Source organism: Aquila chrysaetos, chromosome 1 (genome assembly GCF_900496995.4).
Source record: "Aquila chrysaetos chrysaetos chromosome 1, bAquChr1.4, whole genome shotgun sequence".
Lineage (NCBI taxonomy): Eukaryota > Metazoa > Chordata > Aves > Accipitriformes > Accipitridae > Aquila > Aquila chrysaetos.
Window position 1 is genome coordinate 58,420,244 of NC_044004.1, and position 143,774 is coordinate 58,564,017.

The 143,774-nt window shown below is 45.2% G+C and overlaps 2 protein-coding genes and 1 long non-coding RNA gene across 9 annotated transcripts; 2 read left to right on the forward strand and 1 right to left on the reverse strand.

Annotated features, from left to right (window-relative positions):
- Nucleotides 1-264: 264 nt before the first annotated feature.
- On the forward strand, nt 265-8,353 carry LOC115343277. Its single transcript, XR_003924063.2, has 2 exons — nt 265-1,614; nt 5,669-8,353. It is a non-coding gene; the product is annotated as an uncharacterized LOC115343277 (long non-coding RNA).
- Nucleotides 8,354-10,392: 2,039 nt separating this feature from the next.
- On the reverse strand, nt 10,393-81,745 carry LEF1 (lymphoid enhancer binding factor 1). 7 transcript variants are annotated; one of them, XM_030019000.1, is made up of 12 exons: nt 81,624-81,745; nt 80,813-81,041; nt 79,846-79,909; nt 78,200-78,333; nt 39,852-39,984; nt 35,736-35,826; nt 33,393-33,476; nt 31,391-31,513; nt 30,494-30,656; nt 27,738-27,845; nt 23,854-23,902; nt 10,393-11,510 (listed from the first exon to the last, which is right to left on the reverse strand). In XM_030019000.1, the coding sequence occupies exons 2-12, from the start codon at nt 81,020-81,022 to the stop codon at nt 11,431-11,433; spliced, it is 1,239 nt and encodes a 412-aa protein (XP_029874860.1). In that variant the 5' UTR covers nt 81,023-81,041; nt 81,624-81,745; the 3' UTR covers nt 10,393-11,430. The 7 variants fall into 7 exon arrangements, with proteins under 7 accessions (XP_029874860.1, XP_029874868.1, XP_029874877.1 ...); XM_030019008.1 differs by having other exon boundaries at nt 80,813-81,044; nt 81,624-81,735; XM_030019017.2 differs by lacking the exon at nt 81,624-81,745 and adding an exon at nt 81,446-81,531.
- Nucleotides 81,746-84,787: 3,042 nt separating this feature from the next.
- On the forward strand, nt 84,788-94,837 carry LOC115343956. The gene is made up of 4 exons (XM_030020566.1): nt 84,788-84,856; nt 86,394-86,551; nt 88,550-88,693; nt 92,187-94,837. Exons 1-4 carry the CDS (start codon nt 84,788-84,790, stop codon nt 92,605-92,607), a joined length of 792 nt encoding a protein of 263 aa, XP_029876426.1. The 3' UTR covers nt 92,608-94,837.
- Nucleotides 94,838-143,774: the final 48,937 nt, after the last annotated feature.

Consider the following 143,774-nt stretch of genomic DNA (forward strand, 5'->3'; position numbering starts at 1 on the left):
TCTGTTAGAGAAGGGTTAAGTAGAGCCACAATCTGGTAACTGTAAAGATGATTTGTAGAATGGTTGGTCTTGAATTTTATGATCTTCTCAAAAGTTCATGTTAAAACCGAAATCCCTTTTTAGGTACCATTACTATCCAGTATACTTTTCCATTTATAAATGCAGCGCTATGCAGAGTCTTAAATTAAATGTATATAATCACAGAAAAGTATGTAATGAGATCTGGGGTTGTTACTGATATATTCTTAATCAGATTTAGGTTTGTATGCCCATAGAATAGCTTTGCACTTGTTCAATTCACTCTTCTCTTTTATTCCCTTAGAGGTTTTCTCTTTGGTTTTCTATAAATTGCAAATAACTTGCAGCAATGCATTCTTTGCAGAGAAACCAGCACCATAAAGCTCTAATGCTGGCTGGGTGTTTTGGATGCTTCTGGGGTAAGAATAATACGAAACACCAAACCTAGTTATTAAAGGAGCCATTTCTTTTGTCATGGGGTGGCATGAGGCATCACAGTGAGGCATAAGGCCAAGTTTTGTTTCCAGCCTTTGGTCAGATGCTGTAAGTTGGCCAGGGCACAGGAGGATATTTTAGCACAAGGCTTTTGCTTGGCGGGCACTAAGGAACTTGTCGCTTACTTTGGCTGTTTCATGCTGCCAGATAACAAGATTTTTTCCTAGTCTGTTGTTCACTGCTGCTTTGCTTGGTGCATCTCTCTCCTGCCTGGTAACAACTTCTTCTATTCTGGTCCTGTTTTTTCTGCCAGCAACCACTAGGGTGGTTTTCTGTAAATGGGCAAACCCTTACAGTATTCGCTAGTTAAAGAATGCAAAATTTTTGTCATTAGTAACGTAAACCCCCCATTTGGAGTCTTGGCTTCAGCAACAAAAATCTTGTGGATTAACCACTTTCACCAGCGAGAGGCTTTCTGATGAGCTGTGGGAAGAAGTGTATGCTTGGCGGTAGGTCTACAGTAAACAGCTGGAATTTGCATGTGGTGAATTAGCACCAAATAAAATCCCCCTTTTTTTGCTTAATTATCCTTGCATACTCAAGTGGATCTATTAAACGTTTGTGCAATAGAAATTGGTAAACCCACACACTTACAATAAGTGGGTTTTGATTGTCCACAGACCGAGATTTGTCTGCTCTGCTGGTGGCAGGGCCTGTGTAGGTAATGTAATGGTCTATGATCTGATGAAGGGACCACTCTCTTCCCAGACTCGTCCTTGGCAGGCAGTGATGCCCTGAGCCGGACTGAAGCACTGCAGTCATTGAAAGCCCTTGCTTCAACTCTGAATCTTTAACTACTTTACATTAACTTTGAGACCTACTGTTTTGAATCCTATGAAGCTGCAAGCATAAGCAGGTTGAAGATACGCTGCATTTATATTTCACAGGCTTCTTAGTTGTTGGTTTTCTCTAAAGAGGTAGTAAAAGGTAAAATGTTTCTGACAAGTGCTTGAAGTCCTTATTTCTCTGAAGACGACAAGAGGGCTAATGGGTTCCTTACAGCTGATGTTGCATTTCTTTCTTCTTTGCAATTTAGGGTGAGATTTCTAAAAGCCTTTTTCAGTTGGAAGCCTAGTGATGTTTTCCAGAGTGTTGAAACAGGTGAGACATCTAGCTTCCAATGATTTCTTTTCAGCACTGAAATGCCTCTCAGAACTTAAAGAGGATGTATTTATGGAAGAGCCTGTTTTGGGGGGTCCTAATTTTATTTAAATCTTGAACTTAATTTTCAAAAGAATGGGGAATATTAGAAGAGAACTGGTGTGGATTTTAATGACAAGTTCTCCCACCTGCCTTCAGTTCTTGAGAGAATGTGAAAGAAAACAGCAATTTTCAGCTTTTTCCTCCTCTGTTTGCTGTTTATCTACTTGAACAGAATCAGTTGCAGGAACAAAAATCTCTTCTTGCTAATTAGTAATTTCAGATAGTAGCAATCTAACAGTCAGAAAAAATACTGCCTCCGGATTTCTTTACCCTCCCGCTTCACTTTCTTTTGAGCCAAAGGGTTATCACAACTGCTTACAGATTGATTTCTGGATACTATCATGACATTAGTGTCAGAGAGCGAGCAGTGAAAGTTAGGCACCCAAATAACGTTTTAAGTGCTTAAAAAAACTTGCGTGAGTCCTTTGAGGAAGGAGCGTGGGTAAAATAGGCTACAGGGAAATACTTAATTGAGAGAGAGCTGATTTGAACAAGGCTGTGGATTCTAAAACCCTGTCAGGGTGCTTTTAGGAAAATGGCAGTGTCTGTGAAGAGTGAGATCTATGATAAGCATTTAAATAGTTTACTTTAGAGTAGGAGACCGAAGATACTTGGAGAATTTAATTTATTCAGTACTAGAGAGATGAGGTTTTTAAAGTGGTGAATTTTTCTTTCAAAAAGGGGAGAGAATATCAGAGGAGGGGGAGAAGATGCTGTTAATTTCATGAGTGGTTTTCCTGATACCATCTTTTTTATTTCTTTAAACAAAAGCATTAATTTGAACTGAGGAAGAAGTCTTTCTCTTTCTTAGAGACTTGGCATTTTATTTTTGGCTAAGACTGAAAGCTATTGTTGCCTAAGTTGACGTTAAACTGGCAAATCTATGAACTGAAGCCAGTATTGTTACTTGGATCTAAATTTGTAAGGACATTTGGTTGTCTTAGAATAAAAGTTGAGCATATAGTTTACCTCAAGGGCAGAGTTATACTCTAAAGATTATTTGCACAGGCTTACAGCTGAAAACATCGCTTAGCTTATTGACATGTGACATTTAAAGTGGCATGCTGATTGAAGGGAAGAATAATGGCAAATGATGATGAATATGTCAAATGATCATACAATAGGCACGATCTTCACTTGCAGGCTTGCTGCTTTTTGGCAGAGAGCAGAGCTTTTCTGCAGTGGCAGCTAACATCACAAGGAGGAAAGTTTCCAGTGAAGACTATGATTTTGAAAAATTGCTTTTATTGTGTTTTTAGGGAATCAACTGTTTCAGTGACAGATAAGACTGGGCTTAGCTATGGCTGGTATCAGTTTGCCTTAGAATTCATTTTAATTCACGTTATGAGAGTAGTGCAAACCCACAGGCACCTAGCTCAACTTACAACTAATTTATATTGAAATTGGGAATTACAATCTAAAAATCAATCTAAATAATGAAATTAAATCAGTCTAAACAAAAGCAGTGCCTGTACAGTAGGTTATCCTGATTTAAGTATAGCGGTTTGTGAAGGCTTGCTTGCCCACAAAGCTTGCTTTCTTTTAACTAATATTCCATGTGAATTTTTGGCCACTGGCAGGGAAGGAGAGCCACTTTCTCTGCCTTCTCTGTGGAAGGAAGTTCTTTTGGAGAACTTGCTGGATCTGCTGAGGAATAGAGAGAGAAGTAAGGAAATTTGATATTTGACATGGCAGCTGGAAATCCAGCGTGTGTTAAAGGATTTTAGATACCTTTGAATAGAACTGATTTCAAGATGTGAATTAGCAAGGACCCCCTTCAACCCCAACTAGTGTATGCTCCAAAGAACTTTGCAGGCTTTCCTGTCCTCTTTAGGAGTTGTCATGTCTATAAATTACCTAATTTAACTAAGTATTGGCCATAATGTCTGAAAAAAATTGGATGAAATCTGGTAAAGGGACAGGTGAGAAAGTGCTGCCTAGTCTTCAGTGTTCAGCAATCATAGTAGCAGTGTGTAGTTGGGACTGGTGTTAATGCTTTTCCATTTCATCTTTTCTGTGAGCTGTTACTTCTGCTTAGTTACAACCCTCAGCCTAAGCACAAGTCTCTCCATGCTTCCCTGGGATCACGGAAAGGTAATGCTACAATAGTGCACAATAGAAAATAGTTCAGGTGAAACACTTAAATCCACGCCCATCAACTTTGTTCTCTTACTATTCCCTGCATTGTTACCATTGCCTCTGGAAGTGAGGTAAGTCCCAAACAAAAATCACAAGGCGTTAAGCTAGTGAGACAGCTGTTAGAGTAAGGTGATCTGAAGAATTCTTCAAATGTTGGTTGATAAATACAGTATATTCCATGTTTATATAATTGTGTGGTAGCGGTTACAATAACTATACCCGTAGTGTAGTTGTATGCATCTCATTTAAGATATCCCTTAATTCTTCTGTCAGTGGTTTATACTAGTTACATGTAATTGTATCTGATCCTCACAACATATCTGTGAACTAAGGAAGTACCATCCTTGGAATGTGTTTCGGGAACAGATATAAGGGGAAATTCTTCCTTAAATTGACTTGAAATTAGTCTTTTCCTTCATTCTTTCTTCAAATGGTTTTTATTGCCAAACTGGACTGACTGAAGATACAGTATAAGTGTTAGACTTGTGCCAGATTTAAGTCCATTTTTATGTTCATAGAAAATCCAGCGTTAGGTCATTGGAAAGGGGACCCTCCTTCCTAGTGGGCAAGAGCACTTAGCAGTGCTGTTCCATCAGCAGGGAAGCCCCAGTTGCCCATGAGGACAGGGCAAGAGCAGAGGAGTCGGTCAAACACAAGAGAGAAGTGGAAGGACGGAGAAACCATGGAGCAGGGGTGAAATCAAATGGACCAGAGGAAGGAGGGAATAAACTGCTTGGATATTGAGAAATTGCTTGCTATTCTGTTTCATAAGTAATTTCAGTAAATTCACACATTAAAAAAAAAAAAAAAAAAAGAAAAAAAATCGTGGGGAGTAACTCCTTTAGAATACCAGTATAGGCAGAACTAGACTGCTCAGTGCTAACTGAGTGCTGTGAGTGGTTTTATTTCTGAGCCATGCAGTTATACCAGCCCCACATAAAGTGAAACTTTTAGACCATATGTCAAAATCTTCCTTATAAAATCTGAATTTTCAGTGATTAAAACAACTCATTGTTAAATTTGTTGAGGGACCTTAGATTATGGTGTTTTGATTGTGAATTCTTTCAGGACATTGTACTAAAAAGTTGAGTAGGGTTTGAGTTGGCAGGTTTTACAGGAAGCAAGCAGTGGCCATTCTGCCACATGGTTTGTTTGCAAACATGATTACTGCCTATCTGATTTAGGATTGGGTGGTCTCGGGCTTTGAAACTTCATCTCAGTCAAGGAGTGGGGCCACGGCCATGTTCTGGTGTCTACTGTCTCTTCCTCTATTACCCAGTACTTCACTTTCACAGGCAGGTGCTGAGAAAAACTAACCCTTATATAGCATTTTGCTTTGTCAAGATCTGAGTCCTTGTTTCTCTGGCTTGTTCTCTCTGTCTTAAAAGAAGACACAGAGATGGTCCCACTTCAGCCTAATCAATACCCTGCAGTATTTTCAGCCAGTTTTCTTAGCTGTAGGAAATTAATCCAAATTCAAAGAGTTGCCTCTCCAAGTAAGTATCTTGACCACCATTAAGTTGTGGAGTATGTTATTTTTCTTATTCTGCTGAAGATTTTATTTTGTTGTAGTTACCTTTTCTCAGCACAGTGAACAGGACAGACCAGTTCTTGGGTGAGTTGCTCTTCTGGTATGAGGCAGATGGAAATTTTTCTCCTAGCTCTGCTGGTTCGTGTTGGTTTTCCTTAGCTGAGAGGGGTGAACAAACCTGTCACTTATTTGTATGTGTTGGGTTTCTGGGAGGTGGGATGGGTGAGTTGTGTTTTGTGGTTTTTGATGGGTGAAGTGTGTTTTGCTGAACATCATTCACAGGAAGAAAACCTTAGCATCCCAGACCAGGCAAGCAGTGATTATTATCTCAGCCAAGCAGACGCTACTTCTGTGGCTCAGTGAAGTTACGGTTGTTGCAGGAGGAGTGTGCCAGCCAGAGAGACAACATTTAAAGCCCATGGCCTGAAGGTATGAGTATTTACCCGGGAGGATGGGGAGCAGAATTTTAGTCCTTGCTTTGACCTGGCTGAAAGCTGGTGGTTAAGAGGTTCATTTCCCATATTTCTGGCAGATATGTCCCTTTTCCTGGGGCTGCAGATGCTTGCTTGCTTGCTTGCTTTCTAAAGCAGATCTTTGTATCCATGAGGAGACTCACAGAGTAAATTCATACATTAATCCAGAAGTTCTTGTCCTGGTCTGTCATGTGGAAAAATGAATGTGTTTGGGCACACTTTCTAGGTTTTTGGCTTCATCTCAGAATGTCTGTGTTTACAGCAGGCCATTTTCCTGTTACAGCTGGTCTCCTTTTGGCTAACTTCCTTCTTAGCCCAGTAGTTTTGTCAGTGACCCGACTTAGGAGAAATGTGTCCATAGCTGACAGGCTTCTGGCTATTTGTGGAGTCGCTTTTTTCCCCCATCATGTTCTACTTTGTATTAGGTCCTTATGCTGGAGAAGAGGCTTTCTGGCACGTTAGCCCCCTTGCGAATGCAAGGGAACAAACTGCAGTTGTGTTACTGGAGAGGTTAGTGGGCATTTCTTAGTCTCTGCAGTGTCCTTCATTTTCTGCTTGTCTTGTTTTAGCCTAATTAGCTGCCATGTAGATCAGAGCAGGAGGCCATCAGGAAATGGAATGGTTGCTTCAAAGCCTTGTGCACTTTAGTGGTTTCAAAGGAGTGCAGATGACTGATGCTCTGGATTCTGCTGTCCTACAGCCTGGAGCGAAGATTGGGTCTTTAAGGTCCCACATGTGCTGCAAATTGACCTAACCATCAAGCTATCACTTGTACAACTAACTTACTGCCTTTTGTTAGCTAATCCAAAGGGGAAACTACAACAGAAGATAATTCTCTAGAGCTGGTGAGTCCCTAAAAGCCCAACTAGTGAATCTGTCATCACTTTCTGTGTAAGAAGCCAAAGTTAGCCTGCAGCATTGTTCTTTTATGTAACAGAGGGGAAATGGCTCTGTTCCAGGTGATCCAGAAGCCTGAGGAGCCAGACCATCCTGTGATGTTGGCCTGATTAGCTGTAAATAATCCTGGCTCAACTGCCCTGTTCTGTGTCTTTGCCCTTCGGTGGTTTTTTGGTGAGGGGAGGGAGAAGGATGTGTATTTCCTAGCTACTAGGATATCTCCTGTGTTTATGAATGGGACTACCTGTACTGTGGTCTGTGCAGAAGTGGTTTTGGTGCATGCGTGGAATGAAGTATGGAGGGAGAGAGTGGGTTTATGAATGCTTGTGCAGAAGCATCTGGGTAATTAACTCAGCCATTAGGTAGGAGCATTTAAATCCTTTTAGACATTTTCTGTGGGAAATACAGGGTAATCATCTCCTCGGGCACGCAAGAGAGGCATAGTTAGATGCTGACTTCTGCCTAAATTTCACATCGGGAATTTAGGAGTCGTTTTTGAGTCTCACCTGGAATACTTTATTTGGTATCACAAGGATTTAAACCTGGTCTTACTGCCAGGGTAACACCACCATCACCAGGCCTTTTTTACTAGCTCATCCGTCTCCACTGACAAGCTGGCACGGTACAGCGAGGGCCCAGGCCAGTTTGCTCTTTCAGTCTTGCAGGAACAAATGCTGATTAGCAGTGGGGAGCAGGAGCGGACACTGACCCAAGTCGCAGAGGGTATTCCAGGGTAGCGCTGATACTCTGTTTCAGGTACTCCCATGGGAGCATCCTAAGCCTTGCATATTAGTTAACCTTTCCCATAGTTGCTACATGTGAAAGGGCTTTGATCTATGAATGAACCCAACACATGGTGCTTGCTCACTGTATGTTAACAGCAGAGATGTTATTTTTAGCTCCTGAATTCTTTTTCTCCTTCACTGTTAGAGCTGAAAGACCTTTCGTCCTTAAGACAGGCAACTGTTCACTACATAAAGTGTATGTGGGACAACGTGCTATATAAGGCTAACATCTCTATTGGGAACAATTTTTTTTTCAAAATGGGTAAGTGGCTTTTTAAATAGCCATTAAAAAACCTAAATAAAGTAGTCATGTTTTAAAAAGTTTTAAAAAGAACTGTTATCTTTGGAACATGTAATTTACAGAACTCACTACAGTAATCCTTGATTTAGAAGATTACTGCACTAAAGTACTTGCTTTTTTCCCTTTAAAAACAAAACCAAACCCCAGACCGAAAACCAGACAGGTTTCCAGCAAAGGCTGGGATAATTGACTGGAATGGAAACGTAGCTAAGTCTTGCAAAACTCCAGTATACAGTTGCTGTCCTCTCAGAGGTCTTTTCTGCTGCCATCTGAAAACATTCCCTTGCCTTGTCACTTCTTTTGCTTTTTTTTAAACTGTATTGGGTTTGCGTGGCAAGGTTTTGGTAGCAGGGAGGCTACAGGGGCAGCTTCTGTGAGAAGCTGCTAGAAGCTTCCCCCATGTCCCATAGGGCCAATGCCAGCCAGTTCCAAGATGGACCCACCTCTGGCCGAGGCTGAGCCCATCAAGCGATGGTGGTAGCGCCTCAGGGATGACATATTTAAGAAGAGGGGGGGAAACTGTGCAAGGGCAACTGCAGCCAAAGAGAGGAGGAGGAGGTGCTCCAGGCACTGGAGCAGAGATTCTCCTGCAGCCTGTGGTGAAGACCATGGTGAGGCACGCTGTCCCCCTGCAGCCCATGGAGGTCCATGGTGGAGCAGATATCCACCTGCAGCCTGTGGAGGACCCCACGCCGGAGCAGGTGGACGCCTGGAGGCTGTGACCCTGTGGGAAGCCTGTGCTGGAGCAGGCTCCTGGCAGGACCTGTGGCCCCATGGAGAGAGGAGCTCATGCTGGAGCAGGTTTTCTGGCAGGACTTGTGACCCTGTGGGGGACCCACGCTGGAGCAGTGTGCTCCTGAAGGACTGCACCCTGTGGAAGGGGCCCATGCTGGAGCAGTTCGTGAAGAACTGCAGCCCGTGGCAAGGACTCACATCAGAGAAGTTCGTGGAAGACTGTCTCCCGTGGGTGGGACCCCACGCTGTAGCAGGGGAGGAGTGATGAGTCCTCCCCCTGAGGAGGAAGGAGCGGCAGAGACAATGTGTGATGAACTGACCCCAACCCCCATTCCTCGTCCCCCTGTGCCGCCAGGGGGAAGAGGTAGAGAAAATTGGGAGTGGAGTTGAGCTCAGGAAGAAGGGAGTGGTGGTGGGGAAGATTTGGTTTTATTTCTCATCATCCTACTCTGATTTGATTTGTAATAAATTAAACTAATTTCCCCAAGTCGAGTCCATTTTGCCCGTGATGGTAATTGGTGAGTGATCTCTCCCTGTCCTTATCTTGACCCACGAGCCTTTTGTTATATTTTCTCTCCTCTGTCCAGCTGAGGAGGGGGAGTGATAGAGTGGCTTTGGTGGGCACCTGGTGTCCAGCCAGGGTCAACCCACCACATTAACGTAATCAGTAGTTGCTAGAAATAAATATTGCAAGAACTAATATGCTGGTTACATTGTTAAAATTGGGTTTGTGTGCAGTGCATGCTGGTTTAAGAGGAAGCTGTTTTATAACATCTTTAATTATGAAATTTCTTATGCAACAGAGTTTAAGGGTCAGTTACAAACAATCTAATGGCAAAGCTTCCTTAGGCAGTAACTCACCTATGTCATTTCTTGTAGCTCAGGCTTGACTCAGCCCAGTCTTGCACCAAACAAGATTCAGGAGCTAGAATACAAGGTATGCTGATTCAATGTACAGTTCATAATAATTCTTCTGCAGTGGTGCTCACAAACCATTGGAATAGTTTATCTATGGCTACGGTGTTTTTTTCCTTTTGAAGTCCTTCAGTAGAAGTCAGGCAGCTGTGTCTGTTTTTCATAGCTGTTGGAATTCCAGTCCCTGAACAAAAGGGGAAAGGTGTCAGAGACGTTGCTGGTAGTGTTTGGGGCTTGAAAGACTCAAACTCCTGTGTTTCCAGTTTTGAAGTGTGCAGAGGAGCTGCTTGCTATTGCAGGAATGTCTCACGGGCACCATTGGCTGTAGGCAGGGCATGCTGACTCTCTGGATCTGACACTGTGAAACTCGGCCCTCCACAGCTGATTCTGCAGCCAGCTCCAGTCCCTGACTGTAGGATAATTTATACAGCTATAAGAAATTTAACTGTAGGCTCCCACCTCTTGTGTGGGCATGGACTGCATCCAGAAAGAGGGGAATCTATATTCCTAATCATAAGCTTAAAACCGCTGCTGCATTCACTTAAGATTTTAGTAGGAAACTGAAGATGGAAGGATCGCAGACCCTGGTACTTCCATGTGGGCCAAATCTAACTGAGAAGCATAAGGGAGCACTGAGCTGGCCCCTTCCTTACTCCTAGTATGAAAAGAAGAGACTTCTGCTCTCTTTAGGAAGAAAGAGACAGTCATCTTCCAAAATGACTACTTCAAGTGAGCAAACAGCTGTACAGACACATTGCATTTCCTATGAGGGAAGACTCACTCAAAAGTCTTCAGCCTTAGAAGTGACTGTGCCTTCCTGGGCTTGCTTCTACCTTCGAGGGATTCTAGCACAAGCCATTCTCATTTTTTTTTTTTTTTAAGCCAGACAATTGACTTTAGTTTTATTACAAAGCTTTTATTAAAAAACAAATGCTCAGCACATTAACTCAAACTGGAATGACAAAAAAAAAAAAAAAATCGGTTGACAGTATTTTTGGCAAAGGCTGTGCCTTACTATTTTAAAAAATGGGTACATCAATGCTCATTTCAACAACTGGCATAAAATCCCACTAACAGGCTAACAAAAACAGATACAAATACAGAACAATTGAAGTAATAATTCAAGTGCTGGGCTTTTTACAAGGAGAAGGGGAATGGGTGAGAAGGAGAACTCACTGCAGTCAGATTTGCTGGATGTATTGCTTATGTTTACAGAGTAGATGATGCAAGACTGATGTGTCTACTGACCAGCTGACTGTTGTTACATTTATTTAGTTCTACAGGACACTGTATTATATAGACTGAGAGGCCACTATTTGTTACAAATAGTTTAACAAAAAAGCCACCTTTTTTCCATACAGGTTTTTCCTCTGGCAGAAAAAAAAAAAAAAAGAAAAACCCCTTTTATTTAAAAAGTATTTCAGATTTCTGACACTTGTTTAAAAGCTCATACCTAGTAAAATATACACCAAAGAAATTACAAACTAAAAGTTAAAATATAAAAGCATTCAAGTTTCTTAAAAAAGCTAAAACCAAAATTGATCCTGTCGCACCATTAAATAAAAAGAAGGTTGAGTGTGTCATCCTGGTCCAGGCAAATTCCATTCCTCGATGTGCTGTATGGGGCAGCTGTGGTCTACGTAATTCTGTTGGCTGAAGCAGGCAGAGACAGCCACGCTACTTTGCTGACTCGGTATGGACACAGATGAGACGGGGGCTTAAGAGTGCAAGGCAGAGGTGGAGTGAAGACAAAAGCTGCTCTGCTGACCCAGGAGCTCATTTGCTCTATTTATATCGGGGCTGGACCTCGTGATAGTGAAGGATTTTGGCAGTGATTGTCTTTATGATTCAGTGTCTCTAGCAGTGACATCAGGGTGAATGACATCCTAGACAGACTCCTTGGGGGTGGTCTGCGTGGATGAAGGACACACCTAGGGTTTAACAAGCTTCCATCTCCAGAAGGGGTCCTGGTGTCGCCGCCTTTGCTTTGCAAGTTGAGAAAGCATTTCTTTTCCCACCTACAGGGAGGGGAAAGAGAAAGAGAGTGATAAAGACTATAAGGAACCTTTTTTTTATTTTTATTCCTTCAGAGAAGCTGGTGATGGGTCACTGTAACTCTATGACAACTGTATTAGTGGAACGTGCGTTTGCAATGTCAAAGTTAAGTGCAGAGTATTGCTATTTGCTCTTGCTTGAAGTTTGCAAGAATATTTATGGAGAGTACTTTGGATTGTAAATAGATGTCCACACCAACTAGAAAGCTATTTAGACATTCAACATATTACAGAAGTAATTCCCTTTTGTAGTGGATTTCATTTATCTACAACATTTGACCTAGATATCTGTTACAAAACTAGACATCCTCAGGCTTTGGTACTACAGTTGTTGAAGTCAATTAAACCTCTACTTCAGAGCCTCAAGCTCTACTCCCTGCAGAAATGAAGAAATGCTGTCTTCTGTAAGCAGCTGGGTAGAGGAATGTGGTGGGTGAGGCTTGTGTGAACACTGACCCTACCATGCATCCACACAACTGGGGACGATTCATTCTGCTCTTCAGCGGGGTGGGGAACATCCTCCAGTTGCGATTACCGGCTGCCAGTTACCTAGCAGTAAAATTCACTAGGATCTTGGAAGGATTTATGTTCTTAGAGCATGTGAAAAGGCCAACAGTGCAAGCCTCATAGATACTGCTCATCCAGAGAGGAACCGTTCTTCATCATTAGGTCTCTGGGTTACGTCAGCTGACTTAGGGAATTGCTAACTCAACCATCACCCCTGCCCTTCTGACCCAGACAACTGGGTTATAACAGGGACTCCACCCAAAGACTGTCTAACGAGTCAGGCGTTTTTCCACAGACGGACACATGCTCTCCAGTAATGGTCTCAGGATTAGTGGTATCTCAAAAAATCTATGTTAACCTCTAGGCCTCCAGGAACTACTCAGCTGCCAAACAAGTAGAGGGTTCAATGAGCAGAGCTTTTGAGAATGACCAAAATTGGCACAGGAATGCAGTTTGTTGGAGAAGGTGAGTGAATTTTCACCAGAAGAAACACAAAATGCTTAGTCACACAAAGAAGATACACTGCCAGCACTTTGAATCACACAAGGCAAGACAGAACAAGTTTATGAAGACATGGTTTAAACCACGAGTCAAACTTCTGTTAGACTAATCATAATAGACTGTTTGAGCCTGTAAAAGCCACAAGCAGAAATTAATCAGCAAATATTACAGCAGCAGTATTTAAACCAGGGCCATTTGTAACTGGGCACCCACCTCCCATCTGCTGCAGCTTCCGTGTAAACCACCACGACGCAAAGCATTTTGCCCGTACTGGTTGAGTACAGCTCCTGAATAAGGAGTTACGCAGGCTAACGTACTCCAGGGTAGAAAGCCTCCGAAACTGATTGTGGACCCTTTGATTTTAGTGAGTGCAAGCTGAGGGCCCAAAATCTTACTAAACAAGTTGACTCCTCATCAGAGGCCACCCACACAAGCATTGTTTTAGTGGAAAGGAAAGCTGAGGACACTGAAGTTTAGCTGCAGACTAAGTAAGGTAGAAAGAACAAGCACAAATTTATATCAAACTGTCCTGTATAGCTTTAACTTGAAGGACGCTCTCCCCACCCCCAAATACCACCATCCCTGATACATAATGAATAACTTTCACCTGCTGCTGGTAGCCATAAAAGGATATTTAAAGCCACTGTGGCCTCTTAAACAGTACAGCTGAAAGTCCACTGGCAAACCAGTGGTTTCAACAGAGGTGGTCTGTATTGACTAATTCAGTTCCTATTTCCTCACAAAACCAGCCCAAGTCCCAACTAAAAAAAGCCTTCTGAGCTTCCTGCCTTTTCTTTTTTTTTTTTTTTATAAGTAGCACAGTGCTCCGTAACACATGCGGATCAAAGAGCTGCGAAGGGCTCTACCTTTCCAAGGAGCACGAAAGAGGGGCCAAGCAAACAGCAGAGGAACACTGGGGAGAGCACCCTGCAGCTTTATATTTATTTTGTGCCTTTTCATCCCAGATTTTCAAAGGTTTGGTCCAGGTTGCTCTTCCTGGGAAGGTTTTCCTCTCAGTCTTACATGAAAACATTCAGCTTCCTGTTGAGGAATGGCCTTGAGGCGCCAGGCCAGTAGTTCACAGCAGTCTGATACAAGTGCTGTGATTCAGAGCTACTCCCCATTAGCAGCCAGGAATGTCTACTTCACTGAAGGAAATGAAATGCTCTTCTGTTGAGATGGTTCCGTGCCTCCTCCCCCCTTCCCTTACCAGCAAGCTGTCTTTGAAGTCAGGAGGTTAAAATAACGACCGCGGCCTTGCTCTGGCCCTCAGCTTTCCCAAACAGCGGCCATTGCTTCTTTCTCAATCCAAACGCAGCTTTCGCAGCGCCCGCCTCCTTTCCATAGCCCCTCTCGGCACCTAATTATCCCCCGCTCCAATAGAGAGGCTGCAGATACTACTGTAATTCTGCAAGGGGGTCAGGCACAGCGAAGCCCCAAATATTTTTATTTTTTATGCGAATACTGCAGTACAGAAAATTACACAGTAGCTATTCTGAAAACAGCATCTAGAACCCAGCCTTTCCCCAGCTGCACATTAAGGCTACATGCTGGAAATTGCTTCTACTGCTGATAAACCAAATAATACCTAAAACATATGAATGACGATGGTGTTGCCTTACAGATATAAAACAGGTCAAATCAGGATTCTTTTCAAGAAACCACAGGCATGTGCTAAGGAGACTGAAGACTTCCCACATCTAAGGCTTCACTGGGGGGCTGTAGCTGAAGTCTCGCCAAGCGAGGCATGCCCTAGCAAAGCCCAATCCACAAGTGAAGTCGGCGCAATCAAAGACTGCAATTACAGCTCCCTGGCTGTGGTTAGGCTTCAAAGAAAGTGCTGCAAGTCACATTTTACATATGTGAAGTCTTGAGCCCGAGCCACAATAGGAGGTACTGTCTGTGCCATTTGCAGTGTACATCTGACTGCAGGAGGAAAGGGAAAAAAAAACCCACCTCGAGTAAGAAACAAATAAAATTCAAAAGTAATTCAGTGTAAAAAGAAAAGCCTTACTACTGAAGTCATAAAACTGTATTTCAGGAATCACTACAGTGAAACTAAAGCCTCCTAACAAGCCTGGGCTCAATGGCTGAGGGCAAGAGCATCAGAGGGGGATCAGAAGTCCTCCCCACGCTTGGGAATGAGATGGATTGAAGGGTGGGTCTGCAAGGGCCTTGTCCTCCTCCTCTAGTCTTTAACTGATCTCCATTTTGCTAGAACAAGGGAGAGGATTATGCAGCTTCATCCAGGTCATGCTAATCGGCAGAGGTTATGGAAGAAAGTCAAGAGCGTCTGGGTCGGTGCAGGAGTAAGTACAGAGTAAAAGAGATAGCCAATCCTTCACAGAAAGCAAGAAAAAGTAAAAATTTTAAACCAGGTACTTTTTTTCTACACCTTTCCCCACCATAGGTTGTTTTCATACAGTTGTAAGAAGAGACAAGACAACATATAACTGCAGTTATATGTATTTAAAAAAAAAAAAAGTCAGTCTCCAAACCTGGCTTTTAATCCAGTACTTCAAACAACATGGCAAACTCAGGGACCCCGCAGCTGAAACTGTCATTTTCTTTTGAAGTCCAAAATGAACATGTTCGACTTACTGCCAGGGTTTATCCAATACTCCAGAAACTTGGGTATGCAAAACCAGGTCATTATTTATTGGAAAGGTTCACGCTGTTTGTGAAGCCCCTTTGTATTTTCTTTAGCAGCAGAGCTGGAGAGAGTTTCAGGCGCAAGCAGATAGATGCCGGCATTGCAGTCTGCTCCTCTTCCTGCCCAGCTGTGCCATGGTTTGTGGGGTTAGCCTAAACCAGATCCTTGAAATGTTCTGGGCAAACAAAAACAAACACTCCACAACCTTTGTTGTTTCTAAACAAAAAAAAACACCTCCCAGCAAAACCCCAGTCATTTTAGTAGCCCAATTTGCTGCAGGGTCCTACAAGCTGTTACAGCACATGGATGGAGGGACCTACGGGACACAGGAAAAAGCCCCCTCTGCAAGAGCTGGATACCAGCAGGCAGCAGAGGAAACCTTTTAAGCTGCCTTTGTTGCCAAAGAAATTACATCAAAATTGTACCCTAAAACTGTAACAGATACTGCCATGTTGAAGCGATGTCAGTGGTAATTTTGTCTTGGTTTTTTTTCCCCCTTGCTACTGTTAGCATCAGCCCGTTGCTGGTAACTGTGAACCAAGTCTCCAGTAACAAATTATCTACTGGTGTTTTAGATGCCCTCAAGCAGCTACCCCTGAAAATACTTCTCCATTGACTACAGGTGGAGCCTGGTGTCCTAACTTCTGTCCTCTGAGTTTGGCCTAAGCTAGATGCGTTAGGTGAACAGCAGGAATGCCTTCCCCACCTCCGTGAGGCAGAGACCTCCTCCAGAGCAGGTCAGTGTCAGCATGGGGAACGCCCGGGTATTTTAGGGCTCCTGCTTTGTGCAGCTGAAGTCAGTGATGCCAAAGCAGGTGTGGCTCTTATCAAAGGCCCCCAGTGTAGGCAGCATGAAACTAGAAGCTCTATCCCTGCACTACAATCTTTAAAATGATCATACAGGAAGACCCACAACATGTTTTTCCTGTTGGAGGTGGGAAGAGAGAGAGGGTCTATGTTTATAATAAAAAACAGATTACCTCTAGACAGCTGTCTCTAGCGGCTTATTATTCTTCTTAAGAAGAATAATATACTAAAAGTGATCTGCAAGGGAGGAAGAAATAGGCTTGTCCCCTTTTTGCATCTTTATGGCATATAATAAATATTCAGAATACTATTTTTAAAATTATTTCTTTTATAGACTGAGAGCTGTGAAGAAAGATGCATCTGTTCTGAAGTAGCAATTTCAGTGCCCCTAGTTTTCACCTGCTGTAACAGAAAAGACATGACGTACTAGTAAAGTAGTAAGTGAAAATCTTTCAAAAGAAAGAAATAATAGGTAAAGTTTCCTTTGTATATCTTCTTTTCTGCCACAATTAAACATAGGTTAGAATTTACACTGTACTTTGAAAGACAATCTCAACATTTAAATCTTCCAGCACATGGAACAATTTACATAGTTGCTTTCATGCAACCAAAGGTAAGTCAGATGTAACCTGAATATTGAGCTTCATCAAGTCTTCTACACACATGCATCCACAGAGCCATACTACTAGTGTAAGACAGCAGTACACAGAAACCAACAGAAAATTCAAACGCATCAACTTCACTTTGATACCATTAAGTCATCTCAGCAGAAAAATCTCTACTGGTCCGAAATACGCAAGCCTCCTGTCGTGTATCTCAAAAGACACATGTATGGGAAGAAACCCAACTATTCATCAAAACATAGTCTCACCTAGTCTCAAGACAAATAAATGCACACACCATAAAACTAATTTATGTAGTTATTTTGGCAATAACATTTTACCTTGTCCAATTTCAGGTATCCCAGAGATGAAGGATAGAGGGCTCTCAAAACTCCTGAGTTTAATTCTGATGCAACTTAGTATTAGTGAAGAAACATGTATCTTACTTTTGCAAGGAGGAAGCAACTTCAGAAATGGTGTCTCTTTGCCCAGTTAAGTCTCCTTAGTTCTTTTACCCCCTGATTCCACTCTATTGATGCCCATGGCAAGAACATTAATTCAGAGAGATGGTCGCCGGTACCATTTCTCTCATTCCATCTAACCCTGCTTACACACTACACCCCAGTGCCAAAGACACCTTCACTGCACAAATGCTTCCAACATTTGCTTCCACTGCTGGAACCAATGGCAGAACACTGGTGTCCTGCAAGGTCAGACTAAAACACATACTGTCTAACGGGTTGCCAGTCTCATGTTTAACTGGCTAGACAGTGGTGCTTCAGCTGGCCCTGCTGTGAGCTTCCCTCCTTGTACAGCTTTCCAATCTGCACACTTTCAAAATTGTTTATATGGTACAGTCTTAACAAGTGGGTAAAGGATCAGAGATTTAAAAGATGACTTGCATAAAAAGTCTTAAAGTAGAGGATTAAGGAACCAACTGGTATGAGAAGGTTGGCTCTATTAGCAATGACTTTTGCAACATCAAATTTAGGCTTTTTGGTTTCGTTTTGTTGTTTGGGGTTTTTTTGTCTTCAGGATGGCTGGTTTTGCATTCATGTATATCAGAAGACCTCTTCAATCCAGTCATAATCTCTAAAAGTCAGAGGCAGACAGAAACAAAACTCAGTGCTGAAGTTTGCTAAGCTTTGACAGAATTGCATTTGAATACAATTCCATTGAAATTAGAGGATGTATTTCACCCAAGCATAGTCTCCTGAAACAAATGGGAGAGACTTTGACAATGTCATAACAATTTGCTTTCTAGCTGTTGAGGAATATGGTATCAATTTCTCATTTTGAAATTTTTCATGTAAATACACTAAAAAATGAAAATGCAATACAGACCTGAGATGAACACTAAAATGCTGAGGTTTTCTTCCGATTGGGAATGAAACCACATTTCAAAATCTTATGTTTTCTTTATGAAACAGTTTGTTTCTACAGAGTTTTGCTCATGACCTTAGAACTCTCAATCTGGTGGGGAGTTTACTAAATCCACTAAAATATATCGGTTTAGTCCAGAGAAGAATGGTGCACCAGCCATTAACTCCCTGTCCCCACCTTATCCCACAGGAAGAGTTAGAACAATAGTCATCCCACTGTTCCTTCATTCTAGCCCAAGCCTCCTACTGCTAACACCTCAGACGTGAAACGATACAGGTTTGTTTGTTTTTTTTAATCACTTGTAAATGTGGCCGAGTTCAAACTTCATTAGGCATCTCTAACTTCACAGATGCAACTTGAGCATCTCTGACAAAATAAAAACAAGTTCTGGACATTCACCTGCTGAATTATCTACTTTTGCCCTTTGTCAGTGTCAGTTCAAAACATGAAATGCTGAAGGTCAGCTTCAGAGCTGACCGTGCTACACCCTTTGGTTGCAAAAACTAAGGTTTCGTAAATACTTACAGAATTTTCTTGCTTCCCTAATCCTGTATCTATGCTGATTGTCTAGTTCAAAGTGTTCTGCTGTTTTTTTATTTAGAAAACCTATGCTTGGCCCCTACCCTGTCTTACCCTTATCCTTCACAGTGTCTCTGTTTGCACCCAAAATAGCTTTTATACCCTTCCTTCCTTCCCTCCTGCACTTCACAAGGCTCCTCCGCCAGGTTGATAAAGGAAATTGGGGCACTCGGTCTGCTCTGCTGCATCTCTCCCAGCAGGTGTCAGTGCCCTTCTGTACCTGCCACCTAAACAGGAGGCAGCTTTTCTTCAGGTTTGCTCTTTCGATGTTTCTCTTGATGTCAGAGAGCCTGAAAGAGAGGAGGTTTTCTACCTTTCACCCCGGCAAGATCAATGTCAGGTCAGAATTAAGTTGCAGGAGGGAATCTGTCCGAGGGCTATACCCTTTGTCATTGGAAATTTCTATGCCTATCTGAAAAAGGCTGAAGTTAAGCAAAGTATTCAATAATATAAATGTTTCAATCCAGCAAGTTCTCTTCTGTTCATTCTGTCCCTCTTGCCTATGCTGAAGGCCACCGTTCATAGGCAAAACAGGGAACAGGAAACATGGGTCACACAGGAAACATATTTTTAAAGCAAATCAGGACATGTCTCTGCACCACCATCACCACACAAATTCTCACACGCACTAACTTCTGCACAAATCCTCCAGGCTGTTTAAAGCTTCTGAGCAGTCAAGGGGTATGGAAAGGGGTGGAGCGTTTGCTTTGTTTTCAACTACTCCAGCAGCAAGTTCAAGAGCACTGGACAAGCCAGGCTAGAAAACATGTGCCTCAGAAAGCAAAGTACCACATCCTCTTTGCATCTCCCTTCTAGGATGCAGGCCAGAAACCCATGGTCAACCATGACCACAGTCATCAGATGGTTCTTTTCCACAGTATTCTGGCTGTAGATTGGTCCACTTTATAGTCTGCTTTCACAGCCTCACTCCGTTTTATTTCTGAGTAATAAGGAAAAGACAATCCAGTCATAGTTTGTTACAACACTATCCAAAAATCACTTCTACACCAAAATTTGGCTCTAATTTCCATGTAGGAAGTTTGAAAGGTTATAGATAATTCATTGTTTAAAGTTAAACACTCTTATTCTGATCCTTTTAAGTGCTTCTGATTGTAAATCAGTATTAGTCAAGTTTTCTCATTTTTTTAAAGCTTTGCTAATCTAAATGCTAATTGTCATGGAATTTGCAAGCCACAAATACACTTCTCACAGGTTTTCAAATGTCTATTAAGCTTCTCTATCACTCTTTTTAGCCCTTGAAGATATGCCAAAACACAATGTTAAATTACGTAGCTTGTGAGGACTTCCCAATTGCATCCTGCCATATGTCAAATGATGTGCCTTTTACAATTACCGTACATAGCAAGTCATAAGAAGTTAACTATTTCCACATTGCAGAACAATCAGGAGGAATTTTTGCTAGTACCCTTCTATTTCCTTGCTGATTTAAAAATATTCACAAGATGCTAAAAATCAGCTAGTTTTCCTTCCAAAAGTCAAACCAGATAGGAAACCAGGAATCTCCACTTCCGACACAGAATTGCTCCCGTTTACAAGTCTTCTAGAAGGCGGTGCTTAAAGCAACAAGAAAACACCCACCTTTCTGAAAGGTGCTCAACAGACGATCTCTACATTGTCCTTAATCTTAGCTTTCCTCATTTCCCCTTCCCTCCTGGCCTCTTCCAAACTCATTTTTAGTATTATCAGGTCTTATGCCACTCTCGGTTGATTTCAAAAGGAGAGAATAAATACGAGTTATTTCTTCAACAAATAAAAGTTATTTCAAACATTCTGTTGGGCCATGTCAACTGAAAACAAAATCCTGCTTGGGGACAGTTCCACAACTCTTAAAAGAATGGCGACATGCTTCGGAGTACCCCAGGACAATTTAGCAAAGACTGGAGTGCCAGCTCACTGTATTCCTGAAGCACTCTAAGTGTTTTACAAATTGGCCATTCAGCAGGCTGGAGGAGATCGTGGAACTCAGCTAAATCCTAAGCAGTGAAGCCATAAGAAGCCTGCTGCTGCGTACAACCCTGGGAAGAGGAGCAACTTAATGCTACCACCTTGACTTGACTGCTCAAATGATGTCCAAGGCAAAAAAGCAGGTTAGAGGTCTACCTTAAAGATCAGTTACATGCTGAAGTGTTCATGGACAAAAAAAAACACACCCAAAACTTTCACAGTATCTTAAATCATGTCTGTTTGCATGTCTCTTCCGTTACTTTCCTCTGAACATCCCACCACACAACCCTCCCACCATTTCATCCTTCTCACTTACATCACCGTAATTACAGCCCTGGCTGATCTCCTTTGTGCTGATCTCGAGATTCTTTCTTTGGTCTTGCCACCTACTCATTTCTGATTCTTCTCAGATAACAGAACGCTTGTCTCCTTCCCAGACCTCCCACCCTCCTTCCCCCTCTTCGCTGCGCCATCCGTACGAGCAAGAAAGCTAGTGTTTTCCTGTCTTCAAGAGCTCTTTGCGGCACTCACTGAAAGGCATTCCCAAACTTATTATCTCCATCCAGTGAAGACTACAACAGCTCTGCTGTGGGCCTGGTAAGATATTATGCTTGTGGGCAAAACATTCTTTGGATTAGGCTTGCAAAGGGCAAGAGTCTTAACCTTCAGAAGTTTACTTTGAAGTCTGGCTGATTCAGGTTCCCTAAATCATTCTGTGCATTTACTTCCAGCTAGAGCAGATCTGTACGTCTCCAGTGGAGAGCATTCGCTCGGCACGCAACATTTAGTGAGGCTGCCTACATGCGCATATATGGAGTCAACAGCATACTCCCCCTTCAATGGAAGAAGATACCTACTGTTCTCATACTCTGTGTTATAAATTGCATGAGGACAGAGAGACAGGTATTATTACCAACAGTTTCCACACCGGTACAGAGCTTAAGGGGAAGGAAGGAAGGGGTGTAGGGGTAAAAGGGAAAGAGAGAAAACCCACATACTCAGAACATTCACCCTCTTCTATTTCAACTCATCCTCTGCTATGGAAAATGCAAACAGAGAAACTCCAAAAAAGTAGTTCAGTGTAGGCAAGGCAGTCATCCTTAGATTGTAAGGCATCCAAGAAACCAAATATCCCCCGGTTTTTAACTGTCACTTGAACCTTAGTTGTATTCCGATCCCAATCGAGTGCTCCCCGTCAATTCAGATAAAATTATGTGTGGTTTGCTTACTGGTACTGTGTTAACATCAAAGGGAAAAATACAACAGTCATGGACCTGGGCAACTAAGCTGAAATATCAATTATAAAACTCAAGGTTAAAGCACTAGCACTTGCATTTTTTTTTTTTTAAAAGGTATAATACTTACGGCAGTCACTGTAACTAATGATCAGCTACATTTGTTGTGTAGGCTACAGAACCCAAATGCTGCAATCCACGTCTAAAATCAGCATGACTCAGGCATACTGCAAAGGGCAAGACTGTCTGCTTGCCTGAAAAACTTTTGCTTAGCAGGAAGAAAAAAAGAGCACGCGTTTTGCCTTTTCACTTTACTTCAGCTTTAAACCGCCCCCCACAGTCTGAAACCCAACCAAGTTTAGACTAACCAGCATAATGGCATAACTGCAGAAGAGGCTTGAATCATGCTGACTGACTGATGACTGACACTGCACAGAGCAAACTTAACTGGGCTTTCTCTGGCTGAAGGTCCAAGCAGAGCGGAGGGCCCACAGGAGGCCATTTTGCTAACCACTCTGAGTGCTAAGGGGATCGTGCGGCCCAACGAGGCGGAGGGAGAGGGGATAAAGAGCCCACTTCTGTTATGATGCATAGGTAAGTTTAGAAAGTGTTATTTTTTAGACAGTATAGAAGCAACTATTATGTCAAATGAATGCCATTCCTACTAGAAAATGTATCACACTGAGAGGAAGAGAAGGACCAGCCTTCCAACACAAACACTGAGAAATGAGGATCTCACTGTGGTACCATGTGCACTCACAAGCAGGCTAGATGGTGTTATTGGATATGTGTAATCACTAGTCATTCCACCTTCTGTGCAGATGATATGATATGAAGAGAGAAAACACACGCTGGAAATACAACAACAAAAAAATCAACCCGCACCACACACGAAATACCACTGTACAGTCCAGGGAGAAATTCTTGATATAACTGAAATACACTCCCATTTTCCTAGCAGAAGTTTTGTTAGTATACAGGTGAATAAATTTTTAAAAAGTGTACCCAGCCAGCATCTTGTAGATGTCAGCACATAAAATGCACTCCGAAGCCAGCTTCTAACCTGCTCTTATGAATTGTGACAGTCTGCTGGCTGGGAGGGTTTGCACTGCTTAATAAACCCATCCCTGCACTCCACAGGCAGACTTGCAGCGAGTCAGTGAGGTATGGTCAATTTGAAAATATTAAGGTTAAGAAGTGAAATGGTGAACACCTAATAGATAGCCGGTATAAAAACCATCAGTAGTCAAAGTAACATTAGCTTTGGGATATGATACTTCTGCAATTTTTGCTAAATTCATATTATTCCATAAAATTTATCAGAAAGCTTATTTTACAATTCAGTTTTATCATCAGGAAAGCTTTAGAGATGTTCTTACCATGCTTCAGATGTAGGCAGCTGTCATTCTGGGGCCTGTACCTGTAGAAGATTGTTTTCCTTTAACAAATTTCTGTTACAGTGTTTTTGCACATTCCAAATAAGTTTGTTTGCTACAGTATTACATGGATTTTTTTGGTGTGTTTTTGGTTTTGTTGTTTGATTTTTTTATGGTTCTTATACCAGCCATTTTTGTGGGGGAAAACAGGGTGTTTCTTTGAATATATTTTACAGGCAAAGAGGAGACCTCACTGATGCTTTTAGCCAACCTACTAGACAGCTGTTAGTGTACACAGAAATGTAAAATACAGCAATAAAAAATACAGTGGCTACAAAAAGGTCAGTGTGAAGTTTCCAGTGTCCAATAATCCCACACAGTATTTGAGTCATAGTTAAATCTAAGGATGATACAACATTGATTCAGGAGAAAAGCAAAGGTAAAGCAGGACAGTGATTGCAGCAATGCGTAAGTTCAGCCAAAGATGTTGATGCAGTGAGGACTGCTGTACGGAAAGGTGTAAAGGAAAGGAGACATGTATTGTGTGCATTTTCACAAGCTTGCATTCAAAGTGAAGTATCTTAAAACATCTATCAGAAGCAAGTGTTAGAGAAAAGCATGTAAAAATTAAATAGCGCAAGCCCTGGTTTCTAAAATATACCTGAGGTGAATGGTAAGTAAGAGTTGGTCACGGCCTACCTGATGCTGATTCCTGCAACTTTTCTCTCTTCCTCTTCTTTTTCTTCCCCTGAAATATAGGCAATTTTACCAGACCATTACATGCACAGAACTTTTTTTGTCACTCCCCCACCTCACAGCATAGAAACAAAAACCATCTGAACACTGAGAAAGCGGTTAGGAAAAAAAAACAATCGTTTTGGGGGTAGCTAAAACATTTTCTAACCCACTTCCAACTGTTTCAATGGTAACAAGGTTTGCTCTCAGCATCCATGGAGAAATATGCACATGAGCAATACACATTTTTATATCCACATGGAATTACAATTTCTGGCAGTTTTTCAACTAACACTGGCCGCCGCAAGCATCTAAAAGACTTCTCACGCTTAATAATCTGATGACACATATGTTGATATCATAATTTATGGCTCTTACAAGAACTCTTCACACATTCAGATACTTACACTGTCATACATAGCAACAGCAGACAGGGTGTTGAAAGTACCTAGGACGACCATGACTTGTCCCCAGGGTACAAACCAGCCAAGTAAAACTGTTCTGATAACGCTTGTACCTTAATAGAAAGCCAAGTCTCATACGGCTGTGCCCAGAGAACGCGCTGTGCAATAATCAAATAGCAGACTGCTGTACAGCAGAGCACCCTTAACGTGACCGAGGTGCAGGACAGAAATGGACGTCAGGCAGCTGTCTTTCTTGGACACCACACTGGCACCAGCGTGCCGGCGCAGGCTCATCGTGCCAACCCACACACTCGGCCTTCTCCTGCACCCCCATCTATGGAAAAGGCCAGAGCTCCCAGTTCGCACAGTCTTTCAGGAAACAAAAGGTTAGTACAGACCCACAATTTTAAACCTCAATCATCTTGCATCACCCTAATTACCACTTTGATATTCCTCCATATGACTTCTCTTTATTGTCCTGCATTGTCAGTAAGAGCTTTTTTGTTGTTGTTTAAAAAAAAAAGGTCATATCCATTTATATTTTAAAGAAGCCTTCAAGCTGCCAGGACAGGCTCTAACAGATGAGCTCTGGCAAACCTTGGTGCAGTTGCTGTAAGCGGGACTGCAGCCCGCTGTCCATCCTTCTGCCCCCCAGCCAGAGGTGTCCCCACTCAGCACGGCTGGCAGCCGCCGACGCGTGTCCTGGCGCAGACCGTGCCATGCTCAGTGGCCACAAACTGGAAGGGCTGAGGTGGAAGGACACGTCTTTCTGTTAGCTTGCTCTGCAAGGCGACAGGATGGACGGCACGTGATGTAAGAAACCACCTCATACCACTGCCTTGCTCACCGATGGACAGCAAAGCGAGGGCACCAAATACAGGCTACGGTGAAGCTACGGCAGATGAATTTAAGTGGTCTCCAGTCTGCTCTGACAGTGTGGGCTTGCCTGACTCTTAAGCTCCTATCCTTATTTATTCTGAGGCTGGCAACTGGGCCAGGCAATGCCTTGTGAGTGAGCTCTCAAAGATGGGCCCAAGACTAGAAGTTGGAAAGCAGATTTCAAGGGCTCTGGGAAATTCACAGCAATGTGCTTTATCTCTCAAGCACCAAGGCAATGCTTCTGCATTAGTGCAGAGGTTAACATGGAAAAATCATGCGAGGAAAATTATGTTTTATTCTCTATGGCATGCTGACTTCAAGTGCTAAAACATACTGAAAGCTGATCTGAGATCCGTCTATGAGATACCAGAAGCGGGGGAACAGAAGGAAAAGGCTAGGTTGAAAACTAGTTGTCAGCATTCCCAAATGAGGTAGTTTCTGACAACTCCAGCACACACAGACACCATCACATTATGAAAACAGTGTGCTTCTTGTGACTATCACACAACTTTGCAAGACTACTTTGGGTGTCAGTAATAAAAACACAACAAAAAGCACAGAGATATTGCCAACAGTCGAATAGCAATGCTTAACGTTTTCTTGAAATTTCTGAAATCCTGAATAACCATGCAAACCAAAATAGAAGAATTAAAACCAAGTAGTACTTATTTTTTAATTGTACTGTTTTGTGAAATTCAGCCACGTGAAACAGAAGAGTCACCCCTAAGTCACTTCCAACTCTCAAAACACTGCAGTAATACCTGTGCTAAATGAATACAATTTCATTTTTTGACTGCTCAAGTTAGAAAAAATGAAGAGGAAAAAAAGGAAAAAAAAAAAAAAGATGACATATATATGAAAAGGTTTCAGTGATAAACTGTGATCTACTGTGATGTCCTTTCTCACCACCACTGCAACAAACGTGTGCATTCCTGGAGAGGCAGAGAGAAGGACTGCAAGAGGAAGCTAGCAGAGCTCTCCCTTGTAACACATAGGACTGGAGTATGTCAGAGCTATACTTCCACACAGGATGTAGGTTGGAAACACATCAAAGAGAGAATTCATATGTGCCACCTTACACATTCTGAATGTCTATCAAGGCATTTAAGAAACCGCAGGTCCACTGTTTGTGCTGTATGGCAGTAGGCTGTGGCAAAACACATCAGGTTCTCAAAGTCAAAATGACTGAGCATCACAGGACAATCTTGAAGGCTGATGTCCAGTAAGCATGACCTTACAAGGCTCCAAAGTGGTTTGACTTTCCAGCAAGTAAGTTCAAAACAATTGAAATCCCCTTGTTTTCAGGGAGTATATCACTAAGGCCTATTTGTTCCCAGGTATACTCCAAGACAGCTCTGTAGACACGGTCTGGTTACTGGAAATAAACCCTAGCTGCGTAAGGTCATGACAGCTCATCTGCTAGGAAAGATGACTATATAAAACAGGCAGAAACAAGCTGCTAGGGCTTACAGTAGTGTCTGTGCTTACAAAACTGGGCATGGATGTTAGCAAGACCAAGACGTGCTTCAGAGATTATCATGTAGTTTCTGTGTCAATGCCTTCTGGGCCGAAGATCTCCCTAAGAGACTCTAGCTTACAATGAAAATTTTGTTTAAGCTGAACAGTAGCTGTGCTGGATTGCTAATGTCAGGTACTTCTACAGTTTCTGTTAATGCTGTATCTAGGTACCTCATACTCTTTAATGTCCACAAGACGTCACTGAAGTAGAGAAACACTACTGTCCATCTAATACAGATGGAAAACTGAGCCAGATATAGCATGTACACTTCCTATCACAGTAAATAATGTCACAGCTGATGGGGGGACGGAAAGTAGCCCAGATCTCAGGCTAGGATCAGTCGCTCAGGATTGCAGCTTGTGAGTTTTGTAACATAACATATGACTACACTGACAGCTCATTGTAAGCACAATAGTATAATTGTGAAGTGCAAGCTGTGCAACGTGCTATTAACACTTTTTGATATTTAATTATAAAATAAGCATAATTGTAAGAAAACTTCTTAGCTTCACCAAACTGTATAAAAGCAGAATCTACCATGAAGTTTACTTAAACAAATTTTGCAGGCTTTATTTCAGAGATGGACTATTCTGAATTACTTTCAGCTAAAGTTCAGTTTGCATTAAGACCCCTGGGCTTTCAGTTCTCTTGAAAGAGAGACACCCATTTTTTGCTCAGGTCTAAAGAAGATTTATGGATAGCAAGTGATCAGATAGAAATTTATGGAAAATTCACAGCTGTACAGCAGAACATAAGCTTTCAGGCGGTACTGATGATTGTCATAGAAAAAAAAACTTTCCATGCTATTTTTTTTCCCCTCAAATACTGTGACCTTCGTCAGAAGCATCTCAACAACAACAAAATCTCAAGTTTTCTGGATGCCTGAAGTGCAAACAAATATAAGGCTTATGTTATATGTTTGTTCGCCATCCCTCCATCCAGAACTTTCCACAAGTTAAAAAGAAAAAGAAGGAAGGAAAAAAAAAAGTTAGATAAAGGAAGTTAATTTGAAAAGAGCCTTCAAGTGAGGTCAAGTCAAGACTTACATAGTTGTCTCTTGCAGACCAGCCTGGATAAAGCTGCATGTGTAGCTGCCTTTCTTTACGAGCTAGTTCATAATATTTCGCTTGTTCTTCACGGGAGAGAGCGTGCCACTGCAAACAAAATAAACACAGCATTAGACTAAGAAATAACTCATACCTAGGCAACAGATGACATGAGCAAGTGTTTTTGTGACTTTGATTCAGTCCTTCCCCACTGCAAAAATGAAATTCATTAGCAATTACAAACACCCGTGTTTATTAACCAACTTTCAGGCATTTGTCAGCTCTGCAAATGCCAAGTGCCTTGAGAAAGACAAAAATCATTTATGGAAACAGGGCTCACCAAATAATGTGCTCACAGAACCATGCCCTCCCAACACTACTTAAAAAAACACAAAAAAAGCCCCCCCAAAACCAACAACAAACCCCCACCCTTTAGCTCCTGACAAAACAGAAAGGTTTTGTGCTGCTTTTAAAGGGCAGCGAGCTCCCCAGCACAGAAGGGTTTGCTGTCTTGGTTTTAAGCAGCAGCTACACACAGGTTTTCAATGCCAACGCAGAGGGCTTTCTGGGCACCAGCCGGCTCCTGTTCCAAGATCAACCTCTAAGTATTGAGCTTCAAGGTACCTGCTTTCTGATTTCTTCTTGTTGTAATAGAAGAAAATGGCAACTGCAAAAAGTTTCCAAGATACAGAAACCACAGAACTGTAGTCTTCCAAATTACATGAGTTGACCTCTGTAGCCAAGTAAGGATAAACTTCCTGCTTTTATCTTCTTTTAAAAAAAAACAAAAAATCCCTCACAACCTGCACATTTGAAAAGGCACCAGTTACATCGGTACCTAATCATTTTCTTTGTGTTGAAACACCTATCATCGACCTGAACCAAAAAGAGTAAAGGCTTTTTATTTAGAATCAGGTTCCACTGCTGCAGCATTAGACGTGTCTTCTTGTTTGACTTTTGACAACATGCATGGGGGGGGGGGGAAGAAGATATTAAAAAAAAAGACACAAAATCATTAAGACACTCATGCAAGAATAATTTACAGAACTAAGATTTCAGATCAGATCATATTTGTATGATTTCATATGTCGTTTTGTTACACATCAGAAGATGTGAACTAAAGGGCTTGTCTGTCTTGACTTGGCAAGTTCGATGTGTTACTGAGAGCACACCAGTTCAGCCTATTTGCAACTCTCAAACTCCACACGTGCCTTCCAAAACTGGAAGGTAGTGAACATTATGCCGTGGCATCAGAGAGCCCAGCATCACACAAAGCGTCAGCTCTTTAGAACACAGGTGGTTCCTGTTCTGGAGTGGCACAAGATACAGTAAATAGTGACTAGGGTGACTGAATGCAAAACATTTGATGATAATTAATCTCCAAGCAATTATACTGGATAACTCATCCATTGTTTGTACCACAGTGAAAATGGAAGTTGAGGTACTTCCACAAAAACCAGTAACTTGAAAAGAGGAGTCCAAGCTGTGGAAAAAGCAGCCAGTGGAGCACTGAGGCTTGATTCATTACCAAAATGGAGATAAATAAGCCACTGCCCTCATTCAGGCAGAGAAAACAAGGCTGACATACTAAGCAACTACGATCCATTACTGAGGGAGTGAGAATGAAAACATCATCTAGAGACTTGCGTGAAAGAATGGAAAAGGCAAGCACCTAGATGCCCTTTAAGAGGAGGTAACAAGAACATCAGGGTAACAAGAACATCAGAGAAAAGGCAGAAGGCTGCAGGAACTGGGACAAGCACCAATGGATTTCTGCTCAGTTTGAGGCAGAGGTAGGGAGGGGAGGAGAGCAGGGAAGTCTTCAGATTGTAACAGAGAAGTAGCAGTAAGGTCTTGTACTGACTTCCCACTTAAAAACACAGGGTTTTCAGAGAGTTGCAGCGCCTGTCAATACTGACTTAGTCAGTGGTCAAGAAGAGAGGTTCACAGAGCAAGGAGATTTGAATAATGCTTACTCAAACTCAGACTGCTACAAAAGTCGTCCCTTTTCTCATTTCCAGGACAGTCAAGGTCAAAATGGGCATTTACTTCTGCTGCTTTCCCTTGGAAGAATACTGACAGTGAACATGAAGTTTGTAATTGTGGGTTGGCCTGCAAATTTTTTTTTTGGAGCATGGAAAGAACAAAACATGCCTACAATGCCACAGAAGCAAACGGCTCTCAGCAAGGCTCTGGGATGTGTACTGGGATCATCAGTACTCAGCTGGTGAGTTTAGAGACATTCAAAACTTGACTGGACAAGTCCCTGAGCAACCTGATGTAACTGGACCTGCTTTGAGCAGGTGCTGGGCTCAATGACCTCCACAGGTCTCTTCCAACCTATGTGACTTTACAGTTGGACCATGTTATATTCACTTTTGATTTCCATCTTCACTGGCATCCAGTGTTCATCTTTGAATGATCCCCTCCTGCTTCGACGGAGACCAGCCTAAGGGAGGACCCAGAAGGTGATTTGAATGCTCTTTCCATGTGTGAATGAGGGTATTTCATGCCTGAAGTGCTGACACCATGACATGAGTGGAACAGACACCAATTTGATGATGTTGCTAACGCTGAAAAAAGAAAATCAAGATACTGCTTTTATTTTTAGTTTCATGTTTTATCTTCTATAGCTAATTTGATAGTTGCACATTAGTTAGCACCTCAAGCAGAAAGTGAGCCATCACACCCAACTAAAGGGAAACACACACAAATTAGCAGCACACGTGAGTACACACACACTCTCCTATACATACCCTTCTGCCAAGAATCTGGTTGATAGCTGCGCTTTCTTTCAGAGTACACTCTGCTACAACGTTCGCTCTCATTTCTTTCATGTACAACATGAAAGCATTCAGAGGTTTCTTAATATGAGGTCTTTTTGGCTCTTGTTCTTTTCTCTGTTCATGCTGAGGCTTCCTAAAACGTGGTGGGGGAAAGGGAAAGGAGGGGAAAAAGAGCATCCATTTACCTTCAGCCTAAAAAAATCCCAATGGAAAATTACCAACCTGTGGTTACAATAGCATTTAAGTAGTAAGAATGAGAATTTCAGCAGTCATGTCCCATCCACTTTTGTATCTTTTCAGAGAATTGACTTAATTTAATACTCAGGGAGGATGTCAGGTTGACATTCTCTAGCAAATAAAATTTGATCTGTGAATCCGCTCCAAATTCATCACTTGTGTCAATTCTCTTTTTGAAAGGCTATCCATAGTACCCTAGAAGACCACCACTACAGGCAGGAGGATAGCTCCTCATCCACTTCTTTCTTAGGCCTTTTGGCCTTCAAGTACTAAGCAATAAGGATGCTTTTTACTAGTAAATTTTGCAGTTAAGACCTTTTCCAGCAGAAGTTAATGAGTTCACACTCAAGCAACATTCACAAATAGACAGGTCCATGATTATGTCTGAATCAAGATGACTGTTGCCGATAGCTAAAAAGTGCTGGACTGGAATGAAAAATGGCTTCATGTCTCATTACTCTTCCCAAACAGTAGCCCACATGTCCCATTTTAGTTACAGGAGAAGAGTTAAAATTCAAAGAGGTCATGAAAGGCACTTCTTTTTTTTTTTAACCTCCTTGACTCTTCTTCAGACAGAGTTAGTTCTCAAACATTTATAGATTAAGGGCTAGCGCAGAAAGGCAGACTCACACATGCATTAGCTCACTGTCGTTGTGCGGATGTTCTTGTTTTACTTGAGGTGTTACAATAGCTGGGTGAGGGATTCCAGTTGTGTGAGGGCCTGGAGGACCAGGAATCATGTGATGCGAAAACCTAAAAGAGAAAACAAAGGAAAGTCTGTAACACTACTGAAGACAGGCATCAAACATGTATGACAGCAGCAGGATGCCCCAAGAATGCAAACGCTACGAAGCTTGCAATGGAAGACAATTCTTCGAAAGTGCATGAAAAATATTTGGCTAAGATTTGTGCATTGTAGCCCATTTATTCAAGAAAAACAAACAAACAAACAAATCAGTCAACATTTTGGTTGTAAAGAAGTTATTTTATTACCTTTCAGGCAAACAGTTTTAGCAATGCACACAAGAAACATTTAATGGTTGTACTGTTGCACTGACTAGCAATAAAAATACACATTTCTTAACCAAAAACTGTATTTCCACACCAAGATATAAACATTCTTAAAATATCCACCACCAGCCAATGCAAAGGAGGGAACTGCCATGCAGAAACAAAATAAAAGAAGAGTCTTTTCAGGGAGTCCCTGATGGCTCTCTAAGGAATCTCTTACTTTTCAAGGTACTTAAGCTAGAAGATTTTAACATAACTTCACTTTAACTCACTATTCTTCCCTCAAATGCTTAAAATATAAATAAATTTAAAAAAAACCCTAACCTGCATCCTGGAAGAAAGGGGGGAAAAAAAGAGAGAGAGAGAGAAAGACTTTTGTCCTAAATAAACCTTCCTTTCATTTGTACAAGAAGGAAAATGGAAAAGAAAACCAAAGTACCACTAACTCAATCATCCCACCCTACTAACTCAGGTCATCCTCAAGGATCGCTGAGACGGATCTTGAAGGTGCTGAGCATTGCAAGCTCAAGTGCAGCAGAAAACCCTGCACGCTTTATTTTGAACTGGTGGACAGTACCATTAACATAAAAAGCAAGCTCATGCTCCAAAAGTTTGCTAAATGAGGGCTGGTTAAGGAATCACATCCAACCTCTCCTTTCTCCATTCCCTAGTCCCCTTGTCCTTTTCCTTCATGCCATCAAAATAAAGCAAACACAAAGCCCTGTAACCAGATCAGGTCATTTTATTATAGAGGAAGAATGGGTTTTCTTCCCAATCACCCTGACAGGCACATGCTTATCAATCCCCTGTAAAGACGTGAAGGGACAGTGATAATCCAAAGGAGCCCACACAAATAGAGGCAAGAGGACCCACCACTTAACAAGTGACCTGTCTTAAATCCCCATGCAAGAGGATGTGTCTTCTACAGGTCACGCAAAAAATCCCCAGGAATAGTACATTGCAACCTTGTGTACACCAAGCACAGGATGCAGAAGCTGTCTTTAGAGTGCAAAAGCAGAGGAGAGGAGGTCTGGAGTGTGTCATGGCCAAGTCTCAATTAGCATTGCTTGCTAGCACTTAGACATAAAGACACAGTGCCTGATTCACACACCAGTACAAATACACTGTGCTGGCATCCCTTGCCATTAGTGGCTTTGGGCTATGAAATACCTACTTGCGAGCAAGTTTCCACACAGAATGATACCTACATGATTCAAGACTAATTACCAACAACTTTGAAATTAGAACTAGAGAACGCAGACTAGAGTGACAATCCACCTGGTTGCATACTTGCATGAGCAAAACCCAAGGATGCACACTGTATGTTGCATCTAGAAATGAACTAACGACTCATTTCAGATGAAACAGCTCAATTAGTTGTTGACAATTCACTGGTGCTCCTAATTGCAATACTTCAGAGACTGCCAAGAAAATGCTGAATGAGACCAGTGTGGGATCCAGGCAAACTGTACATACACAAATATGTTAAATAAAAATGTACGCATAAAGTTTTAGCTGACTGAAAAGCAAGCAAAGGCAGACCAAGATGCAAGCAGAAGAGCAACTTGCCCTCTAATGCCAGCAGTTACTCCCCAGTCAGTCATTCACCTCCTACACCTACCTGGACATGGAAGGGTCGACTGAGAGTGAGGATGGATAGGGCTGCCTGAATCCACTCGAGATGGGATATACAGGCTGACCTTGCCTGAGGTCACAGAAGAAAGGAACCCATCAATCATACGATATGGTATTCAATAGTTACTCTAGAGTTACAAGCACTTGATGGGAACTCAGTACTAGTCACAAATAAATAGCAATAGGTAAAACTTTCAAGAGTTCTGCTGTATTCAAAGCTAACAAATACTTGAATGCTTTGGACTTTCTCCCTTGCTATTGAAAGATTCCCAATCTAGGTTTCCACTGGGGAGGAATGCAAAACAAATAGCCTTCCTTCCCCAAAGCACACGTGCACGCACACACACACACACACACACACGCATGCATGCACACTCCTCTATCTCTGTCCCTCTCTCACCTAGTTTTAAAAGCACTGGAATCAGATTTGGTTAACTAGCTCCGAGAAAAGAGGCATTTTATTCCAAATAGTTCTACTGTAGGTCAGCACAAGAACACCAGACCGAATTATCAAGCTAGAAAACCTTTTGAACAGTTTTATTAAGTCTTTGAAATCTTAGGAGACTCGCTCCATTTGCATCTTCTATAGTGAGGTACAAGTGGCCAGCTTTTCTAAGAAAGTATAAGTTTATTTGATAAAAAGAAGCCCACAGCAACACAAGTCCATCTTAACTACTTGAAGTTCAAACTTCGCAATCCAGTAAGAGAAGCTTGTGTGAAATTCTTTCCTCCTTTATACTCCCACATATACAGAACATTTTGTCACCAGCCTGTCATTTGGACTCTAGTTTTTATCATCATGACTACATTTTGGTTACTTTCAGTTTTCAACAGTTCAGGTCGCAACTACAATTAACACCCTGAAGTAGCATGCTATCGTATTGCAAACAAATACCAGTTCAGCTCAAATACCTGAACCAGCCCAGAAAGACCACCGCACACATCAATACTACTCAAACAGTTACTTATTGACTGGCAAATCAGCTTTCAGAGGGGAAAAAAAGGGATATTGGTCTTTTAAGGTTCAGGATACAGGTTTCACACTTGGGAGTACGTTACTGGAAATGAACAGTGGTCGAAGGGAAGGGGGGGAAAAAAAAGGTGGAGGAAGTTTCGGCAGCGCTACGGCACGGAAGGCAGCTGGAAGCCATATAGCATAAGGGACAGCTGGGTATGTCCTGCTGTCGGTGAGTGCCACTGAACACATCCCCAAGCCTTACAAGATCGGATCTTGTCTCTCCTCTTCTTTCTCTTTTCCCTCCTCCCTCCCCCCAGCCTCTGAATTGAGAAACCGTTCAGAAGACGTGATTGACCACATCTGCAAAACGCATGCCAGGAACTGCCTGGTGGTGGTGGAGGTAGGGAGTCAGCCGAGCAGCAACGAATTGGGGGGCGGGCGGGAAATAATTAAAAAAATAGAGAGTCAGATACTTCCATATTTTAGTTTGGTATCTGACAACAATTTGTTCCAAAAAGGCATGTGGCACTTCCTCAAAGATTTGCCAGCAATGCAGCATTTTACTGTCTTCTGCTCTCTAATTAATCTGCCTGTTGTAATCTGGATCATGTTCCCTTTTCACAGACACATTAAAAAAAAAAAAAATAAAAAATCTACATCGCTGTTTCCGTGGGCACAGACCAGTCAAGATCCAGATTCCAAAGCACTGAAATTGTTGCTGAGTTTCCTTATTCCCTGCTCTGACAGAACTGAGGGCAAGTACCTATCTACCCCAAGCAGACATGAAGCATCCTGCCAAATCGATTACTCTGAAAATACCACGTGTTTCCTCCAAAAGGAAAATGACACCCTGAGTGGCAGAGAGATATCCTGAGAGTGCTAGTATTAGCAACAGCAGCAAAATCTCCCAGTGACAGAGGCTTCTCTCCATACAGAAACTGTAAAAAGCAGCAGACTACAAAAGTTTGTTCTCCATTTGGGTGCAGTTTCAAGATTTCCCCACACATACACTTCAAAGTTCCTTCTTACCTCCCCTCCCCTCAGTAATTGCAATTCTGTTTATTAAAAATTTACATTTAATTCCTTGAGAACTGTTTTCTGTTATCTTTCCAAATGCCAAGAGCCACAAATCTGAGCCATAAGAAATATATAGGCTTCAAAGTGAAATGTACACACTTCAATTTCTGTACATTTTCAAAAACCAGATTCAGTTCATTTCAAAGATTGACATTTTTTGATCTTTTCAACTAAAATAACGTAGTGATTTCTTACTGCAGTGACATTCTTATTTTGTAAATGCTGTGATTGACTCAACAACAGCAAATGGTATGAACATGCACCTTTGTCTGAAAAGAAGCTAAAAGATCTTACCAGCCAAGAGGTGGTGTTATCTGTCCAACCCCCCCTGGAGACAAGGGATAGAAGGTAGGGAGATCAGGAGCTGGAGGATGCCTGGACATGCCTGTTAAAGAGCACAGAAGAATGAATGACTTTCCCCTCAAAACACTACACGTGAGCTACAGTTCACAGCTAACACGGCCAACGCTATGATGGAATTAGGGCTCTGGATAAGAAACAACCACCTTCTTGGTTAGTGTTAAAAGCAAAAGGCTACCCATGCCACCTTTAAAATAATAAATAACTTGCACAGGATATTGCAATTCAAAGGGAAATACTGGAAAAACCAAAGTGGATGGAGGAAATAAATGTATGGGTAAGGACCTGCACAAATTTAGATCTCCTGTATAGCGCATTAGGCAATACTGTCCTCTCAACGGTTTCACCAAACCCGACTGGATCCTGAGGACCTCTCCTAACAGAGCATGAAACAAGAGGAAAATAAAGCGTTGTCAAAGAGGCAGCACAGCAGAGCTATTAGATTAGGTAAATTGCTACTTGTACATTTTCGCGGGTTCCCTTATGGATTCACAGATTTTGGAAACTTGCTACCACAGAGGATCAGTGGTTAATTAAGAATCATTTTCAGGCCTGTAATGGTCACACTTGATATGATTCATTTGGCTTCCAATTGTCACTCCAGCTCCAACTAAGCTCTTCATCAAGTTGACTCCTGTGGGCTCCAAGGTCAATCTGTTTTGCATTGGTAGTATTTCATGGAAAAATAAGAGTCCCATCAGAAATGATCCATCAGCTCACATTCGCCAGAACACCGAGTCCTACAACTGCAAGAATCACCTCAAGATTAAAGCTAATCCTCGTCCCAAAAGGGTCTGTGGTCTCCATTCTTCACCTAAACCTTGTGCCCCCAGGAGACATGGAATTACGGTTGCAGAGGCCACAAAGACATCGGTTTATTTAAATGTGTTTGGGGAAGAGGGGGCTGAAGCAGAAGGAATTGTTAAGTCTACTTCACATGTTAAATCAGCTGCTTTAAAAGGGTATTAAATATTTATGCGGTGACACTCCAAAGGTCCAAGACTGAGTGTGTGCTACCTTGAGACTTGGTTTATAGATTGATGCTACTGATTTATTCCCCCACACACACTTTGTATTTAAATCTTCTGAATTTAATTACCAGATTTGAAGAATATCTTTCAGGACTGTGTACAGGAAAGGATGGAAAACAATACTGGTGGTGTCACTGTCTCAAAAAAGCTAAATTCTCAGACTTGGGACCACAACCTGAGCGAGGATCAAATTTCTGGACAGTTGTCTTTTCAAAGGTGTAAAACAGCTGGTGGCTGACAGGAAAAGGAACACTTTATATATCCCTGGGTTTTTACGTGAGAGGGAATGCTCCTTCAGAGCAGTTTAAAAAAAAAACAAAGGTGAAAAACAAGCCCAGTGTCTCATCTCTCTCATCTCTGGTGATGGTTGATGCTCCTGGGAGCGACAATATGACCCTGCCCCTGCCAGACTAAGTTCTGGGCAAGGAGCTGGGCCGTTCCTTCCCCAAAATCCGCATTTCTGACCCACAGAGACGACGCTACTCTCTCTGCACTAATGCACCATGGTTATCGCTAGTCCAAAACTTCTGGCCCCTTACAGGGGGCTGCCAGCTACCTGACACCCAGCAGGAACATGTGCAGCTACCATACAGCCAGTGCTCTCCAAAGCAAGTTCTTGCTCATGAGAGGGTTAAGGAAAAAATAATAAAATAAAAAATAAAATAAAATAAAATAAAATAAAAAGGAAGAAAGAAGCGACCACCTTTAGCAAGGCAGTGGCTCTGTGTCCATCCCAAAGTGCCTGGGGTGCAACAGGCAGCGCTGCAGGCAAGCTGCTGTGGACCTCCTCTGTAGGGGATTTTGGTGGGAGGAGGACACCCTTGCATCAGGGCTGGGGCGCCAAGGCAGTGCCTCGTTCCAGACCCACAGTGGGAGGCAAAGACAGAAACAATGGTCGGAAGCGTTTGGCAGAGGACCTGAGGGGAAAAAAAACTTCTCTCTTTGCAGTGACTGCATGGGCCACTTCACTGGGGCTGCTCCCACATGCCCATGGCGCTGAAACGGGGAGTACGGAAAGACCACACACATCAAGGAGAGCGTCACAGCCAAAACCAGAAGTCTCCAGCCTGCGTTATCCATCCCCATCTTCACCAGACTGAGCAAAGGGATCAAGAGCCCGTTCAGGAACACCGGAGGGGCATGAGCTCTGCGCCAGACACCCCTGGCCACCCCCCAGCAGAGCCCCTCACCAGGCTTATGCTTGGGGACGTGAGCGGTGGGATGCACCAGGGCTGGACAGGGTAGAGGGCGAGAACAGGCAGAAGGGAGGATGGGCAGCAGAAACAACAAACCAGAAGTTGTTCAGTTTGGGTCTGCAGGACAGGAGTACAAAAATAAACCAGGGGTAAAGGCAAAGAATTGGGGCGCAGGAGGGCAAACCCATCATGCAGTAAGTGAAAACCTCTTGAGCTCATGAACTGCAGCGGCAAGGTGTGCCTCAGCCACCGCAGCCAGCTTGGCAAGAGGTGGAAATCCTGTTCTCTAATACACGGCACCCCTGGGATTTCAAGGAACAAGTGTGAATAACCTTCTCCTGGGCACTGATGCAAAGGAGGAAGACAAATGAGGACAGAAGGTCTCCATTTGCTTCTTCCAACTCTGAAAAAGATATTATACAAGTATTTACAGGCCAGGCTTTCCAGGCAGAGTGCTTTTTGTATTCCCCCTCCCTAAAAAGAAACCCCAACCAACTAACCAACAAACAGCAAAAAACACACAGAGCCACAAGGCCATGGTATTTTCTGGATGTAGCCCATGTTATTATCTGCATAGCAAGGCCAAAATAAAAACTAGGCATTCAGAGAAAGTCAGAATTAAAAAAAGTCTCTCTCCCTGAACAATGGTGGCTAGACACCTCTCCAAATAAATGGGACAACCGTGCATGTGGATGTGTGCCCAGGTAAAGCAGAGCTTCACAATCTTGTCCACATGGCAGGACACGTGAGTGCAGAAAGAGGCAGGGAGAGGCACCCTCCAGGACCAGTCCTGGCACTGACAGACTTCATGCCCACGCACAGACGTCCCGACTACAGCGAACGCCTTTGTAAACCCCCTGCTCCCTCTCCGTCCCTCCTCACCACCAGCTCTCCCATGCAGGCTTCTCCTCCTCAGGCACTTACCCAAACCCTGGCTCAGACCCGTGCCAGCCAGGGTCAGTCCTGCCCTTGCACCTCCCCAACAACCATCACGTCCCCACCCCAGCTCCTGCATCCCAATGCAAGCAAGCACACCCTCCCCAGGAAACCCCAGGGTTTTCCAGGGCGCTGGGCAGGAGCTCTCGGCAGGCTGGCCCGGCACCTCGGAGGTTGTCAGCACTTCCCCGGGGCCTCACAGACTGACACGGAGCAGGGCTGGTCTGACGCTCCCAGATGAGGACCTGGGGGACTTTTTTTGTTTGTTTTAAGGAGTCCTAGGGGCACAGAGAAAACTGACACCCATGACTCGGGCATCTAAAATGATGCTTTCTGCAGAAGGCAGCAGGCACGAGAAGGTTAAAAAATGTCACGTTTGCAAAGCTTAACTTGTGCAGGCTCAAAACTGTATTTTATGGGCTATGCTTCAGTTATGCCAACTGACGTATAGAAGAATTCGGACAGCCAGAATACAAGGACATAAAATACAATCTTGAGTAAAAGGGAAAAAGAAAAGGTTTCAATAACAGCACTACTGAAGTACTCTTCCCCTGTTTTCGGGAAGGTGAGGGATGATTGCCATTTCCGCATCTGCATGCTGCAAGCCTCGGGCACCACAGGGGATGGTGAGGACTGGCTGCTGCTTATTGAGATTTTAAAAGATTTTTGACGAGTAAAGCAAGCCCAAATTATCATATTAGAAAGAGCATGAAGATTTAAACAGCCAAGTTAAAATATCAGCATCACAGCAGAATTACCATCTCTGAAAGCAGGCACACACTCCTGGAACCCTCCCTCTAAAATATTACAAATAAAGCTCTATCAGCAGCACAGGGGGCACCAGGACCGCTCTGCATCCCCACCTCGCTGGGCTGGGCTGGGCTCACCTTGTTTGGAGCTGACGTCGGAGGGGATGTGAGATGGGTGCGACCCCGGGGAAAAGTGCTCATCGCTGTAGGTGATAAGAGGGGTGAGGGGGTGAACCGCATGAGAAGGCTGTACCACTGGCACCTTGTTCGACTGCAAGAGAAGAAAAAAAATTACATTAAATAGTGTTAGCAAGGTGGGGCTTCTGCATTTAAAAAAAAAAAGATGCTTCCAAAATGCAATTTTCACATATTTGTATTACTGAAGGGGGGAGAACGGATGGACAGACACAACATTGGGGCTGGTGGATGGCAACCAGGTTTGCTGCCAGAATTGGCATCCTTGAACCACTGGCGCCCAAGGACGGATGTGGCCATTGAGGAAATGCAAGGAAATGGGTGGAGGCTGGACGCAGGCGGAAAGGCATTTGGGAGACACGGAGACGGGGCCGGGAGACGGTGGCTGGAGAGCCGCAGGGCAGGAGGAGCACCACGCCAGGCAGGCAGGCATCGTGCACCAAGGGCTGTGATCGAAGGATGGCAGAGCCAGCAGCAGTGCTGAAGAAACCCTTTGGTTACGGGATCAGCATTAAAAAAAAAAAGGTTTAAAGTGCAGGTTTGCCACATCTCCAGCCTTAAAAGCAACACAGGCTTCATCGACTTCACTCCTCATCTCCATTGCTCTCCTGCACAGCCGCGGCATGATGCAGTGGGGACAAGTCCCCGCCATTGCCAGAGAGTACAGTGGGTTTTTTCCCTTGCAGTTTTACAAACTCTGGTTGAAATCTCATCGTCTGTGTAGCAGGTAACTGAAAAATCACCCTTAAAATCCTAATTTCATATATAAGCCATTGGCAGTGGCCTCTCAGAGGGCTCAGTTAGGTAGAAGACCCACTGACCGCCCGGGGACAGCTGGGAGGCCTCTCACCACATCATGCTAAGGAGAAACCAAAGTGCTACAAACACCCAAGAGGGTCCCGAAATGGGTGCCATAAGGCGATGTCCATGCCGGCCAAGACACCAGCTTCCCACCAGCGCTTCCCACAGAGGCGTAGGGGAGGGGGCACTCGGCATGACAGAGGGATGCTGCCCAAAATCACGCTCTTGGATCAAGGCTGCAAGACAACAGGATTCATCCATCCTGACAAAATTAACGTATTACAAAATTGCCGTGTTAACGCTGCTTGAAACACAAGCTGCTCTTCCCATGGTGGGACAAGCCGTAGCGATGATGCCAGCGTGTCACAGGTGCTCCTCATTTGTACCCCACCATTCTACCAAGTCCCTTAGCAAAAATAACTATGGCACAAACAGATTTTTAATAATATAATAATTAAAAAAAAAAAGGAAAAAAAAAGCTGTCCTTCAGACAGGAACGGTGATAAAACTCAGCAACGACAGCTTGTGAAATGTAAGGAATTAAGAAAAAAAAGAAATAATTTAAGAACCCAATGAAATTAATTTTCTTTGAGTTCACTATTGAAATTCCGGCACAAACAGATGTTAGGACAATACTTCAAGTACAAATCCATGATTTCTCTGGACTTCTGGAAGCAGAAGGGTTATTAAATGGACAACTCAATTTATTGTTAAGGCCGGTAGGAGTAGAGGAAAGGGAGCAAATGGGAACCAGTGCAGCAGTTGCTGCTTGCCTTGTTTCCAGAGCACCACCTTAAGGAACTTGCATTAGCAGGCAGTATCTTCTTAATGTCTGACCTATCCCTCCAGTCATATAGCTCAGAATCTGGTGCCATGAATTTTTGCTAAATTATGCTATCCTTGCTCTCCTCTTAATTTTACGGTTTTCAACACAGATTTGCTTTCCTGTGGGAAAGAGATAAGAACCTGAGGATTTTAATTTAAGCTTCGGCCTTGTCTTATATTTTGCAAGATGGAGAGAGAAAGCAGCGCTAGTAGGTGTTTTAAAGCCAACAAGCATTAGGTCCATTTTTGTGACCAAATAATAAAAGCAATATGAATTCTCAATAATATCTATGAGTTGAGTTGTAAAGTGGATAGCTGAGACTGCTATTCATCTTCCCTGTCTGTATAAATTCAATAAAAAACAGATGCCAACAAATTTCAGACAATTTAGAAATCAGGCCTCAGCCTTTAGCTACGAGACTTGCGGGCCAGCCCACCATTCAGCAATTACTTTATCAACAATAAACTGTATATTATGAATAAAGATCAAGCAATAGATGTATTTAGGTCACACGTACGCAGCTGCTAATCAGCCTTAATTTCTCAAAATTTAGTAATTAACATTTTGTATTATACTGGATGTAATTGTCATGCACATCCCTGGTATCAGGGTTACTTGCTTTCAGAAATCACCCGTTTGCACTTTGAACAAGCCAATCCCCGTACCCCCTCGCTCTCTAGCATCCTGCAGATTTTATTTTATTTTCTAATTCTTGGCACCTTATCCCCTAAGCCCACGGCAGCGGCTTTCAATGGGCGAAGGAACCGTGAGAAGTCAGGAGAAAAGCAAACCGCTTGTCAGCGGGCTTAAAATTAACATATAAACAGGCCGTATCTCCATTAAGAGCATTTGGGGGTCTGCAGAGCCAGAAACTGGAAAAAAAAAAATAGTAACAATAAATAATAACAATAATAACAAGCTCTCCAGCCTGCCTGCCCCACACTGCTTTGGGAGGACCTAGGGAGCTCTGGCAGCTAAATCCTGCTGGGCACCCACGCCTGCCACAGGACAGGGCCTCGGTGGGCATGGGCTGAGCCTCCCCGTCCCCCGTGGTCCTACCAAGATGACCACAGTGATTGACACTGTGGGGGGAGAAAACACAGGGCGACACGTGTGAAACGAAACCAGGATGAGAAAGGCCTGACGGCGTATTTTCCGAAAGCCCCATGGACAAAATCGGTTCTGCTGCGGCACCTGCCCTACCAGTCAACCCAGATGGTTTTTCTGGGTCCTCCTCCCAGAGAAGGTTCAGGGCAGGAGGACGAGATCTCGTATGCAGACCTGGATGCCCCTCTCACCACCATCTCAACCCTCCCACCCCCAGGTCAGGGCAAGGGGAGGAGGAGATCGGCCCCATGCGCCCCGGCCGGTCCCCACGGATGCTGACCTGCACCCTTCGCCCTGGAGATATCTGGACTGGGGACGACGCCGAAGCCCCTTCCACCGCCTACTGCTCACAGTGGGCATTACTGCCCCGAAGGGTTTTCAGGGCTGCGCGACACGGCCAAAACCCTACCTCACGCTGAGGTACCAGACAGCGCTGATTACACTCCTCCTACTGCAGCTCAGTGTCTTTGCCCATAGGCTTCCTCCTCCTCCCACAAACATGCCACCGCTACTACATTTGTCTCCCCAAATCCTCTGAAGACGGTGCATACAGCTGCAGAAACGCTTGAGCAACTGACAGAGACCTGAACCCAGGGACTGCAGATCTGGGTCAACGTGATCTCCATGCAAGGGGAACTCAGTCCCCCACGCTCCCCTAACCAAGCCAGCACCTGCCAACAAGCCAGCAACCACCGCGGCTCTCCCCGGCACACTGGTGACGTTTACACCTAATATAGGCACGGTTCGCAGAGCACCTTTTCTCCTCAACTCAACCCTGAAATCTTCTCCTGCAAAACCCGACCAGGCCACACACCTTCAGTGAGACAATTACCTAATGACTCATTGTCCCACATGAGGTTAGAAATTATACTTCATCCACCCACCAAAACGTAGCATTTTGGCGCAAGTTGGTACCTAAGCAGCTTCTAGAAATGCAGTAAAGCAGATGAGGATCCAATTCTCATTTCCAAGACAATCTGAAGACGCTGGACGTTTGTTGAAACAGTTCCTAGCACAGCTCCGACACGGCATATGTGGTCTACTACTACACCACGTCAGTTTAGTCCCCTTCATTAAACTCTGGGCCTAAGCTTCTTCACACGACCTGGAAAGTAAAGGAAATTGAACGTACAGCCTAGCTCAAGATCTGCAATTTGGCAAAAAAAAATAACTAAAAATGAGGACCTGTGGTTTACAAACGTGAAGACCTTCCGTTATGCCTTAGGGCACCTTCTCACATGTGTGCCACAGCCTGTTACAAACATTAAAGGTTAACGGCAAAGGCATCACCCACGCCTGTTGGCCTGGGGACACCCAGCTGTACCCCACGGGACCCAGCTCAAAGGGACACTCTCTCCTGAGTGACTAAACCTTGGTGGCCTCCTTCTCGGAGGCCGCTGGCCCACCAGGGCTCCAGTCCCACTGCACAGTCTTGCAGCACAGCCTACGGCAGCATCCTTTGGGAACTGGCCTTGCACTCAAGGGACCTCTCCCTGGGGAACTTTTGCTGCTTGGACATTTGCTCATCAGCTTGGCCTTCACAGTCGGTATCTCTTATTTCTCTCGAGCACATGCTCAGGCTGAGGTGAGGCAGTGCAGGCGGGGGACAGTCCCCTGAAGGGACACCAACAGGGCAAACAGGCAGGGCTGGGAGAATATATGTGTACTGGAAACAGCAGGAGCTGAATTATTTGGCCAGTTACTGCTAGGATGAAGCTGCTACTCGGTTTTATGACTGACCTGAAAAAAAAACCAAAATCCCTAATAAAGTGTTGGTAGGTAAAGGGTAAGAGCTCGCAGGGAAGAGGACCCTGACCCAGCAGTAGGCATTACGCCAGCAGGAGCTTCGCTGTACACCAGACACCAGTTTAAAACTGTTGCTGTGTTAAAGTAACGCAGGAACAACCACCCAAGACAGTACAGGGGCAAACGTTTCCCTTGCAAACAGCAGTCACGGTCTGCAAGTGGTGAGGCTTGAACCATACTCAGGCATTTTGGGCAGGGCAAGGATGAGGGGAAGAAATCCCCCCGGCATGGCATTGGCACAGCTGCTGCCACACGGCTGGGTAGCCCTTGCAAGTGCTCTGCATTGGCAATGCCGTACCTGGATTCGCAGTTATTCACTACTTTAAGCATGTACCTGTCCTCTCATCCAAGGAGTACACTTTGAGACAGTTTAAATTAATCTCTGGTGAGTTGATGGTGAAATGCTGCATCTTGGATTCAGTCTGAATCCAGGAAGTTTTTCCTCATTTTTTAAATGCTTCTGAAAAAAAGCAAGACTACCAGAAAAAAACAAAACCCAAGCCCTCCCCAAACAGCTAGCTAATGCTTCAGCAAAGGCCTGCACCTGTAAGGTATCCTGTATGCAACAAGTGTGCAAAAACTATAAAAAGCCTGAGACAGCCGCGGCAAAAATGCCTGTAGGTCAGCGTCAGGCGAGGCGGGTGGCTGGGAGCTCCCGCTGGAGCTGGAGGGACCATTTGTTCCAGCTGCTGCACAGAGAAAGATATTAAATTAACAATCCTTCAAAGGACGTGCATCTAGAAAGGAGGTCACAGACGGGCAGGGAGGTTCGCAGAGAACCGCAAGCAAGTGAGCCCATGCACACAAGACCCAAGCGTCCCTGGGTCAACACCCGAGAGGTGCTGGGTTGGTTTTTGTTTTGTTTTTCCTCTTTTCTTTAAACACAAAGATGCTTCTAAAAAGCCAAAAAAGGCCCCAGCCTGTCTACTTTTCCTCTCCTGTCAACAAGTTGTGTGTTGGGTACAGGCACTAGCAGATGGTCTTCTCAATTCAGACTAAAATAAGCTAATTAAAAAACAACCAAAACTTAAGGATGGAAAAATGCATGCATTCCCTTTTGTTCCTGAAAGAGAGGGTCATTTCGAAAAAACATGGCTTCAAGCTTTTGATAGCAAATGTTAAATTCAGGGGGGAAACACAACAACAGATAGCTCCCCCCCCCAAAAAACCCAAAACAACCCCAAACCCTTCCACTCTTGCTATAGCAGTACCTCAAAATAAAAGGACCAATGACTTATTGGAGGATTTGAGGATACCTTGACCTGAAGAGACAAGAAAAATCCATCCCTTTTTTAGCCTATTTAACTTCTAGTTTCTAGAGCCCTGAAATCATCCTTAGGCAGAAGGTTTTAGCAAACCCAGAAGACAGCAGTTTCAGTTGTCCTCTCAAAATAGCAATAGCATTTTAATGACTAAACTAACTCTGCATTTATGCCTTTGCTGACCAGCTGTTGCAATAAAAATGCAAGACCAAGAAGAATGTAGTTTTGGAGCAATGTCAAAACCAGACTCACGTCTGGGTTCATCATGGACAAGCTTTAGCACAAGGGGACCAGAGGTGGAAGAAGAGGAGGTAACAGTAAGGTGTTTTGGCCAGGACTAGTTACCAATAGATGAAACAAGCTCATCAACAGCAGCAATAACTGCAACTACAATTTGCCACCTCCCTGGGAGCTATCGTACAATCCCTTTCCATAGACAACTTTGCAGAGATGTAGCAAGCTCGATATATAGAGAGCTCAAGTTACTCCACCCCCATCCTCAAACCGTTTATTTAGAGCAAATAGTTTTATGTCCAAAGCCAACCTCCTTCTAGGCTTTTGACAGCAGAGATCATTTTAAGCTTAACTTTCAAAACCTTCTCCAATCCTTAGACAGTACAGTTGGGAAAATGACATACCAGGTCGGGGGTGGTGGATTTGTAACCTTACTTTTAGCATCACCTGAAGCTAAAAGGAGCAGGGATGGGAAAGCACGCCCACAGGAACACCCCGCTCACAGGAAACAGCGGCTTAGGAATAATGTGATTTATGAAAGTCAAATAAAAAAGGCACAGTCTTTTTACCCTGCTTTGCAACTCGGAAATGGGAGGCCATTTATCTCACTGACCTTTCATGCTTACAAACAGCAGGGGTGACACCCCAGGGACTGGCCAGGGTAAGGAAGCAAAGCGAAACGCTGTATCCACTCTCATGCAAAGCTTTAGGGCTTTGCAACTGCTAACGCTTATTCAGAACAAAACTAGAATTGAAATGGCACGTTTCAGGGGGTAAACTGATCGCTTGATGACGTCAGAAAAAAGTCCTCCTGGTCCCCCTTTTCCTCACGTACTGTACTTCAGCGCTTCACCATGTAATTAAGTTGTATTTAGTGCTGGGAGCCAGGGAAGGGGAGAATAAAAAAGTTAATTTAAGTCAGTCATTGAAAGCTTCCCCCCCGTCCCCAGGACACGTTGCATCAGGCGACCGCAGAGCCGCAGCATCCCAGGAGACCCCCGGGAGATGCAGAGAAGAAGCTGCCAACGCATCAGCAGGCGAAGGAGGCACCCATGATCCTTGCTAGAGTTTCCCATGCTTATTTGGGAGCAGGAGAAGTTTGTGCCCCTTTTCCAGCTGCCCAGACCACCTTCCTTTTTGGGAAGCCCAGCAGCAAGTGGCTGTGGCTGCAACGCATGGATGGAAGAGGCAGCTTCACGGCTGACATTACTGTGCCATGGTCCGCGGGCACAAAGATCAGCACCCAAAGCAAAGGGGGTGTCATGGCTGGAAATGCAGGCAGCGTATGAGGATAGGCAAGAGGAGTTGGAGCAAACCGCTCTGCCTGAAGCCGGAAGGGTCGGTGCACGATAAAAACTTCAGTACAACAGCCAGGGGACCACTGCAAAGAAAAGAGTAAATGCGATTTGATAAAGCCTGGGATAAGCATCTATCTAGACGGATTACAATCAGTAACCAGATTCAGGTTAATTGCAACGTTAGTGAGAAACCACCGCACTAATGGCTTGTCTACATTCTTGTCTTTTTCCAACTTCCCCCCCCCCCCCCTTCGATCTTGGAAATTAATATAGCACAACTGTGATGGTTTTTTGCTGAAAAGTTGTAATAAACATTTGAGTTCCCTCAAGACAGCTTTAAAAACATGGGTGTTGAATCTCTGACAGAAACATGCTTTATTTCAAGTGTTCATTAAGCACTGCCATTAAGTAAGTGATTAAAGCACACCCAGTATTAAAATAGCTTGATTAGAAATCCCCTGCTATCTCCATTTTCTTCTCTCCCGTGACTTCTTAATTTGTTTGTTCTTGCCTGCTCAGGAAGGCTGTCGGGAGACCTGGAGTGCTGGTGAACCACGCGGGGAGCCAGGCAGGTCTTGCAAGGCTCCGATCGGGGGAGGACAAGCCCATTTCTATTCACGTACTGCAAGTTCACGTATACACAGATAATACTTAAGTTTTGCACATCCCATTAGTTTTAGAAATATGTACTAACAACTGCTACGGCATTAAATAGCCAGCAAAGCCACATGCTCACAGGGAAAGCTTTCCCTGTTAAAATATTTTGCAGTGTTTTATTTAATTCTCCAAACTCAGCAGCGGGTCGTCTCTGACGGCAATTAATTGCTGGTAAGCGCTCTGCAATTTGCCAGCCGATGCTCGTTTTAAGCTCTGGTTCCTGCATGATGATCCTTTTAACTTTGCCCATCCTGAACAGTTCATCTTTTCCCTGACATGCACCAAGAAGCCCGCACCTAACAAGCGGCAACCTGCAGCATCAAATCACACACTTGTCCCCAGGGGTCACTAAGCTCTCCCAAAACTTGGTAAATGGCACGACTGGCACTGGAAATACTCAGGATGGTGACACGCCCCACAGGCCGCAGCTCCCCAGCCTTTACCCTGCACAGCATCCCTGCATCTGCCTAGTGCATCCTTGTCACATACAAGCTGGTCCCGTCAGCTGAAAAGGCGTTTTCCTCCCTCTCATTTCCTGACCTGCCCACAGCCCTTTCTGTTCTTTATTGGCCAAGGGGAACACAGGCACAGTAATGTTTTAACAAGTCCAGGCTTGAGCCTGAGTCGCACAGCTCTGGCTTATTAATTGCTTTGACAATAAGGATCGTTGTCCTAAACCAGCAGAGGAACCGGTGTCCACAGCCCAGCGGCTTGCCAGGGCACGATCAGCAGGGGTGTTATGTGCCATGGAGCCCCATGGGTTTTGGGTGGGGGGAAAGATGCTGGACCCCATCCCGGTGTCACCTCTTGTGCTGTCTTCAGCTTTTCACTGGGGACAAAGCTGCTCTGGTTTCTGTCACCAGAACCGTCTGCTGAGTTAAGACAAAGACACAAGCTTGTTCTACTTGCCTCAAGGTTATCAGGATCCTTGCCCACAACAACTTTGGCATCTTCTCCGGGCTACTCGGACCCGCGAGCTAATATGCCTCTCCTGGGCAAAGAGATGCGCTTCAGTCCAATATTCAAACTGGGGACTCCTCAGCACCCTCGAGCACTCACTTAAATCAAGCATGAAAACCGCTCAGGCAAGTGAAACGTCATCTACTACAGAAGCATACAAGTTTTGTGTGAAAGCAGGCGGTCCGACGGCAGCCTCTGAAGCCCGGCGTTCCTATTCTGGCAGACAACGTGCGTCACAGGATGGGACGACTTTTCCTCATCGGCCTCCTCACGTCCCACAGGATACAGACCCAGGCTCCTGGGGGGGAACCGAGAAAAAAACCCATCCTGCACCCTGGTGACAGGAAGATGCCTTTCTGCATTGCACACAAGTTGGATCAAAAGTGCTTGAAATAGGACCTCTCTTAAATGCATTTACATTAAGTCTATGCTACGGCCTATTCAACACCACATGCCATAACAAAGACCATCAGAGGCCCAGAAGACTGAGAAATGGGTCAACTTCTCTTTGAGCAGCAATTTTTAAGATGCACTGAATAGAAATGTTCTTAAGAAAATGTGAGAGCATGACATGCATCAGGAAGACATCTTAGCTCTGTCTCATAGAAGGTAAGAACAAGGGCTCAGAAGTCTGTGCAAGCACCTGACATACCTTCACGTGTCCAAAAATCTCCGTTCACCATGCCTAAATCTGCAACTTAAAGTTTGACCATGCAGCAACTGCTTACTTCTAGCAAAACGGAGATCAAACCGTGCTGGCCACGCCACCCAATGTGACTAACACTTTTGGAAATGCTCCTGCCTTGTCTGCCTTCTAAAAAATAGGGTGGGGGTGAATAGAAATGGATGTGAAGATGAAGGAGTGATGAATTTGACAACATCGATGACTCCTCTGCTGGCCCTTGCTCCTGGCAAGCCCCATTCCCCACCATCCCATTGCTGCCAAAAGGCTCTCGCAGGGAAACCACCGCCAAGGCCAACCCCTCCCAGCCCCGAAGTGGCAGGAAGGGCTGCCCATGCTTTGCTGGGAGGCAATGAGATGCCACCACTGGGATTTTAACCGCTTCAGGGGGATTTCCCAGCAGAAATGGAGCAGACCCGTGCCCAGCTTGATGCCCAATGCCAACAGCCAGGGCTGCGTGCGCGGCATTAAGGGTGGTGGGGGCAGGCAGGGGCAGGGGGGGATCGATGCAGAGGTGGCTCGGCGCATGACGGGGTATGAAGGAAGTACCAGAGGGGCTACTTTCTCCAAATTCGAGGCTCCCAGGCGCCACTGACCCTGCGTACGCACTGGAAAAAGTTTTCAAGTAACTTCCCTGAGTCCAGCTAAACCGTATTAACAGATTTATCCAATAACATGCAAATTCAGGTTTTAATGAAAAGTCTTAAGTCCCAGCTCTAAGTGATTTGGACTTTTCTGCTAATGGCATCTGCTAATGACCAAAGATTTAATGCATCAAGTCTTAGCATACATCAGTGCAAACAATATAACCATTTAGTGGAGGTAAAAAGTCATCTCATTAGACATCCATCATTGGATGTGGGCAAGATGGTCCAAAGGCTTAAAATAAAATATTCATTTTTAAACTAAAAAAAAACCCAAACCCCTAAAAACGTACAAATTATTAGGCCAAAAGTAGCAGTCTGCTAAAGCTTCACTAGGATTGAAAATGCAAACTGCAACGTTTATCTGGAGGTAAAACGCATTTGCAAGTACTTAATTTCTGCAGCACTGTTCCACAGAAGGCAAAACCAATTTTAACAGGAATTAAAGCAATAGGCCCCTCCAGAAACAGGATGTCTCTTAGACAGGTTATTTGAACCACCAGTAGAAGGTCACAACAGGAATTATTTCTCTACAGCATTGTGCAAGATGATTTCAGTACAAACAAAAGTGTTGAAAAGCTACTAACTTAATTTTATAGATCAGTCCCACGAGGGTTCGTCATGTCAATGAGACACAAAAACATGCCCTAAAATAACATTTACGTGTAGCTAAAAATATAAAAACCACAGCACACAGCTAAGGATGAGCAAAGAATGACTTGAATAAGGTATGGGCTCAATGGAGCTGGGCTACAAACACTTTTTTTGGCCCAAACCATCGATGCCGACTGTTTCATTTGGGCTCTTGGCGTAAACAGGACCAATAAACCTACCACAAAACACTGCTGGATGCTGAGCTACCAACGCATAATCTAAATGCCCAGTATTTTTAGTCCTGTTTGCCAAACGGCATCTCAGAAGATACAAAAAAGGGACCAATGCCTCCCAGCCATGGGCTGCCAGTGGGAAATGACTCAGGTCAGGGGAATACTGTAATTTTAATGGGCCCGTGCAAGCTGCCAGCCTGTTTGCAGGAGAAGCGGAAAAAGGAAGGGAAAAGGGGTACCCAGAAAAGATGGAGCACCCCACCTTCATGCCTGCTGTCTCCCAGGGCAGCTTAGGAAAGATTTTTTTTTCTCCCCTCACCGAAAAGCAGACACAGCAACCTCGTGGCAAGCCTTGCCTCCAGCTGCAGAGAGGAGCCAACAAAAGAGCCCTGGAGTGATGCTCCTATGTCAGCTGTGGGGCTAGATCAGCCTCCCAGAGTTGCCCATCCTTGCCAGAACGCACCCTCATGACCCAGGGAGTCCTCAGGACCCAAAATGCATCTTCCCCATTGTTGCTGGCATTGGCTCTCCTCTGGCTTTGCTCTAGTCCCGTTCACCGCCCATCCTCGCTTCTGTCCCACCACCCTGCGCTCACCCCCAGGAAGCTGCGTGGACCCCCCCTGGCTCTGCTTGGCTCATTTTACTGCACAGCACCCTCAGGCTCCCCCAAAACGGGCATTTCCTTCAGTTTTCAGGCCTTACCCATGCAGGCGCACGGCTGTCCTGAGTACTGACCCAAAGGCTCTCCAGTGGCTGGGGTTGGCCCCAGCTTGGGCAGCCTGTGAGATGGGGGAGACAGGGAGAAACGTGGGCCGTACCTGCTCCCCTTTCCCACCCCACTCTGTATTGGTCTGTTACTACTAAGCTCCTTCCCCCAGTTGGCCACAGGGCTTAAAAAAAGGTTGTTGGTATGCACAACACACGTGATGCCTTTTAAATCCTGCGTAGGAGACTTCTGCCTGCTGCTAGACTTGATTTATTTTTTTTTTTAATTCAAGAGCTGCCCTTTAAAATTTAAAAATCACTCTTAAAACGAAAAAATCACACAGAGCCCACAACCTAAGTTTTGTGCAGCAGGCACCTACATCCTCATAAAAACCCTGGGCTGTGCTTTGTAACATGGGTAGAAGTCTAAACATCGTAAAAAAGAGCCTAAACTGCCAGATTGCCCAAGCCTCCAGTAAATCACCCTTCCAGATGGGCTTACAGCTGCATACAGAGCCCCGCTAGTAGCAACGGGTCACCCCACAATTATATTTCAATCCTACTAAATTCAACAAACATTATATGAGAGTTATGCTCGATTTCATTAAAGAGGCACTTCCGAAGTTTACCATTGCCCCATCATTACCAACAGTTTGATTTTTCATGCAATTAGCGCTCCCCTGTGCAATTAACTCCCCCCCCCCGAAGCGTGGCAGAGGAAGAGGTGGACAATTTCTTATCATAACTGCATCCCTCCTCAGTACTTTTCATTGCAATAAAGGCCACGCTTGGGAGAAATACAGACACATTAGACTCTGCAAAACACTGCTAAACAATTTATCAGGCAAAAAATTAGCTCATGCCAGGAGAGCTTGGGGAAGCATTCAGCCCCTCTCCCCGCTCCACTGCCAACAGGGCGGATGGTCGACAGTGCCAGAGATGCCCAAATGCAATGCTAACCCCCTTCTTTTTTGGGGTGGACACGAGGTGTGTCTACACAAGACCTGCCCACTGCATGCACGCTGCCATGGGGGGGTGGACTCCGAAACCGCTGCAGTGCCCGGTGTGGGCTGGCACTGGGGCTGGGCAAATTCAGGCAGCAATGCTCCCACCCAGCAACCCCTCCAGCTGCCACCACCAGCCAGGAACGTGGTCAAGGTCTGCAACCACATACTGGAGAACATTATTTATTTATTTATTTATTTATTTATTCCCTGCTCCTTCCCACTCTCTCTCTTTCCCCTGCTCCCAGCAGAACCGGCAGACTCCTTCCCCATTCCCAGCGTGGTATTTCAGAGGTCAGGACCAGACCGTCCCCTCTCCCCCACAGAGGGAGCACGCTTTTTAGCTCGATGCTCTGGGATCTGAGGATCATCTGGAGGTTGAGCGGCAGAGATGGGCGCTCCTGGTGCAGGCCCCACGGATGGTACACACAACCATATTTTCAGTTTGCTCAAGAGGCCACACGTCCACAGCCAGTTGCACAGTTTGCCACATTTATTTGCAGATGAGGTGCATTTTTACTGCCCCTTTATTCACAAAACAAGCTGGGAGATAGGTTCAGGGGCATCTATTTCAGACCTTTAAACAAGGAATCAAGTGCTTTGTTCTAAAAAACATAATATTAATTTTCCCCTTTCACGGCAGTAAGTGCCCTTGCTGTGTAATACCGCATGCTGCTGGAGAGAAAGCATGTCTAGGTCTCTCTTACTCCTATCCCATACCTAGGATAAGGATACCTTAACCTCATTTAAAAATAAAAATTACCCCAAATTTCAGGCTGTTAACATGCTTCCACCATCTCACAGGTGCTGGGTCACAGCCAAAACACTATCACACCGTGAAACGCAGGCAGAAGAAGTCCCCCCTGCCTTTCACGTACTTTCAGTGCTTGTGCCTGAAGACAGAGCTGGCAGAAACACCACACCAAGCAACCAGGCTCTGGACAGTCAGCTCCCAGCCACAGCCAGAGATGGGACCGTGAGCCACAGGGTGAACCCCCATCACCCCAACTCAAGGGGCTCAGCCCCTCATGCCACCAAACTCGCAGAGATGCAAAAATACAGCATCTAATGTGCGGAAGCGGAGATGGGATTTGCTCATCTCAAGCATCTCTTCCTTCCGCCGGGCCTCCCCAAACTTCCCTGTCCATGCACAAGCTGCCTATGGGGGATAACCAGCTCAAAATGATTAATTAAATGCAAGTCTATCAAAACAGTGAGAAAACAATACCCTCTCGCTGAAAGATACTGTGGATAATTTCTCATATGCCCATTATTTTGGAACTCACCGTTTGTATCAATTGCACAAATCTAGGAGCTGAGAACATGAGGAAAGCAGCTCCTTCGGTGTAGCACAGAGATGGAGCACAGCTTTTCTCAGCATCGAGCTCTCTCACACTAAGTCAGAGGAAGGAAATGCTGCCTCCCCCACAAATTTTTTTTTTTTTTTTTTAAAAAAAAAACACCTTTCCTCTTCAGAGAACCCAGGCCAGGTGTTACACGCTCTCAACATCAAGCTAAGGCCAGGCTGGCTAATCTGTAGGTTCACTTGTTAGTGAGATAAAGGATTTCAGTGCAGTGCTGCAGCCTGGGCTGTGGGAGCTGTGGGCTGGAGGAGTGCTGCCGGCAGCCGAGTGTCACTCCTGGAGGAATGCCTGACCTTTCCTGGGGCTTTGATCATGCTGGCTCGCAGCGTGAGATAACCAGTCCTTTGCAGAATCCGGAGGTAATAAAAAAAGCAGCTTTGAGGCCTCGTGTTTTTGCAGGGAAATACTTACCTGTGTTCCCAGCACACTGCCCTGTCCCTACCACCAACCTTAGATACCAGCCACTTTAAAGCCAAACCCATCGCTGTCAACTAGGGGAATCACATAAAGCATTCAGGTGAGAGTTTTTAGCTCTTGTTTAATTTCTCTTAATTGAAGAGGGTACTTGTGTACTGCTCTTATGGAAGACGCACGTACAGAGACTCAAAAAAGAGCAGAGCAACAGAAGGTCTCCAATTAGTACATGATTAAGCTCTAAGTAGGATAATAGGAGGAGAAATTTTATATCTTACACAAAAAAGATAGCAAAAGAGATAGATAAAAGCACAGAAGGGGAATAAAGCTTTATCCCCAGTTCCCCTCTGAACACTGAACCTGTACAGAAAGGAGTGAATTTGGTGAGAGTTGTTTGTTTGTTTGTAATTATTTTAAAGGGTGAGTATCTTTCTCAGGACAGTTCATGACGGGCAATTTAAACAAGCCAGCGTAGTACCAGATTAGTAACGCGTGAAACACCTGGAGCCCTGGGTTGAATGTGCTGAATATGTAAGCGATAATTCGATCAGTCTTGAATACTTCCTTTAATGAGTCTACGCAAGTCCCACGTCCACCCAGCCTGCTTTTGGTCACCAACCTAGACAAGTTCGCATGATCTTCTCACACTGGGTTTGGTTTTTGTTTTGTTTTGTTTTGTTCAGGCCACTGCAGTACAGTCTCTAAAGTTAGAGCTACAATTCCTTGGTGCTCTCTCCCGGTTGTACACGAGGCGCGGGGCTCGCTTTGCAGCACTCCTCAGCTGCAAGCACGCTGATGCCAAACCGAGCAGACCTGGATAAGTTACCCCGCTGGGGGGAAAAAAAGTTGTGCTCAGCTATGCTGTCTTCCTCACGGGGTTAACTATGTAGATTTCAGATGCAAATTTTACTTTAGGGCAGGCTTTATGGTATTAAGAGTCTCTTTTTCAGCCTTCTGAAATTTCATATGTATACATGCTAGAGCTCTCTCATCTCTGTTAATTGGGTTTTGTGGAATTTCGAGGCCCGGGGGCCAAGGGGGGAGGGCTGCTGATTAAAGCACGCCGTGCAGAAGTGGATGCAGAAGCGTTGCACAGTAACAGGAGGGAAACTGAATTCCTCCGAGCTACCTGCCTTCACGCGCGCATCCTGCCTGCCACTTTGGAGGAATCCCGTCTTTCGCCCTGGCCTTCCCAAGGGTGTGTGGATGGCTCCTGCCCCCTCTGACAGGCATTGCGGGGAAGATGCTCGCACCCGCTTCTCTGGTTGCGCAAACTGATTTTAGAGATTTTGAGGCTGCTCCGCAGCTACATTTGCTTATTGCACTGTGCCGGTGTCCTCACCGCAGACCCGAACAGGGCCATCTCCCCACAGCCCTAACCCCAAAGTGGTAGCGACAGGAGGCAGGGGAACCCACAATCTGACCTATACACTTCAGGACCATTAAGGAGGAATAAAAGGATGTTTAAGCTCCCTTTATCCCCTTTCATAACCAGCATGCACATGCGTGTCAGAATCTGTTAGGCTGTGGATGCCTGAATTGATAAGATGGGGGGGGGGGGGGGGTGCATCCGTGTGTGTGTGTGTCCCCATCCGTGTGAGTGTGTCCGTCCCCACAACAAGGGCACAGAAAATACCCATTCCTGCATTTGGCCTAACTTTATCTCTCCACATATGAGGATCCAGTCCAGGATCTTGCTCGCTGGAGCTAAATACAGATATTCACACACCCATTATAAATGCAGTCTAGTTTCATTTTTAACCCGCAGGAGGGTGTGGAGGGAGAAGACATCAAAGCATGGACACAGGCTACCCTGGCATTCTGGGCGTGCAATTTTATCTTCCCCTCATTTCCCTCCTCTCCAAACCAGCTGCTACAACTATCATGATGCTTGCCCTCCGGCCAGTATGCTGGAAAACTGGCTTCCAAGGCAGTCATTAATCTCTCCCCATTACCCAGCTGGCACAGGATTTTGCTTAGATCGGAGGAGAGTCAGCTCCGTGCCCTCCAAAACACCAGTGGCAGCTCCCGCAGCCATGCGTGCCAGGCATCCACCGGCCCCGCTGCCTACACCGGGCACAGCCTGGTGCCGCTCACACTGCTGTGGCAGAAGGGCCACCCTGCAAGGGACGAAGAGGGTAAAACTCAAACACAGGCACTGAAGAGCGCCGAAAGAGGATCTTTGATGTGAATTAAATAAAACCCGCCTGTCAGCAATGACGGTGAAAAGAAGTGCTATGCATCTTTGTGGGAAGGGGGCTCGGATCAGAGCTAAGTTTAGAGGCTGACTTCTTGCATAGCAATAGCAGCAGAGAGTAGCCCCTACATATGCAAGTTATGCAAGTGAAATGAAGATGCACGTAAACCTTCAGCAAGAAAACACAGCTCAGCAATGTTACGCTTTTCATTCAGCCATCAGGTTTCAGCCCATCTGAGGTAACAGGGCTGGAAATACACAGATAGGTACGTGGTATGCTGAGCACAAGCAAGGGCTGCTCCAGTAAAGCCGAGCTGAAACGAGAATAAAGTAGGCTTAGAAAGTAATGACGCGTGCCGCTGCAAGTTTGTTAGGAAGACAAATTGACAAGAGATGTGTTTTGTGGGATTACCACCTGAAAAGCAGCCATTTTACTGTCCCCCACATATACTGCACCGTCCCAGCAACACTATGAGGCAATGTTTGACCATCTATGTCGGGACAAAAATAACCTTTTCGGAGAATACTTTGTGTGTTGATGGAGTGATTCATACCAAAGCTGTCATATCCTCTCAGTAATACTGCTCATTTGCTACTTTTAGAGGGCAACAACGGGTCCCGCCAAGAGCCCTGTGTGTACATACATAAACCTGCATTTGATCTGTCAGTAGGACCGTAGGTTCCCCCAAGAAGAAGAAACACACAGACGAGTTTTTGATCTTCCTTAAAGTACCGCTTATCTCAGCTTTTGTTTGTTTTCTGTTTTTTGGGTGTGGGGTAGCGTCTGATGTGAATGCCACCCACTGTAAGATATCTAGGCAACGAAACAACCATCACAAACCACCGCTGGAACAAAAATAGCAGCACCTTTCTCTCCCTTGCCTCCCCCGGGCATGCGCCACATGCAGGACGGTACTGCCAGCATGTGCAGCTACAAGTATATGTTACAGATCACAAAGTCAGTGGCACTAAGCATGGGTCTCCCATCATTATCTTGCACCCAGACACTCATTAGGGAACCGCAGAGTCCTTCCTGATGGCTACTAGAAAGAGCAGCCCTTCCCAAACAGCCGTGGAGCAGGGAAGGATGGTCTCCCCCAGGCTGCTGGCGGGTGCAAACTCGAGCTTGGCCTAAGGAAAGCTGCTGCCTGCGGTACAACCAGCTGAGTGAGCATCTACAGCAACAGCTCAAAACAGTTCAGTCCCACGCAACAAGCCTAAACCATGGCACGCTGAGCCTTCCCCTGCTGCCCAAGTCTTCATCTTCTCAACCCCTCCTCACCGTCTAGAGGGAGTGCCAGTCCACAGCTACATGCACGACAGGGTGCAACAGCAACGGTAACAAATCCTAACTTGAATGGGGGAAGTGGTCTGAAAGGGATTTACTTGAGGTTGCAGGTTAAACCAACCTTCGCCCACACTTACGACTTAGTCCGTCTTAATTCCGGAGCACGCCGGCCAGCCACAGCCACACCTCAGCAGGGGGGAGAGGTCTCCAAGCGGCTACGCTCCTACCAGCTTTCGGAGGGGAGAGAAAGGACAAAAAGACCCAGCGGCGAGGCAGAGGAAGGAGCTTTTAATTAGCAGAAGGCAGCAATCAGCTGCTACGCCGCCTGTTTTGCAGCAGCCGGCTGGGCGAGCGCGTGGCGCATGGGGCCACCAGCGAGCGCCACGTGAGCTCTCCATCCCCGGCACATCCTTCCTCACCGAGAAAGGACACAAACCCCCGGGAAACCCAGCTGCGGGGTCTGCTGCCGAAATCCTGCAGGGCTCCTGCTGAAAAGCGCACTTAAAATGCAGACTAAAAATAGACCCCGCAATGATGCTATATTTAGCGGGAGGGTGCACGCTTTCGGAAGGGCCGTCGTCCCCTCCAGCAGCAGGGGCAAGGCAGCCGGGTACGCCCTCGGGACGGTCCCGCATGCCAGCCCTGCTGCAGCGGCACGTGCCGGCACCCAGCATGAGCATGCCTTGGGAGACCCGCATTTTCTTATGGAAAGGGGAAGGCAAGCTGCAGGAGTCCATCTGCAAGCCCCCTGGGTAACGGTCCCTGCTCCAGAGCAGCCGAGTGGGAGACAGGAGCCTGGCCCTCCCTGGGACCTGTGCTGTGCTGCTGGCCTGTCTCACAAGTGGATGCTTCCTTCTCTGTGCCCGGGTTTTTCTACCTGTGTAAGTGCGACAATGAGCATCGCGTTCTTCATAAAGCACTTATGGACATGTGGCTTCATCCAGGTGCTCAGGAGAGCCAGGCATGGCTGTAGGAAGTAGTATTTAGTAAAGGCCACCAAAAATTTGTCAGCTAGTGGAAACATGAAACCTCCCGCTTAGTTTGTCAAGCCAAAACCCTTGACTCTCTCCCAAGCAAAGAGCGAAACACCCATCCACTGGCTGGATCGCTTAGGCTACAGGGGCAGATCTGGAGCCAACGCGACACAGGCACAGGGCTCTGCACCGGCAAGCCCAAAGGGGCAGGTTTGCACTTTCCACATTTCGTGCTGGGTTTCCTCACCCCTAGAGCAAAGCAAAGGGGATGCGCAGCACGAGGAGAGGGTGCCACGCGGTCCCTGCAGATGCTGCACGGGACGAAGTGGCACCTTCCCCCGTTGACTTGCAGAGCCCCGTGGGGTGGCGAGGCGAGGCGGGGGGGTGTCCCACCTCCGGCACCCGGGAGGAGCCACTGAAAGCCGAGCTTCTAATTAAGACCATGGCTTCGGTTAATTGAGTCCAATTCACCTGTGACATGAAGAGCCCCAATCCCATCAACAATAATGGAACTGCATCGGCTTACACCAGTAATGACTTCAAATCAGCGACATAATAAAGCTAATTCAATACTTCTCCAGGTCCAGCTGATGAGGCTGCCACAGGAGAGCAGGAGACAGCGTTCCTCCTGCCGCACCGACACCTCCTCTGGAAGAGAGGGCAATGCAAACGGCCGGGGGGTCAGGTTGGTTAGAAAGGCAGGAAATGTAAAAAAATAAACTAAGGTTCCAACAACAAGACTAAAGCTTACTTTTAACATTGAATTACTCTCGCGGGCACTCCTGTGCAAGCGCTGACGACGAAGCGGCGCTCCCCACGACAACCTGCCAAGATGAGGAAAAACAAAACCCTGCAAGGCAGCCGCAGGTTTCCAACCCGCCGTGTGCTGCTGAGCCACCCCGCTGAGCCGGACCCACTGATTCGGGGCATCGGAGTCGTGGGAAGGAGCTCGTGGGACACAGCCGCGCGCTGGCGGCCCCGGGGAGGAAAGTGGAGAGATGTGAAAGTTGCCCGACGTAGGCAGACATGCAAATCAGCAGCTGCACGACCGGCCGCACCAGCAACCTCCTAATTGCCGCGACGGCAACCTCCTAATTGCCACGACGCCCGCCCCTCTCTCTCTGGGCAGGGGCAGAGGAGGAGGGGAGCCAGGAGAAGCGGGAAGGAGCGAAATCCTCCCACCGTCGGGGCCGGTGCTGCCCCGGGATGGCCCGAGTGCCCCGAGGGATGGGAATGGCACGGCTTGGCCCCCGGCCGCCCCACACAGGCCACTGCCTTGCGCACACAAATTTGTCTCTGCCTCCAGCCAAAAAAAACTAAGCCACCACTCTTCTAAAGAGACGCGCATTATTTTAGAGCAGTCAAGTTATGACTGGTCTGATTTCCATAATACACGCTCTGCAAACATCTGCCTGTTATTGAAGGCTCGGCTCCAGCGGGACAGAGGTTGAACAGGGCAGACCTTTGAGCCAGCGTGCCCACAGAGGGCTCCTCGCTGCCGGAGCGACCTCAGGGCACCAACGTGCCCGCTGGGAGGTCAGGGTGGTCACCCCTTGCTCCTGCCGCCGCAACCGACCCCTCGTTTCGGAGCCTTTCCTCGCGGGCCGCCAGTGCTCCCACTCCCAACGCGGGAGGGCTCTGCCCCCCCCCTCCACCAGAAGTACCTGCTCACGCCGACAAGCAGCCCCCAGAGCTGTGCCACCCGCCGGAGGACCCAGCCGGGGCATCCCTCCCAGAGGGACACGGGCTATATATCACCGGCGTCTAACAGATCATTCGGCACCTTCAGGTTGTCTGCCGTTTTTGCAAGCCGACTGTTGAAACCCGAGCGTCCCAATTAGACAAAGTTAAATGCTGCCCTGAACGAGGAGCCTTGCTGGCAAGAAAGTTACCCCGGCGTTATTGGACTGCTCCCTCCCTACTAAGAGACCGCAAATTGGTGTTTACTTTTAGAGGCTAAGTAGGCCAGCTTTGAGAAATCGCGCCCGCCCCGCCGTCCCGCAAGCTCCGGCTTCCCGGGGGCTCCCCGGAGGCCACGGGACGGGTGCACCGGCTCCTCACCGCGCACCGCCATGCCTCGGCCTTGCTCTGCCTTTAGCCCCTGCTCCGTCCCAGCCTGACGCAGCATTTGGCTACTGGTTTTATGCCCTGCACGCTGTACTGGGAGAGCTGAAATAACCGAGTGTCTGTACTGCGGTGAGTTGACACAGGCTAAATCAATTAGCTGCTATTGCTGGGATGCTCAGCTAGGCCAGATCAAAAAAAGACAAAGAAAGAAAAGTCCCACGCTGAGAGGAAACAGGCCCAGTCAACACATTTATCTCCAGTACTTTAATCAACGTATTTGAAATGGGAAAGGGAGATGGCTGACGCTTCCCAAAGCGACTAGGTGCGGGCTTGCTTTCCTAGGGCGGGAGGGGCAGAGAGGCCAGGCAGAGCGCTGCAGCTCCCATTCACCTCTGCTCCGTCCTTTGTTTCCATTCAACACACACTTCAAACAAACACAAAAAAAGCAAAATACTCTCTTAAGTTCAGTTGAGGCACTTTCCATTTCACATTGGGTGGTGTAAGCCCAGTAAGTCTCCTCGTTCATCCTGATTCAAACCAACACATTCTGAAGCTTGTGCTTAGCACCCTTCAGGAAGGACACAGAAAGGATCACAAGGCACTATGCGCCTCGCATGCCCCCCTTCTCTGGGCAGGATTTATCATTTTGCAGTAATCTTTGCTCTGCATCAGCCGTCCCAAGGACTACTGGTCTTCTTCCCACTGACTTTTGCAAGACCACACCGGTCAGTAAGCAGTGTGTCCCATACCCAGCATTTTGAGTACCAAGCCCCAGACCCTTTTTCGCTTCCGCAAAACATAGGATGTTTCTTCTGAGAAACTGACAATTACTGCTGACAAGACTTCACCTACACCTGGGACTGGAGAATGCTACAACTGGTAAAGGACGAAAGCGTCTCTGCAACACCCAGCTGCAGCTAGGCAGCCTCCAGCTTCAGCTCAGCCCCTCGTGCAGCAGCTCCTGATGAGAGGCATCATGCCATGTTGCTCTTCACTTCAAAGAAGACAACCCTAAGGAGAACTATTAAAGCAATTAAAAAAATATTATCTTTAAGACGCAATCTACCCAGAACTGAATGGGAATAATTACCAAGCTGCAGATTTTAATGTTTTTTTTAAGGCAATAACTGGCTGAATGTTTCTTCTGAGTAGCGTCACCTACAGTAACTTCTACCTTATCAAAATGGCAGACTGGAGATATCATTTTTTCACACTGTGGGCCACATCTTCCATACCTTATCTCGCAGTAACATCTATACTCACTAACCCTTTTCCCGTTCAGTTCGTAGTCCCATAAACACCTCTGTAGCAGCTCATCCAATTGTTTACATAGAAAAGCATGATTTATGTTTTTCTCAAAGCATCAAAGGCAGCAGTTCAGCAGCCTGAAGTGAGAAGAGCCAGCCCCAGGTTACCAGGCAGCTGTCTGAAAATGTGTCCTCAAATTCTCAATGAAGAGCAAGAACTAACATCAATACTCTTGCCTCAGCTTACTTGCATCTGCATATCCTGAATTCTTTATTCTTCCTCTTCTGCTCTGTTATCCCATCTATAAAATGGATATTACGCCGCACTGCAGATGGGAAACAGGCCCTGAAACATCAGCTACTGGGCTGAAGTTGTGCATCAACTAGACTTTCACAAAACCTTTGAATATTAGTGCATATCTAGTGCGTATCCAGACATGATCCATGTCTATTAATCGCTTTTGGTTGGATAAATGTGTTTGCTGCTGTTGGAGTAGCTACTACCTGAAGTATTACCCGCTCCTATCTGCCTCTCGTGCCTGTGGGCAGGTACAAGCACCAGCCATCCTGAGCTAGGGATGCTGACAGATGCCTTGAGCTCCTCCCGACGGGACTCTAACATGCGTGCTGGCCCCTATTATAAACACCTTTAAAGGTGCAACAGAAACAGAAGCAGCTCCCAGCCAACAGACCTCTTCCCAAAGAAGGCTCTTCTGCTTTGACTACATCTCAAGATGGCAATCCTGAAGAGGCACACAAAGGGATTTAGCTTGTGTATCGCAACTTTGGAGCGGGATGCTCTCTTCTTTATGGGTTAAGGCTTAAGCCACGTACTTGATTCAATCAAGACAGTTAACTGGCATTAAAAATTTCATGAATCGGCTATCAAAAAGGGTTAAAAAAATTCTGTTAATTTTTTTTTTTAAATCTATTTTTAAAATTCCTTTGCAATTTAAATTTATTGGGAGGCAGAGGGAGGGGGGGAAATATCCCCAGAAGGAAATGGTTTTACTTTTTTTGAGATTATGCATCTTTCACCAAATACTTAGAAAGAAATCTCAGTTCACATTTGTAATAATAAGGGATTATCAGAGTCCTTAATTTACTGTTGAAGTCTTCAGAGAAGTTTCGTACCTTGAGTGAGGTACAGCCTAATCCCTGTGTATGATTACATTTAGGAGTGAGAGGGAGGTATGCGGAGGGTGGGGAGAAGCAACTTTCATTGAAGACAACGCTTCAGGCAGCCCCGGAGCAGAGTGGATCCAGTTTGAAAAGAATTGGCAACCCTAAAACTTTTTGATAAGATAAAAATTCATTGATGTTGGCTCACACTAGGCCCACTTCAACTCTGCACTTGTCCTCTGTGTTTCCTTGGCATATCTGTTCCTTTCCTCTATCTGCTTTAGCATAACTTTATTTTTCTCTTTTATCTTTAGCTAACTGCACCCAGGGACTGGAGGGATTGATTTTTTGTTTTGACTTATTGTTTGAAGATCTGTAACTCAAAGCAGCTTCTTGCGCCTCTGATGTCTAAGCCTGAGAAGTATAAAAGGTAAAGCTCATCCTGTGTACCAAACTGAGCAAGGATACCATTTTATAATCAGTCATCTGTGTTTTATTTTGCCTTTTTGGGAGGAAAACTATTTTAAGACTTTATAGGCAATAATACTTTAAATAAATATTCTCATGGCAGATACTACACATGCCAGTTCTCTTTTTAAAGACAGTCAGCTATTGCTCACCACTCAGGGGAAGAAAAAAAAGGTTCCTAATTAAAGGAGGCCATTATACATCAGAAGATATTTTGAGCATCACGTCACACTACCAACAGCCTACTTGCAGCCAAAATGTTACCATGCAAATCTAAAAACGCTCTCGCTCAGAGATGCGCTACCACGAGACTAGCCTAAATCCCCGCTGGGAGGGGAAGGCAGGAGATGCGAGACGTGCTCGTCAATGCCGTTCGTAAACAGCGATCTCTCCTTGCCGTGTTAACATCACCCTGTCCGGAGACATGGAGAGATGGAGAAGGATTTTCGTTTGCTTCCTCTGCCTTCTGAGCACCAAACTTGGGAGACTTCTCCTTTTCCCGGGCAATTCTTCCCTCCCCTCCCCTCCCCAAAAATGCCGCTAGGCTGTTTTAAAGAAGCAGCTCTTCGGGACGCGGCACCCAGGTTTCTCACTGCACTTACACATTTCTGTATTGTAGAAAGCTGATAGCCATGGCACACACTGACTTTGTTTACGATCGCCCGTCTCCGCTATTCCCTGAAGTTGCCCAGCTTGCTGAAATATGGTTACATATGCAAACATTATCTCCCAATTGTAACCTCATTTTCTGCTCTGCTGGACAGCGTGACCAGCATTTGTCATCTCGCCGCCCCCGCCCGCCACATCATTCATGTGTCTATAATTGTCATCAAGATGTGGCATGTCAGCAGGACTCCCGCGTCCGCTGCTCCCCATCTCCACGCAGTCACTCAGGTAACAAACCCATAATCTCGCCCTGTTTTCATGATGGTTGAATTACACATAATTGTTTCTGCACAGTGATTGATTTCTGCCTGAATAGAGACCTCTGCCTTTTTTCAATGCGAGCGAGTGGCAGCCAAGTCTCTCCATCTAGGAGGAGGCAGCAGCCTTTGAAGAGATCAAAGCCAAGGCCGCGAGCAGTTGTGCGCCCTGGGAATATGGAAAGCCTTTATGCTCTCAACCCCATTTCCAACATCATGTTGGATTGCAGCTGCATTACATTCTGCCAGCATTCTTAATGCTTTTAGTATTGACTCTGACATCACCGATAGCTGTTTTAAAGTAACAAAAGCTGAAGGATGACTTATTTTCACAACTCCGTAATTGGAACATGCAAAGTTAGGGGAAGGGAGCATTTGTTTTTAATCTCAGATACAAAAGAAAGCACAGAAAATTATATAAGTTCCCCAAAATTAAAAACACGTTTTTCATATGGAAAGAACAGAGGGGGCATTTTTATAGCCTAGACCACACAAAATGAACTGATTATGCACATGCTTTTTCAAGCCTAAAGGCTGAAGTAAAAATACGATTGGGCAAGCGAGTCAAATTGGGAAAAAATATTGTGACTCATGGTACGTTTAGTGACTTTTAGCACCTGATGCAAGGCAAAATAATGCAGATGCCCAGGCTGTCGCCTCACCTCTGCAGCTCCTTGTAGCAAACTGACAGCGGTTCACTTACTTACCCTAAACCAGACACACGACGCATGGCAAACGAACACTAAATCCCCATTAGTTATCTAAAAAGATAAATAATGATCTAAAAGTGTAAAATGCTGCAAAGCTTCCTCTAAGACTCCCTCTCCTCCAGTCGTACAGACAACTCTTAGGCTGCCTTAAAACTATTCTTGCCACAATATTGTTTCCAGGGGCATCAAATGCTCCCACGCTCCTCCTCTCTCCTCATCTGGCTTTGCTAGTGAAAACAAAAGTAAATCTCTACAGAGAAAGACTGTCCTGAACTTTGATTAAACGTACGTCTACACTGCCCTGAAAAAATATTTCCAGGGAACTTTAAAAACTTATCAGTGGAGAGGAGGGAGGATAAGGAGGATGTATAAAGCGAGAGCCTGGGAGGGCACAGCAGCTGAACCGCTCTGTGTCCATACGCTGACCAGTCTGAGCACTACTGCTACTTCGACAAATATTTTTATTCATGCTAAAACCACTGAATAGGAGCTTTTAAGAGCAGCAATTTTGAAATATGGTAGCTGCCACTACAGTGTGCAGAGTGGTGAGGAAGGAAGAATGTGCAAATAAAGCATAAGCTGTAAAGAATTAAACATTATAAGCTGTAAAGAATTAAACACTATGAGCACCCATGTATTAGCAATAAAAATAATTTCCTCTTAGCTGTATCGTTTTTCTTCTGCTGTTCTAACACTCCTTTTTTTTCCCTGTAGTCATTAAAACCCCGACTCAAAGACAACAGCAAAGGGATCTGCCCTCCCTCCCTGTGGACACAGAGCTTATGTCCCTGTCATTTCAAGGCTGGGAAACTGTCTCATTTTTACTTTGACTGTTCCTTAACACACACTAACCATACTGAGGCTGAAACCAGAGCCAAACGTAGCAAGCTCTTTACCAAGATATAAAAGCTTATAGTTTTTTAGTAGTATTAAGACAGAAGTCTTTTCTGTGTTAACCTAAGGGTTTGGGTTTTTTTCCCCTCTGCTATTCTCCTGCCATCCCCAGCAAATTTACTGCTTCCTCTGCTCGTCCTGCTTTCTTAAATCAGGACTAATTCTTTGTGGCTCTGGTGTCCACTCTGATAACCAGAGGGATGCTCATAAGGCAACACTGAGGAAAGAGCATCAAGATACAGAGAGCTGGAGCAGTCACTGTAAATAGAGGTATCTGCTGCCATGTTGGCAGGGCAGCTAATTCAACTTCTGCCTATCCCACAAGGAGTCTCAAGTATCTGGAAATGAATGCCAGCCTCCAGAAACTGAGCAAGCAACACGCGTAGCATTGCAAAGGTCTCCAAAACACTCGCCACTATGAAGAAACAGCAGCAGAGAAATCACTTTTATATAATACTGCAACCCTGCCTTTCAGCGTCAAACCATTACTGTGATGAAAAAGTATGGTTTACTGTAATTACTGCTTATTTTCCCTTCCAGGGACTTTTGTGTTCATTTGCAGAGGATTCACTTGCTACTTGATACTTTTGCTTGAAAGCTTGCTACTTTTTTTGCAGCTATTCACTGAAATTTAAGAGACACCATTTAGCCCAAGAGAGGCACACAAAGGCTGTCAGCCAGGTTTTCATCCTGCGCAGCCCACCGCATAACCTGCACAGGTAGCTCTCCATGCCCAAGCAGAGGCACAACTTCTCCTCACGCAGGAGTTTTTGGTGACCACGTTAGGGAGAGGCAGGGGAGCTGACGACAAACCTCACCAGTTCCTTAAATCCTGATCCCCGCAAAGTGGCGACCTGCATGACTGCAACAAACTTGAGTTTTAGGTTTGGCTGCGGTGCGTGCTGGGGGATGTGCTGTGGCCACCATGTATAGGCTACAGAGCTGTGAAATAAGAAGAAGACAACACCGATGACCTGGGTAACCCCAGGGAGGCGATGCCACCGCTCAAGGGACACAGATAGGACGCCGAGAGCTGTCCTCCAGCGAGCACAGCCTGGGCGCACATTAAAGCAGCAGGTATTTCAGGATGCCCAGGGAGAAGTTTAAAGCCTCCAGCTTCAAACCAGCCGGCACCTCCTTGGAAAGCACTCTTCCCACCAGAGGCTGCTGAGGCGCAGAGCATGGACACCGCTGAGGCCACGGCGGGTGCCCAGCACCGCTGGAAGAGAAAAACAGATGCCATTGTTGCCAAGACGCTGTCCCAAAAAGAGCTGCTTTGAGAAGCAGCTGAGTAAGGGCCTCCCAGGTCCACGGTGAAAGACGAAAGCCCCACCATGCCGGTGCCCAGGGGAGCTGGCTGAGAAGCCCTGGTCGGCCGTCCCCAGAGCATCGTGTGCCAGAGCCACGAATCAATGGCAGCTTCCTGGGAGAGGGAGCACACTGTGCTGGTTATCTAACTGCGTTTGCACTGAATTTCTGAGACAGGGACGGAGACAAAAGTGGGGGTTGCAAATAATGATGCTGAGGGCAAGCAGCCTGCTCCCCCTGCGGGAGGAGAGCAAACACAGAAAACACAGTGGGAAGATGTGGGTGCTGCTGCGATGGCAGGGAGGGAAATGAGAAAAAACAAAGTCTGCTTTTTGACAGAAAGTTTTAAAGCTAATTTTCTTAAGACCCTCCTTGCTTTTACTTAGAAATGTCAGTAGGATTGTTTGGTCCTTAACTGAAGGGCTGGGTATGAAACACAGCCACAGCCTGCACTGACACCAACTTTCTTTTTATCTGCATTGCTTTTAATTCTCTTATTCCCTCCCTCAGATTTTTTTTTACTTTCTCAGATTTTCGGTTTGTTTTCATGAAAAAAAAACCCCAAACCACCAGCCCAAGAAACATACCTTTACAAGCAAGCTGTCTTTCAGGTGGGCTCCTGAAGCAAACTCAGGAAATGTGGATTTTGTTCCCACCTCTGCCGTCACCTTCCTCTAAATCTCTGAACAAATGTTGCTTTTTCGGTTCCTCATTTGCAGGAGCCTCCCCCCAGACTGTGCCTCTGCTTTTGGGAGCAGGGTGGGGGGAGGCAGAGGACATGACCCCCCCCGCCCATGCCAGCGTGGGTGCCAGGGATACCTCCCGGGAATCTGCCGGCAGCCGCTGACGCGCTGCGATTTCCACGGGTCACGTCCTCATGCTAGCCTCTACCTTGGGTAATTATACACAGAATTTACCTATTTCATGCTTAATTGCACAGGCACAAACTTTTGCTCCACCCCCCAAAACAGCTAAAACCTACCAGCAGCACTTGCGTTACTACAAGCAGCTCTCCCAGTCCTGGCTTAACCGCCTGGGCTGAAATCTCAGCCACTGCCTTAATCAGCCATCCCCTCCTGGGAGAACCCACCGAGCCCAGCAGTGGAGAGGGGCTGCAGGTAACACATGAAAGGCCAACATCAGCCCACGGCCGACTTGTGAGCTACGGGCTCCCGGGCTGCGAAACGCCGCCTCCAGAAGCGAAATGCAAGACCCACCCGCAGGCTCTTCTGCTGACTGAACGTGAAAAAATGCTTTGTCCACTAGATGTTGGCCAGAGGGATTCATTTAATGGAGGAGGGCATTTTTTGCGCGGTGAGTACAACTGTTTAACTAACTGAATGTATTTACTTGCAGTCCTGGAGCCAGAGCTGGAAGACAAGCTCCACAAAACCCCCTCTGAAATCTCCTTCTCCTAAAAAGTCTGCCTGTGCCCCAAACACAGGGGTTTCTGAACAGCCTTTGATTAAACCACATTTCCCGACTGAATATTTATTGTTCTGCCCCATTAGCCTGTAATATTCTCATTTACAGGCATATCCCTGGAAAGAAAAAGAAAGAAAAGGAAGGATTTAAAGTTTCAAAGAAACAGGGAAAGCTTTCTACACAAGTTGTTTTGGGAGGGCCCTTGAATTAAAAAAGTTTCAAGCAAAACAGCATTTTGACCAGCTCTCCCAGAGTCTCTTAGTATTTCCTTACTACAAAGTATGAAGTAATCTTTTACAGGTCACTCCAATAAGAAGCTTAGTAGTTGCCAGTTTAAAAAAGTGTTTGCAATAGTGCTCTCCAACTGTCTGGGGAGTTGCCTAATAAATTAGCATTTTTTTGCGGTTCTCCTATTCCAAGTTTTCCTTCTGAAGATTTACATCTAAAACAGGATCTCTGCACTATTATCTTAGAAAGAACCTCAAAATAACTGAGAGAGGAAAAAAAGTCTCGACAAAACCAGAAGAATCCACGCGCTTAAGAGCTAAGCTTTTTAAAGTTTTATTTCTTTTTTCCTTTAAATCCAGCACATCTTCCTTTTCTCCCTATACCAGGAGTATTTAAGACATGAAATAATGTGCGAGAGAGAAGGTTTTGCGTAACAAATTTTCCAAATCCAACATGCTCAGTTCAAACTTATTTTTTAAGCCGAATTTCAGTTGTGTGCAGGAGGAAATCGGGCAGTAGAGAACGGACACAAATACAACCCAGCATGCTAGTGTCGGAGGGCAGCGAAACAAAAAGCTTTAGGGGCATTCTCCCGGGTAAATTATTTTAATTGCTTACGTTTTTCAAAATGTATTTTCGTATGTTCGATGTATGGCTTGTTTCCTGAATATCCTCAAAAGCTCTCCCAGCGCCAGCTCGGTGAGCTCACTTTTCCTTTCCATCTCCATCCCCAGCAGCCTGGAGGGGACCCGGGCACGCTGCAGCCTGTCCCACCGCCCCGGGCTCCTACACCTGACCATCACCCACCTGCTCGCTCCCGCCCTGCTCCCAAAAGCTCCTCAAGAGGCTGAACCTGCGCCTGCATTTTTATTTTGAGAGAAGAGGACCTGTACGTGAACCCAGGGGCAATTTTTACTTTTCGCAGGGGCTAATTCACGTGCAGACGTTGAAGGGGAGAAATCAGAGTCTCCCCCAATTCGGAGGGGTCTCTGCGTGGTGTCAAGCCCGGCTATTCTCCTGCTTCATCTCAACTTTTCTCTAACCAGTGTTTCTTGAGTTTAAGAAACAGAAACGCTGCCAACCAGGCTGCAAGGAGTGCCACATGATGAAACAAGCTGCCACAAACCCTAAATTGAGGAGAGGGCACGGATGTGAGAAGGAAGCCACTTTATAAAACTGAATTCGGAAAGCCACGCAGCGGAAAAATGCGCTGCGGCACCGTTTTGCGGCGTGGCTGCGTGAGATGTAACGCGGGTCGGTGGCGGGAACCTTGCTCACAGTGGGGGTACACGGGAGTTATACAAAACTGCAGTGAAAGCGGTACAGGACTGGGGGTGGGAGGGATACAGTGCAACCAAACCCACAATTACCACTTGTAACTGCAGCTTCCTAAATCTGATACAGCAGCAAAGTTTAGAAACTACAGGCCCTAAACAAATCGCTGGATTGTGGCATTTTAACAAAGTAAACACATTTGCACGGCTGGACACAGTTTATCTGCATTTTAGCACATAGCCAGGGAAAAGGCCTTCTCCCCAAGCACAGTCTGCATTTGACAAGCGTTGACACCTTTAATCGTCACCTCCGTATTGTACTTTTTTTACGCTAGACAAAGCTTGCCAATGCAAGATTTGGGGGGAATGAAGAAAGATCAAGGCAAGAAGATATGCCAGAACTGTGGAGAGACAACAGACGGTCACAAAGATAAATCTCTGAGGCAGTTCTGAAATACAGAGAGGCAGAAGATTGAAGAAATAGAGCCTTACGGCATAGCTAAGTGACCAGTTACTGAGACAAAGCGTTGGCTCTGAGCAGCCAGTGTCACTAGGACCCCAACCCAGAAATACAGGTCCTATAGGGACAGCTTTTCAGAGCTCACCACTCTCCACCTCTGAGCCAACAGAACTGCCCAACAAAAGCCCCATGTTCCCTTTCCCTATTTTTCTGGATGTACGTGACGAATCAGACCATTTCCAGACTGGTCTCCTTTGGATAACCCCTGCATCCCCATCCGGAGCTCCGTTCAAGTCAGCCAAGGAGGGAGCTGGGCTGCCATCAGCTTTGTTCGAAGCACCAGCATTTTCAGAAGGTACTTCGTGGCAAACGCGTGCATGAAATCACAGGCTCCCAAGGGACCTCTCCCCCGTGCACTGGCCTGGGTGAAGCAGACCTGCCCGCTGACTTGCGCAGCGCTGTTTGAAGTACAGAGCTAGAGTACTGAAAGTGCTTGGGTAGACAGACACCTTTGGGAATTAACTGCTCTCTGGCTTGGGTAATAACTCCTAACCAAAGCGATTCTCTGGTTTACGTGTTACAGCTGGTGACAACAGTATGCTTACTTTTAAGTTAAGCTGCCCATTTAATAAATATTCAGTCAAAGTCTTGTAACTTTACACTTGTAATTTTTGCTGACTAAGCTCATCCTATTGATTTTATGCCTCAACTTCACCTATACCCACAGCCACTTAAAGAAAATAAACAAATGTCGAGTCAACCTTTCGGCTCCATGAAAATGCTCTTCTACACGAGGGATTTAGTATCTTTGAAGATCACAGGCGAAGATATTCTAGGTCCTTTATCTCAACCTGAAGCATCAGCGAGCAACACCACTGCCAGAAGCCGAGGGAAGGCATGCCACTTCTCCTCAGGCACTTTGGACCACTTTTCTTCCCCTTTAGGAGAACAGGCAATCCCTGGCTGATTAGCACAGTTGGCGCACACGTTAACTCCCGACTGCACTTTTAGCTCAATCCCAAAGATTCAATGAATACATTTTTATTTAAGTGCTCAATCACTTTCTTGCTGAGAGGACAGATTCCTTTGAAGTGGGAAACCCAAACTAAATAAACATATCCACAAGATCCAAGTCTCAAAATAGAAGCCATTGGGTTGCTAGATTAAGTTATTCTGAATGCAATTTTCTTAAGTGAATCTAATGCTTACGAAGGGCCGGAGTGACAGAGATGCTAATCCCCAACTGCCTGGGCGGGAGCAGCACGCCAAGCAGCTGCGCCGCCTTCCCTCCAGCGTCCTGCAAGAAGGGACCAAACCCAACGGCCAGATGAGAACGGTCTTCACGCCAAACACGCCTTACGGCCAAAACCAGCTTAGACATAAATGCCCACTAGCCAGGACGGGGGGCGGTTTGGTGTAAACGGGGAGTCGTTGACACACAACTGGCGCACCACGGCACGTGGCTCCCCTGCAGCAGCGGGGAGGACGCACGCCGAGGACAACCTGCCTCCACCAGGTCGAAGACCCGCAGGCTGCCCGGCTCGCGGCAGCTTTTCCCTCGGACCAGCCACACGCTGGATGGGTGTCCATCCGCGCGAGAGCAACACAAGAGACCACAGCGGGCCACGCGAGGCACAGACCTCAGGCTGCAAAATGTTCAGCGTCTGTACTAAAGCAGACTCCTGCACGTCTGTCTGCTTCTGAGAGACACAGGTTTTTACCACTAGCCAAAAAAGCACATGCCTCTAATAGGACTTCAGAAATATTACAGCAGCAGTAAAATGCTTTTGTGTGGGTTATTTCCTTCCCGTATCAGGAGGAGTTTTCCCTAACTATAAACAGAAGTTAAGTACTCGGGAGGAGCCAGGCCTGCGGTACCCAGGCTTTTCAATGCCTGCAGCCATGCAGCGCTGCAACTACCTGGAAAAAGTCTTTTCCTCTTTTGATGCCTGAACCTGTGGAGCTTCAGGCTTTCTTCTTGAGCCATATCCTCCCTGGCATTTGCAGCCTGTAACAAGCTATTCTTCTTATTTTTTTCTGGGCTGGGATTAAGTTGGAGAAGAGGTGGCACAGCACCAAAACAACAGGAATGACATTTTGCTTTTAAACTGCCTTACAATGTAAGCAGCAGCTCCACCGTTTACAGTTTATATTGAATTAGCTCCTAGGTATAGAGAAAAAAGGAGACTGAGGACATAAGCGTACACACATATTGATATAAAAAAGCTCCAACTTTGATGATTTGTAATGGGTGGGGGTTTTGATTATGCCTCCGTTGAAGCCACGCACACGCAATTGCTGCCTCTGGACTGAGACGTCAGGAGAACATTTTCTTTCCCCGTTGCCCATTCACAATTAGACAGATTTGCTAGTTGCATCACACTGACAGGGAGAAGGCAGCAAAAGCAGAAGGACCGTTTTCTTCTCCAGTGTGTGCCCAAAGACCACACGCTAATGACGGACTTATGTACATAAGACTCTGCCTGGATCGTGCCATCTTATCACGAGCATCCAGATCAAGCTTCAGACAAAGGCCAACCTAGAGGCACTGCAGTAACTTCTTCTTCCCCCTCTTCCAAATGGAGAATTCATTTCACTAAGGGGGGGAAAGAAAGCACCACCAAAACTCGGCCCACAACCGTTCACGGCTTGGATCTGTGTTTCACAGAGACCTGGCTCGTATCTTCGACTGATCAGCTGCGACGCTCGAGTCAGAGCAGCTGACAGACGCGTTTGCAGCAGTGAGGTCCCTCTATTAGCGCTGAGCAGATTCCTCTTCTCCCCTGGTGCTGGCATTTGGCGCGACTCGCCAAGCCCCTCAGCAAATAGTGCTAAAATTCCTCCCTGTGCAAACCCGAATAAACCCCGACAAGTTCTGCTTCCACAGAGTTGGGAAGCTTTGTGCTCCTCTGCACCTGATTTCGAAGTTATTTAAGGAGCTAATTAGCATAATTCGACTTCATTGAGAAGACAAGTGCCGCACAGGGTGAAGCGGCAGAGCCTCAGTGCTGGGTGAGCAGCTCCGGCTTGTCGAGCCCCTCAACTGCCCGTGCAACCCGTTTCCCCAGGCACGGGTCTGGGGTTGCAGGGGGAAGAAAGAGACGTGCGACAGGACCACAGCTGCCTACGGCCCTTGGAGCATCCTGCTCCGATGCCAACTTGGGAATTAGTGCAAAGGTTTCTGATGGGCGATACGGGAGCAGGAGCTGAGCCCCAACATCTGTGCTACAAAGCCCATTTCATACTGGGCCAGGGAGCTTTCAGCTGACCACGGCTCCCCGCAAGTGCCTACCATTGCACAGTCAGCAGAATCGAACTCTGAGGAAAAGACAATATTATGAAAAATCAGGTTCGTGTCCTTCTGCAGCTCCCATACATTCCCCTTGGGGTCCCAAAAATTCCCCACAAGCAAGTGAACCAGCCTGCTTTCAGAGGGACAGCAAGATGCAGGTAGGGAAACAAAACCCCCTTACCGAGGCTCGGTAGCCACACATTCTTGCTATTTCTACCTTCATCCTTCCTCCTGTCCGTATTATCCGCACTATTTCTCCTGGGATGTTAGCTCTTCCAAGACAGGAGCTATCTCCATACCCCTTGCCATGCAGAAGCACGCAAGGACTATCCAAAACTTGGGCAGGGTAGGGGGGTCCTGTGTATAAACGTTGTTCCTTGCGTTCAAACTCTCTTAGCACAATTCTTCATCATTTTCAAATGGATATGCTGTGTTTTGCAAGTCACTGTAAGGTGTTTATAGATTGTATCCTCCGACCTATTTAACACCTCCAGCTGCTACAAAGAGACAGTTTAGCCACAAAAAAATAAACCCAGACCCCAAAAACAGATAAGAACAGACAAAACGGAGGTTGCAGAAATCCTCTACCTTCCCACAGAAAGTTTAATTCATTGGGAAAGAGGGAGGAACAAAGACGAAATTATTTTCTGGATGAATTTAAAACACAGAGAAATGATTCTTCTTCAGCCGCCTCCTTTGTCCCCACGTTCCCATCACACAGACAAGAAAGGTTTGCTACCCCAAAACTAGTCTTGTTAACGAAAAAGCAAGAAAAAACCCACACATGTTGGAAAACAAACAGCTGTCTCTATCTCCCATCTTCAGTACCCCCACCACGCTGAGAAACCACCAAAAGATATCTCGAGCACACAGGATGCACATTCACCAGGTGTTACTGCGGTTTTAGTACCATCACGTGCCACTTCTCCTGCAGCCACCCAAACCAACTGCTTTGCTTTTTCACTTACCCAGCTATCTGATAAGAATACGTACTGCGGCACAAGGCTTGTACCTGAACTTGCAATTAACACTCTCCTGCTCCTACAAATACAGCCTGTAAAAGGCAAATCAGTTGCCAGTAAAAAAAAATAATTTAAAAAATTAGAAAAAGAGGAGAACGGGGGAGATGAGACCACTCTAGCAGCTTTTGGAAGATTTGAAATCCTCCTTATACACCATCTCCCCTCCAAAAGCTGCACTGAAATTACACTTCAGCTTCCTTCTTTTAAGGCTTATTAGACACGTTGTGTCTGACTATAGATTTGTATTTTGAATTTTACAAAGCACGAATGTAAAGTGTTTGCCTTTTTTTTTAAAAAAAAGGCTTTTTTTTTCCTGCATATGCTGATGAAAGTAACTTTTTTCCCATTCCAAGAAAGCTTTGCTCTCTCTCTCTGCCCCGGCATAGCGAGCCGAGGCCGCCTCCATCAGAGACGGTCCCTGTCCCGGGGCTGGCCCCGTTTCCCCGGGGGTGCATCCCCTGGGCGGTTTGCAGGCAGTCGGGTCCTTCCAAGGCGGAAAAAAAGATTCAGCCGCCCCAGGGCGGCTTTTTAATCCTGCCTAACACCTCCAGGCAACAGATGCATCAACAAGAAGTGGCTTTGTCATGCAAATGACAGGGCGCAGGTACACACCGCAGGGCTGCTCCGCGCACAAATGGCTGGGGACTGACACCCCAGGGGAGACCTCCACCTCCAGAGCTTGCTGATCTCGGCTGCTCCTCGCCCCCCAACGCCGGCACGTCCTCCCCCCCGCCTCCCCGAAAAGGGGAGCGAAGAGTAAACCTGCGGGGCAGCGGTTGGGACCCCGCAAAGGTGAACTGGCAGCAGCGGCACAGCGCTGGAGCTGTGGTTAGCCATGAAGCGAGTGAGCGTGTCATCTCCTGGATGCAGCGTTTTGATTTCGCACGCATTAAAACCCAGCTGTCAGCTAGGAGACTAACAAAGATTATAGTTCAATTAAACAAAAAAATTATTTAATAACACAAGCGTGTAGCCTTGTGGTTAAACTGAAAGAACTCCAGGCTTATGTCAACATTGCAGCCCTGCAACAGCAGTATTTTACCGAAATAGTGGTGCTGCTCTAACATGCAAGAGCAACACTGAACTAAATTAGCCCCTCAGATGTTCTGCAGGCAGCTTTACAATTAGAAAGCAGATGCATTTCCCCCCCTCCTCCCCTCCAACGTGCCCACGTAGGATGGTTCCTCAAGTACCTGAGCAGGCAGACAACCTCCGCAAGAAGCCAATATTCTGGGGACATCGGTGCCAGATCAGTAAAGAGCGGCAGCCCCACGGCACGCATACGCAGAGAAAATCCTCAGTGAATAATTAAACTGGATTTTGTTGTTCAAAGCCTTGCACCAGCACTAGGGACTTTCTCGGGAAGGTAACGTGGGAAAGAGGGGGTAAAAATAGGTCTGAAGTTTCCTGGTCCTCAAAGGGGCAGGTTTGAGTCTCGGTGCCCTCTCATGAAGCTGCATCCTTTTCCCCACGATACATCCGAACTGAAGTTTTCTGTAAAGCAGCGTTTACAACAACAGAGGCTGTAGGCCTCTGAACTGTAATTTATACACAAAAAAACTGCTGAGCTATAGAAGGCAATACATTGCACAAGTTTTTGCATCTTTCAAACGCAAACGGTGACACATAAAAAGGGCAGATCTGTGTGTTTCCCAGTGCCCAACTGCCCTGTCATTCCGAATCCGAACATCCACTAATTTAACATGCTTTGCTACTGTCAAATTACAAATACAGATTAGGCCCCCTCTTTTTTGTTTTTGAAGTAAAAGCCACAACCCTGAAGAAAAATCAAGAAACTCGGAGAGCAAAATAATGCCAGTTGTTTGACAGAGACTGCCAAGTAAAAATCTAAGAGCCAGTAAGACGGAAAACTGCTTTATCACAGAGAAATAACAGCATCCAACTTCTCGTGTCACAACACACACAACTGCAGCGGCATTTTTTCAGCAGGATGCCTGCAAACAAATTTATTTCCCACTTCACTCCGGCTCTACTAATATAATTTCCACAACTCCTTTTAACACTGCCTCCCCATCGCTCTATATGTATACCAAGAGGTTTACAAAAATAAATAGGAACTGACTATCCAAAATTAAAAGTACATTAAAATCCATCAAACGTTCATCTACACCAATGGAAACAGAGGGACCAACCTGAAAGAATCAGTGCCTGTCACAACGTAAAGGAAAGCTGTAACTACTGCATCACGGTTGACATTAATTCCTAAACGATCATTTCACAATTTGTGGCTGAAGATACAGAGTATGTTTCAAAGCAATACTGCCAGATATGTAAAGCCTTCACACAGAGCAACTGATGGCAGAAATAAATATCAATCAGCAAAGAGCAATGCCGTATCTGAAGGCAAAAAAAGAATCCAATCTTTTCATCTTACTGACAAGCAACTTTAGCAGTTCTGTTTCCAGCCCTCGGTTTTCCTCAACAAATGAAGAGTTAAAGGCAGAAAATTCACATCTGTCCCAGTCACTACAAAGACAGCATTTACATCATTCCACCATACATTATCCTACAGTCGTAAACCAGGGCTCCCCCCCCAAAGCCCCCAGCCCTGTTCAAAGGACGTCAGACACCGCAGATGTTAATCTCGGCTTTTCCACCGTGATCACGACCAACACCTCTAAGAGCTCTCAGACTCCACTGGACGGAGGCTCTGAACAGCAGAAGCACAACCTTCACCGTAACTGAAGCTACCCAAAAAAACCCCAGTGTGAACACGCACTGCAGACCGAACAGAGGGAAACCCAGCTCGCCAAAACCGGTCTTTGGAAGAGATAACTCACTGTTCTGGGGATGGGTGGCGACAGAGATCCATTAGGCATGTACGGGTCGTTATTCATATTTGGCATCATGATATACCCAGAATAACCAGAGTATGATGGTCCCTTGCTGTATAAGCCACTGTCTGGATGCTTTCCTATGGAAGAGGAAACAATGATTACATTATTCCCCACATACGCATTTCTTGTAAGTTAGAGCACTTAAACAGGTACTGTGCATTCATAAAAATGTTCTGCATGCAAACGTTTCCTTGCTCATGGAAATCACCTCTGACAGAAAGTGGTCCATAGCAATTTGTAATAACATTTTTTTAAGAAGAGTAAATTCTTAAAGGAACAAGTACTCTCAGTGAGGATTTTATCCTTAAAATACGGAATAGCCTCAGAGTAACCAATTTATTTTGCTAGTCCCTGTTCAAATCAAGGCAGAAACATCACATCTGGTGAAACATCACATTTCTCAAGTAGCAGTTTTCCCCCCATTTTATACATCCCTCTAGGATTTGTGGATTCAGAAGTATCGCCAGTATGGGTTTCCAGCATCATTGTTAGGAAAGGGAGGAACAGGGCAGTGATAACTAGATATAATCATTTCCTTCTCTCACTGAGCCACTGTGTGCAGTGAACAATTCATTCTGGCCATGCTCACCGGCAACAATTAGAGGGCAGGGGCTGGCTTCGAAGGAGACCCTAACGATTTGGGGGGGGGGGGGGGGGGGGGGGGGCTGTTGAACACACATGGCACTACAGTCAAGAGGGAAGCCAAGTGAGAGAGGCTATTTTGTAGGAAAATAAATTATTTGGGTCCAGGCCCTGCAAAGGGGGGTGAACAGATCTCCCCCCTATATGACCGTTGACAATGATACTACTCCAAGGTGAGGTCTGAAGAGGTTGCAAGGCTGAAAAGAAAACCATATAGAGCTGACCTCCTCCCCCTCACTGCCAAAATGCTACGAGCATGGACATTATTGCTTTTAGGCTGTTTAATGACCAGTTTGGAGAAAGATCACCACAGAGTCCTGGAAAGCACCAGGACTGAACTGTGTCTGTCTTTATATGGAATTTATGATCTGGTTTAGTTTGTGATGATAAGCATTTCATTTTAAACGTAATCTCCCATCCTTCACAGCACACATTCTTTGTACACGTGTCCAGCTTCCTAAGTGATATTCAACGAGCTCTGTTATTTCCTCTGTCCTCCTCAATCAAAATTAATCAGCTGGTACATTAAAAAAAGCAAGAGGTCTGTTCATGCTTAGATTTGGAAGAGGAGATTTAAGCGACAGGCTTTGGCTATGGGGAAAAAAGCACAGTGTTTCTGAACACACACTCGGCTGCCCAGTATGAGCGAAGAGATAGATGTGTTTAAGCTGATATCCTAAAAATAGTTATTTCTTCAGCGAAGATCCATTTGGCCTACTTATCAGTTTCTAAACAACTGAAATACCATTTGGTCACTCAAGATAAACGCGCTGCACGTTCATCTCCTTTTTAAATGCGCTTTGAAAGCACCCTGGCATCCCCCTTCCCCAAAAGGTCCTAAATATATGTTTCCCAAAAGAAACCAAGCTCCAGTTTGAAGACCGTGCAGAGGCTCATGGGGGGACTAAGGGGGACAATATCGCAAGACAGGACCGTGCGCTTCTCACCTTCCTCGGGGTGCTCTCTGCCTTTATCATGGTAGGAATCCTGCGCTTGAGTCTGCCTGGAAACCTGACCGCAGGGAATCCACCATCAGAAAAGAAGAAGAAAAAGAAAAAAAGTCATTGTACGATGCTCATTTATCGATCACAGCTGCTACAGCTTCTTGTGGAAAGAAAAAAGTTAGGGCAAGAGATAAGCATCTTTCTTTTCCCTCTTAAGTCGCTTGGAAGACAACTGTACCAGAAATGTTTGTGTAAACGATCGTTTTATGACAACGCGAGTAACTATGGGGCTTTGCGAAGGTTTTCTAGCAGAAGCGCCCTACATTTAACGAAAGGGGCTTATTTCTGGAAAATATTTGGCGTTTCAGCAGTCAAAACAGTCTTGTTAACAAGATACCAAAAATAATGAGGTTGCCCTCATTACCGGACCTTTAGGAAAAAAAAAAAAAAAAAAAAAAGGAAAGAAAAGGAAAAAAAGGAAGGAAAAAAAAGCAGGTTCCCCACTCGCCCTGAAGTTGTTAGCGTCGGGAATTTCTTTCCAAACAGTTTTATGCAAATCCCTTAAAGAGTTTACGGCTAATGCTCCGACCCCGCTGATTTTACCGAGGAAATTTCATGGCCGCTTGAGGTCTAATACCACCGCACCGTCGGGGGACTCGCGGGAACTTTCTCGTCCCGGGCCGAAGCGCCGAGGGGGCCGCCCCCCCTCCCCCCCGGCCCATCGCCGGGCGCGGAGGGGCGCAGAGGGGCGCGGAGCCCGCCCGGCTCAGCCCGCCGCCCCTCTCGAAACGGGAGTTGGCGTGGGATGGTTATTTCGGGGGGGTGGAAATTCGGAAAATAGGACTTTCACCGGTGCCCCGCCGAAGCTCCCTCCCTCCCTCCCTCCCGGCGGCAGCGCCCGGAGCCCGCCGGCATCCCGAGCCCCCGCGGCCGCTCCGCGCTGCCCCGCGGAGCCCCCGCGGCCGCGCACCTCGTGCCCGTTGGCGCCAGGGGCTATCTCGGACTCGTTGACGAGGGAGGACTTGATGTCGGCCAGGTCGCCCTCCTCCTCGGGGTGGCTGATCTCGGCGAAGATCTTCTCCTTCTGGGGGTCCCCCTCGTCCTTGAAGGGGATCATCTCGTCGGTGGCGCAGAGCTCCGGGTCCCCCCCACCGCCCCCGGCCCCCGGCAGCTGCGGCATCCTCACGGCAGCGCGGCGTCTGCTGCGGCCGCCGGCCCGCCGCGGGAAGGGGAGCGGGAGCGGGAGGAGCAGCGGGGGGAGGAGGAGGAGGAGGAGGAGGAGGAGGAGGAGGAGGGAGAGAGGAGGAGGAGGAGGAGGAGAGAGGAGGAGAAGGAGGAGAGAAGAAGGAAAAATCCCGTGAAGTCCTCGGGGTTGCTCTCGGCAGCTGGAGACCCCCCGGCCGCCCGCCCCCTCGGGGCCGAGGTACCCCCGCTCCCGCACGGCACCGGCCCCGCGGGGAGACTCGCCCCGCCGCGCCGCACGGCCGGAGTAAGTCGAAATACACCCGCTCGTGTCCCGCCCGCCCCCAGGGACCGCGCCGGGGGCCCGCCCCCCCGGAGCCCCGTCCCTCGTCCCCTCTGCCCCCCCGGGGCCCGGGCTCACCCTGGGGATGAGGCGACGCGGAGGGGAGCGGAGCCCGCCCGAGTTTCGCCTCCGCGTGAAGTTGCCGCCACCCGGGTGGGCCCGAGTTAAAATGGCTGGGGGGGGGGGGGGAGCGGGCGGGCAGGGGGAGGGGGCGCCCCGGGGGACGGCGACGGCGCTGCCCGCGGCGCGCACCCACCGGGCCTTTGTCCGCCGCTTCGCCCGCGGCTCCGGGCACGGCTGGGCTCGGCTCGGCGGCACCGCGGGGGGCGGGGGGGCGAGGAAGAAACAGCCCCGGGAGGGAGGGAGGGAAGGAGGGAGGGTGAGAGGGAGGGATGGAGCGGGCGGGGAGGCGCCCCCCCCCCCCCCCGCTTCCCTCCGCGCCGGCGGGCAGGGAAAAAAGTTGCCGCCGCGGCGCCTCCGCGCCCCCGGCCGCCTCCGCGCTCAGCGCCCGGCCCGGGGCCGCCTGCCGCAGCCGGCGGGCGCGGCGCCCCACGGGGGACGGCGGTGGGGCGCGGGGCGGCGGCGGCGCAACTTCAGCATCGCGCCCGCCCTCTCTCCCTCCCTCCTTCCCTCCCTCCCTCCGCCGTCGGGGCGGGGCGGGGGCGGCGGAGATGAAAGGAGCCGCCGCCGTGACTGACACCGCGCCCGGGGCGGGGGGACCGGGCGGCGGGGGCGGGGAGAGGGCCGGGGCCGGCGGCTCGGGGGGGGAGCGGGTGCGGGGCTGCCCCCGGGCAAACTTTGCTCGGGCTGCGCCGAGCAGCCTCTGTCTGTGTGCGTGTGTGTGTCTGTGTGTCTGTGTGTCTACATGTACGTGTGCGTGTGCGTGTGCCGCACCGGGGGGCTGCGCCGGGGCACTGCCGCTCCTCTCCCTCCCCAGCCAGCAGCCCGCCGAGGAGGGCACGGGCACTCGCAGCATCCCCGGGCAGACAGACCTGCTTTTTTAGGGCTGCTTTGTTGAGACTTGCCCCCTCCCCCCTTTTTTTGGCGGGGGGTGGGTGGCTGCGGCCACATGGCGCTGCTCGGGTAAGGGGGAGCAGGGGTGGGGAGCGTGCGAGGATTTGCTCGGGCGCTGCCCGCGCCCGCTTCGGACGGAGGGCAGAATTAGCACATCGCCCTTAAATCCAGCAAGTGCCCGGCAGGAACGTGTAGCAGCCCCCGGGCGACGGGGAGAAAACCAGCCGGGGTGAGCTCCCTCCGGCCTCAAAGCGGCAAACGGAGCCAGAGCAGGCACCGAGGTTCACCCCTCCGCCTCGTCCCGTTCCTTCAGCAGCCGCGCTGCCCCGCCAGCTCCCGGGTGACACAGCATCGCCCCGGCGCAGGGTACCAGCACGTTAAAAAAAAAAAAAATTAAATAAAATCATTCAAACAAAGGCAGCGCTGCGTTTTGGGAAACGTCAGGGTCCGCAACTTCTTTTATTTTGCGAACGCGACGGGCGCGCATTTTGCAGGAAACCACTTCCCATTATTTTGGCATCGGAAAAGCGCGCTTCGTGCTTTGCACATGCCCCGCGAGGTTGCTAAACCTTCAAGCGTCGGGAAACGGGGAAACGGGAACATGTGGATGCTCAATCCGTTTTCAGCAGATGCTGGTCCCGGCGCGGCGTGAGGAGCGGCCGGCGCTGGCTGGGACACGGGGGGGGACGGGGAGGGGCGGGGGGGGCTGAGCCCACACCGCCCCTCGTGCCTCCGCATCATTGCCCACGAACGAGTAATTAAAATCCAGCTGAGAAACGAGACCCGCCAAACGCCGAGAAAGGGGGCAGGTAGTGGGAAACGGGGGGATGGACTTGTCAAGTCGAAGAAACGCGTAAAAGAAATAATCGAGAAAGAAAGAAATTAGAAATGTAAACCCCGGGAAGGGGCTTAATTGTGCAACGCTCCCCGACTGGAGGGGAAGCCCCCTCTTTCCCAAAGGCGGCTGGAGAGAGGCGATCGGGAAGCGGTTGTTGGGCGAAACGGCAACGCGGGGATGGTTTGTGCGCGGAGGTGCTGCCGCAGCCCCCCCGCCCCTCCTCCCTTTCCCGGCGCTCGGCGGGCACGGGGTACCCGGCCCCGGGGGAAGGTGCCCCGGGCCGGTCCCTTTCGGAAAAAAAAAAAACCATAAAAACAAAAAAACCCAAACCCCTGCGGCGAGCGCCCGAGCGTTGCAGCCCTCTCCCCCCGACGGGGCGGCCCGGCCCGGGAGCAGGAGGCGGGGGTCCCCGCCGGAGGAGCCGGCAGCGCGGCCACCCGTCCGTTTCATCACCGGGTCCCTCGGGAAAAGCAGCCTCCCCCCGCCCCTCCGCCGTCCCGGGGTCTCCCCCTTCATGTGGGCTGGAGTTTTTCCCGGATCCGTTTTTTGGTGGAAGGATTTTGAAGGCAGAAAAAGGCCGCGGGGGGGGGGGCGGGGGGCGGCGGGGCGGTCGGGGCTGTGTGGGGGGGAAGGTGGAGACCGTCATGATTTATGACAAGAGGATAAACTCAGGAAACCTCAACTCCAACGCCAGATTCGACTGGAGACAACACAAAGCTGTCGCTTTGCTCGCAGTTCGTGGGGCTGGGGCGGCGGGCACGGCCCCGGGGGGGGGGGGGGGCACGGCCCCGGGGGGGTGGGGGGGGCGACCCGCCGTGCCCGCGCCCGGCGGGACCCCGCCGCCCCCCCCCGCGCCGCCGGGAGCGCGCCCGCCGCCGTGCCCGCTGCCGGCCGGCACCCGGCTCCGCACCGGCTGCCGCGCGGTTTAGTACTTTAACGGGGTTTGTTTTGGCGTTTTAGGTGTGGGGTGGGTTTTTTTTTCCTTTTCATTTTAGTGTGGTTTTGTATTTCCGCGTGGATTTTTTTTTATTATTATTATTTTGGACGGTTTTGTATTTTAGCGGTTTTTGGTCGTTTGAGCGGGTTTTGGCGTTTTAGAGGTGGGGTTTTTTTTCTTTTTTCTTTTTTCTTTTTTCTTTCTTCCTTTCTTTTTTTTTTTTTTTTTTGGCATTTCAGCGTTGAAGGGCTCCGCGCTTCGAGCACTCCCCGACGGCCAGCCTGGCTCGCCCGCCCCCGGGGCGACACGAACGGGGAGAGGAAACCCACCGTCGGCCCCGCGGCGGGCCGAGCACCAGCGGTCGGGGCAGCGGGACGACCCCCGCAGGGAAGATGGGGGGGAACCGGGGTCCCAAGGACGACACACCCCCCCCCCCCGGGGGCGCAATAAGCGAGGGGGGGTGACCGGACACCCTGGCGTGCGAAGCGCCGTCGGCCGCCGGCGCCCCCCTATATAGGGGAGGGCGGGAGCGGGGCGGGGCGGCGGCGCCTTTGATGTCCCGCCGGCGGCCCCTTTCATCCCCCCCGGGTCCCCCCCCCGGGCCCTTTGTGTGACTAAATTTGGCAGGAGCATGGAGGCGCGCCAGGGCGCCCACGTGTGCGCCGAGCTCCCAGCTGAGCGGGCAAGGGTTTTCTTCCGGGTAAGGAGACAGCGGGGGAGATCAAAGAGTTTGGGGAGCTGGAGCCGAAATGTGCAGTGGAAATAAAATAAAATAAAAATAATACAAAAAGGGGGAGGAAAAAAAAAAACCCACCCAAAAAACCCTCCTCCGGCCTGGACGCGTGCCAGCCCGGAGGTACGGGGGGGGGGGGGGGGGGAGCGCTGCGCACATGGTGGGGAGGGACCGGCGGGAAGGAGCTGGTTTTCTCCGGGAGGGAAAAAAAAAATAATTAAAAAAAAAATATATATTCTTGCAAAGGGGGTTGCAGTTATTTTCTGAGAAGAAGAAAAAAAAAAACACACCAAAAAACCAAACAAAACCCCAACCCTTTTGTTTAAAACCACCGGGCTGTGGAGCCAAGCGGGCTCCGCCTGGAAGTGCCGCCCGACGGCGCGTCCCTGCGCCCGGCCGGGCCGGGGCTGCGCGGCCCCGGGGGGGGGACACGACTCCTTTGTATTGACCGACAAACGAGCAAACAGCGGCAAAAAGGCCCCCCCACCCCCACCTCCCCACCCGAGAGGCCAGTGCCAGTTCGGATGGAGCCTTTCTAGGCAAAACCTCCGCGGGTTTTTGTCCCGCGGGGGGGAAATGTCGAGGGTGGCCCCCCGAGGGGTGGCTGTGCTTGGGGCGGGAGGTGTGGGTCCCATTTGTGGCACCCCACTCTGTGCCCTGCGGCTCCCTGACGGGACAGGCGTGCACCCCGCTGCTGAGGAGCAGCATGACTTTTTTAATGAGCTGTGAGGTGCATGGGTGGCAGAGCTGGGGTGCGGGAGGGGGGAGTCCCGGGGGGCCCCACCACCGCCCTGCACACCCTGCCCGCCCCAGGCCTGTGGGGACGGCCACCCACCTCTGGGCTTCCGCTGCTCCCTCAGGACTGCAAAGCACAAAAAAGGATGTCGGATTTCAAAATCTCTAAAATCAAGATTTTACAGTGCCTTTGCAAGGCGATGTGACTGAATTATGCGTGTTCCCTGGGCCTGCGTTTGCCACCCTACTTAGATAACATCCGTGATTTATGTGCAAGTTGAAAATATAGGCTGAATTCCCAAATTCCTTCTGAGGCAAATAAATCCTCCTCCATCAGGATGTGGGGTGAGCAGGGCCCGAGCAGGGCTGCGATGATTAGCCCTGGGCTCTGCAGCATTTTTGCTGCGGTCTCCCTCACGCGCCGTGGCTGTGCGGCACCGCCGGGGAGCCAGCCCCGGGCTGCCTCAGGATGCCTGAATGTATTTAGAAATACGGACTTGTTCCTTGCCTCCAAAACAAGGATAATATTTCTAAGCCTCTCTTTTGCCCTGTGAGATTAAATGCAACATTGTGTGTAAGAGGCTCGCTGCCACAGGAAAAGCTGTAAATAACAGATCCGGATGGTTTGGGGGCAAAAACCAAAGCGCCCTCACTCTTGTGTTGTACCAGGCAGTCCCTCTGTACGGTCCCTTTGGCAGTGCAAACCCTTTTCAGTGCTTTTACTAACGCAAGGTCCAGACAGCTGGTGTGGCTTTGGATTTGGGTCCAGGTTTGGGTTGCAGACGCTGTGGCCTACAGCCCCATGACCCACATCCAGCTGCTCATCGGTGTGGGTCGCCTGCTGTGGTCTCCAGACACTGCTGGCTGGGGCTGTGGGGTCCCGCATGATGAAGCAGTGATGCCGGTCCCCGGCAGCCTCGGGGGGATGTAGGCAGGGGTGGTGTGGGGAGGATTTCTCACCGCGCACATCTTCATTTCCCTCATGGTGGCTAAAAGGGCTTCTTTCTGACTTACTTTCTTTCATGGTTGGGCAGAGTCAAGAGGATGCTGCCGAGTGAAGGGAACAGTTCTGTATTTGCTGGAAATTTGTGCTTTGAATGGAGGAAAAAAACAAAAAGGGAATAATGTGTGCTGGTTTTGAAAACTCAGTTATTATGAGTCTTTATGAAATGCGGACTCATTTTTTAGAATTATAACAAAGGGCATCCTGGCTGTGTTTCTAGCAGCTATATCAAAGAGTAACTGCACTTCTCATTTAAAGCTACTTTGAAAGAGATCACATGTAATAGGTATTAGGATATTAAGAGTGTATATGTGCTTTTTGCTTTTTAATTTACACATCCAGCTTTCCAGTTCTGGGATGCCATTAATGTTCTTAGCCCAGAATTACTCTATTTAAAGAGCTAGGTTTTCTTAGCCCTTGCGACAACATGGGCTTTATGAGATTTGAGTGGGCAAATCTCACCAGCGCATTTTTACTATAAGAGCTTTTGTTTAGAGGAATGCATTGGTGGCTCAGATCTCACAAATATGTTAAGTTATCTTATTTTGAGATTAAAATAGTTAGCAGTTCAGGGGCTGCTTTCTTCTTCGTTCTTTAAGTGCAAGATAAAATACAGGGGAAGTGGCATGGTTTATTCAAATAAATGGTGACAAGAAGTAGCTTTCAAACTAACCCTTACATAGAGCAGTGCCGTTGCAGGATTATTTCTAATGACTCATCAGATCAGATAATCCGCAGTGTATGGATAAAAGGGGAGGCAGGACTCAGAGTCAGAACCAAACCCAGAAAGCCATGCATGGGAGAATGCAAAATGTGAGGTTAATGTTGTATTAAAGGTAAGACCTGAACAGAGCACAGCAACGTGCTGCCCCCCAGCAGGGATTTTTAGGCTGGGATTTTTGAAAGGACCGAGGAGATGTTCAAAGGGAGTAGAGTACTACATCCCTGAGGGGGCCTTTGAAAATCCAAACTTTAGTAGTTTTGTTGGACATTACATTTATGAGAGATTCTGGCTGAAGAAGTGTGTTTTAATTGCAGAGTAGCAGTTTTGCCCGTTTACGTCAACATTTCCTACTTTCTTAGAGGGGGAAGTTCTGCTCCTGAATAAATAAATGTTATACGTGGCCCAGGGCGGATGAGATTTGCTCCATCCCCGAGAGCCAGGATGCCGCACCCGGGGGCAGTGTCCGTGGGCAGGTTTTCAAAGGCCCCTCCAGCTGAGTCCTGCTTCTGCTCCTCTAGCTTTGCACTCAGCAGCGCCGGTGCGTGTCTTCTTGGATGCACCAGGGAAAGGCACCAAGGGGCTTTTGCTAGGGGTTTTGTGCACGCGTCATTGGAAGCCTTATGCTGAAAATGTTTATTTCTGTTGGTACTTGTTTGTACAGTGCAAAATTAGTATCTGTAGCCCTAGAAGTATGTGAGGTGCTTTGTGGAGAAGTCACCCTTCTACAAAAGCCCTTGGCATGGCTATAGCTAGGCCTGTTTTGGAATTCAGCATAAACCAATTGATATATTCTGCCAAATATGTAATGAACGTGCAGAGCTGACTGTGCACCAGGGTTTCCTCCTAGCTTTTGAAACGGCGACCGTTCCCTTTCTGTGCTCCCAACAAAATCAAAGCATCTTGTAATCCCTCACTTGTTTTTAAGTGACAGTAGTCCTCTGTGCCCTGACAAATATTGCCGGCAGAAGCCTGGTAGCTCCAGACAAGGTCCTTTGAAAGAGGTGGGCGGGGAGGGAGGCTCTGCGGGCAACTTTCCAGCGGCAGCTGTGCACTAACGGCATGGGAGTGTGGGAGGCTTCTCCCGGGTTAGCAAGACAGTTCAGCAATGCAGTGAATGTGTGCTGCCAGTGCATGACTCCTATTTACTTTTTTTTAATTCTCTGACCTCTGTCTGACCAAGTCCGTCGCCCATACGCAGCTGGACAGGCAGGGGGAACAGCAGCCGGGCTGTACCAGGGATCTCGCTGCGCTCGGAGAAACGCGCGGCACTCCCTCGGGGGAAGCGTTTGAAGCAAGTAATGAGGTGGCGAATTTTCCTTCTTGCTGAGGAAGTTATTTGGAGGTGGGTCTTATTTTAAAGTACCATCTCCCGCTTCCCAGGGAAGTAACTGCCATTAATTTGCCCGAGAGAGGTATTAAACAGTAACAGCTGAATGCCACTCAAAGGCAGTGGTGTTTGCTAGGGAAGTGCCAGAAGATGACAATTAGGAGTTTGCAAGAGTCTGAGGTATTGTTCAGAGCCTTGTCATCTCAGCATCACAGCTTCACGGTTTCCGGTCTGGTAACGATCCAAAAATATGTGTCTTCACGGTGACTGGAAGGCAGAGAGGCACGGCGTGCAGGGACTGTAGTTAGGGCTCACCTTTTGACGAAGAGCGAGATCAGTCCGACTTGCAGCTGGCCGCTTCACCTTTAGCTCCATTCTCCTTCGCGTGGGTCTTGTGGGCTACTGTGTCCACGTCCTGGGACAACGGGCAGTTTCGGCTTGCAATTCAGAATTTCAGAAAGGCTCTTTAAGGCTGAGGGAAGTAAATGGATGTGAGCAAAAGTCCTGCAGGCGTGGCTGGGTTGCCAAAGGAGGGCAAACCACCACAGGCGAGGAGGTTTGGGTCAAGTTCTGCAGACCTTGACTCATAATGGCGCTGGAGCAGGGACCTACAGATGAGACCCTGAGCTGCAAAAGAGGGGGGTGACATTAAGGACAGCATGGGGTAGAGGAGAAAACTCGAAGCGACAGTAAGCGAATGGTTGCGCTTACCATCACAGAATTCCCTGTGCGGTGCTGGCCTGGGTCTCTCAGACCACTTGTGGTTCCTGCTGAGTCCAGCCAGAGCTGTGGGTGCTCAACCCCCCTGGGAATAAGCCCTGCCTAAGGAGGAGGATGGTTTCTGCCCCGCTGGAGAAGGGTAATGAGAGAGAGAGGGACCGGCTGAGACCAGCCAGGCGATTTGTGGAGGGTTGAAGCCAGACAGGGTCCAGATCATGGCTGTTGTTGCTCATCTGCCAGGTCAGGCCGTTACGCCATGATTGATCAGCCGTCTTCTGGCTTGCATATCTCTGCAGAAAGCCATGCTTTCTCTCCCGTCTCTACCTTACCTCCTCTCCTGCTTTGTGCTGGCCAGAAGGAAGGCGTAGCTGGAAAACTTGCGTATCTGGGTGAACCTCCAGCAGCAGAACTGACCGTCCTTGCCCACCCAGCAAGGCTTTTCAACAAAACAAGGGACTCCTGCTCATAATACTCTTCTTGGCTAAAAGACTTTAATAACTTTTACTAATTTCAGTACCTTTTTACACAACATGTAATTAAATTATGAAGCTCCTTGCCGTAAAATGTTATGGAGGCGGAAACGATGAATGGATTCAGAAAAGGATTAGGCAAATTCATTTTGGCTATGAAACATGACCGGTCGGATACCACTTCCAGCTTGAAAAGTCCCTGAACCTGCAATTGCAGGCAATCCTTCCGGGCACACGAAGGTAACGCAGCAGAGGAGTGCGGAGTGGGAAACCTAAAACTGCAGAAACCGACCCAAACGCATGCTGTGACAGAAAAGTCAGATGTCTGCAACCCAATCTAACTTAAAATGAGATTTAATATATCAATCAAGAGGATCACCTTTTTTTCTGCAGAATTTGAATTTGCAGCATGCCGTCAGTCACTGGCCACAAGCTATAACCAAGATTAATACCAGCCGATGTGTGTATGCCTCTACTATGTTGATAATGAAGTAAAACTTTCCTTGTTTTATTTGTCTGTCCCTTGAGGAATTCAGTCTTTCAGACCTCTCTTGAAGCCAAGACTACCTTTTATAACTTTTATTTATGTTTGCTGACCATGAAGCATCTAAATAGTGTTTCATAAAAAAAAATCTTTATACAAGAAAGATCAGAAGTGTTGCATGGTATTTGTATTTCTTTAAAGAGGGTATCACTGGCATGCAGACAGGCTGTGGCTCAACTTTATATGTCAACAAAAAATCATCCATGAAACATTCACCATAACAAAAATAATATTAGATAACTAGAAAAATTGGTTTTTAATGGGATTTAATTTCATTTGTGATATATTATTTTGACTTCCAGTAAACCTTTCCGTTTTCCCTTGAATGCAAGCAAACACCTTGTTATGTTGAGCTCTCTTCTTTTCCTCTTATGCACCCTGCATTTAGCTCTGATATGGGCGTAGGATTCACCAGATTATTTTGCATTAGAAGAGTGCTATCTTTAGCGAGAGCAATTAAAGCAAGGGGGCTGCAGGCCAAAGCACTAGAGCTGTATAAGGATAGCAGAAGCTGTAGATTAAACTATATATTAATTACTCGGTTCCCTACTTGGAGCTATGAACAGTGAATTCTCTGATTTTATGTTGCATTTTTAAGGTAGTTTGTGGTTCACTAAACACAACACATCAGGAGGTTTTGTATGTAGATATTAAAATGGTGGTGCTTTAAGAACTACTACGGTGTTTCGAAAAACAGCTGGGGTAGACTCCAGAGGCAGATCCAGAGGAAGGGTGCGGAGCAGCCTTTGCAAGCGTTCGGGTCCGTTGCTTTATGCAAGCTCTTGTGCAGGCTTGCAATGAGCTGGTTTTATTTCATCTGCACCCCGACCTGTGCTGGTGGATTTGATGTTGTGGTCAATCAAACGAAGGTCTGATTCGGGCAGGAAGGTCTCCCCACCTGCTCTTCCCCACAGTTTATGGAGGTGCCCGTGCAGCCTCTGTTGTGCACAGGATGCTCTCCAAATTAGCAGGTCTCTGCCCCAGGGGAGCTTCTGCTTGGAGGAAGCTCCTACCTTTGAACTTAGTTGAATTATCCTCATCTGGGGAAATGAATTATCCTTTGGCTCTTTCTCACCTCTCAGAAGCTCCCTGTCCCCTCAGTCACATTTTTGTGCCCCTTGTTATTGCTGCACATCCTCCCTATGAACTCTCCCCGCAGCTGGGGAAGCCTGCAACATCCCCTGGGAGCTGTTGCTAATTTCAAGCCAGGCACCAGGGCAGCTGCCTTGTGCCCAACGCCCAAGCTGGGGGGGGGGGGGTCCTATTAATGTTACTTTGTTCAGTCGATCTGGATCTTGTAAAACATATATGCCTTCAAAAGTCCTGACTCTGACCTGGGAAACAGGTGGCACCTCATAAGCCTTTTCAAAGGGAGTTCTCCTCATCTGCTGCATAATGTAGGCCCCTGCATTAAATATAACTCGGTGTGGAGCAATGCCTGTAACGATCGTGCTTGGGCCGTCTGCGAGTCAGTTCAGCGGGGCTCTCCGTAAATGCAAAGCCCCCGCTGGGCACCCTCAGTCCCAGGCTGAGGGCCTCTGCCTGCTGTGGCTATCGTCTGTCACGCAAGCAAGGGATCCTGTGCGCCTCACTCCCATCAAAAGCGCAAACAGCCATTCGCTATATGGTAGAGGAGGGAGCGGCAGTAGCGACAGTTTTCCCGCTGGTTCTGAAATCCATCCCTATGATAATGGAGAGATTAATGTAATATAATGTAATTTAGTAACCATGCAATAGTTAACGTTTAACTCCTCTGCCCCTTTTGTTCTGCCAGGAGCCTAAATGTCGGCCGTCACTTGGGTGATGTGGAGAAAGCACAGCTTGAGATTGACCCAGGTGCTCAGCTTCCTTCAAGATCGCTGTGTGGCTGGAGGATCCCAGAGAGAGGCGTGAGCTCCCGTCAGGCCCAGGAAGAAAATGCCCGTGCCCCGATAGGACTGTTGGAAGCGGTTTCGAGGGAAGATGGGCCAGGCTGGTTGAGGGCAGAGACCGCACGGCACAGCGGCGTGCTTGGCGGAGGTGCGGGAGAGGAGCCTGGCTGGTGGGCAGGCAATGGGGGATCCATGCCGCCAGCCAGGCAGGGGAGAGGCAAGGAGGCAGCGGCTTTCCTGCAGGTGGGAATGCTCAGGCACAACCGGTGGCTAAACCAAGCAGTGCGGAAGAAGATGGATGGGAGATGGGGGAAAAATCCTTGAAAATGGCTCCCTGGCCATTCCAAGGCTGGAAGAGCTTGCTAGGTGTTCAGCTCTGAAAGCATAGCTTGTTAGAGGCTTACAGCAGCCCTAGGTCTGACTGCAAGACGTGACATAGCTTTTGCAATTGCCCTCTGGGGAGTCTTTCCCTCCGTGCTGGATGTGTTGGGAGCGCAGGCTCTTTTGCCTGTGAAGTTATGTGCAACAGACGGATGGTCTGAAAATTGCCCCAAGGTAACTTATTGTCTCTTGGTCTCATTTTTATGAGATTCGGACATGAGGCCAACAAAGAAAAAGAAAACAGCATTGACCAAGACCTAGAAGTATTTAATGTCAATTGTTCCTCGGTAAAGGGGAGAAAACACGATCTCTCCACGGAAGAAGTCAAGGAGCTGATTGCCAGAGCTGCCGTGGTGCTGCTGGGTTTAGGGTCCTGTAAGAAGTTGTTTGAAGGAGGCTGGTTGCTCATTCCTAATCTTTTGGCCTCCAGAAAAAGGGACAATGAAAGAGTTTTCAGGCACATACTTTCAGCAGTCTTGGCAGCAGTTGCTTAAAATTAATCCTTACTCGTGGTTTCAGAGACTTGCCTCTTGGAGCAGGCCCATGCTATCCTCCGTATTTGTACTGTGAGGAACACAATGGGACTCCAATCCCAATCAGAATCTGAATATAGACCTATATGTGCGTGTGCGTATATGTGTTTGTATACGTATAGCATATGTAACCAGGCTGAACAGCTTGGCGTGAACATCTCTGTGGCCCAGGCAGTGGCCCAGGCAAGCAGACCCAGAAGGGCCCAGGCTAGCCCGCCTTTCGCTGGGCCGGCAGAACCGCTCCCTGCCTTGCCGCAGGAGAAACCTCGCTCTCCCCTCTCCCCCTTTCTTTGCTCAGGTGAAGTGTACTTGGCAATTGTAACGCTGCAGGTCCGCGATAGTCACAAATACTAAATATAGGCGTTATATTAATTTGTAAGTGCTGCTTATGCTCCTCCATTAGCTCATGTGGAGGGTGTTGGCAGCCCGGTGGGAGCCTCTCAGAGCAACATCACTCATTTTGGCCATACAGCACAATGCAGTGTGCGGTAGCACTTCGGTTTTGAGGATTGAAAATATCTTTATTTCAACTAGGCAGCCAAGCTGGAAAGCTGTGAGGGATTTTCCTGAGGGGAAGTTTTTAGCCCTCTTTCTGGAAAGGCGGGAGGCTGCTGAACCAGGCCATTTTATTTGTTGTCACCTCCTTGCCCTGGCTGCGTTTAGTTCATGTAGCTGTGGGGCAATGCACGTACGCCTAGCCAGGCTAGTTTGTTGGCTACACTTTTCCTTTCCAATCGAAGGTTTTCTTTTGTGCAAGTTACTGTATATGAAAACAACCTGTTGCTCTGAGTGGCTGGGCTATACCGTTAAGCATACTTACTTAACCCAGGAGGGTTTCTGTAAAGAGTCTACCATCTGTTTAGTAATGGTGAGTAGCTCTGCCCATTCAGACACACCGGTGTAACGGGAAGACATTATTGGCAGGAATTTTGCAGGAATACTGATTTATTTCATTTACACAAAAATTATAAGGAGAGCTCTGTAAGTTTGTAAGGCTTTAAATGGTTGAACCAAATGAAACTATTAGAAGAACACAAAACTGCTCACTCAACTCTGCGAGCCCAGCTCCGCTTTCAGATATGCATCTCTGCTGACTGCAGCCTAGATATATATTCTTTGCAGTGTGTGAAGAACCTTAGCTGATGCTGTCCTGGGAAAGGTGGGGAGAGCTCTCCATAAAGCTGAAGGAGCCTCACAGCAAATGCTGTACACTGGTGCCCTTCTTCCTTCAAACTTCTTAGCATCTGGCTCAAGCACCTCTGCCAGCTGTGATGATTATGGAGTAGCGCAAGCAGAAAAGCTGCAAGCCATTTGGAGAAAAAAAGTAAGATATCCGACAGTAAGATATCACGTGGGGGTATCAGGGATGCTCAATAATTGCACCTGCGTGTTATTGAGCAACCTCAGTTTTGGAGTGGTGTTGGCCATTTCCCTGATGTACAGGCGGATCTGACCCATTTCTCTATTGCTAGCAAATTCAGAAATCATTTGACCTGAGAATCGGTCAAACATACCATCCCATCATGTTCATGTGCTTTCTTGTGTGTTTTAACCTAAAAATATTTTTTCAGCAAGATTTTGGAGCAAGATTTATTTTTCGTTCCTTTTAAGCCAATTTGGAGCCAGAAAGGAACAAAAAAACCTCCAAACCCCAAACGAAATGGCGCCATTGAACAAAGGGGCTCTTGTTTGTAAACTTCCATTTTAAAGTGTTATAGCATATTCTACTGGAACAGTTTTTCATCTTTCACTTACACAGTCCAATTTTTTAAATACTAACCTATTCAACAGTCAAGTACTTTTTAGTGCCTTTTTGAGCATCTTTTCAGTGCTGCACCCCTGCTTCTCAGAAAGCTGAACTTGCCTTTCTCCCATGTATTGATCCTCTTAGATAATGTCTCCAACAAGAAAAATAAGAGAGTATTTCAATTTGCAGAGGAGCAAAGTTAAAGAGACTGAGCTGAATTGTCCTGTAATCTGTCAGCCACAGAGCCTTCATCACTTAATGATCCTCACCTCATGTTTCTGCCACTTGCAGCACAAGAACAGGACTCTGTTTCAGAAAAGAACAACCCAGGAACAAAAAAAAAATCCCACTCCCTTGCTCCCCCCTCAATTTTCCTTTGAATCTAGACATGGTCTAGCCAGGAGAAATTTTTTTCTCTGCACTTCTACCTTAATATTTCTGTCTACATTGCTTTGCCTTTCTGTGCCGCCAAAGCTAAGTGTTTGCTGAATTAAATAAACCATGCCGCGTTGACAGAGCTTGTGAATACTGCTATTGTCACCAGAATCCTTTTGCTGATCCGACCCCAAATCCTAATGCCAGCTCTGCGCTTACTGGTGTGGTAGTAAGTGAACAAGAATCGATCATGCTGACGAGGCTAAGAGAATCTCCAAAAAGTCATTTTATAGGCTGGTTTTGTCACCAAGCAGCAAAACATCGGGTGCGTTATACCTGGTCTGCTTTGGAATTGGTCCTGTCTGTCCGGAAAGGTTTTTAAATTAGTAAATGCTCAGTAAATTAGCAACACATCAGAGAAAAGCTTTTTGTCCTATTGCTGAAATTAAAATAGTTGATGATTTCAGTTGCAAGGTAGTTAATAACATCGGATTTAATAGATTTCCAGTGTTTGTATAATGCAATAGGGGATGGTGGAAGGAAAAGGATTGTTCCCGTCTGTATTGTGGTGAGGAACCACAATGTAAAGGCTCTAAGATTAAAAATTAGAGCCATTTCTGTCTGACAAGGTAGTTTTCTTAAGACTTTCTTAAGAATTCTCTAAACAGAGCCATAATAATTAAAGTCCCCTAATTTTGCATATCTTAAATGCCTATGCACTGTTATATGTTCCAGAACCAAATACTCTTGTGTCCCACTGAGAAGTTCACATAAAAAAACTGGGTCCACTGTTTTTGTGTGAGGTCCAGAATGAAACGCATCCACCTTAGATTCCAGTCGGTCTTTGTCAAACTACCCAGTAAAAGAACATCCTGCCTCAAATCCCACGCCATTATTTCCTCTGACACCTATTGTTTCTTTTCCTTTTGGGCATGCCGAACCGTAGCAGCAGGAGAAGAGACGCTTTGGGGAGTTATGGTGAGAAGCTGATGCTCAGACCAGTATCGGAGTTCCAGAAGTGGTATTGGCTGAAGGGTTTCGGTTTCTTTTTTAACATATTTGTGTGAGATGGCACCATAGCCTTTTTTAGCAATGTTTTCCTTTTCACTTTGTTTTTCTTTCTGACAATATAGTGCACACAAACTCAATGTGGCTGTTTAGAGAGCTGCTGCATGAGTGACTCACGCTGTTTCTAGACATTGTATTTCACTGACGTGTGTCCTAGTCGGAGAGCTACGGTCTCAGCCCTGTGGTTTAGGTGAGTCACGCTCAACCCAGCACCTGGCAATAGGAGAAAGGCAGCTTTTGTTGACTTTTCCCAGTTTGGCCTTTGTCAGGGCATACTGACTGCTGGGTTACCTGTGGTCTCATGGAAGCACTCTATCTGTTGCACTGACCTTTGCCTCTTAGGCAGGGTCCCCTGGCTTTATTGGTGCTTTGATGTCAAAGAAGCTTGGTAGATGCCCGGTTTCTCAAAAAATGGGCCCTTTCTGTGTGAGGTTTCTGGTTTATAGAAATAAGGGGAATTGTATTCTTCCTCCTTAAGGTATGAGGAGAAAAGTGTCATAGTTTATAATGCTTTCAGGTTCGCAGGCAGAAGCTCTGGGCTGTCAGGGCTTGCTCTGTTGAGGCTCTGGTGTCTCAGAGGATTGCAGGAGAGCTGGCTCCCACGGGGCCATGGGCTTTGGAGGCAATGCAAGAGCATGGCAGCAGCAAATAATTTACTTCCTCGGCCAAGGAAGGCTGAGAGATGGCGACTTTTACTAAATCTCTTGTTCAAATGACAATGCCAACCTTGCCGCTGCAGTGACCAGCAGAGTCCAGGTTGCCATTTGACTCTTGCTATGCAAGCAGAAGCTGGTACAAACCAAACTGATAATTCACATCCGCTGGAATTCAGATTGCAGCTCAGAAGGGACTCTTTAAAAGCTCCGGAATAATTATTTCACCTGGAGTTGGAATTTTTTCTCCAGGCTCGACTTACAGTTTATAAATATGTGAGATAGGAGATTGGTAATTCAGTTTATAGTTTGTATGAACCCTGAAGCTTGTGTCAATGCTGTTATCTATTATAGAAATGCAAACATGCTCTTTGATGTGTTATTCTCAGTGACTTGGGAGGATAAAGACGGAATACTCTATGGGCATTTGTAAAAGAAATTCAGAAATTGCAAGTCTACTAGGACCTAATAACACATTTTTGTTTATTTTTTTCCTCTTTTGCAATATGCTTGATTACAGTAACTTAAAAACAAGAGAAATATTGCATCTGTCTAGGTTTCTGCAGTAGGAGAACTCAAACCGGTTTCCCTGCTATGCCAAAACCCCTTTTTTGAGTATGCCAAATGTTTATTATATTATAGCGGCAGGGAAATTTGGTGCCACATATCTATGATTTATTTTGTTGGACAGATTTTCTTGCTATAGGAGCACCTCCTGCTGGCTCTGCACTGCACTGCCCTTGGACTGCTCGTGTTTTCCAGACTTGGGAATAAAAAAGGAAGCCAAGCGAAGTTTCCTGAGATAAAGGAAAATGATCGGCATGGGACCAGCTCTGCTGCTGTGAATGGTGATAGGGACGGCTCAGGTGACTGACATTACCGAATCTGCTACAGATACATATTTATATAGTCCCTAATGGAGTATTGGTACTCCACTAACTCAGTTCAAGAGGGTCGTAACACGCTTTCTGTTCCCACATTTCCACGGTGACCCAGCTGAAGTCCACAGAATAGCTGGCAGTAAAACTCGGTAATAGGGAGGTGAGAAATAGCAAGATGACATTGTGCTTGTCCCTGGTAGCTTCAACTAGTCCATGAAAAATAATTCGGAATGTTTGTCCACAAAAAATGCCATTTTTATTTTTAAAAGTGAACACCTAGTGGGTTTGTGACCATTTCAGTGAATTTTATTTGAAAACATAAAAGCAAGGTACTAATACGTCCTTTTTGATTACTGCCACAACAAGCAGCTTCAGTGTTTTGTTTCCAAGCAATTTTTTCTTGAAGGTTTGTTTTTTATTTTTTTAAGAAGCAGTTAAAAAGTCATTTTTAAAAATAAAATAAGTCAAACTACAAATGATGTGTTAAAGGTAGGCTAAATAAGCTGTCCTGACCAGAGTGGTTTTCTCCTTGGAAAACTAAAACTGTTGAAAATACTTGCTATCATTCAGATGCACAGCAAAAATAAGTTTGAAATATCAACATTTCCCCCAGAATGAGAACACTGCCAGCTCTGACATGTTCCCTTTGGTGATCAAAGCTCTTGGGATGGATGGAGATGACATAAAGAAAACGTGGTTTGTTCGTTTAAATGCAGTGGGTGGGAAGAATGAGAGAGCAGGATGTTGTAGGGAGTAGGACTCAAACAGAAAATGAGCAGTAAAGATCTGTTCATCAGTGCCGATTGCTCGTAGTAAGCATTAACACTGTAGCAGCACTTAAGTGTTCCTGCTATTTATTGTTATTCCAATAGTATATAAAGAGGCTGTTGAGATAGACACCAGAAAACAAGCACAAGAAGACACAGACCTTGTCTCTACGGCAATTAAGCTTTTGTTTTACAAAGGGACGACCCATGGTTTATTACAAAAACATTTTCTTCTTTATTGTCCTGTTTTAATATTTCGACACACCCTAACGAAAACACAGCATGCCTCTACAATGCCATGCTCTACTCTGTTGTCGTGTATTTTATGGCCGTGTGTACCCTCCGGCGTGTTTCTGCAGCCTCCTCCCTCGGTTAATTGTCACCTATGGCTGGCTGACTGCTCCTAGGGAGGATGCCACAAAGGTAATCGATAGGGTTCACATGACACCCATCACAAACGCACACGCGTCCGCCCAGACAAATGCTCAGCCGGTACAGTGCCCACAGTCGTACACCCTGTATGGCGCACATTTTACAGAAAGAAAAACTAGGAAATAATTTGTAAATATTGTATAGAATGGTTTAAAACTGCTCCGGGCCTATTTTGGTAAATCTTGCTGCTTGTAAAGCCAGACTCCTTTTATCTCATAGGGACTGAAAGGCAGAAGAAAATTATGACTAATACAGTTTTAAGAATTAGAAAAAATTACCTAACCCCACATATTTGGAATATCAGAATATCAGCACTTAAGGCTGTGATTTTCAAAAGAGCTTACGGGAGTGTGTGGCACCTGGACCTACTCCTACCCCCATTGAAACTCATATTAATTTGCTATCAACTTTCATGTGAGGGATCAAAACTCTTCAGCTCTCACTGACTTTCCCTGGGAGTTCGGTGACTGTTGCAAAAATCCCAGCTCAAACCTCCTAGCTTTCACTCTCCTTTCAGGGGGAATTGGGTGCCTATTGCGAAAATCCCAGGCTGAACAGCCTGATAACTCCTGGCTTTCAGGGCAGGAAGCAAGCACTGTACATCCTACCCGAAAGCCAGCAGGAATCTCTCTTTTCCAGTGCAGAGGGTTTTGACATTTTGGCCTTAGCTACAGCCCTCAAGCTGGACGGAGTATGACCTGTCTGAGGCTTGTGATAGGTTTCCTTTATTCTGGGATCATGGAGAATCTACGTCTGGGCAAGAGAAAGCAATATTTGATCTGGCTGTAGCGATCCATTTCTATTAAGTAGATACTGTTTGGAATGGTGCCCAAAAATTTGCACTGACAAAAAGTAGGTCTCGTGAGCTGGACTAGGGGGTGAAGATGGCTGGGGCAGTCACAAACATATATTGCCTTATATTCCCAGCCCATTTCAGTCCCACTGTCACAGCGATGCCTTCCTCTTTCTGAGACGAAAAGTAACGTCTGCGTTATTTCGTATGAAATTACTGCAATGAGCTCTGTGCAGTGGCTTTGCAAGTCAGCACAGAACATAATCAGCTGTGGTCAGTGGGATGCTGCAGGAGCAGAAGTACTCACTTGTACAAACCTAATGGCGAGACTGTTGTGTGGGGGGCTGTGCTTGCACGTGTGTACGTGGGGGTGCACACCCTGCCGCCTGCATACGTGCCTGCAGATGGGCAGCAGCAACGAGAGGGGCTGCTCGTGGGAGAAACAAATCTGCTTTACACTAACAGCTCCGGATCTGCGTTTTATTTAGAAGAAGTAATGGTCGTGTACCTAACAAATAAACCAGCCTTGCTTGCCAGCGCTCTCAGAGCAATGGTAATTACATAGATTTTTGGTCAGTCCTGTCATATTTACTCCACTAAGTTGATTAACCTATGTAATGAGTACAGGACTGTGACCAATACTGACCCCACATCAAAGGCTGGTATTGCTGCTGTGTGCTGACCTGAATTTTAATTGTTCACTAGGTTTTGTAATTAAACCACAAATGTGCTAAAGAAGAGATTAGGCATTTTAGCTGGCAGTGTATGCATTTTCCCAGGTGTGCCAATTGTGTACACTATAAAACGTCCAATGCCTGCCTCAATACACAAGTATCTAATGATATGCCACTTCACAGATACCGAAAGCCTCTTCTTTTTTTGTGCTTGTTGTCTTAAAATGGGGAACAAATATAATTTATATGCTAAAACTATTCTATATATATTATTGTGTATCACCAAAGCTCTTGCATAAAGGTATATAAATAAATCAACAATGAATAAATTAGGACTTCAAGTGTCTGTGAAGTTCCCACAGGCTTACACACTTGGTCCTCAGAGTCTAAAAAAGCTACTGCAGACAGATGTGTTTTCCTTCTTCAGGATCATCAGCGTGGTAGGTACATCTGTTGCTTCAGCCAGTGGCTATGCCAGACTCGAGAGAAAACACGTTACTCCTTAAATGAAGACAACTATCAGAAATAAATGAGAACATTTGGAAAGCTACCCGTGCCTCACTTTTGTTTGAAAGACACTTCTCTTTTGGAAGCTCTCGCAACATAAAAGAGAGGAACTGCACTGCCTCGCTCCACACGACCCCTCCCTCTCTGATTTTGCTGGAGAAAAACACGTGTTTCGACATCTGAGTTTTCCAGCACATGCTGCCTTCTACCTCACGCGCCTGCTCCTTTGGCGAGGAGAAGTCCAGTGTCTCTGTTGGCACAGTTCCCTGCTTTGCTTCTGACCACACAGAGGAGACGGAACTAGAACAAAGTGGGTTAATCCGGAGTTGGGTGGGTTGCACTGGAAGGGAACAACTGGGAGGAAGATCCATCTTTCATTCATAACATTCTGTTTGAAACATATGGGAAGAATTAGGAGCTACGTTTTCATCTTGATGAGCTGGGACTTGGGAGCATGTCTTGAGATTTATGCAAGACTGTGAATTTGGTCTGAAACTATTCTTTGGTGTGCTTGTACTTCTTCCATCTTCCTGTGATTTAGTCCTCCTGTGATCTACCAGCGATGGGTGTCATCAGGACTCACAAAAAGTTGTTGACTCTGTGGATTTGATTGTGAGCAGAGAGCTTGGCTGAAGGAAGAGCAAAACCCAGCTTTCTTTTCTACAGGAAGATTGTTATGCATAAAGAATAATGAGGGCAAGATGACAAAATGTGGCAGGTCTGGGGAGTAGCAATCTCTGAAATACAGGCTATTTGTGTCACACCTTTGATAGCCAGAGTTCTTCTAACATGGGCAATTTGCAGTTGTCTACTGATATTTTGGAAAAAAAATAATTTCCTATGTGGCTGTGTAATTTACTGGGATGGTGAAACAGTCCTAGTCATCTTTTTTTCATTAAAAAAACCCCACCCTGCAGACTAAAGAGTACCCACCTGGCACTGAATAGCGTTCTGTAGACACTGGTCTTAACGTAACATTCGCAACGTACTCTCCAGGGACAATCTCTGCTTTGTTTTTCTTTCCCGTGTGCTGCCCAGGAATCCCAAAGGCATCTCTGGGAAGATTTTTCTTTCAACGGGGGAATTGTTTGTTCAGCCACGTAGTTGAGTTCACCAACTGGATGCGTTTTTTCCAGTATGCCTTGATCCACTCTGAGAGCCTCAGAAGCCAACTGAGTGTTTCTTGGGCATGAACTTCTCTGCCTGACTCCCAGCTCAGGTTGCTCTGAGGCACAAGATTTTGCATCCTATTTCGGTTGGTCCTGCCATGAGGGTAATTTCTGCATGCTGGAGTTTTTAAGAGCACTGATTTATGTCATACTGGCATTGGTGTACTGACATTTTTCTACCATTTTGCAATAGTTCTTCATCCATTTAAGCATGTGACCAGCCTTGAAAATCAGTGAGAACTCTTAAATGCTGACTGCTGGACTCTATGAAGAATGATGCCTTCGTTATCAGACCTGAATACCTACAGGAACCTTGCTTCCTTCTTCAGAAAAATCCTCGCCTTTACATAAAATACTGTACCTGAAGCCTGCCGTGTCAGGCCTTCTTGAATGTGTTTGCAAGGACTGAGTGTTAAGTAAAACACCTGCGAGCTAAAGAAAATAATGTCGCCCTGCCCGAAATACTGATGTGGTATATTCTTTAAGAGTGCCTGCATGCACCTGTAAGAGGAGATTTTAGATTGTAAGACCTCCAAATTTTCCTCCTGTGTCTTAAGCTTGTGATGACAAAAGCCAGTGCAGTGCATAATGATGCCTCCAAACAAAAATATCTAAATGTGCTAAAAAGAGAAAAGTATTTGCTTTCCAGAAATCTCAAGCTCTATGAAATATGTTTTGACTCTTGAGACAATAGTATTCAAATAAAATTAAATGGGGTAACCAAAGATTGAAATCCTAATACAAGAATTAACAGGGAAGAAAAGTCATAAACAAATTACTGAAATATAATTTTAAGGTAAATATGTTAATTTAAAATAAGTTTGCATACTCATTTGGAAGATGTAATTTCAAGAGAGAATAACCAGTTTAAAATTAATATAATTTATTAACAATTAAAAATTATAACACAAGCAGAGGGAGGTTGGAGGTGAAATATTGGGTTTCCTTTGATAGGTAGAGTAATTATGAAGTATGCTTTTGAAGTTCAAGAAGAGAGCCTTAGGACACAACATTTTTTAAAGTAAAAATTGGCTTGCACTCTGTTCAAGTGATTTATTTTGCACTAAGAAATGGGTGTGAGACATGATGTGATTTAAAATGTCATCCCTTGATGGAACTGCTTGAGGGTGACATCATTTTTTTTTCTTTTTTCTCTCCTTTTATTTATATATTTGGCTGCTTGATTTCTAAAGTTTTCTATCTTAGGGAATCTGCTGAAATTATGTAGAAATTAAAAAAAAAACAAATCACCAACACCCCCCCCCCCCCCCAATAAAACTTTCCCCTAAAGTTCAGGAAGCTAAAAGCTAGACTCTGGAGGGAGCCACCGGGAAGGAATACATTTTTCAGCTGCATCTGTGTCATCCGTGTTGTTTACCTGGTGGCTGACTTTGAGGAATACCACTTGTACATGCCAGCAAACAAATGCACGTAACAAATGTTGCAGGAGCATTGCTTGTCTTGAAAACCAGGCTGCCCCACACATCCCTGGACAGGGAGGACCGCTCCTCCTCTGTCCTCTCTGTGTGCTTTTTTGCAGAAATGCTTCTAAAAGTCGGGACTGGACTTACCACACCTCTTACAGTTTTTCTTATAAGCAACACATTATGTGATATATGTGGTAGCTATTGCTTTTGCTTGCACTGGGCTTTACTGGCAGGAGGAGATGAAGCTGGCTGTTGTGGCAATGGGCCTGGAGGACAGAGGTGGTGCTATGGCCGAAATACATCCTTGCATACCTTTGCGGACTCAGCTCTTGTAAAGCTTTTGCTTAACCTCAGTGGCATCTTTGTATGCCTGGTGATTTTTATCATAAATCTCACAACTTTTGTTCAAAGCCCTAGCTATTGGAGGCAAGGGATTTATGTGAGAATCTCATAGATATAGTGAATCTCCTGATGTTTTACCTACCGCTAGCTAAATAGATCTTGTGGGTCCTGGATGGTTCAAGAATCTGGACACAGAGTAGCTCAGTTTGGCAGCTGTAGGGGAGATCCACCTGTGTTTGCTACCTACGGAAATTCCAAACAAATTAAAAAAAAAAAAAGAGAGAAACACAAACCCTTCAAGTTTCACACAGATGTGCTCTGGAAAGCCCTGAGATGTGGATGCTCTTCTCTCTCTGAGCTCCACCAGCTCTGCGGGGCTGAGCAATTGAAAACGAGGGGAATGTATTTCATCACCAGCATGAATAAATTATAACCAAATACACACAGGGCACAGATCTGCCAAGTAAGAGAAGCCACTTTTTTCCTTGTCACTTTTCAAATAAAATTGCTATCTAATCTAAAATACAGCAGTCTTGCTGAAAGTCTGAATTCTCTTTGTACGAGGAGCTGTAGCAAAGTTCGTAGCCAGACTTGTTATAAAAACACAGAAGTTAAAAATAGCTGTGCAGTCAGGGAGCAGGATCCAGCTCTAAATGGGTGGCCCAGTTTGCCTTCACATTCAAATATCGTAAACAAAAATCAACGCTTTTCTTTTTAGGCTGCTGATGATAGCTTTTTCTCTTGCCATGGGGAAATGTCGGTGCTTCCCTATCATCCGACAACTCTCGACTGTTTTTGTGGTCTTTGTTCGTGAAAGGTCTGTGTCAACAAAGTACCAGTATCATTTTGACCATGAGCAGCCCATCATCAGGAAGGTGTTTCTAATGGAGGAGAGGGAGTAGCTTTTTTTTGCAGAAGATTGGAAAGATTTCTGCAGGAACTTTGCGAGGAGCTCGCCACATTTTTATTCTGGGCCTTCTGCAGGACTTGCTGTTGCTCTGATTAGGAGTCAGAATTGCTGCTGCACAGGGAGACAGATCGGCTCCTGGTCCCGCTCTGACAGCCGTGAGGCCTGCATGAATTACACAGCCCAGTGTTTTGGGTGGAGCGATTCTGGAAGATTCATCCCAGCTGTGTCTCACACCAGGTGGCAAAACAAACTATAAAGGGCTGAGGGGCTGGGGCTGGGGACTCCTCTCCTCCCTGCTGTGCTGCGGGTAAGGGCTGCTGTGTGTGATTGCTGCCCTCCTCATTGCCCCATGGAGAAAGTTGAGGCTTTGAAGGAGGAGGGGGGAAGACATACCAAAGCTGGTATAAGTCTGTTGTGACTAGCAGTGTTATTTTTTTGCTGAAATGCTTGGTTGAAGAACTGAGGCAAGCTTTCTGTGTTTTCTGACTTGTGCTAATCCCTGGCCTTGCTAGAGCCTGTGCTGTTTTACTTTGCAGGCCTTGTGTGTCTACTAAATGTAGCATGGAGAGGTCTATCCATCTATGAAATGGGAGCATAAGATTTATTGATCTCACAAGAGCTTTTTTTGAGATAAATTTTTCTTTTGTTTTTAGCTGTAAGCCTTTTGAGACTGGGTTCTTGTCTTTAGTGACTGCTTGGTGCCAAGCAGAGGTGGTGTTAGAGGCAGACTGTAAAAAGTGCTTTAAAATCACTGGATGTGAGGGCTAAAGAATGAAGAGGCATTCCTTTATTTTAGTTGTTTAAGATGTTGACAGTCCACAGAAAGCCATAGGCACGTTCTCCATTACTAACTCATATTTCAATGTGTGGTCTTCTGAGAGAAACGATGCCTGCTATTTTCCTAAAGCTGGTATTCCTAATAACTTACCTCTGGTACAGTGTGAGGGATAAAGCCAAAATATGTATCTGTTGCCCAAGATGTATTTGATGATATTGTAGCCTATGGTATCCTACTGCTGAATCAGCTCTTGTAAGAGGCTTGGAAAGCTGTTGCAAAGCTGGGAAACACACGGCTAATCCATAAAATCTTAAATATATGTAAAGCAATGTGCAAATGACACCTACTAACTGGAAATTGCTACAGATAAAAGAGATCTGGCAGCTGAATCACAAAATATTATTCAGAGTAAATACTTACACCAACTTAATAGCTTAGAAACAGTTCCACCACTTGAACAGCCTTCAGAAGTATCAACTAATTTGAAAGAGTGGGCTGCTGTTAAAATAATAATGAATCCAGCCTTGTCCGTTCTCACTGGTATGCTCCAGGCTTTCTCTGGTGGGTTTTTTTGGTGTCTTTTTTTGTCTGATTCAGTTAAAGCAGTAGGCAAATTTCAATTTTAAACACAAGCTTAAATCCCTCTGGGTTCCGAATAGAATCTCAACATGTGCTTTAAGCTGGGCACATCGTTGTCTGTGGCCTGTGTCCCCCTCCACCAGCAGCAATGCCTAGCATGGACAACTGCGTGCTGTCTCTTGGCTAGTGAGATGTTGAAGTAAGGGGGTGGTAACCCTGCTCTTGTGCTGCTTACTCATAAATAAGTGCTTGAGTGTGAGTCTAATGGTTTGCACTGTGATGGAGAGATGGGACGGCTGCTGCTGTGTAGCAGGCAGTTTTGGCAGGTCATGGCTGGTGACCTCGAGCAGCAGAGGTGTGTGATGAGCCAGGGAGCTTGCTTGTGTCTTTCTTTTCCTCAGTACCTAATTAGATGAGCGCCTACATAAACGCTGTCCCTCACCTTTCCCTGTCTCAGCTTCCTGCATTTTAGTTGCGGGTTATGCTCGAGCCACCACACCAGCCCCAGTAAGGTGACGGTCGGGGTCCCCCATGCTGGCATTGCTGTTGCCCTTCTTTGCTTGTGGGGCTGGGTGGCCACACCACCTGTGTGGTCAGTAACTACATTTCCCTGGTGTTGGGGTCATTATCCTGTTTTGCCTGGTGTTAGGATCTAAAATAACTTTCTTATCACTGACAAATATCAAAGCTGGTGAGACTGCTGTGTGTGGCTGAGGGTTTGCAATATGACAGCCTCAGATACTGATACTATATTAAAATGAGTGTCTAAGAACCTGCCATGTTGCTGGCATAAGCCATTTGCATATTTAGCTTTGCTGTTCAGGAACTGCTGGCCATGCAGTGTGAGGGAGTCCCTTCCTTCTGTTCAAGCTAAAAGAGCGCTCTAGAAACTAGGGTGGTGATCTGGGACATGGCAAGTTTGTGCTCACCACTCGGCTCCCTTACTGACTGCCTGTGTGATATTTGGCTTATCTTCCCTGTACCTCATCTCCCTGTTGAAAAATAAGACATAGTGAGGACACAGTGGTTGTGTGAGATTGCTGAAAATTGCCGTTTTATAGTACAGTAGTGTTATGGGCTAAGATATACTTGCAGGCGAATATAATCTAGTTTCTGTATATTAATATCCAGAAAGCTTGGCAGTGGGTTGCACAAAAGCGGTGCCTACCTTTCTGAAGAAAAAGTAACAAGAATGTTACTTTACTTTTTTAGTTAAGGACTTCTGTACACTAGAATTGCAACAAAACTAACTGAATTCTGCTTATCTTGGGTCTCTTTCAGTGTTTCTAGAGAGGTCACCTGCTGAGCTTTATGCTGCCTAGCGTGGGGTGCTTCTGCTATGGGAACTGGTTTGCTGAAAGCTGGGTATTTGCACTGCATTGCAGGGTACAGTGGAGACATACCTTCAGTGTATGATTTCCAAAGCACTGCTCCTTCACATACAGCAGATATTCCTTGGTGACTGCTATTGCTTCGTGAACTGTGGTTCAGGTTCTCTGTATATAATATATAGACTGGGCATGAGATATATAGAAGACTATTATATAGTGCCTTTTGAATTTCATGCTCATAAACACTGTGAAAGACTACCAGGGCCTTACAGATTCATAAGAAAATTGTATATTCCTTCTGCATTTCTTCCAGTAAGTGTAGCCAATGCTCAGTATCTCTAAGGACTAGGTCTGTCCTTCTGAAATAATAGCTAAGTTAAAAAAACAAACTTAGGCTGAAAACCTTATTATAGCTATTTGACATTTTATTTATTGAAGAACACTGTCAAATCTTAAAAAGAAGAAAATAACCCATATTATACCTGTCACAAGTAGGAGGACTCCATGGATGTGTGTAGCCCAGCTGCTGAGCTGTTGGCTCAGCTTCTCTCGAGGAGAGCTACAAAGCCACATGGTGTCTCTGGGTACTGGATTTTGTACTTGGACCTCTGTATTAAAACTCATACGGAGTGACAGCTCCCTATTGGATATACATCTGAAGAGCCGCAAGAGTGCAAGTCATTCCAGCAAGGGTCTGGTATAAATTACACTCAGTAAATTGGCTCCAGATAAGTCTATTTTGGACTGTGGAACATGAAGAACTTGTGTGGTGTACTAAAGCTTCCTATTTCTTGCCCAAACCCTGTCTCTTTGCAAGGAGCTGCCATGGCAGTCATAGAAATACGGATCTAGAGGCTGGCAGGTTTTGGATGGCAAAATCCTACTGGATCACATTTTGCACAAAGACCGCTGTTAACTTCCTGGGCATATTATTTAACAACTGGGAGACATACAGTGGGATCCAAGAGCTGTATCAGATACTTCATTTAGCTGTAGCAAGTCGTCTTTAAGTGGCAGCATGCATCTTGATTTTGATATATGCAGCCTGAGATTACGGAAGAGGTAGGCATGGTATAGTTGTTTAAACCTCAAAATATGTTTTAAATAATTGATTTCCATGCATCAAAAGTAAAGATCAGTTATTCAAAACATTTATATTTGAAAAAAAAAAAAAAACACCCAGTATGACAAAGTAAATATTTATAAATAATTTAAAACATATTTGGAGGCTTTTAATGTTGCAAAATATGTGTCTAAGTGGTAAAACCTCACTAAATGATTTAATAATTCATTGTGTATTTAATACATAAGTGTGTTATTGAGTAAAAAAAAAATCAGACTTAATTAAAAGTTTGGTAATGGGGGAATGAGTTCACAAAGCCAGCTTCTAAGTTTACACCTGTTTTGTGAAAGGCATGCACAGTTATAAGTATATGAGAAGAAACTGTTGTTTATGTTAAGAATCCCTAATTATTGAGCCAATGCAGGTGCAAACCAGTGCTTCATAATCTGATAAAGCTGTGTCAGGGAGGTTCAGGCTGGCCATTTGGAAGCATTTCTTTTCAGGGAGGGTGGTCAGACACTGGAACAGGTTTCCTAGAGGGCTGATCATTGCCCCAGGCCTGTCAGTGTTTGAGGCATTTGGACAATGCCCTTAATGTGCTTTAACTCTTGGTCAGCCCTTAAGTGGTCAGGCAGTTGGACTAGATGATCGTTGTAGGTACCTTCCAATTCTATATCAAGTGAGGAGAAATGTTTGGTGAGGCTCTCCAGGTTATAAAGAACAAGTGCAAGGTGAATTTTAAAATGGATGGAGGTAGCTAAAGGAGAATTTCTCTAAACTGCTGAGGTTTTGACTTGTTACTATACATGCCAATAACTTTCTGCACCTCTGCAGAAAGCCAAGGGATGTGCTTTTAGGGGCATGTCAGGGTGTAAGAGGTAGAGAGAAATACTGCTAAGCGCAGTCAGCCACTGGAGTAAGGACTGGGCCACCTCCTGGGAGAAGAAATGAAGGCAGGACTTCTCCAGCTCTACCCTTCCCAGAAGCTGGGCAGCTGGCCCCAGTCCCTGTGATGACTTCTGTTCCCTACCCCTGGCAGCAGTGCATGCCATGGTCCCATTGCTGGGGAGATTTAGCTCCATGCCTGCACCTTACCTACTAATGCGAACAAAAGGCGAGGTATAATTCTTGCTTTATGACAAAAGAGGCAGGCTGGCTGCCCTTCTTTGGGCAGAGTTTCTGCTGACTTCACCGGGTGCTTCCTTGGAATAAGAATAGCAGAGCATGCACCAAAAGAGCATTTAGACACTGAACATTTGGTGTCACTTCAGTCTCACTTGTAATGTAATTAAGCTGCCTGCCTGTAAAATGCTCCCTTCCTGTAGTAAAAGAGGCGTTATTCGAAATCCATTTCAGATACTGAAGTTCCCTTCTCCTAGTGAGATCAGTCCTGGCAAAAATAAATATAGGCGGACATAATAGTTTTGCAGTCTGTAGATTTTGACCAGGTTTTGACTGTGTGCCTATTATATACTGTCATAATGCAATTGGCTTCCTTGGAAATAGTTGCTGATTGCAGTAATTTGAAGGCTTGTCTACATGAAGTATATTTAATAACTGAATTAAGGTGTGAATGTAAATCACATTAGCTTTTCTTCAGGTCTCTATGTGGATACTCTTGCTCTGAGTGCCTTCATAGTTTGGGCTAATCCACATCCAAAGTTAATTAGCATCTTAATCTGTTCTGTGCTAACTTTTTCCATGGTTGGCAGGCTAATCAATAATTGCTCAAAATATCTGTAAGCTCACAAATCACCTGTCTCTTCTCTTTCTCTCATTCATTCCCATTATATAGCAGTGTGATTATATACTCAGTGTTTCTGAAATATTCTCAGCCTACAATTCCCCAGTTAGAAGTTAAATGTGTCATGTTGTGCTCTCTCTCTCTGTCTCTCAGTGTGGTGATTAGGGTATCTATATACATGTGAAACTCGTAGATCTCTACAGTGAAGAAGTTTAGGTGAGCATCTATCTTCCATACTATCAAATACTATTTGGCGTGCTTTTATGAAAAGCGTAATGCAACACAGAATGCTGTACATGGGTTCTTCCAGCTCTGAATTAGTCTCTTTTATCTGTCTCTGACCACAGCAGATGTTGGCAGCCTTTCTATTCCATATCCTTAAGTCAGACTAAGAATATCAGTTCCGCTTAGAGAAGCTGTAGGGGAAAAAATTAACCCTTTCGGGAGGCTTTTTCCTAATTTCTTTTTTTTTTTTTTAAAGCTCTTGGCTTAATTTAAAGGGGGAAAAAAAAAGTAAGCAAATGTCCAAAATTACATACATCTTTGGGGTGTCCTCAGTTTAAATTTCATAGAAGTGCTCATTGGTCTCTGTATTTTCAGTCAAATTCCCTCTTACTGGGGACACAGAGACAGAGGTTAAAAAGATCACTGAATATTTCTAATATACAGTTAGCAAAGGAATTTGCATGGAATGGCAGCAGTGCTGTAAAAGGCTTGTGAGTATAATTTTCAGCATAGACTGTACTGGCCATCTCTGTGGAAAATTAGCCCCTCTTGCCCTTCTCAAACAATCAATCAGTTCATTCTATTGCACTGATTATGGTATGAAAAATTATTTTAAAGGTTTGAAGAGAAGCAGCCTATTTTTCCCTATAGGCAGAATTAACAAGAGCTTCGCACACCTAGATTCTCTTCAGGATAACCTTGTACTGTTTGCTTTCATCTTAAAACTCAAACAAAAACAAGCAAGAAAAAACAAAGCCATGAATCTGTAATTTAAAATAATTACAAATGTGCAGATATCTTATTCCTATGCTTTAGTTAAAAAAGCTCATCAGAAAGTCATAATAAAACCCCACACTATATTTATACTGTAATAATTTAAGAAATGCTCATTATATCTCCACATAGCCCTTGCAGCCTGTTCACCACTGCTCTCTGAGATGACCAGCTATAAGAAAGACCCTGGCAATGGCAGAACCAAGCCAGCATTCTTCTTACCGTTCTCCTGCTGCACTTGTGCCTCTAACAGAGAGCCCTGTACAGCCTGATGTGTAGCTAGTTACATCTCTTCAAGGGAGAGCGCTGTAAGGATCTAATTTTACTGACTGACATGGACTGCAGAAGCATACACAGCTTGCTCATATCCTTTGTGGAGTTGGAAACGGAGCCACCTTTTTTTCTTTTTTCCCTTTTTTTTTTTTTTTTCCACCACGCAGAGACGCCATCACATATGTTCAGAGGCTGATGAGCTGAAAAGATCTGGGAGCCACATGTGACCAGCAGAACAAGCATCAGCCTAGAGTAGAGTTTCAGTGGGAGATGACTTTTGGGAAAGTTCCCACAGAAATGCCATTGTAGCATTTCTGTCCTTGCCGGGCCTGATTTCATTTATTCTGAGGCTACTTTACATGTCCCTGGCACCGCAAAAATATCTTAAAGTGGGCATAAAGCACACTTGCGATCACAGCAGGGCCCTCTGGCATCGCCAGAAGGGTACCAAAGGGCTGCTTGTGTCCAGGCAGATCTGGCCCACCATGTTTATTCATACAGTGGCTTCTGCTGAGTCACAGTGCCTGCCTCGCAGCCAGGAAAAGGAAGGGCTTGTTTTCATTAGGGGACATCAATGCTATCTGGTGGCTGCAGAGCACCAGGGCGCAGAGTGTGCCGAGGGAGGGTCACAGAAGGCTTTCTGGAGGAACATGTTAGTGTGACGAGCGATGCAGTCGGAAAGATGCTATTTTCAATAACACAATGCAACAGTCTATCCTTAAGCCTTGAATCTCCCAGGTGTAGAAAGTGAGGGCTGATCCCTCCTCTCCTGTGAGAAGAGAAGCAAATCACCTCAGGAGGCTGGGATGACCGCACAAGCAGGCAAGCCTCCAGCCAGTTTGCTTGCGAAAGGGCGGGCATCACCTTCTCTGAGGGCAGACCTTCGGGTCTCCTGGCCTGAGTCAGCCTCCAGGTTAGTTGCCCCCACAGAGAAGGGAGCGACAAAGGCAGGCTGGAGGAAATGTAGAGGAAAGATAGTATTTCCCCCAAGGCTTTTCATATCTCAAGTAAAGTTTGTTATCCAGTTTATAATGGACTTTTGCGGGGAGGGGGGACGACTCCTGTCAGAAAGTATTGGTCTCAGTCATCTTGTTTGGTGCAGGAGATGGGGCTGTGGAAGCCCATGGGTTCCTGCTGATGGAAGTGTGAATCCACAGCTGCAGCCTTCCAGCAGCCTGCTGGATGCAGGCAGGAGGAGCCAAGGGCACCCCTCAGTCCTCCCTCCTGATGCTAAGAGGGCGTAGTGAAGTCCAGAGCTGAGAGGTCCTACCTCTGAAGGAACTGCCCTGACCCTTGGCTAAGGAAAAATATCTGATTCCACTGATTTCTCAAGTGATATCTAAGTATTTTATATAATAGACTTGTCATTTGGGGAAAGCTGTGAGCCAAGCAGTTCAGAGGTAGTCCGTCGTCCGTCCCCCCCCCCCCCCCCCCACTGCTGCAAGACTGTTAGGACACAGTGGAGGGGTTCTGGTCTCTGCCTCAGTGAATTGGTTCCTGATTTATATCAGACCATGCAGTACCCAACCAGCACCACCATCCTGGGTTCCCATCTACTGTATTGCCAGGGTACTATTAAGGACCTCTAGCCATCATACTCCTGTGTATGTGAGGAGGGTTCATGCCCTCTCAGGCAGAGAGGGGATTTGAGACTGGGTGAGTGCTCTATCCACTTTTAAATAAGTGGGACATGCAGTGGCCTTCTGCAGTTTTGTGCCTTTGGCCCTTTGCTTCATTTGGTTCTCCTCCAAGTGCCCACAAATGAAATGTTTCATACTGATAACATGTTTTGTGCCCAGTGAAATGGCTTCCTTTTGCTGTTGAGAGAAAAGAAATGAAAATTTCAGAAGGGTTGCAGTCAGGACCCACCCCTGTCCTCCCTGTTTTGTTGCCAACCCAAAAAATCAGTTATTCCTGTAGTCCAGCTCAGGCATAATTGTCAACATGTAAGGGATAGATCGTGAAATGTCTTACTGTGGTGAGTGAGAGCTTTGGAGCTTCTACCCAAGAGATTTTTCGTGCTGGGAATTGATCTCTTATGCTTAGTGTGTGATTTAAACAGCAACATATCCTGCAATTACTATAAGATAATGTTAACTTATTTTAGAGCATGCCAGGCCTGTCGGTGAATGTTATCTAATAATTGATAGTCGGAGAGTTTCTTAGTCACTTGTGGTAATGTGGTCTTCCTTTTTGCAGGATTATCAGTCTTTTAAGTGGGATCCAACAACTTTCCTCAAAAGAGTGGAATACTAGATTCAGCCAAGAAATACTTTGAAATGATATTTAACCTAAGGCTGCCAGTGTTACAGAACATGAAGGGATAATATTCGCTTTCTCTCTTCTTCAAATTCAGATGCACTTGATTAATTGCATTATTTATCCATAGCTAAATACTGTATAAAGCTCTATCTTTATTAATCTCCATTGCAATTCAGCAGTGAAATATTTTTAGATGTTATGTATGGTCACTACTCAGTGTTAATTTTTGTATTTCATTAATATGTACTTTTACATATATATAAAATTCTAATATACTGCAATTCTAATGATTATTCCTTTTATGCTTGATAAACATCTAGTATTCACTGAAGAACATGGAAAAAAAAATTTGAAGATGAGCCAAATGGCACAACTGAGAGCAATACCGGTGACTTCCCGTAGTCTAATCTGTGTGTTTGTGGGATGGTTGTCTTAATAGGATTCCCAAAAGTGTCCTAAGTCACTTCTACCTTCCCAAGAATATGAAAAAGCCCCATTGTCTCCAGGTTTGTTTACGTTGCAGTGTGGGACAGACATGCTAGAAATAGCTTTAAATAAACTGGATTAAATTCAGAATAAGACTTAAAGATAGGAAAGGTGTAAGGAATTAATTAGGTACTCAGAAGGTTCTCTCTTGTCTCGGTGTTAATGCACTCCTCTCAGTTGCCCAGTCCAGTGCAAGTGTGAGGTTGACACAATTCCTCTAAATTTACTTTTTTATTATCTTTGTACTAATTAGGGCCAGTCCATTTTTGTGAAGTAGGCTACTGTGTCAGGTAAACGGGCCATCGCAGGTGCTCCGCTCCACTGATTGCGAGTGAGTGTGTGTGAATTTTCAGAGGTCTGTGAAACTGAAAAAAGAAAGGCTAGCCTATCATCCAACAGGTAGAGATTGAGACTTGAAAAGTGCCTATCCAAATCACATGAAATTCCTTGAGCACTGTTGTAGTGTTGGAAGAATACAGGGCTCAAGCTGCTGCATACTTGGTTATCTTCCTGCCGGTTCGTTTTGGGGCTGAAGGGTTCTGTTAGTATTGGTGCATGTTCACATGAGTCATCGAGTCATGTTGCAATCACAGATCATGTTGCTTCTGCTAAAAAAGCTGTGGGTAAAATACACAAGCTCAGGTTTTCTTTTCTCTAGGTTTGTTCTGTTGTCTCGGTCTTTTGAAACAAGCTTCCATGTGAAATAGACCCAAGGTTAAATTCTGTTACTACCCCCCTATGGCAACTAAACAGTTTCATGAACTGGCTACTGAGATCCTTAAAGAAAAAATCTGCACTTGTTGGGCCAGTGCAGGTTTTGGGGTTTTTTTTATCATGATCCTCAGTGCTGTGGGATGCTGAAATAGTGTTTCAATTTGATGGGCTATTAGTTTCTTTCTCTTCTGCATAATATTCCTTTCTTGCCTGCATATTTTTATTCTGGGATATGACTAATATAAAAATATATTTTGCCTCAATCAGTGACCGCTGTTGCAGACAAATGTAGCTTTTCTGATATTTGGTTCTCAAGCAGTGTTCAAGAACAGGGTCTAGAGCATCCCTAAGACAGTCCATCTATGATCTTTGGCTACATTTGGCCACCTGAATCTGGAGACTGAAATTCCACTCTACCATGGTCGTCATCTTTGCTTTCGTCTCATGTCTTGAATGTCACCTCCATCTTGTTGATAAAAAAAAAAAAGAGAAAGTTGGAAGAGAGTAGTAACTCCCCTCTCCTATTTCATTGCCATCTGATGTTTTAGCTACAGATGGTGGCTGACTAATTATGAACATCCTGTTCCCTTCTGCTGCAGGAAGTCCACACAGGAGAGAGAAGAGCACAGATGCAAGGGGAGCCTGCTGGGCTCCCCACTGGGGCTGTCTGCCTCCCCATCCTTGAGAAGCTGCAAGTGGCAGCACTGTGCTGAGCTCCCAGAAACTGGGAATGGCACAAGAGATTGCCATGTAACTCCTGGTGCTTCTTGGGTACTTGCAGTGGTGATGCACCTGACTGTTTGTTTGGGTTTGGGGGCGTTTTTTGTTTTTTGGGGGGTTTTTTTTGTTTTTTTTTTTTTTTTAAACCAAGTGCTGCAGTTTTCTGAGGCTGGCCATTTTAGTCCATGGTTTGAAATTTTTTTATGGCTTTATTTGGAGAAAAATATACCCCTGGCGACCATATCTCTGCTCAAATGTGACTCTTCTACTGAACAAGTGTTAGTAAAATGGAATAGATCTTCAGAGTAACACAGTTGTTCAGCTTGGAGAAGAAATCCCTGCCGATTTCAACTCCCAGTACTCCTGTGTCCTGCCTGGGTGGATGGACTAAAGAAATAGGGAGGCTCTGAACTGTTAAGCTCAGCTGCAGCAAACTCACTAGCTTTTGCCTGAGAAGATACTACTTCTTGAGCTATAGAGAGAACATGAGCTGTTCAGTCTCCCTTGAGACAGGAAAGCTCTGAACTCTCCAAATAAATCCATGGTTTAATCCAGTCCTGTAGTCTTTGAAATGACCCTGAGCAGAACTTGAAGTTGCCTGGACTGGATGTGCTGAACTACTCTTCACTCTTTCTGCTTTTGGCAACTTCGAAACTTATGTCTGTCCAGTTTCAGTAATACTGATCCTCAGAAGTGACAGAGCCTCAATACATAGGTCATTTCAGAAAAGACACACAAAGGTTATGTTCACCCCAGCATGAGGGAGTTGCTAGTTAATATTATTCAATGAATAAGAAAAGATACTAAATTTGCAGGCTAAGTTATTGTTCTGTTTTAATGTTCCATGGATTCCAGTGTCTGGCATAGTAAACTTCACGTGATAAATTACACTTACAGTTTATTTTTACTTGCCTCACTTTTGCCATCGCATTAATAAAGTTCCCAGAACTTACTTGAAAATCTTCAGAAAAGAACTTAGGTAGCCAGCTAAGAAATTGTAACCTGAGTATTTTCTTCTTTCTCCTACCTGCCCCTCTAAATACTACAAATGCCTGATGTACAAACCAGAAAGTATTTAGGGATAAACTGAAACTAGATTTAGGAAGTTATATGTCACAAGCATGTAGATCTAAAAATAGGGTATTTCCACTATTAGTGGTAGATATTCTAAGCCTCCCAAGGGACTACACAAGAACTCTTAAGGGCTAGAAAGGAGCAAGATGATGGATGTTAAAATAGCGTCATTTTTAGGCATTTTTCAAAATAAGTGGCTATTTTTCTTGCCATTTGGGAGCTACACAGCAGGATTAATGGTAACTAATGCAGTGTAGGTTTAGACAAAAAGTAGTCCCAGCAAGCAATTTTAAAAGTCTCTCCAACATTATCTGATATTGTAAATAAATAGGAATATGTGGTCACATGACCTGATTTGTTGGCATGAGTATGGGATACTATCTTTACCTTAAAGTAGCATATAATTTAAAATAATGTAAAAAAAAAAAGTTTTCCAGTACCCATCCTCAAGTATCCCGTATGTGCTGCATTTCATAATATTTTGCTATATATTGTGCATTCTACATGTTCTGTCTCTCTGGCAAAGTTTATCAACAGTTAGACATTTTACAGATATCTGGCTGTATATATGTTACTGTTGGTGATCCTTCCATTATATTAATTTTACTTAAGGTCACAGGGGAAGCATTGTTTCTATGCCTTGGGAAAAAGTTGTAAAGCTTATAATAGAGTTGCTTTATAAAACAACAGCTGCAAATACTTTTTCTCCAACCCCCTTTTTTGTTCTCCTGCTTTTTGACACTTTCTGCAAAAGATTAGTAATTTATGAAAATGAAAACATCATAATCCTATAATATACCTAAGCTCAGAAGTTAAGTTTGGTAATCTTAACTTCAATTAAGCTCTTTCCTTTCCCCGTAAAGATGTGAAAATAGAGGAAAAACGATTGAAAGGAATATCCTAGGCAAAAATTTGCAAATAATCAAGATTGTTGAGAAAAGAATGCCACTTTTGATTTAGAAAATACAGCTATTAAAACAAGCAAGCAGTGGACTAATTATAGTTGTGGGGCAGCTATTCCGTGAGAGTTGCAAAAATGAGGATAATGGTCCACACTCAGGGGAGAGAAGGGGAGCGGAGACAGAGGATGCTCAGTTGCGAGTCAGGCGAATAATGATACTTCAGCATGTCTAATTGTCTAATGCTGCAGTGTGTATAAACTAGGGCAAGCTGTATATTATACAAATTAAAAGCAACCCAAGGCTGTCTTCTTTTTGTACGAGCTCTGCTCTACTGCAGAAGAGTTGGCTTTGATGGGAGTTGTGTTCTCTGTGTTGCTCACCACTTGGCTCTAGCGATATGGAAGTGGAGGTGTCATTCGGTTGGTTTCGAAAGATGCAGTTGCATCAGCACCATGTTACTGTGAAAGACGCTTCCTGTAATTTTGTCTTTGAATGATCTCCAGCAGTCCCTCTGCCTTGCCTTCAGAGATTTATGTTGGCAAGTGCTCAGCGTTGCTCTAAGTCATGTCTTTGGATGTGAACTGAAGGTCTTCCCTGTGACCTTCCAAGTTGGCGTGCGGAGCACCGCGCACAGGGCGCGCTGAGGAGAACAGGAGCAGTGTTGGAGCGGGGAGGTTTTGCATCATCTGGCTTCAGGCATTGGAAGTGCTTTGATTAGGAGCTTGATCTCCCTGTAGTGAATGCAGAGACAGGCTCCTCAGAGGAACGACTCGGAGTACCTAGACTAGAAGCCTACCTCTTTCAAAATTTTTTTTCTCTGTGAGTTTTGGAATTACGGCATCTGTAACATCTCTCCTAAAGATATCAAGACCTGAAAGACTCTTGTTAGTGAAACTACTGAAAGAAATGGGGCCTAACACTTTGAGGAGGGGATGAGAGAAATAATGGAAACTAATAAAGTGTGAAAACTTGCAAATAGCAAAGAAAAGGTAGCTTGGGAACTTCTGTTTTCCCTATGCCACAACGTGCTGCCTTCCAAACTCACCAAGCTATATCACGAAAGCAGAAGGTGGCCAGCTCTGCTCCTCAGCTGCCTCTGTGGATATTTGCCTCTGCTAAGCAGCACTGTCTGCCTTTTCCTCCCCATGTCTGTCCCTCGAACCTATCTTTCAATCTTAATTCAGTTCCAGGGTTTTGGTAATGTTTAACTATCTTGTTAAAGATCTTAATTTAATCCATATATTGTGTTTGAGTGGTAGTAAAATCTGGCTAGTAAGAAAGAAGTTAAACTATGAACTAATTTTTCTGTGGTGGGAAGGGCTTGAAGCTTGTGTCCTATCACATGTTTTCCTGGACTGGGTCATTGGGACTCCAGCTCTGTTCCAAGCTTTTCCTAGCACAGGGTGCTGTCAGCTGCCCACATGGGATGCAAGGAAGCCTCCTGCATCTCAAGGACTGAAACCATTTTTGCTCCAGCGTTAGCAAACATTATTTAATAGTATGTGAAATGGGTGGTGTGTTTTCTCATCCTCACATAGGACGAGAAAATATCAGGTAAGGAATTTCATCTCTCAATATCCAAAGTCAAGTTCTGATTTTGGTTACCCTGCTAAAAACTAAGTAGCTGCTGTCCATGTATCGCTGTACAAAATAGTCTACCTTGAAGAGATAGGAACATAGGCCCTGTAGAGAGATTGCAAAATCCTTATGCTTGGACAAGGATTAAACCCCTGCCTCTGCTCCCCCTGCAACAGAGCTGAGCTTATCTGTAATTTTTATCTTTATAGTGTCAGGCTCTTTTGGGTTCTGTTTGGGACTAGGGGAATGAATGGGAAAAAGCTGAAACCTGTGAGAGGGCCTGAACCCAAGGGGTTGCCTGGTTCAGGGTGAAGGCTCACCAGATGGAGGTTATTAAGCAATCAAATGGGAGAGTGTTTATCAGAAGTAACCAGACTTCTGAACTGCTTGAAGTTACCCTGTCAGGAGTTAAAGGTCACAGGTCAGATCCTTTGTCAGGTTTCCCTGCAACAAGCTTTCAAAGGCGAGAGCCAGCACTTTGCAAACTGCCAACATAAACATCTCCTTTCATATAATGCTGGCAAATGTCTGCATATGCAGATATATGCATATGTCTCTAATTACCAAAACTCCTTCCAGGGTCAGAGTAAAAAGAATGCCACAAAACCGTATCTTTAAACACCCTGATAGAAACCCATAGATCTCAAGACACCCGAACATTGGAGAGTTTGAAAACCTTACCCTGATTTGGATTTTGTCTATAATGCGCACCTCTACTATAGCCACAAGTTCAGTATGCTCATGCCTTTTAGTAGTTCTGCAAGAAAATATCCAGAGACAGATTTGTGTAATTAAAATCCTGATTACTGAGGGGATCAGCATGTGATGAGGCAAGAAATGGTGGCTAATATCTGATGTTATCTTGGAAAAAAGAAAGCCCTAAAGCTTGAATTTGTTTAATGCTCATTTGGTTTCCCATATACGAATGATACTGATCATCTTTTGACAAGCACCACCGATGATAATGGGTGAGAGCCGGAGTGTTACTTGTTTGGGTTTGTATTGCTGAGCATGACAAGAGCATGAGCAGAGAAAGGCATTTGCTTCAAACCTTTCAAGGAGTGTTTTCAGAGTCAAGATTCTCGAGCTTCATCTTCCCACTTCTGTAGGACTAGGTGCTTACAGCAGCTGACTAACTGTGACCCAGCATCACCACCTGCTAGCAGACATCTTCTCTAGTACTGCTGAAGGACACCTCTGTAGCCAGCACTGGTTTTGGTACACATCTACAAAAAAGGTTATATGATGTGTTTGATTTTTGGAACAAGGGACTGGATTTAATGACCCCAAAATCCCTCTGAGAACTAGAGATGCTTGTATATTGTCAGCCTTTCTCATGAATTGGAAACTTGGCAAAGAAAAAGACCAAAATTACTTTATTCCCTCTGAAATTTCAGTGCTTCTGAAAATCACATCCATAGAGAGCTCTAGTTAGACACTGACAAAGAATCCTTGCCTTTAATTAAATTGTAAGTATTTCTTGGTAGTGATTACAGTTATTATTTTAATTATTTCCACTAAGTACAATACCACTGGATCACACTGGAGTTTTTAAAAAATGCATCTCTCTCTACCTAGAAGGACAAATAGTATGCTCTGATCAGTGAACTTATGTGATTTGGAGATACTGTAGTTAACAGATTAGTGTTTCTATGATTTTAAAGATTTAGCTGTCACCTTTCATTTACTTTTAAACATCAATTTTCTTCTTTTTATCCTGAGGGCATTATGGAAGGAGTTTCTTGTTAAATTTATCTTGGAGTTATCCAAACTGAGAAAAGAAAATTAAAGAATACCCACGGTTCACATGAGAGGTGTGGAAAACATGGAGATTATTCAAGCTTTATTGGAGAAAACAAGGGCAAGAAAAGAATGAAGAGAAACAATTCTACCATGTAGGTCAAGAGGGAATCCCAACTTGCAGAGATTATTGTATAGACTGAAGATAGCATCCCAGTGCCTGTGGGGTCAGTATAACTTGCCAGAGCTCCCCATCGAGCACTTCCCTGGTCCTGCTTATCTATTCCCTGTTGCCCGAAACTTAGAACTGTGCAACTTCCCCCCGCCCTGTCACACGACCAAGAGGACCGGCTCCTGCTCTTTGATCAAAATGACAGCATCACTCACATGAGGAGCACACGTGGTGCCATAGGACAGAGCATGTGCATCTGTATCAGCTTGCCTGGTCTGGGTTACATGACAGTCCTTCCTGTCTCTGGCTAGGCAATGGCTGAGGTAGGACCCAGTGAATACCTCTAATTTTGAGTAGTACACATCTGGCCACATGATGAGGGAGGTGTCCTGCTGCAGACCGCAGAAATGTGACTATCAGAGGCAGTATGTATCAACAAATTGTCCACCTTGAATGTAGGCTACCCACTAAATTCAGTGTTCATGCTAATAGAACATTAACATGTTAATCTATTCCATCCCCAGAGAGAAAAAAATCATATTGTAAATTTGTAAATGCAAGATTAAAAAAAATCTTTTTCCTTGACATAGTTGTGCAAGAAACAGACTGCAAACAGCATCATTACCTATTTTGTTTAGGTTTTCATAGATGGGACTGTTCCTTATTCACTGAATTCCATATATCTGTCTAGTTCATGAGAAGACAAAGAAGTGAAAAGTCCTTGTCCCAGCAGGACAGCCACGAATACAAACAAGTATTGCACAAGTCCCAGGTGAGAACACTGTCCTCCAGGCAAACAGCACCTAAAAATGCCAGCTCTGAAACCATCCCCTACCTGCTTGAAAATGCCTCACCAGGGGCTGAAGGGCTAGTTCAGACAGAAGGTAGAGGTTACTTGCATTGGCTAGGGCTCACTGAATGAGGCACAGTAACCAGACAACTTCTGCTCAAAACCACTACCAAATAAAAAGGGAAACAAGAAGATTTTAACATCTATTTAATAATTCCAGCAATACAAGGAACTTGAGCTGTCTAAAGCTCGTTACAGGTAATGCAAATGCTACAAGGTGTCATGAAACATAGCAGATGGAGCAAAATTTCCCAGATAGGGAAGGGGGGGGGCTGCTGCTTCAGCTAAAAGACTTAGTTCTTGTGGAAGTATCCCATTTCAGTTTGTATTAGCTGCTGCAGTGTCCTATGAAATACTGATCCTGTGGGTATGATGCTGTCTCTGAGGGCTGATCCCCAGTATTAATTCCTGTAATGTTTTCTCAGTGTCTGAAATTACTAAGTAATTTTTAAGTGCTCTGTTGGGTGACAATTGCTTTAATCACTCTTCTTTGTTTCAATGTAGTGTATCTGCATTTTCCTCCTGATATTTTCCCACTTCCCAAGTGCTCTTTTAAAGTGTTTCTCAGAGGTTCTCTAATTGTCTACATGTCATAATTCCCCAAACCCATTAAAATAAATGTCATCCCAACTTGTAGCATTTCCATATGTAACCTTGCCTGTAAAATAAACAGAAATCAAATCCTACTTCCCACTTATTCAAAGTTTCTGCTTCTTGGTAGAAAATTTCAAAAAGGAATCTGTAATGTTAATAATTTTAGTTATTCATATCAAGTTTCTCTCAAAAGTTGTGCTTCACCTCTTCCAAGTACTTGCAGAAACCTTTCATTCTTCTAACCTTCCTCCAGCTCAGATCAACTTGTTTTTCCTTTTCTCCTTTTGATTTTTTTTTTTATAGCCTTTTATTTGTTTTCCTTGCAAACCTTAACTGGCTCTGCCTTCTCATTTAGTTTCTTCCTCCTCCTCCATTTCCAGTACAGATTATGCTTTGTCCTTGGAGCTTTGAGTGGTCCCATGTGAACACTCATCAGTTGCTACTGCTGCTTTGCTGACATGAGTGTTGCAGTGTGCAGAACAGGAGAGTCAGCAATGCTTGGACCTTGATTATGAGAAGACCCTCCCCCTGCTACTTAAAACTTCCCTTACAAACACTGGAGGGGAGGGGAAACACATCGTGGAGCTGATATATTAATACAAATACAATAGCACCAATTGCCTGCAGGAGTAAAAAACCCTGAACACCTAACTTGAGAACAAAATTAATTTTAAAATGTAGGTCATATGCTAATACAGCTCCCAATGTAACCTGTGTAGCACCACGAAGCACAACATAGGAGTGGATTGTACATTCTTGTTTTTCTTGCTTGCTCTTTTTGCCACATTCTGTGTATACAACTAAATTGGCTGTCAGACTCAATGGCCACATTAAAGAGAGGATTCCTTCATCTAATGATCAATAACAAAATGTTTTGCATTATTCTTATGGTGGGGACTGTTGATACTCCTCCTTCACTGCTGATGAGCCAAGGAGAGAAAAGGAAGGATTTCTCCCATGATCGTGTTGCCCAGTGGGCAGGCTGTGTTACGGGGGATGTGTGCTGTCCTATCTGTCTTGTGCTCTACAGCAGTTGTGCCCAGATGTTCTGGCCAGGGAGACCGGAGAGCTCGGACCTACCAGCAGAAGCAGGTTGTGCTTTGTGGCTGCCTTCTATATGGTGTGAGCAGACTTAATGCGTGTGCGCAGTATGATTTGACTCACGTGCATAGAGTAGACCCAGTGCTTTCCGGTAAAGTTGGACATCCCTTCTCCTGCATGCCCCTCACGGTTTGTCCATATATGAAGTCTCTGACTGTTGGATGACTGTTCAGCTCCGATGGGATGGTTTTTCTACTGCTGTTGAAGTTGTATCTTTACCACATGGTTCAGACCTTTGCAAAGTTCAGGACATTTAAATGGAGGCTGTGACAGATTTAGAGCTGCACAGTAAGAACTTATGAATACCATATGCTGACTTGGGTTATTGGGCTGTTTACTGCATAATGATATTGTTTAATTTAATACAGGGGGATGGAGAGAAATAGGCGAGAAAAAGATGCAAGATAAGCTACTTGTCAAAAAGTTTGAGTAATAAGGGGCAATGGCAAAACAAGAAAGAGGCAGAGCTTGTCAAGAACAAGCAAGCAAGCAAATGCAGAAGTGGCATTTGGAAAAAAAAAAAAAAAGTGTCTTAAGATGGGGGGATGGTTGGCTGTTTGAAGCCCTAGAGCACCTATCTGGTAAAAGGCTGAATATGGATGTCTGAGGAAACTAAACTTACATACGTTAGCATCTGGAGGAAACAAGCATGTAGGCATATAGCAAACATACCAGCTCTCACCTGCAGAGCCAGGTCAAGTGTGTAGTATGGGTTAAAATGGGAATTCAGTGATGCCAATTAGCATTGTGGGAGTTTATTTTTGTCTCTTTTGGTTGCTTAAAAAAAAACATAAAAGGATTTGTGTTTTCTTCTAAGACCATTTTAAAACATTGTCCTTCAGTTTTTGTACCAAAAGGCTTAAGAAATTACAAGTCAAGCAAGACATTGTTTCAGGCCAGTATATTTCTTTTTTCCTGCCTCAGCTTTTCACTTCAGTAAGAAAATTAAGGAGATTCATGCAGAGCAAGGTCTTTTTTGGATCTTCCAGCAAACCATAAGAAAACCAGGCCGTACGGCTGTTTATAGCTGGTTCAGTACTTTAAAACCTCCCTCCTCAAAAAGCTACTGATAAAAAAACCCACAGATTTTGTTTTAAGAAGACTGTCTGAATGATCACTGAGTAGTTGCAGTCTGAATTCGATGGAAGAACGGGGAACTGGACCTGGTAAATGAGAGCAAAGACTCTATCGAGAACTTCCACCCAGTACAGCAAGTGCATCAGAAAAATGCATGTTCCCCGTGCTGGCAGCATTGGGCTGCAAGCTACTTGGCTACCTGATATCCCAGGAGCTGTGGTGATGTGGCCCCTGCTGTGCACTTAAGAGCTGGATTTCTTGGCAGACCTGTACAGCCCACCTTGATCTCCACGTGTTTGGGTCTGGAGTGGTTTGGTATTACCACTAGCATGTTACAGCTGGCAAAGCAGGCACAGCTGAGCTAGCGTAGGCATTGCTGAAAGCAGCAGACTTAAGAAACACTGCCCTGAGAAGGTATGAGCAGGCCCCTTGGAGCAAGAGCAGAAAATAGGTAGAGGTGTAGCTTCCCAGTTATAACATAGGTTGCCATTAGAGGAAGGGCTCATTAAATTGCGTGATTCAAGTGCCAAGGACAGACAGCCATTTTGTTGGGCTGCTTCTAGTAAAGATGAGCTTGTGGCTCCTGGCATGAAGCATGTTAGGAGAACGTAAGAATTCCAGTATTTCCTTTTTACTACTGTAAAAAGCAATTGCTGCACTTACTTATTTGTGAAAGCTGGCTGGCTGGATAAGGTGGTAGCATGAGGTGTTGAGAAATGGCTTAGATGTTGTGCAGCCGCACGGTCATCCTACTGAACAAGCAGCTGCCCATTTAAATGTCAACTTCATTATAGTGGCGCCAGTTTGTCCCATGTTCGTAACAGTTGTGCCAGCCTTTTTACAATAAACCTTCATTATCTAAATTTTATATCTGTCCATAAAATGTTGCTCTAGGCAGGTATGTGATATATAAGATAGGAGGGAGGAAAAATGTAAATACTCATTACAAGTTAAGTTATAAGTGGGCATCATGATTTTGAAGAAAATATTGTAGCTTGGGCCTATCTAGTAGACTTGCAGTAAAGGTATGCCTACTGTGGAGAAGATCTGGGACCCTCGTTCTCCTGACTGAATGGAAAGCTGAGAGTCTGTTACCTTGCTGATGACTGCCCAGGGGGGTTGTGTGATGCTCGCATTCACTGTTCTGGACAGGATGGCAGCTGGCTGTAGTACTGCATACTTGGGTCTGCTAGCCCTCAGTTGAACCGGTGGTTACCACATCTGCTGTGATACAGCCCACTGACCAAGTAATTTCATGTCTCCACTAAACTTCCATACCCTCAACTCTTGCATGAAATGACACGACGTATTTGCCATCCCATTTAGCTTATTTTGTCTTTCCCCTCTGCTTTTAGCTTTTGGGTTTGTTTTGGGGGTTGGTTTTCTTTTTTCAAAGTAGGCAAAACAACCTTTTTTTTTAGGATGTATGCCAGCATCACAAGAACCCACAAATGAAAAATTCAGCAAACCAGTGTTACTGATTCTCACACACCTATACATTTTTCGGTAGCTCTATGCTCTCTTTCTTAGAGGCACAGCTTTCAATGCCCTCTCAACAGAGAAAAATCATTCAGAACAAGAAGGTCTTTCCCTGGTTGGTTTTTCTAATCTGCTTGACTTTCCTGCCTCTATCTCAGCTGTCCAGGCGCTTCTGCAGTTCCCTCAACCCAGCTTTGACTGCTCACATCAGTTAAAGGGCCTGCTCGTTTACAGCACTCTGGTGGCATGGGGGAGTGCTATTCCCCCCATTTATTTGACTAAATATAGCCCAAATAAGATTTAATGACTTGCCCAAAGGAGAGCAGTATGGACAGCAAATGACTGACTCCAATATGTCATAAGGAAAGGGCAACTTTCCTTCTTTTCTGGGTAACTCTTTGTTTTAAAGAAAAATTTTGGCAAGATGCTTTTAAAAAGCAGTATATAAGATGTTATATGAGACTAGCATGCCATACCTTAGTTTATAATCCCACAAGTTGTGTTGTCAGACTTTTACTTGGAGTTTAAATGTGTGTTGTCAGTTTTGCTCATCCATTTTTTGCATCTGCAGGTGTTCACTTTTGTTATGTTTCTGCAAATCGGGTATTTAAATGTCAAGCCCCCTGATATGATCATGTCTTTGGTTCATCTTCCCTGTGTTGAGGTAACTGCAGGGACCTCTGATTATTAAGTAATGGGAATTAACAAGACAAATGTAAACATTTGTTCAAAGGGATTGTACTTGGAAACTTTAATTAGAGGGCATGAAACCATTAAAGAGTAAAAGCCTGCTGGCCTGGGGCTGGCGGGGAACACTGGCCTTCATCGTTACAAGCCCAGCCAGTTTCTCTGCTCTCTGCAGTTTTATTTGTTTTTACAGAGACACAGTTGGAATAGTCCATTTTTTTCACAGTTAAGGCTCAGACACTCATTCCCCCCCCTCCCAATTGAAACACTTTATACATCTGCTTTCACCAGTGTCTTAGAAAAATATCCATGTGCTTCTTTCTGACACCTAGTCTGGCTGGCGTTGACCTTTGTGGAAATGCTGATTTTGAAAAAAATCTTGCATTTCTTTGTTAAAATTTGTGCAAGTAAATAAAGGATAATCTGCAAAAGCCATAGAAGTTTTTAATTGCATAGGAACAGCACTGAACCTCAGTGGCTGGTGACTTCTCTATTTTAAACCATATTCTGCTTAACACTTCTCAGCACGTATCTTGCAGGTCTTTTTATTGCTTTCAAAGAGCATGGCCAAAGAGAGAATGAAAAAAGAAAAAGCCATATTTTTGCATTTCTGTAGGTTTAAAAAAAAAACCAACCTAAAAAATATCCCCTAATGAAAGGAAGGGAAACTGTTTGCTGTTGGTATAATACAAATCCTAGGGTTACTGTTGTGGTTGTGAAAAGGATGTATATTGGGCTTGGCTGGGATAGAGTTAATATTCTTCATAGAAGCATGCATGGTGCTATGTTTTGGATCTGTGACCAAAAGAGTGTTGATAACACATCAATGTTTTAGTCACTGCTGAGCACTGCTTACAAAGTGTCAGGGCATTTTATGCTTCTCACCCCACCCCACCAGCGAGGAGGCTGAGGGGGCACAAGAAGTTGGGAGGGGACACAGCTGGGACGGCTGACCCCAACTGACCAAAGGGGTATCCCAGACCATATGACATCATGCTCAGCAATAAATGCTGGGGGAATGAAGGAGGAAGCGGGGGCATTTGGAGTGATGGTGTTCATCTTCCCAAATAATTGTTATGCGTGATGAAGCCCTGCTTTCCTGGAGATGGCTGAACACCTGCCTGCCGATGGGAAGTAGTGAGTGAATTCCTTGTTTTGCTTTGCTTGAGTGTGCAGCTTTTGCTTTACCTATTAAACTGTCTTTATCTCAACCCATGGTTTTTATGCTTACCCTTCTGATTCTCTCCCCCATCCCACTTGGAGGGTGTGGGGGTGAGGGAGTGGCTGTGTGGGGCTCAGCTGCCTGCCAGGGCTAACCCACAACAGGGCAGAAGCACATCAAGGGGAGAGTAGGTGTTGGGTCCTTGGCAGCCTGACTGACATGAATCGTCAGTAGAGGGCACATGGTCTGAGACTATGAAGTCAAATTTCACACCTCACTTCGCATTTTGCAAGGCTGCTTCTTTAGCATAGCTGGAGAACATGCAGAAGGTGAGGTAAGAGCATGGCGAAAGTAAGAAAGTTGTGGATAAGAGAGTACAGCTGAGAACAGTTTGTAGAGGAATTGTCTCCAGGGCCAAAGGAGCATCTTTCTGAGTTGTTAAGGTGTTGTTCAAAGAGGTCAGCATGAATGTCCTTGCAGTGCTACCCTTGCCAAATAAAGGCAACAAATCCAAGGCACTGCAAATGGGTGTCCTTCCCTCCTGTAATGTCAGTAATCCACAGGGCTTTTGGATGGTAGCCTCATTCTTTGAGAGCTGAGTGCTAATGTGCATGATCAGCTGGTGAGCTCTTGGTCATCTTATCAATTCTTTACACCTTGTGTTTTCTTCTGCTGCCTTGTTCCAAGAATTACATGCAGCATCTCCAAAGGCTATGCTGATGCTCTGGTTATTTTATTTAAGTAAAACACAGTCAGAACTCCTGAGGGTCAGAAATCGCTCCTATTGAAGATTCCTATGGGATTAAGATTGGACCCTTCGTTAGGGCCTGACCAATGAAGCTATTAGCCTCGACCAAGAAATTTAATGTCTGTTACACAGTCGCAGTTCTAAGTGCTGGTGCTGGATAAGGAGAACTGCCTGGATAGTGTTATGTTACTAACTATGCTAAGTGAATGCAGTCCCAGGGTGACTGTTTCTAAAATGCATAGCAGAATGAATTACAGCACATGATTGAAAGGAATGAATTGGGTAAATCTGCTTTGATGGCAAAGTGGCTTCAAATGCATGCCTTTTTCGTACTCCAAAAGGCTTCACCGCATCTGGTGTGTAGGCTATGATCTGCACTCGTACCCTGCAGGGTCATTTGTCCACCTTGTTGCTTGCTGTGTGTACTCCCTGCAAAGTTTCCTTTCAGGTGCCCTTGCAGTGTTGTGCATTAGACATTCATGAGGAAAATCCAGCAAGTGCTGCTTGAGATTTTCAAATGACAGGCAGTTAGCTATTAGCATTAATCCTCTTTCTGTATTCTCCAAAGAGCTCTTTGACAAGGGTGTGTGCAGGACAGGAAGCGCTTGACAGGATTCAGCTCCCACTCAAATCCCTCCATTACAAATGAAGGAAACAGAGACCCTCCATCATCATCCCCAGCACTGGTGCAGACAGCCTGCCCTGGGAGGCAATCTCTCCACAGGGGTATGTGGTGGGGGACAGTCTCCAGCATCCGCCCAAAAGGCCACCCAGGAGTTGTGTAGGTTTGGAGAGCAATAGACGCTGAAAGTTATGGTCAAGGCACAAGCCTGCAGCCCAGAGCCCCTGGAACAGCACTGAGATGAGCACTGCCTGGGGTCTCATGGGCTTTGTGGTCCCCAGCACCCCCGTCCCTCTTCTTCCCTTGCCTCTGTGTGTGATGGATGGGCAGCAGTGAGGTAGCTCTCCTGTCCCTGCTAAAAGAAGGGTGATCCCCACTCGGTCAGCTGGGCACCTTCCAGTCCCGCAGGCCCTACCCAGAGCTGTCGGCAGCCTGAGGAAAAGGGGACGGGGGATTATGGGGGGAAGGGGCTTCTCGGCTTGAGGGGCTCTGTACCTTTGACTCGGGGGCAGTATGGGTCAGTGTTATTTCTAGAGGACTAAAAATAGGTTATCCTGCTGATGCTGTGTGAGTAGGACTGGCGGTGGGGTCGTGCCTAGGAAATAAGGGAGGTAAAGCTTTTCTGTCCGGAAGGCAGGCAGCCAACTGGCACGTCCACGTCTGACCATCAACGTGTCTTTCTTCCAAGGCTGTCTGCGACTCGCGTGCTGCACCTCACGGCTGTAGGAAGGATCACTTATTGCTTAAATACAGCACCTCAAAACCGACATGCTGAGTGAGAATTTGCCCTGTTCTGGTTTTTGTACATAATGAACTTCACAATGCTTCTTAAAAATAAATTAAAAGTTATGCATCTTCTTTAAAATATATGTTGCTTATAATCTGTACCTTTAATAGACATAAAAGGCAAGAAGTTGGCCTAGAGGGTTGGCTGTGGTGAAAATAACCTTTCTGTGTTGCATATGTATAACTCGGCGTACTGTGGGCATGAGAATTTGAAGGAGTCTGATCGTAGTTCAGCTGATGTCAGTGAAGTTACAGATTATAACAAAATCAGGACTTGCCTCACTATGGCCGCCTTTGAATCCACACTTCCTTGATCCATGGTTGTAGCTGATTTACAGTTAGTCAGTGACTCCATAATTCCAGACTTTTCTGCCAAAACCCATCAGCCTTCCCCATGAAGATCTAAGCTTTTCTTCGGGAAGGAAATAATTTAGTTAATTTGCTGAATAAGTATGTGGTAGAGTTTTGTGGGTAAGCCTAAGGGAGAAGATTAAAATCACAAAACACATTTGAACATCAGCTGGCTGTATGAAATACAAGACAATGAAAGTCAAGACAATGACAACAGCAATTTAATAGTTTATTTAAAAATCTGTAGCATTTTGCTACAAAACTGCGTAGCAATCTAGGCTTTGAAATGCTTGTGTGTATGATGGGGTACTATAGCTTGTCTTATATCAAGACTTGGAATGAAACATAAATGGCAACTGGAAGAGCATTACTTTGTAGAAAGTCTGAGGATGGTCTTCCCTTGTTTGCTATCCAATGATCAGTCTAGTTATTGCCACATGTGAACTCTCACTCTTATAAATGCATTACCTCAAGGAAATCTGCACTCAACATTTACATTAAAGGATCACTCTTAAAAAAATTCTGGCAATAACCACATGATAAATCCTGGCTTTCCAAAAAGTTGATTACTGTCTCCTTCCGACTGCCCCACTGGCATTGTATCTATCTCATGACACTTAAAACTCTTGACCATAGCTTGATGTTTCAGATGTGAAAATTTGTCTGTGAAAGTTTCACCAGACCACGTAGCTGATTCGAGCAGCTAGCAGTTTTCACCATCCCTTGCAGGAAATCCCAATCTGAGAAACAAAGTGGGAAGAGACAATAGAGCTCAGGGTCTCCACAGGGAAGGAGTGTTACAGGACCACCCTATTCCCTACACTGCACAGTTTTTAAAAAAAACTAAGCCAAAAACCTCTTCTGGATAGAAATGGATAGTTAAATTACTGTTACTTTATGTAAATCCAATAGGTGGTTCTGCCCATGAAGTGACTAGCAGCATAAGAACAAGGCTGAAGTTGAAAGAACGGACAGGCAGGTCCCAGGAGCGTGAAGAGACATCATGTTTAGCATTTCCCTGCCTTTTGGGTTTACTTCACCAATAGCTATGCGGGCTCATCACTGCAGATGGACACCATCAATTCAGTTTTATCTTGTTTGTATTCACAGACCCTACTGTGAAATATCCCAATTTTAGTCTCAAGGATGCTACAAAAACCAAAAGCAATTTGTTCTGGTGGTCTAGGGAAAGTAGCCCTTCTAAAGGAGATAAATGAACTTCCCCTGCTTATAAAATTAAAAAGGTAAAGAAAATGGGGCTTTGAAAGACTTCAAGGACAGTCTTTTGTATTTGGCCTGACTGTGGACAGGTGACTCTGTACCAAACTGGAGGCATTCTTGAGGTTATCCTGGTAGCATAAGATTTGGATTAGCGGTGTTTAGGGCTGTTAAAACATGAATTGAGGTTGGGACCAAGACTTTTCTTGAAATTGCTAGTAATAACAATGCCTCCATATCTGTGGAGTCTGTTTAAAGGAGTATGATGAAAGGGGGGAAAAAAGGCAAACACTCATTTGCTGCCCTTCTTACTACTTTCAGATATCTCAAGTTCAGCATGAAGAAATCACAAACAGGCAAAATAAAAAACAACTAAAAGACCTGGTTCTAGAGTGTTTCATTTAGGCATCTTGGAACTACTTTTCCTGTATGTGGTATTGCAATCTCTGTGTTCAAAGCAAGGCAAGCTCTTAAATCAGATTAGTTCATAGGTAACGTGGCCACCTCTCTGTTGTCTTCCTGAAAACTCAAGGCTAGTGGCATCGCACTTTATAATGAAGGAAGACTGAAACCTTTTTTAAACAAAGGAGGACTTTTACAGAATCCTGTAACTCCAGAAAAGTGAGATAAGAAACTTTAAACACAGGACTTGAGATAAAATAAGTTTGCAGTACTATGTATTATATTCTGCCTCATCTTTGACCACAGGGTAAGCACATTTCATCTGCCTGTGATGAGGAAGCTGAGAGAAGACACAGTTACGTTATTCCTCCCAGAATCACAGTATGAGGACAAGCCCCAATATTGCTCACTCTGACCCCATTGCATTGGCCACTGAACTAAAGGGCTCTGCTGTGCTTAGCTTAATGATGCTTACAGTTAACTACTATGAATTTCTTTGGGGCTTTTTCTTGGTTCTTATGGTGCTTATTGCGGTTTAAACTATCAAGATTCAGAGTGTGTGTGAGTGGCATTTTGTAACTGAAAGGTGTTTTCCATTTCCATTTCCATTTTGTTCATAGCCCTTGAATTAAGTCACCATGGAAAAATGCCAAATAATACACCCTTTTTTTGGCAAATAAATGTAAAAAACTTGATGCCTCAAGCATATTACATGCTTTGCAGGAAATTCCCAGACTCTTACAACAAAGACAGCCAGGCACCATATCAGCTCTTCAGAGCAGATCAAAATTGCAGTTACTTGCAGGAGTTGTGGGGCTGAATGTCAGAGCTCATGTCTTTGAGCACCATTCACATGCACCCCTTTCTATGTGCCTGATATCTGAGCTATATTCTGTGGCCACTGTTCGTCTTTATTATATGAACTGGATATCCATGGCAACTTCAAAATGCTAACAAGAAAAATAACATGTGCAGCTGTATTTGTCAGTTATCTCAAACTGGAGAGCCCAAGCATATAACATGTTACTGAGGTACTATTGCATATATCATTAGTAATAAGAGCACTTTTTATATTGGAATACTTGAATGTGTTTGGGGTCAATAGGTAACTTCCATCTCACAACAAGGAATTTAGGAGTTGAGCACCCTGTTATACAAAGACTATTTGATTTGTATCTATACAACATGTGCTGATAAACCTGACTGCATTTTGATGAAAAGTGTTTTATGTGGGATCAGACTGTGTAAAGCAGAGCTGCCCTAGACAAAGGGCTGAGCCTAGAAGGCACGTTATTAATAAAGTTGCTTGTGCTGTAGCAGAAGGACGCAAATTACCCAATCCGTGTTCTCATTTCATTACATCAGCCTTCAATGCTCGTGTCCGGCATGCCAGTAAAAAGTCATGGGAAACTGGGCTCACATCCTGGCGTGGTGCAGCATACAGTGAGGACTGAACAATTTGCACATGTACAACCCCCTAAGGCAAAATAAGGGGAATTTGGCTTTGCTTGTCTCCATTCTCTTTCCCTCATTTCCCGTGTATTACTGTCTGAAGAGTGGGATTCTCACCAGGGAGACACGAGGCCTTTGTGGTGTACCAGGACCGACCTCTCTTACATAGGCTTCAAACCAAATTAAACTCCACATCTGAACAGCTCTGATTTGGGGAGAAAAAATTCAGAGCCAAATCTGAACTTTGCAATTCAAGGCCCTAGAACAGCTTAAAACAATGGTTGTACTTGTACCGTGACTCATACTTGGAGTGTGGGTTGCTGACTCTCTTACTGTGACTGAAAAGCAAAAAAGAGCTAGGGACAGGACTCCTAACCTCATCCTTACATTTCATTCACAGATAGCAAAATCCTGATCAGAAGCTCAGTGAAGCTGATACAACAGGATCAGTGGGCTTTGGTTCATGCCACAGCTGCAGGCAACCATTGCATACTGACCTGGACCAGTGAGGCACATCCCTGAATGCCACCTTTGTTTCATGCTAGGGAAATTTTTTGGATAAAGCTGATCAAAGGGAAAAGTTACTGCACACACTCCACAAGTCTGTCTGAAAACTAACTTCTGTAATTTCTTTAATTGCTCTTATGCCCTCTGGAGTTCCTAGAGCAAGTTTTTCTTGCCTTATGGATAAAAGAGGTGCCTGGATGCCCCAGAATGTATTTTTTCCCCAGTCAAATGCTTAGCTCAACATGGAATGACATCCTTTTTTTCTTCCTATTTACCTGTACCTTATTTCATGTGACCAGGCACTGGGGTATCACATGGTGATGCAGGAGTGTAAGTAATTTCCTTCCTTCTTCTTAGGATCTCAAAACTTTTATTGTATACTTGGATTACATGTTCCTTGCTTCAGGCTGTTTTTTCCCTGCCACAGCTTTTTGAAGACATTGGTAAAATGTGGACATTTAGCACTTCTTGTAATGTAATGTATAATTTTATCAGATAAACGTGGACATCCTATAGAGCCTAATGATATAAAGGAAGGCAACTGTGAAAGGGATGCCAAGTTCAGTGCATAAACATTAGTAGTTTTGGTGGCAGAGTTCATGATGACAACCCTTTGTGGGAGTCCTATGTCACTTAGACAAAAAACCTCCCCAGTCTGACAGTACAAAACTATCTTCAACTTCAACAGAGCCAGGATTTAAAGTTTTAGTTTCAAAAAGAAGATGGGAACTGAGTTACTGATATATACCCATGCGATCAGGAACCTAAATTTGTAGCTTGAAGACTTAATTGTGCAATGTAGCAAAAATGCTCAGGAAGGCTCTGAAAAACTTCCCTTTTCCTTCACCTTTTATTCTCACTTATTTGATAGCCTGTGGAGTACTGCCTTTCAGTTACCCATCTAGGAATGCCTAAAAGTTTGAGACTTCTTCTAGGACTTAAAGTCTGGAAAGCATTTTATGGCTCCAAAGTCAGATTTTGCTGTTACTCAATATTTGTGTGGAGCCATAGGTGATTTACATGGCCTCTGGCCCAAAGACATGGCAATCTAAATTGAACTCTAAAAGACAAGATGCTGAGGGAGATAACACCAAGCAAGGAAATGGAGGAGGAATCTGCTGGACTGGTTTATGGGCTGTTTGGGAAGTACCATTATGCAGCATGTCAGAAAGTTTTTGCATTTTTAAAAGTAGGGCAGTGATTAGCCTGTTATTATGTGGAACAGCGTTGTGGATTATGGAGCTATAGGAAATAGTCTTAAGGACGGGGTTGCATGAAGCCTGTGGGAGCAGATCCATAATAATCAGACTGTGTGCTGCAGAAATAAACATCCTATTTGACTAGAAATCCTGGGATTTTTTTTGCTGCACTGAAATGGAGCAGTGCACTGCTCAGGAGCAATTGAATCTAAGATGAACACGTGAAACACCCAACACACTTGGGTTTTCTCTTCTAGTTGCTTTTGAATTCAACAATGAGCTAAAAAAAAAAAAAGGACACTACCTCCTCCTGTTCCATAAGCATCAGCTCATACTCAAAATAAGTCTTTCTGTAGGTTGAAAAAAGAATGACCATTTTTATTGTTTACTATTATTTATTATGTTTCCTTTTCTACTTTGGGTTTCTGAAAATCTTCTGACTTTTGAAAGACTTTTTTTTTTTTTCCTGAACCCTTTGCTGCTTTGCTTCTTTTTACCATATTCCCTACATCAGCTCAGACATTCTGTAGCAATTACAGGCTTTTGTTCTCCCATGCTTCTGGACTGATGTCCTTGAGAGCTCCAAGCCCTCTAAATGGTATTTCTTGAGGAAACTGCCAGTTTTCTGTTCTTCACTCAGTTAGAATACCCAAAATTATCTGCACTGTGCTGACACTCTTAGTTACCAGGCAAGATCAGTCTTTTAAACGCACACATAGAGTTCAGTTTTAAAGTTGTTTTGTGACTATCTGGAATTCTTTTTATGTATGTGTTTCTATTTTATCGAGCATGTATCGTGACTTGTAATCCCACATGCTTGCAAAGTATCAGTCTTCAGCCAGGGAAATAACTTGGATATAATTTAATTTTAAAAATTACTTTTTTAATCTGAAAAAGATGATGCATGTAGAAATAAACCAAAATAATTAGCATTGAAAGATGTCTCTCCAGCCTGACATCAACAATGTCCTGGCCAAGTTACACCTATAAGCAGATCCAAAGAGGTTTCCTAAAGCACTAAGCATTTTATTTCTCTAACAGATGACTGGGTTAACTCTTTCTCTGCTATGAACCATTATTTGTTCTGACATCTTATAGTATGTCTTTTAATCCAGAGTTCTTACACACAGCATGACCTATGATATTCCCAACAGTCTGACCTCCTAACAAGGGCATAATGCTCCACGAGTTAAATGGAAAGTCAGGATAGTTTATCTACCTTGTTCTCACATCTAGCCAAGGCTTCGATTTTAACAGGAAATTCTGCTGGAGGAGGAAATATCTTACCTAACGGTCATGTAAAAATTCAAAATGTGAGAATGTTCCTACTTTATTTTGATGACAAAAGCAGTTTATTGCTGACTTGCAATGGGAGTTTTCCATTACCCCAGAGTAAGTATCAGCATAATACTCTGAAATAATTTTCTGGTTCAGGCAAGTTGGCTTTCCATTATTTACTGGATGATATCACTATTCTTATTCACTCTTAAATCCAATTTGGGCTTCTGGGCTGAGGGTGCCAGTTTTGGCTAATCTGACACATTCATTTTACTGTATTGCAAAATACACAAAAAGAAGTATGCCTCTGGCCACCCTGGTAGTGCTGGACTTCATCAGAGGTCCCGCAGAGCCAGGCTGTCTCTCCTGGGGGATGCAGCCCAGGGTAGGGGAAGAGAAAGGAGGGTAGAGAGAGGCAAAGGTGGCCTCGAAGTAACTTCACGCCCTCTGTTTTCCTACTGCTCCTATAGCTCTCGTAGCTCTCATGGGAAACGTGATGCTTTGTGTCCCGGTGAGATGGCCCAGAGTAGTCTTGAAGAGTGTGCACGATGGGAGTTTGTTTCTGCCCCTCCAATCTCTGGTATGCTTTTGTGCTGGAGCTTCATGGGAGCTTGCACAAGACAACCTGTGGTTGTACTATGCGGGGCTCACCCAAGGAAATCGGCAGTAACAAACACTGCGATTGTTTGCCTTACTTATGGGAAGAACTCAGTCATTTATAACTCGATTGGCAAAATTTAGAACAAAGAGCTAAATCATGCCCTCTGATACAGGTTTTTTGTGGAAACTGTGCTGTGTGCTAAGGGCATAGAGCCAGTTAGCCATGCTGCATCTCTCCCTATGCTGGTAGGTGTGCAGATGATGGAGTGAGCATGTCTCGCTCTCATACCAAACCCTGAGTTTTTGGAGTGTGCAGTGAAATGGCCAGGGCCACCGAAATGTCATGGATTACCTGGGTGCCTCTGTCTGTGAGGCCAGCGAGCTCTGCGGTGGGCTGCAGGCCAGAGCACTGGCATACCACGATTCCATTGCTGCCCCCTCACCTGGGTTTTCTTTCGATAGAAAGCAGGAGGTGTTGGATGGACTGTGTGCACCCGAGGCTCATCAGCATCCAAGGGAAAATGTGAATCTGAAGCTGGGAATTGCTCTCAGAATCCCCAGTGTAGTCAGACCCACTGAGACCAGAGTTTGACCAAACTCATTATACTATCCTTGGCAGAGCCTTGTAGATGTAGGAAGAAACCACTCACTGAGCAGGGAGCATGAAATATGAGCACAGCCGGGGGTTTTTCTCTTCCTACTGCTTCTGCTTGCAGCCAAAGCAACATTGTCCTAACTCATAATTTATGGCTGTTCTTTATAGCAATAAAAAAAATTGGAAAGAAGCTTTCTGGCACCATTTACTGAAGTTCTTTTTCCTTTAACACAGTCAAATGATTCATAATTAGAAATAGTAGTGTACTTTACTCACTCTGTTCTGGTTATACAGAAACTCATTAAGCACCATGCATCCAAGCGCACTGTTTTATGTAAACAAGACCTCTGAGAGAGATATAGATGTCTGATAAAGATGAAAAGGAAAACAGACTAATACCAGGCCACATTAATAATGGCCATGTCATGTTCTTAGAAAACAAAAGTCATCTGCTGTGCAATTATTGCACATTTCACAGCAGGATGGGGGCAAGGTAAAGAACAGAGATGTATACAGAAAGGCCAGCTATAGATTTTAGATCTGAATGATTTAGCTGCAGCTAGGTTTGAAACTTTGCATGATTTTTGTTCTGTGATGAAATGGGATGGTCTCTGTTGTGCTCCCAAGTACTTAAGACTGGTATTTTATGAATATTCTTTACTGAGACCTTCAGGATACAGTTGTATTTCACACTGAACTCATCTAACCTTCAGCAAATGAAGCTGACAGAATTTGTCTTGTTATGTCTAGGTAGGGTTTAGATTATTGATGCATTTAGCTGTGGTCTCTGCTGTTAATAATGCATTTCAACTAAATGGATAGTTCAAGTTTAAAATTCTTCCTCTGGCTGTGTTCCCTGCTGATGCTGTGTGGATGGTTTGAGCGCTCTGAAGTAGTTTAGCTTTTCCCACCAAGAGGCAGAGGTTTTGACCACCTCAGCCTCACAGCCCTGCCATGTTCTCTGTGGGCTTTGCAGGGGACAGCCCTCCTGAGCTGAAATCAAATTTTGCTCTGCTCCCTTCAGGTTTTTTTTGCATGTGCTGTGATTCTTATTTCTGGAATTCAGAAGCCAGGAAAAGTACATGAGAAAAACATGCAAGTAGAAATGGCTTGGGGAGGCTTTCAACCCAGTTTTATGGAATGGAGAGAATGAGGTTTTCCCTGTGTGATGAGTCCTTTGGTTTGCTTAAATATCAAAAAAGGAAGTCAAACCCCCAAGCTCCACAACCTGTGAAAGATCATCAAACTTGCATAACTTGAAGTAGCCAGGTCTAAAGACCATAAACATCTGTATACTATATAGTTATACATTTATAGTTTAATATATAAAAATAGTTATATAATGTAAATCTATACATGCATATATACGTATGCATATACAGATGCACTTAGTAAAATAGTGCACTTTTTTCTAGTAAAAAGCAGGGTTTGGGGCTTGACCAGTCTGAGAACATACAATATGTGACTTCCACAATATGACTTGCTACATTCCAAAATAAGCAGAATTTAACTTAAAATATGTCATTAACAGCACTTTGCATTATCCACATAAAGCGACGTAAAGGTCAGACACTTCTACTGAGACTAGATAAACATGCCAGAAGTATGCTAGCTTGAATTTTAACTGAGATGATTTTAAAGGCACAGTTTACATAAATATTTGTACTAGTGTACTTATATGAACCGAGCCATCTTAACTTCTTCCACAGATAATCATATAGACTCAGTGAAGTAGAGGCTGTAGGCACTTATGCCATGCCTTTCACTGACAACAGTTCTCCTGTGTAACATAATAGGCCCGATTACCACCAGCACTGAAGCAAATGGTTCAGCCTCTTTGAATCTCTCTCTACGACCAAACTCTCCAAGATGTTTTCTGAATAAACTGTTAGTTTCTTCTCTGTTCCATTTTCCACAGAGTTAGTGGCTGTGGCTGATGCTATGTGCTCATGATCAAGAGTTCCCAGAGCTCAGTCTTTACGTATGTGATCACAACTTATACTCTTCAAAATGATAATGAAACCTCATTAGAGCAATTGGGCTGTTAACACAAAGGCATGCTGAATATGACCATAACTGATAGATTTTTGCCAGTCCCTTTCAATGCCCTTCCAGTGTAAATGACCTGTTCTTCTAAGTTGCTTGGTGAATTCAGTTGAGCTTGTTGTCTTCAAATTGTTGTTAAGCTCTTTTTCTATCCGTTAAGTTTTTGACAGTTTCTGTAGAAATGACTACGGTGCTCTGTCTATTAAAATATTTTCTGCCGTAAGTACTTATCACTCTTTCTGCATCTCTGTGGTCAGAGGCTAATGGTTACAGCAGTGACAAAAGGTTCTCAATAAAACTGAAAAAGCGTCTGCTTATCCCCTGGAGCCAGGAGAGTCCAAACTCCCAAAAGATTCAGTTTCAAGGAGTCCTCTGTTTTCAGTTTGGGTCTCAGAATAGGTATTTAAGAACTGCCCTGTAATCCAATTGTGGATGGGAATCATAGCAGAACGCTTACCTGTAGCCCATGTATTTTCTGCTATTGAAGATGCATAAGCAATAGATTCTCAGCTGCTATACAAATGTTCCAATAAAAAAACAGTAGCTCTCTACTGCTGCCTCTGAAGGACACTCAAGGAGAGAGTGAGCTGTTGCTGGAGTGTTAACTTGAATGGGTTGAGCAGAGATAAGATAAAATTTGCTTAGTAGAAAAGTATTGTGCTAGTGCTAAATTTTGAGTGGACAGTCCTGCTTTACACAAAACAAGTCCCTGAGTTTGTACTTGCTCAGCTTACATGTAAAACTATGTATTTTCTAGTTGCTGGCCTCCAAATCAGATGAGATGTCAAATGAGGCTCCTCCTGTCACTTCCAGGAAGTCTGACTCAATGGAGATATGTCCCAGGTGAGCACACTGAACAGGGTAAGCAACTTTCCTTTCCCAATGAGCCGCATGCTAAATTTCTCAAGTGGCTGAGAGCCATCACGCTTGTATCTTGGTGAGCCAAGGAAGGGGAAGCAGTGGGTTCAGTTCACCAGCAGGAGTTGATTGCGGCCTCTTGCTGCAAAAGCAGGAACGGAGGGCATAAAACAGCATGCCACAGAAACTCAGCAATACTGGCCTCTGCCCTCCCTGCTCACTCGCTTCCTTCTACAGCCGCAGTTTTGGACTGGCACAGGAGTTACACGATTGCTGAGCTTTGTTCCTGGCCATACGATTCATCCTCAGCCTGAGAGTGCACTTGAGCTGCTTGCAAACTGCGCATACTCAAAAGGCAGAGCTTGACAATCCTTGCACTAACCTATGTCTGTGCTTATGAGAGTCATAACGTTAGGAGCCACCTCAATGGAGACAAATTAAGCCAAAACTCAGTGTGCTTGAAAATCCTCCTTAGTCCCTGGCATATTCATTCTTCACTGCTCAAAAATGTAGCTGACACAGAGACAATTTTTTCACTGTTTTTATTACTCTTCTGTCTTCCTGTATTTCTATCTTTATGCTGATTGATTATCAATGATATACAGCTTTTGGCCTAAGCTTGATAAGTCAGATCTTGAGGATTTGTTTTGTTTATTCAATATCCATGACCCAGATGTTTTGGGGAAAATCTACTGATAAATTAGACACAACAAAAGTATTAGAGATAATGGGTTGCTGTTATTTCAATGCAGTGCTATTATGGAGCATAATAGTAAAATCATCTGCTGAATTCTTGCAGACATAGTCAAGTGGGTTGCTGGAAAGGTTGTGAATTAAGTACCCAACTCCTGGTCAAATTGAAGCTGAAAAACCAAAAAGTTGATTGGTGTTTTGTTTTTTTTAATTGTTTGCAAAGATTGAGGCAGCTTGAAGTAACCAAAGTGCCAATGTTTGCTAATGGAAGAATTGAAGTGGGCCATGTGCCTTTCGCAAGTATCTCCAGAGGATTTACTTCAATCACAAATCAAACGTAACTAAAAGTAAGAAATGCTGCATGCCCATAAGATCCAACCACAGTGGAGTTAACAATGAATTGATTTTATGCTAAACTGTGTTACATCTTAAACCAGCAGCAGAATTCAAAACCACTTCTACAATGGGAAACATTAATGCAGCTGCCTGAATAGGATTTTCCCCCTCTGCGTGGTTGGAGTGCGGCGTATGTTTCAAAAGACAGGGCCTCTACTTTCTCCAAAAAAATTGTCATTTTGTTTGCAAGTTTGAAGGCCAGAAAAATCAATTAAGAAAGAAAGGCAAACAGGTCACACAGTGGCAGCAGAATGGTCCTCCGTACATACTGGAAGGCACTTGGCGCAAATCGCAGAGCAGCAGAAATGCACCGGTGCCAGCTTTTATGGTAGCCCTCATCCCCTGTCCCAGTCCCTCTCTGCTCCCCGTTCTGTTGAATTGTGTGCTGTGATACAACTGACTTTTCCATCCAGCATGCTAAAATCCAAAGACTGTTGCCTGTTTGACAGGTGTGTTTCTGCTAATCTTACAGATTTTAAAATAAAAATGGGAAAGCAGAGGATAATTGGTCAATTTGTAGCCGGGAGGTGGTACTTGTTTGAGATACATGCAGATTATGCTTTTCTCTACCAGTGCAAAAATCCCAACAAATGATCTGAAAGAACAACCGGCACTGGGGTGAGGATGTGTGTGTGTGCGTGGTGTGCCTGGTAGGGTTTTCTACCCCCTCTTGCAAAGCGCAGGCCTTAATGAGTTCCAGGGGGAGAGTGGCTTGTCAATCACAATATACTTTTCAAGTAATAGTCATCTCTGCCCCATCACAGAACCACAAGGCATGAAATAATTAGAAAGCCCAGAGTAACTGCTCTGTTTTACAAGAGCAAAATCCTTGTGTGGATCATTTACATAAACTTGTCACTTCCCATTACAGTTCTAATGCAAGCTGGGTAATAATCATGGGACGAGGAGAGGGGAGGTCAAGGTATGATGCTCCTCCATGTTTGAAGCCCAAGGTACACATGTGCCCAGCTTTCCATCCCCCACTGAATTAATGTAAAGTATCTTTTATTTTCCATTAAATAAGAACTATTCATGCTGCTATGGTAGCAGACCATGTGCAGCCTCCTCTTCTTAAGAGAGAAAAAAGGCTTTTGCGTCAAGCCATTGTTAGGGGAGAATTCACTTTGAGGAGCATTTCAAAGCTGATCCGATTGGGGAAGGAATAATGTTAAATATTTGGTATGAAATATTTATAAGATGCACACACGAACATCTGACAAAGTAGCCTGGAAAATACACAATTCTAGTCTTTGACAATTTTAGCTCTTTCTCTCTGAACGAGAGGGTGGAGAGAAGGTGTGCACATAGTGAGAATTGTGTATGTGCATAAATGCATCTAAACACACGCACGCATACACACACGCAGAGGCAGACACACTTGCGGACAAACGCCTGAATGGGTTGATGGGATTTAAGGCAATCTGCATCTGAATACTGCTCTCCAAAGATGGTAGCAATAAGGGCTTGCTGAAGTCTGTTTTAATCATTGTGAACGGGAAAGCTCTGCACTAACGCCTATTGCCAGGGGCATCCGTAGAGGAACAGAGGTGATGGCTGCTGCTATTGCTGCTGCTGTTTTCCAGCAACCATTTTGTTGGTGTTCTTCACAACTGTTGTAGGGCACCATTTGCATTTCTGCCACAAGAAAACAAGCCTCTGCTTTTTGCATGGATTGACTTTCCCCACATGCATCCCTGCATGGCTGTTTCATTCTCC

Excerpts from the sequence above, each read along its gene's own strand:
- LEF1 (XM_030019000.1), bottom strand. The coding sequence starts at position 81,022 with ATGCCGCAGCTGCCGGGGGCCGGGGGCGGTGGGGGGGACCCGGAGCTC. Across the intron at positions 27,846-30,493 it reads ACCAGATTCTTGGCAGAAGG|TGGCACGCTCTCTCCCGTGA; the intron begins GTATGTATAGGA and ends TTTTGTTTGCAG. Across the intron at positions 23,903-27,737 it reads GGTCTGCAAGAGACAACTAT|GGGAAGAAAAAGAAGAGGAA; the intron begins GTAAGTCTTGAC and ends CCTATATTTCAG.
- LOC115343956 (XM_030020566.1), top strand. The coding sequence starts at position 84,788 with ATGGAGGCGCGCCAGGGCGCCCACGTGTGCGCCGAGCTCCCAGCTGAG. Across the intron at positions 86,552-88,549 it reads CCCGGCAGCCTCGGGGGGAT|CTGGACAGGCAGGGGGAACA; the intron begins GTAGGCAGGGGT and ends GCCCATACGCAG. Across the intron at positions 88,694-92,186 it reads GCTGAGGAAGTTATTTGGAG|GAGCCTAAATGTCGGCCGTC; the intron begins GTGGGTCTTATT and ends TTGTTCTGCCAG.